Source organism: Salvelinus namaycush, chromosome 31, assembly GCF_016432855.1.
Source record: "Salvelinus namaycush isolate Seneca chromosome 31, SaNama_1.0, whole genome shotgun sequence".
NCBI classification, from domain to species: domain Eukaryota; kingdom Metazoa; phylum Chordata; class Actinopteri; order Salmoniformes; family Salmonidae; genus Salvelinus; species Salvelinus namaycush.
Genome location: NC_052337.1, coordinates 38,676,735 through 38,798,898, shown reverse-complemented (window position 1 = coordinate 38,798,898; position 122,164 = coordinate 38,676,735). Strand labels below are relative to the sequence as shown.

The 122,164-nt window shown below is 44.5% G+C and overlaps 4 protein-coding genes across 5 annotated transcripts; 3 read left to right on the top strand and 1 right to left on the bottom strand.

Moving 5' to 3' along the window:
- The first annotated feature begins 19,828 nt into the window (after positions 1-19,828).
- LOC120025608 (tetratricopeptide repeat protein 28-like) lies at positions 19,829-62,598 on the top strand. The gene is made up of 32 exons (XM_038970157.1): positions 19,829-19,873; positions 19,965-20,186; positions 21,938-22,126; positions 23,487-23,583; positions 46,860-47,056; positions 47,382-47,535; positions 47,634-47,805; positions 47,941-48,109; positions 48,288-48,448; positions 48,550-49,038; positions 51,677-51,896; positions 52,466-52,546; positions 52,653-52,778; positions 53,261-53,387; positions 53,517-53,626; positions 53,858-53,987; positions 54,235-54,480; positions 54,566-54,719; positions 55,453-55,572; positions 55,751-55,904; positions 56,038-56,217; positions 56,400-56,594; positions 56,689-57,020; positions 57,132-57,379; positions 57,475-57,599; positions 57,697-57,774; positions 57,907-58,066; positions 58,194-58,270; positions 59,066-59,195; positions 59,393-59,500; positions 59,640-60,258; positions 60,378-62,598. Exons 1-32 carry the CDS (start codon positions 19,829-19,831, stop codon positions 61,645-61,647), a joined length of 6,885 nt encoding a protein of 2,294 aa, XP_038826085.1. The 3' UTR covers positions 61,648-62,598.
- An 808-nt stretch (positions 62,599-63,406) lies between these two features.
- On the top strand, positions 63,407-82,064 carry LOC120026329 (phosphatidylinositol transfer protein beta isoform-like). The gene is made up of 11 exons (XM_038971170.1): positions 63,407-63,459; positions 69,590-69,620; positions 74,060-74,205; positions 74,399-74,490; positions 74,635-74,642; positions 75,173-75,331; positions 77,012-77,089; positions 77,289-77,399; positions 77,528-77,650; positions 77,961-78,038; positions 78,838-82,064. The coding sequence occupies exons 1-10, from the start codon at positions 63,440-63,442 to the stop codon at positions 78,009-78,011; spliced, it is 819 nt and encodes a 272-aa protein (XP_038827098.1). The 5' UTR covers positions 63,407-63,439; the 3' UTR covers positions 78,012-78,038; positions 78,838-82,064.
- Positions 82,065-82,148: 84 nt separating this feature from the next.
- On the bottom strand, positions 82,149-100,437 carry LOC120026328 (N-alpha-acetyltransferase 25, NatB auxiliary subunit-like). 2 transcript variants are annotated; one of them, XM_038971168.1, is made up of 23 exons: positions 100,371-100,437; positions 98,363-98,448; positions 98,051-98,189; positions 97,797-97,915; positions 97,610-97,684; positions 94,752-94,938; positions 94,499-94,610; positions 91,676-91,765; positions 91,332-91,504; positions 91,114-91,226; positions 90,717-90,924; positions 90,386-90,475; positions 89,832-90,012; positions 89,647-89,746; positions 89,374-89,525; positions 89,123-89,248; positions 87,462-87,705; positions 86,893-87,016; positions 86,604-86,669; positions 86,320-86,417; positions 86,106-86,216; positions 84,639-84,788; positions 82,149-84,476 (listed from the first exon to the last, which is right to left on the bottom strand). In XM_038971168.1, the coding sequence occupies exons 1-23, from the start codon at positions 100,426-100,428 to the stop codon at positions 84,354-84,356; spliced, it is 2,925 nt and encodes a 974-aa protein (XP_038827096.1). In that variant the 5' UTR covers positions 100,429-100,437; the 3' UTR covers positions 82,149-84,353. The 2 variants fall into 2 exon arrangements, with proteins under 2 accessions (XP_038827096.1, XP_038827097.1); XM_038971169.1 differs by lacking the exon at positions 100,371-100,437 and adding an exon at positions 100,019-100,333.
- A 4,640-nt stretch (positions 100,438-105,077) lies between these two features.
- Positions 105,078-114,728, top strand: LOC120025752 (BRCA1-associated protein-like). The gene is made up of 13 exons (XM_038970365.1): positions 105,078-105,546; positions 105,973-106,134; positions 106,385-106,619; positions 108,865-109,054; positions 109,170-109,283; positions 109,386-109,534; positions 110,036-110,111; positions 110,311-110,449; positions 110,566-110,675; positions 112,456-112,545; positions 112,710-112,813; positions 113,036-113,175; positions 113,270-114,728. The coding sequence occupies exons 1-13, from the start codon at positions 105,468-105,470 to the stop codon at positions 113,482-113,484; spliced, it is 1,803 nt and encodes a 600-aa protein (XP_038826293.1). The 5' UTR covers positions 105,078-105,467; the 3' UTR covers positions 113,485-114,728.
- The last annotated feature ends 7,436 nt before the right edge of the window (positions 114,729-122,164 follow it).

Genomic DNA, 122,164 nt, shown 5'->3' with positions numbered 1-122,164 from the left:
ATTGATGTTTATCGTTAGGTACATTGGTGCAACGATTGTGCTTTTATCGCAAATGCGCTTTTGTTAAACCCGTTTGGAGAAGTAGGCTGTGATTCGATGAGAAATGAACAGGCACCGCATTGATTATATGCAACGCAGGACAAGCTAGTTAAACTAGTAATATCATCAACCATGTGTAGTCAACTAGTGATTATGTTAAGATTGATTATTTTTTATAAGATAAGTTTAATGCTAGCTAGCAACTTACCTTGGCTCCTTGCTGCACTCGCGTAACAGGTGGTCAGCCTGCCACGCAGTCTCCTCGTGGATTGAAATGTAATCGGCGTCCAAAAATGCCGATCACCGATTGTTTTGAAAACATGCCGATTAATGGGTCGGGCTCTAGGGAGATCACACTCGGAGCAGTTACAGATGCGGTCAAATATATTGGTCAAATCAAATAAAAAGTGTGTAGACCTTACTGTGAAATGCTTACGTACAAGCCCTTAACCAACAGTGCAGTTCAAGAATGAGTTAAGAAAATATTTACCAAATAAACTAAAGTAAAAAATAATAAAATGTAACCCAATAAAATAACAATAACGAGGCTATATACAGGGAGTACCGGTACCGAGTCAATGTGCGGGGGTACAGGTCAGTCGAGGTAATTTGTACATGTAGGTAGGGGTGAAGTGACTATGCATAGATAATAAACAGCGAGTAGCAGCAGTGTACAAAACAAATGGATGGGGGGGGGTGTCAATGTAAATAGTCCAATGGCCATTTGATTAATCGTTCAGCAATCTTATGGCTTGGGGGTAGAAGCTGTTAAGGAGCCTTTTGGTCCTAGACTTGGTGCTCCGGTACCGCTTGCCGTGCGGTAGCAGAGAAAACAGTCTATGAAGTGGGTGACTGGAGTCTTTTACCATTTTTTTTAGTTTTCCTCTGACACGCCTAGTATATAGGTCCTGGATGGCAGGAAGCTTGGCCCCAGTGATGTACTGGGCCGTACGCACTACCCTCTGTAATGCCAAGCAGTTGCCATACCAATTGGTGATGCAACCGGTCAGGATGCTCTCAATGGTGCAGCTGTATGACTTTTTCAGGATTTGAGGACCCATGCCAAATCATTTCAGTGTCCTGAGGGTGAAAAGGTGTTGTCATGCCCTCTTTACGACTGTCTGCATGTGTTTGGGCCATGATAGTTCGTTGGTGATGTGGACACCAAGGAACTTGAAACTCTTGACCCGCTCCACTACAGCCCGTCGATGTTAATGAGGGCCTGTTTGGCCCGCCTTTTCCTGTAGTCCACAATCAGCTCCTTTGTCTTGCTCACATTGAGGGAGAGGTTGTTGTCCTGGCACCACACTGCCAGGTCTCTGACCTCCTCCCTATAGGCTGTCTCATTGTTGTCAGTGATTAGGCCTACCAATGGCGTGTCATCTGCAAACTTAATAATAGTGTTGGAGTCGTGTTTGGCCACGCAGTCCTGGGTGAACAGGGAGTACAGGAGGGGACTAAATACACACCCCTGAGGGGCTCCAGTATTGAGAATCAGCGTGGCAGACGTGTTGTTGCCTACCCTTACCACCTGGGGGCGGCCCGTCAGGAAGTCCAGGATCCAGTTGCATAGGGAGGTATTTAGTCCCAGGGTCCTTAGCTTTGTGATGAGCTTTGTGGGCACCATGGTGTTGAACGCTGAGCTGTAGTCAGTAAACAGCATTCTCACATAGGTGCTCCTTTTGTACAGGTGGGAAAGGGCAGTGTGGAGTGTGATTGAGATTGCGTCATCTGTGGATATGTTGGGGCGGTATGTGAATTAGAGTGGTCAAGGGTATCCGGGAGGATGCTGTTGATGTGAGCCATGACCAGCCTTTCAAAGCACTTCATGGCTACCGACATGAGTGCTACGGGGCGGTAATCATTTAGGCAGGTTACCTTCGCTTCCTTGGGCACAAGGACTATGGTGGTCTGCTTGAAACATGTAGGTATTACAAGCTCGGTCAGGGAGAGGTTGAAAATGTCAGTGAAGACACTTGCCATTTGGTCCGCGCATGCTTTGAGTACACGTCCTGGTAATACGTCGGCCCCCAAGGCTTTGTGAATGTTGGCCTGTTTAGTCTTGCTCACATCGCCTACCGTGAGCGTTATCACACAGCTGGTGCTCTCATGCATGCTTCAGTGTTGCTTGCCTCAAAGAGAGCATAAAAGGCATTTAACTTGTCTGATAGGCTCGCGTCACTGGGCAGCTCGCGTCTGGGTTTCCCTTTGTAGTCCGTAATAGTTTTCAAGCCCTGCCACATCCGATGAGCATCAGACCCGGTGTAGTAGGATTCAATCTTAATCCTGTGTTGACGCATTGCTAGTTTGATTGTTCGTCTGAGGGCATAGCGAGATTTCTTATAAGCGTCGAGATTAGTGTCCCGCTCCTTGAAAGTGGCAGCTCTAGCCTTTAGCTTGATGCGGATGTTGCCTGTAATCCATGGCTTCTGGTTGGGATATGTACGTACGGTCACTGTGGGGACGACGTCGTCGATGCACTTATTGATGAAGCCGATGACTGAGGTGGTATACTCCTCAATGCCATTGAATCTCTTGAACATATTCCAGTCTGTGCTTGCAAAACAGTCCTGTAGCGTAGCATCCGCATCATCTAACCACTTTCATATTGAGCGAGTCACTGGTACTTCCTGCTTTAGTTTTTGCTTGTAAGCAGGAATCAGGAGGATAGAATTATGGTCAGATTTGCTAAATGGAGGGTGGGGGAGAGCTTTGTATGCATCTCTGTGTGTGGAGTAAAGGTGGTCTCGAGTTTTTTCCCCTCTGGTTGCACATGTGACATGCTGGTAGAAATTAGGTAAAACAGATGGAAGTTTGCCTGCATTAAAGTCCCCGGTGACTAGGAGCGCCGCTTCTGGATGAGCATTTTGTTGTTTGCTTATGGCCTTATACAGCTCGTTGAGTGCGGTCTTAGTGCCAGCATCGGTTTGTGGTGGTAAATAGATAGCTACGAATAATATAGATGAGATCTCTTTTGGTAGATAGTGTGGTCTACAGCTTGTTATAAGGTACTCTTTGATATTAGACATCACGCACCAGTTCTTATTGACAAATAGACACACACCCCCACCCCTCATCTTACCAGACGTAACTTCTCTGTTTTGCCGGTGCATAGAAAATCCCTCCAGCTCTATATTATCCGTGTCGTCGTTCAGCCATGACTCGGTGAAACATAAGATATTACAGTTTTTAATGTCCCGTTGGTAGGATAATCTTGATCGTAGGTCATCGATTTTATTTTCCAATGATTGCACGTTGGCCAATAGAACGGATGGCAGTGGAGGTTTACTCGCTCGCCTACAAATTCTCAGAAGGCAGCCTGACCTCCACCACCTTTTTCTCTGTCTTTTCATCATGCAAATGATGGCGATTTGGGCCTGTTCCCGAAAAAGCAGTATATCATTCGCGTCGGACAAAACTGGTTGAATGGCTATTTTTTTTCTTCTTGTACGCACCTGCAACTTACCACAGGTGAGATCAATTACATAACTCTATGCAGATGCAAAGATTGGTAACAGAATGATGGTTTGTGCTGTTGGTGCCATCATTCTATCAAACTTTGCATCTAATAATCCAAAACACAAGTGTGTAAAGTCACAAGCTTGATGTAATCATTGTGCGCTGGGAATATGGGACCAAATACTAAACTTTTGACTACTTTAATACACTATAAGTTAATCTTGTCCAAATACTCATAACTTCTTCAAATGGGGGGGCTAGATACAGTATATAAAGTGCTTTAATTTCTAAACGGTTAAACAGATATGTAGGAAAATACCCTCAAATAAAAGGTGACATTGTGTACTGTCACCTCATATGAAACAGTTGATATCAAATCCAAAATGCTAGAGTATAGAGCCACATTTAAAATGTTAGCTTCTCTGTCCAAATACATATGTAGGGGAGTGTATACGGGTGATTCTACAGAAGTGGTGCAAATTGCAGTCCCACCCCCCAAAAAAAATATTTTAAAAAGCAGTTCAGTCTCCAAACTTATTTACATCATGATTATGTTCTAATTCAATCGAAGGCAATACAAAACATATTGTTAAATTAATATAGTACAAAGGGGAGTGTACATACTATCTATCCTTCCCCACGGTCGGGTCATCACCTATTGAATTACACACACACACTGGCGTCCTACTTCACGCCACTAGCCAGGGTCAATGCCACTTCTTTGACACACACACTCGTTTATTCCTCATGTGACCCAAAGCAATTCCCTTCTTTTCTCTGTCCTTTTATCTGGCCTCAGATAGCCGGACTCATTCCTCCTGCTTCTCTCAGACGCATAATACACTATTGGCATTCCCTGCTCCCCTCAAACACACACACACAGACACACACAGACACACACAGACACACACAGACACACACAGACACACACAGACACACACAGACACACACAGACACACACAGCCTTCTGATCCAGTTAGCATCAGGGCTGGCTCTGTTACACTGGTAATTAGACTGTCAATCAAAGCATGAAAGTTTATATGTGTGTGTCTTTGTTTCTCTGTTGTACCAGAAGTCCTCACAAGGATAGTAAAACAAGAAAACTTTGCACAAGTGGGGACATTTCACCGGTCCCCACAAGGAAAAAGGCTATTTTAGGGTTAGGGGTAGGTTTGGGGTTAAGGTTAATGTTAGGGAAAATAGGATTTTGAGTGGGAATACATTTTTGGATCCCCGGAAGGATAGTAAAACAAATGTGTGTGTGTGTGTGACCTGTATATGTAGTTTGAAGGGAGAACACACTCACACTCAGAGCAGTTACAGATGCGGTCAAATATATTGGCACCCTTGCACTTTAAAATGGAGCAGAATGTTTCTTTTTTTCCCTTTTCAAAACTGGTTGAATGGCTATTTTTTATTTTTTTTATCTTGTAGGCACCTGCAACTTACCACAAGTGAGATCAATTACATAACTCGATGCACAAGGACTACATTTCTCCATTTCCACAGAAACACATTTACTTGAACAACAATGCAGATGCAGAGATTGGTAACAGAAAGATGGTTTGTGCCATCATCCTACCAAACTTTGCAAAACACAACCAAAACAAGCTGCACATGCATCCAACAACTGATCACAAGCTTGATGTAGGCATTGTGTGCTGGGAATATGGGACCAAATACTAAACATTAATACACTATAAGTACATTTTGTCCAAATACTCATGACTTCTTAAAATGGGGGGGGGGGGGGGGGGTTAGATACAGTGCATTCGGAAAGTATTCAGACCCCTTGACTTTTTCCACATTTGGTGACGTTAAAGCCTTATTTTAAAATGTATTAAATAGTTTTTGTATGTACTGTGTTAAACCGTGGGGTGTTGGGTTGAGCGTGCAGAGATTGACACAGAGACAGGGCGGCTTTAGTCCTCAAAAACAACTTTACTTAGACAGAAAATAAATATATCAAAGAAATAACTTAGGTTTTGCTCGGTCTTCCTTCTCTCTCTTAACTGGTGTCCGTCTCTCTCCCTTCTCTCCCGCGGTGTGCCATCGTGCTCCTTTTATTTAGCCTCCACGGCTGGTTGGCACTGTCCTCTAATTACCTCCACTTAGCTGTCCGTGTCGGGGTGCCCAGCTCCCGTATTCCCAGCAGAGGGAACCAACGTCGCCTCACGTACCTCCACTCTATTACCATCCCCCGGGGTAGACCTGGGATACCCCCCCCCCCACTTAGCCCTGACTGGGAGGGAGGCATGCTCAGGGCTAGGTTTGCATCCCTCCTGGATAGGGCGTCCGCATTGTCGTGCTGGGCCCCCGACCTGTGGATGACAGAGAATCGCTGTAAGGACAGGAACCAGCGGGTGACACGGTCATTCGTGTCCTTACCTCGTGCCATCCACACGAGGGGGGTATGGTCAGTAATCAGGGTGAACTTCCTCCCGAGGAGGTAATACTTGAGGGTGTCGACGGCCCACTTCACGGCGAGGCACTCCTTCTCGACAATTGAGTATTTCTTCTCCCTCGGGAGGAGCTTCCTGCTGACATACATGATGGGGTGCTCCTCACCTTCCTGCTCATGAGACAAAATGGCCCCTACCACGGTGTCAGACGCGTCTGTCTGGACCAGGAGGTTTTTTGAGAAGTCCAGGGTGACGAGTATCGGGTGTGAACATAGCGCATCCTTCAGGGCCTGGAACGCCGCCTCTGTGTCCTCCGTCCATCGCACCGTCTGGAGTATTCGTGCCTTTGTTAAATCTGTGAGAAAAGAAGCTATTGCGGCAAAGTTAGGTACAAATCTACTGTAGTAGCCTGCTAACCCCGGGAATTACTTCACCTGCCTTTTGGTTCGGGGGACCGGCCATCCCCTAATGGCAGCGATTTTCTTTTCTTGGGGTTTCACATTTTCCCTCCCGATCTGATATCCCAGGTACTCCACTTCGGCGTAGCCCAGCTTGCACTTGTGGCGGTTCGCGGTCAGACCTGCATCCCTTAGCGCATCAACCACGGCCTGTAACTTACACAGATGTGACTCCCAATTGTCACTGTGCACAATTATGTCATCCAGATAAGCCACTGCGTACTCACTCTGCAGCCACAGGACTCGGTCCATGAGTCGCTGAAATGTCGCTGGTGCCCCGTGGAGCCTGAAAGGCAGAACCCGGTAGTGGTATAGCCCCCCTGGGGTGGAGAAGGCAGTCTTCTCCCGGGAGGCCGCTGTCAGTGGCACCTGCCAGTACCCCTTCGTCAGGTCCAAGGTGCTGACGTATCTCGCCATCCCCAAGTGGTCGATCAGTTCGTCCACCCGGGGCATGGGGTAGGCATCAAACTTATTGACCTCGTTCAGGCCCCAGAAGTCATTAGAGAAGCGGACAATTCCGTCCGGTTTCGGAACCAGCACTATGGGGCTAGACCACTCACTGTGTGACTCCTCCAGTACCCCCAATTCAATTTTTTGTCACTTCCCGCTGGACCGCCACCCTCCGGGCTTCTTGTATCCGGTATGGCCGTTTACGCACTTTTTCTCCCGGAAGGGTGTGGATCTGATGTTCCACGAGGTCCGTGCGCCCCGGCACCTCGGAGAACACGGCCGTATTCAGCTGGACCAACTCTCTGAGCTCCTGTCGTTGGGTCGGGCTGAGATATTCCCCCATTGCCACTTCGACCAAGGGCGGGCCCTGCTGTGGCCGGGTCCACGTTACGCACAGCGCCTCGCGTGCGTGCCATTTCTTCAGTAAATTCACATGGTAAAGCTGGAGGGGTTTTCTCCGCCCCGGTTGGCGGACCTTATAGTTGACGTCGCCTACCCGCTCAACGATGTCGTAGGGCCCATGCCACGTAGCCAGGAATTTACTCTCCGTGGTAGGGATCAGCAACAAGACCTTCTCACCGGGTTGGAACTCTTGTGGTTGGGCCCCCCAGTTGTAGACACGCTCCTGGGCACGTTGCGTCTGGGCCATGTGCTCTCTCACCACTGGCCAAATCGCCGTAATCCTCTCCCTCATCTCCTCCACATGTTCTACTACGCTGCGAAGGGGGATTGGCTGCTCTTCCCAGACCTCCTTGGCTAGGTCCAGCAGCCCGCGGGGCCGATGGCCATACAGGAGCTCAAAGGGGGAGAACCCCATGGATGCTTGGTGTACCTCGCGCACTGAAAACATCAGTTGGGGTAGCAGCTGGTCCCAGTTCCTCCCGTCTCTCTCGATGACCTTCTTCAGCATCTGTTTCAGGGTCTTATTGAAGCGTTCCACCAGCCCGTCGGTTTGTGGATGGTACACACTGGTCCTCACATGTTTGATTCGTAACAGATTGCAGACATCCTTCATCACACGAAACATGAACGCGGTGCCCTGGTCCGTCAGAATTTCCCGTGGAATACCCACCCGGCTAAATAAATGAAAGAGCTCCCATGTGATACCTTTTGCTGCCGCCGTGCGTAGCGGGATTGTAGAGCTCCTGGGATACCACAGTACACACAATACCCCATAATGACAAAGCAAAAACAGGTTTTTCAAAATTTTATCAAAAATCACATTTACATAAGTATTCAGACTCTTTACTCAGTACTTTATCAAATCACCTTTGGCATTGATTACAGCCTCGGGTCTTCTTGGGTATGATGCTGCAAGCTTGGCACAGCTGTACAGTCGTGGCCAAAAGTTTTGAGAATGACACAAATATTATTTTCCACAAAGTTTGCTGCTTCAGTGTCTTTAGATATTTTTGTCAGATGTTACTATGGAATACTGAAGTATAATTACAAGCATTTCATAAGTGTCAAAGGCTTTTATTGACAATTACATGAAGTTGATGCAAAGAGTCAATATTTGCAGTGTTGACCCTTCTTTTTCAAGTCCTCAGCAATCGGCCCTGGCATGCTGTCAATTAACTTCTGGGCCACATCCTGACTGATGGCAGCCCATTCTTGCATAATCAATGCTTGGAGTTTGTCAGAATTTGTGGGGTTTTGTTTGTCCACCCGCCTCTTGAGGATTGACCACAAGTTCTCAATGGGACTAAGGTCTGTGGAGTTTCCTGACCATGGATATCTATGTTATCAAAATATCTATGTTTTGTTCCCCGGCTTTTGCCTTATGGCAAGGTGCTCCATCATGCTGGAAAAGGCATTGTTCGTCACCAAACTGTTCCTGGATGGTTGGGAGAAGTTGCTCTCGGAGGATGTGTTGGTACCATTCTTTATTCATGGCTGTGTTCTTAGCTAAAATTGTGAGTGAGCCCACTCCCTTGACTGACAAGCAACCCCACACATGAATGGTCTCAGGATGCTTTACTGTTGGCATGACACAGGACTGATGGTAGAGCTCACCTTGTCTTCTCCGGACAAGCTTTTTTCCGGATGCCCCAAACAATCGGAAAGGGGATTCATCAGAGAAAATGACTTTATCCCAGTCCTCAGCAGTCCAATCCCTGTACCTTTTACAGAATATCAGTCTGTCCCTGATGTTTTTCCTGGAGAGAAGTGGCTTCTTTGCTCCCCTTCTTGACACCAGGCCATCCTCCAAAAGTCTTCGCCTCACGGTGCGTGCAGATGCACTCACACCTGCCTGCTGCCATTCCTGAGCAAGCTCTGTACTGGTGGTGCCCCGATCCCGCAGCTGGATCAACTTTAGGAGACGGTCCTGGCGCTTGCTGGACTTTCTTGTGCACCCTGAAGCCTTCTTCACAACAATTGAACCACTCTCCTTGAAGTTCTTGATGATCCGATAAATGGTTGATTTAGGTGCAATCTTACTGGCAGCAATATCCTTGCCTGTGAAGCCCTTTTTGTGCAACGCAATGATGACGGCACGTGTTTCCTTGCAGGCAACCATGGTTGACAGAGGAAGAACAATGATTCCAAGCACCACCCTCCTTTTGAAGCTTCCAGTCTGTTATTCGAACTCAATCAGCATGACAGAGTGATCTCCAGCCTTGTCCTCGTCAACAATCACACCTGTGTTAACGAGAGAATCACTGACATGATGTCAGCTGGTCCTTTTGTGGCAGGGCTGAAATGCATTGGAAATGTTTTTTTGAGATTCAGTTAATTTGCATGCAATGAGGGACTTTGCAATTAATTGCATTTCATCTGATCACTCTTCATAACATTCTGGAGTATATGCATTTTGCCATCATACAAACTGAGGCAGCAGACTGTGAAAATGTATATTTGTGTCATTCTCAAAACTTTTGGCCACGACTGTATTTGGAGAGTTTCTCCCATTCTTCTCTGCAGATCCTCTCAAGCTCCAGAGATGTTTAATCGGGTTCAAGTCCGGGCTCTGGCTGGGCCACTCAAAGACATTCAGAGACTTTTCCCGAAGCCACACCTGCGTTGTATTGGCTGTGTGCTTAGGGTTGTTGTCCTGTTGAAGGTGAACCTTCGCCCCATTCTGAGGTCTTGAGCGCTCTGGAGCAGGTTTTCATCAAGGATCTCTCGGGACTTTGCTCCGTTCACCTTTCTCTCAATCCTGACTAGTCTCCCAGTCCCTGCCGCTGAAAAACATTTCCACAGCATAATGCTGCCACCACCATGCTTCACCGTAGGGATGGTGCCAGGTTTCCTCCAGACTTAGCGCTTGGCATTCAGGCCAAAGAGTTCAATCTTGGTTTCTTTAGACCAGAGAATCTTGTTTCTCATGGTCTGAGAGTCCTTTATGTCCCTTTTGGCAAACTCTAAGCGGGCTGTCATGTGCCTTTTACTGAGGAGTGGCTTCCGTCTGGTCATTCTACCATAAAGGGCTGATTGGTGGAGTGCTGCAGAGATGATCGTCCTTCCTCTCCACAGAGGAACTCTAGAGCTCTGTCAGCGTGACCATTGAGTTCTTTGTTACCTCCCTGACCAAGGCCCATCTCCCCCGATGGCTCAGTTTAGCTATGTGGCCAGCTCTAGGAAGAGTCTTGGTGTTTCCAAACTTCTTCCATTTAAGAATGATGGAGGCCACTGTGTTCTTGGGGGCCTTCAATGCTGCAGAAATGTTTTTGTACCCTTCCTCAGAACTGTGCCTTGACACAATCCTGTCTCGGAGCTCTACGGACAATTCCTTCAACCTCATGGCTTGGTTTTTGCTCTGACATGCACTGTCAACCAACTGTGGGACCTTATATAGACAGGTGTGTGCCTTTCCAAATCTTGTCCAATCAATTGAATTTATTACAGGATTACTCCAATCGTTGTAGAAACATCTCAAGGATGATCAATGGAAACAGGATGCACCTGAGCTCAATAGTCTCATAGCAAAGGGTCTGAATACTTAAAAAAAAATATATAATCTAAACCTGTTTTCGCTTAGTCATTATGGGGTATTGTGTGCAGATTTTTTTATTTAATACATTTTAGAATAAGGCTGTACCGTAACAAAATGTGGAAAAAATCAAGCGGTCTCAATACTTACCGAATGCACTGTATATGAAGTGCTTTCACTTCTAAACGTAAAAACAGATATGTATGAAACTATCCTAAAATAAAAGGTGACATTTTGTACTGTCGCCTCATATGAAACATTTGATCTCAAACAAGAGGCTATTTTTGACTTTGAAGTAAAAAATCTGAATTTCAGAATTTCAGTTTAGATGTTTTAGATGTGCAGTTGTAAATCAAACAAATACATTTGTGAACACAGAAATAGTGAATTGTGCAAGGGTGCCAATATATTTGACTCCATCTGTACTGTGTTAGTCCACTCATTGGCCTTCTCCTATGATTTATTCACATTTAATCGTATGAATCACTCCGTGTATTCCAATGCTTGTTGTTGTTATTTCTCTCTAATGCTAACACAGTATACACAGTCATTCATTCTCAGACTGTGAGTAACTCTGTGTTGGTCTCAGCTGCAATTGGTTTCAATACACTGTGTCGTTTTACTGCACTAAGGTAATGGGGAGATGTATTGGTGTGGTGAAGCAGTAAGACGGTGAGTTGTGGTAGATATTAAGCTATGCACCATGTACCAGTGTTGTGCCTCTCAGCTGACGCACAGTCCCTGTCTCACACACATTAACCTGTCGTCTGTCTGCGCTGCATGCTCTTTCTTATCTCCTCTCGTTCTCGTGTTCATTTTCTCTCATGCTTTCCCTCTCTCCTACCTCTCTCTCCCCTTGCCTCTCTCTCTTTCTTCCCCTTTCTCTCACACCTCTCTCTCACATCTTCTCTCCCGGCTTCTCCCCTCCTCGCTCACGTCCTTCTCTCCCTCTCTCTCTCTCTGTCTCTATTGCGTTGCCATCTGTTCTTGATTAATGGGAGCGGTAATTGAAGCATCTTGTTCATCCAGCGCTCATCCTCTGTGCACACACGCACGCGCACGCACACACACACACACACACACACACACACACACACACACACACACACACACACACACACACACACACACACACACACACACACACACACACACACACACACACACACACACACCTCCTTGCTCCAGGTCTGGTATGAATCTGATGGACCCCGGCAACAGTCTGCTTCTACCTGAACTGTCCCTCCAGCAGGTGGGCTTGTGGGGTAGAGGGGATATAGCTATTTCACACAGGGAAGTAGGGGTTCATGGGGTTCTGGGGGAGCTGCCAGACATGCTAATAGACTTACTGACAGATCGGAGGGGGAGGGGGGAGGGAGGAGGGATCCAGACTCTACCTGCTGTCAGAAAGAGTCTGTCTGATTTTGTGAATTTGGTACGTTATAGTATTGGTGGGGAGCTTCAAAGTATAGACTGATGCATTCACACACACACACACACACACACACACACACACACACACACACACACACACACACACACACACACACACACACACACACAGTCAGTAGCAGTAGTCCTGCAGTGCTAATTGTTTCCTGTGATCTCCTTTCTCTCAACAGTATTATTATAACTATAAAATCTTGTTAAAAATACACATTATTTTATTAGTTATTTAATTCCTTTCTTTTTATGCATACAAAAATAGTTTAATACATGTACAATCTATTTCACCAAATGAGAGCTCAAAATGACAGGATGACTAGCTGTTGAATGTCCAGTATATCTAATATTTCCCTCTTTTTTCCCCTAACTTCTCCTTCTTCTTCCCCTCTAACTTCTCCTTCTTCTTCCCCTCTCTTCCCCTCTAACTTATTCTCCCTCTTCCCCTCTCCTTCTCCCTTTCTCCCTCCATCAGGCATACTTCCGTCAGGGTGTGGCCCTGCAGTACCTTGGTCGCCATGCCGACGCCCTGGCAGCGTTTGCCTCTGGTCTGGCGCAGGACCCCAAGAGTCTCCAACTACTGGTGGGCATGGTTGAGGCTGCCATGAAGTCCCCACTACGAGGTGCGATGTGTGTCTTTGCATGTTTGTGTTTACGCGTGAGTGTGAATGTGGATTTGTGTGTGTGTTTTACTCAGGGTCATAATATGTGCTTTCAGCTAAGATATAGTGTAATTAAAGCTGCTTCTTGAGACATCATACTGAGTCAGACGGCTTCACTTATATTAGTGAGAGAAACACAGACACACACAGCATGGGTGTTTAAGAAACTGAGTAAGATGGAGGAGCTTCCATCAGACTGAATTATCATTCCTTTAGTGGTCATCATCCCTTCTTTTACCCACAATCCATCATTTCTTTATATACCCAGTACCCCCCGGGCTAACACGTGGAGGTGTCAAAGCCCCCAAGAGAAAAAACAGAAGGAGAGATGGCAGAAAGAAAAGAGAAAGAGAGATAGGTGTATGAGGAAGGAAGAGAAAGTAGGATAAAAGAAGAGAAAATAAATCAATAATAATAAACAAAATACATCGACAAAATCATGCGTTTCCACAAACATTAATGACATCACACTTGCTCAGACCCACATGTTCCCACCATATCCACATCCAATGTTGTTTCTAATGCTTGTAAGACTCTACCTCGTATGACTTCAAATTGTGTTACGTTGTTTCTGTCTGTAGCCAGATTTCTTTCAATATTTAAACAATAACGCATTTGATTCTTCCATTCTCTTAACGTTGGGGTATCATTTTACTTCCAGTATTTAAGTAATAACTTCTTCAATATAAGTAAAACTTCTGATAGACAGCTTTCTAACTCTGCCCATAACGCTTGGACTTTACAGCACTCCCAGAAGTCATGCATTATTGAGTCTTATTAGTTTTACACTTAAGAAATGACTCTGCCATTGTGCTGTAGAATTTATGCATTTTGCCTCTTATATAATAAATGATATACCTTAGTTTATACTGGATTGACCGTACTATAACGTATACGCACGGAGTCAGGAAGCAGGTGCAGAAGGTGAGTTTGATAATAACAAACATGAAGATAAACAAAACAGGAGTAGTGTACTGAACGTCAACAAAACCAATACTGCCTGAAGACTGAGGCTACTGAGGGCTGAATAAAGGGAGAGTAATCCGGGTGATTTTCGTTAACTGTTGTCACGTCTACTCCCACTCCTCCCCTCCGGCGTTCGACGTGGCCGGTTTACTAACCACCGGTCCTGACAACCCTTCATTACGCACACCTGCGCTTCATCATCAGGTACACCTGGACCATATCACTTCCCTGATTACTCCCTCTATATACAGTACGCCATTGTTATGTTCCAACACGCTCTCCGTCTTGTGCCTACTGCATAACAGTTATTATTATTATTAAATTTTACCCCCTTTTCTCCCCAATTTTCGTGGTATCCAATTGTTAGTAATTACTATCTTGTTTCATCGCTACAACTCCCGTACGGGCTCGGGAGAGACGAAGGTCGAAAGCCATGCGTCCTCTGAAACACAACCCAACCAAGCCGCACTGCTTCTTAACACAGCGCGCCTCCAACCCGGAAGCCAGCCGCACCAATGTGTCAGAGGAAACACTGTGCACCTGGCTCCCTTGGTTAGCGCGCACTGCGCCCGGCCCGCCACAGGAGTCGCTGGTGCGCGATGAGACAAGGATATCCCTACCGGCCAAACCCTCCCTAACCCGGACGACGCTAGGCCAATTGTGCGTCGCCCCACGGACCTCCCGGTCGCGGCCGGCTGCGACAGAGCCTGGGCGCGAACCCCAGAGTCTCTGGTGGCGCAGCTAGCGCTGCGATGCAGTGCCCTAGACCACTGCGCCACCCGGGAGGCCCTATAACAGTTATTTTTAAGGCTTGGTTCCAATAGTTCATATTTTTTTCTAAGAGATCTCTGCAAGGTTTTGTATATCTTACTTATCATATGAGTATCTGTTTCTGACTCAAATAGGATTCCCTCAGCATTGCTCTGATGTCCAAAAGCTTTCAGGTCGAAATTTCATGATATAAAACTTTTAAGTTGCATATATTTGAAAATGTCTACATTGGTCGGTCCAAAATTGCTTTTTAATTCTGTCATGGAAATAATTGTATTTCCTATTACCGTGTCATTTAAGGTTTCTATGCCTTTAGTTTTCCATGAAAGCCAATTTATCGGTGAATTCTGAAAAGCTATCCAAGGATTGTTCCATAGGGGTGTGTTTTTAGGGAGTGATATTGGTTCTTGTAGAATCCATTTCATTTTCTTCCATGTTGTTATAGTGTCCTTAAAACCTCTTAGATGTGAAGTCCACTGTTTTGAGGACCTGTGTGGTTCTAGTACCGGTCCCGACCGATATTTATAAATCGATATGTGGACACCATAGATTAAATTGGCTTGCATTGAGTGGTAGCCCTGATTCTCACGGACACAGGAGTATAAGGGACCTCTTCACTAGCTGACCACCACTACCAAGACAAGACCTGTGCCAAGATCAGTTACTTACCCCACCGGCCTTCCCCATAACCTCTATGTACAAATGAGAGAGCAGGTCTGGAAACAGTGTGGCAGGATAGGATGATTACACAGAAGGATCCCCGCAATTTTATGTAATGTTTTTTCTGGGGGGACGGGAGAAATAACGAGGAAGCAACTTGATTTAACTCTGATTGGTTTTATTAGAATGTTTACAGTGCAAATAGTGAAACAATGAATAAATCATGCCGCGAGAGGTACTGGAACCGCACAAATAGGTGCCAGAGCGAACTAAGTCAAATCTGAGAGGGGCCAGGATCCATCTCAAATTAAGCACTGCCCACAGCTGAGTATGTGTGCATATGCATATGGCAGGTGTTCTGTTGTGACGTCTAAAAATGTCGCTGTACATTGATGTCTTGAAAATTAGGCTTATAAGAAATTCGGACTTGTAAGCCCCACAGCTATACTCGAGTATGTGGGCATGCTATAGGCTATAGCCTACTTATGATGGGTGTTCTGCAGTGACGTAATCAGCACCTTGGAGAGCGCTGTCCGTTACACCACCATAGATAGTAGGATACTTGGCTGTTTACTCCGTCTGCTGTGCTGCTACATTGTGTTTGTCACTTTTTTTTCTCATGAGCCCCCCAGATAACCCCCCCTCTCACGCTCACTATGTGTTCCAGGACCTCCTGATTTACAAATTAAGCACTGGGTATGTCTCTTCTGCCTGTGTGAAGCAGGATGTGAAATCTGACACCACTTGAAGCTGGGATGTTCCTCGTACCATTTACTTCGCTCTTCTGACTGTCCATCAACTCCTGGCTGAACCCTACATCACAGTCACTACATCACAGAGATCGATTTATAGCCAATAATGTAAAATAATTAATAAATGTTCAACAAAAAACACTGTTTGTCATAGACGTCCAAGATTAATATGAGATGAAAGGTGATTTCCTAACGAGTTCAGGAAGCCAAGCTATAGCTCTGAGATGTTCACAGCTATGGGGCAGACGTTTTGATCAAGAAAGACCTTTAGAAAATATGCACATTTTCTCTAACACTAAATATACAAATATGTATTTTACAGTTAAGGAAGGTGAAATCTTATAGTTAGTCATTTTATACATTTATTATACTATATTTAGAAAAAAACCAAGTAATTTCAAGCCTTATTTATACAGTTTTAGTGAACAAGAAAATGTTTCTTATTTTCATATTTTATCATATTTGTACTGTGTACTTGAGCTTGTTTCCTCAAAAGTGACTACACCACAGCAATTTATAACAAGTTTTTACCAGAAAGGTGAGATTTTAACCTTTCTTGGAGTATGCAGCATTACTAGTTATTGTTTATGGCCTTCATTACTTTTGTGGATTACGTAGATTACATTTTCGATTACATTTATTTACATTTTAACTACGAAGTTGTTAATGTTCTTAGCTCCATGCTTTAAAAACAGACACGTGAAAATACTCTGGGGATGAGCATGCGCATCTTCAATATATACCCATTGTTCCTCTTTAGTGCATTTAACAATATTTCACAAGTAAAAGCCGTGGGTTGCGAGTTGAAACAATTCCAAATCTGGTAGGTTTAAACCACCCTCAGCTTTAGGGACATGTAAAACTTTCCTATTTATTCTACAAGTTTTATTTGCCCATATGAAGTCTGTTTTGGCCGAGTATACTTTTTTAAATAACGTCTTCGGTGGGGTAATTGGTATTACCAAAAATTAATTTAAAAACTTTGGGAGCCATGCCATTCTAAAAAGGTTTATTCTACCTGTAAGATTTATGAGGAGATTGTTCCATTTAATTAGATCTGCTTTCATGTTGTTGAGTAATGGGATAAAGTTATCTTTAGATATTTGTTGTTTGTTGCCACTTAAGCATCTTAAGTATTTAATATTTGTTGTGGTCCACTTAAAGGATTGCTATAGTTGTTATTTTCCCTATTGCCATTATTTCCATTTTTTCCACAATGTTAAATCCTGAAATTTTTAAGTATTACGAAAACATTTTTAACAAGGGGAGCATTGAATTTTAAGTTTTAGTCAGGTATATCAGGAGATTGTCAGCAAATAAGTTTAGTTTACATTCATGTTTACCAATACTGATACCTGTTACGTTTGGGTCCTGTAAAATTGTTTCTGCAAGCGGTTCAATTGCCAGTGCAAACAGGAGTGGGGAGAGAGGACATCCCTGTCTCCTGCCCTTTTCTAAAGCAATTTCATCAGATACTGTATTATTTGTGTATATTTTTGTTTTAGGATATTTACATCATATTTTTATGAAATGTAATATTTCAGCTGGAAAGTTGAATGCTTACAAAGTTTTGAATAGAAAAGGCCACTTAAGTTGGTCGAAAGAAAATAAGATTTGTGAGGTACACAGTTCAAGAGGAATAAGTAAAAGAAGAAAGGCAGGAGAACAAGAGAAGAAGGAAGATAATGGATTGACAGATGAATAGAGAGAGAGAGAAATAGATGAAAGAAAGTGTATACCCTGAAGCTCATCATTCGATCCTCCACAGTGTCTATCCTCTGTAAATTCCTTGTTCTCTCAATAGTTGATCGTTCTGTGGTACAGTCAATGAAATAAATTGTTGATGCTATGTATTGGCCAGTGAGAGGCTTTGAAGCCGGCGGTTGGCCATATCGGCACTCTCCAGAAGAAGCATTCCTCCAAAGGAATGTATAAATTATGTTTAAATTAAATGTTTCAAGGACAAAATGACATGTATTTAACTATTTTGTTGTTGTAGTGGGGACAGTAACATTATAACTTTTTAAAAATCTACTTTATTTTTATGTTTAGCTTACATAATATCAATTAAAAGTATGCATTAAGGTGTTGGTAATAGAATAAACATTGCAAAAACAAATGTATACATTAATAAATTTATTTCTATAGCTGTGTGTGTGTGTGTGTCTCCCGTAGACTCTCTAGAACCCACCTACCATCAGCTGCAGAGGATGAAGCTGGACAAGAGTCCGTTCGTGGTGGTGTGTGTGATTGGTCAGGAGCTGCTGACCGCTGGTTACCACGGCGCCTCAGTGGTGGTCCTGGAGGCGGGGCTAAAGATTGGCACATGCTCTCTGAAGGCAAGGCAGCTTGTGTGTGTGTGTTTGTGTGTGTGTGTGTGTGTTTCTATGTGTGCGTGATGATCATTGAGTTTCTTCTTTCTTCTCTGTTCTTTCTGAAGCTCCGAGGTTCAGTGTTCTCTGCTCTTAGCTCAGCCTACTGGTCGCTAGGCAACGCAGAGAAGAGCACAGGATACATGCAGCAAGACCTGGAGGTGGCCAAGACGCTAGGTACACACACACACACCCACACAGAGCTCGCAAGCATTTCACTGTACTGTTTTACACCTGCTGTATCCTGTGCATGTGACAACACCACTTGAAACGCACATACACACACTCACAATTGCTTTCACTCACACAATTGCACACATACACACACCTAGGTATGGGTGGAGAGACAGATGTCGCTGTACATGTGACTTAAGACTGTGATAACCCACTGTGTGGAAGACAAGGCATTTGCTATGTGAGCTAACAATGGTCATCAGGTTACTCATCATGTGAGTGTAGTTCACTGAACCACCTCCATTACATCATGTATTCGCAGAAATCTGCAGGCTTCAGACCCAAATTGGAACATTTAACACCGTCTAAGAAGCCTTATGTCCACACCCACCTCATTATCATGTCTTCCCAGGTGACCAATCAGGCGAGTGCCGAGCTCACGGGAACCTAGGCTCTGCCTACTTCTCCAAGGTCAACTACAGGGAGGCTTTGACCAATCACAGACATCAGCTGGTCCTCGCCATGAAACTCAAGGACAGAGAGGTGTGTGTGTGTGTGTGTGTGTGAGAGCGCTCCATCGTGTACTTCTCCTTCTCTTTCCCCTTCTTCTATTCAGGAGCCATGCGGAGTTGCTCTCAGTCAGAGCAATGTGACAATGTAACAAAGTCTGCTCTTGAGCTGCACCACTCACTGTTCATGACTGAAATACATTGAGGAGGAATGAGAAGCAAGTCTCTGTATTATGGTGAACTTGAATGTACACCTTGCAGACCTGGCTGTGTGAATGTCAGTACAGCTGTATGGTTATGCTGTGTTCACATGTCGTTGTATATGTTATTCAATGTTTCTTGTTTGTTTAGTATTGTACGAAACATGCCTTTCAGTATGTTAACCTTGTTTATGCGCATTCTGGATATGCTATGCAATGTGTGTGTGTGTTTTAGCGTGTGTAGAGGACAGCTGTGTCCGAGCTCAGAGTCATTAAAAGGCATCCTAGATGTCAAATCGATAAGACACCTGTCACCAAGACGAATTGGTGCTTGAACAAGTCCATTCTAATGAAAGCAGTGTGTGTGTGTGTGTGTTTATTGCGGAGGACATTGAGGTGTGACTGTGACATGGTTATTGAGTCTCCTCTCCAGTCGACACCGCAGGTCCACAGCCTGAGGTTCTTCAAACACACACATCATTATACACCTCATCTTTCCTACTGTGTTTCGTTTTCTTTAGATCGTGTGTGTGTGTGTGTGTGTGCGTGTGTGTGTGTGCGTGTGTGTCTTTCTAAGATGCCTCCTGTGGCAGTGTTAATGTGGTGGGATGGTAGCCTCAAGGTTAGAGAGGCGGGGCAGTCACCAGAGGGTTGCCGGTTTGAATGCCAGGGCTGAGGACAAATCTAATGAGTGTGTGTGTGTTTGTCTCTAGGCTGCGTCCGCTGCGCTGAGCAGCCTTGGCCACGTGTACACAGCGATAGCGGACTATCCTAATGCCCTGGCCAGCCATAAGCAGTGTGTGCTGTTGGCACGGCAGACCCAGTGCCCGCTGTCAGAGGCTCGCCAGCTGGGCAACATGGGCGCTGTCTACACCGCACTGGGAGACTTCACCAACGCTATGCAGTGTCACCAGCAACACCTGGATATAGCTAAGGTATTTAACTAATGAAGAACCACACACGCATACATACAAACACACGTTTGCATGCACCATGGTTGGGGTCAATTATTTTACAATTCAGGAAGTGAACTGAAATTCCAATGATTTTTCTCTCGATCGGTTTTTCATTTCACTCACTTCTTTATATTTTCATCCATCTAATCTTTTCTCCGGGTATTGTGTTAAAGGCATGGAATAAAATCAACATTTACAGTTGAAGTCGGAAGTTTACATACACCTTAGCCAAATACATTTAAACTCAGTTTTCCCATCATTCCTGACATTTAATCCTAGTAAAAATTCAGTCTTAGGTCAGTTAGGATCACCACTTTATTTTAAGAATGTGAAATGTCAGAATAATAGTAGAGAGAATGATTTATTTAAGCTTTTATTTCTTATATTACATTCCCAGTGGGTCAGAAGTTTACATACACTCAATTAGTATTTGGTAGCGTTGCCTTTAAATTGGTTTGTAGGCCTCCTTGCTCGCACACGCTTTTTCAGTTCTGCCCTCAAATGTTCTATGGGATTGAGGTCAGGGCTTTGTGATGGCCACTCCAATACCTTGACTTTGTTGTCTTTAAGCCATTTTACCACAACTTTGGAAGCATGCTTGGGGTCATTGTCCATTTGGAAGACCCATTTGCGACCAAGCTTTAACTTCCTGACTGATGTCTTGAGATGTTGCTTCAATATATCCACATAATTTTCCTCTCTCATGATGCCATCTATTTTGTGAAGTGCACCAGTCCCTCCTGCAGCAAAGCACCCCCACAACATGATGCTGCCACCCTGTGCTTCACGGAAGCCGCCCCCTTTTTCCTCCAAACATAACAATGGTCATTATGGCCAAACAGTTCTATTTTTATTTCATCAGACCAGAGGACATTTCTCCAAAAAGTACAATCTTTGTCCCCATGTGCAGTTGCAAACCGTAGTCTGGCTTTTTTTGGGCCGGTTTTGGAGCAGTGGCTTCTTCCTTGCTGAGCGGCCTTTCAGTTTATGCCGATATAGGACTCGTTTTACTGTGGCTATAGATACTTTTGTACCTATTTCCTCCAGCATCTTCACAAGGTCCTTTGCTGTTGTTCTGGGATTGATTTGCACTTTTCGCACCAAAATATGTTCATCTCTAGGAGACAGAACACGTCTCCTTCCTGAGCGATATGACGTCTACGTGGTCCCATGGTGTTTCTACTTGCGTACTATTGTTTGTACAGATGAACGTGGTACCTTCAGGCGTTTGGAAATTTCTCCCAAGGATGAACCAGACTTGTGGAGGTCTACAATTTTTTTTCTGAGGTCTTGGCTGATTTCTATTGATTTTCCCATGATGTCAAGCAAAGAGGCATTGAGTATGAAGGTAGGCCTTGAAATACATCTACAGGTACACCTCCAATTGACTCAAATTATGTCAATTAGCCTATCAGAAGCTTCTAAATCTATGACATAATTTTCTGGAATTTTCCAAGCTGTTTAACGGCACAGTCAACTTAGTGTATGTAAACTTCTGACCCACTGGAATATGTGACACAGTGAATTATAAGTTAAATAATCTGTCTGTAAACAATTGTTGGAAAAATTACTTGTGTCATGCACAAAGTAGATGTCCTAACCGACTTGCCAAAACTATAGTTTGTTCACAAGAAATTTGTGGAGTGGTTGAAAAACGAATTTTAATGACTCCAACCTAAGTGTATTTAAACTTCCGACTTCAACTGTATATTCTCTGATGTGATCTGCAGACCCTGGGTAATGGTCCTGAGGAGGCGCGGGCGTACAGTAACCTGGGCAGTGCCCACCACAGCCAGAGAGACTTTGACAAGGCTGTGTCCTACCACACCCTGGTGCTGCAGCTGGCTCAGGAGCTGGAGGACAGGACTATACAGATGAGGGCTTACGCCGGCCTGGGACATGCTGCTCGCTGCATGCAGGTAGTAGACCACACATACACCAACTGTATACACAAAGATATACACACCAGTGCTTGACCAGTGCGCCGTAAAAGCACCTCCAGTTTTTGGGGAACTGCGTAGCGGCTCCTATATAAAACAAAGTGGATTATCACCGGCCCGGATTCAGACATAGATTCTAAAAATAAAAAAAAGTTGATCAAAGTGTAATGAAGGCGGGCTCTCCATTGAGTAGCAAATGAAAGTGGGCATTCAAATCCTGATTCCGCTTGGTTGACGTTTATTTGCTGCTATTCTGTGAATCTGGTGTATTGTGTTTTCCTTTTAAAATATATTATCAATCACTTAAAAATCTACGTCAGCCATGATCAGAATTAGGCCTACCCTTCAGCACATCTCTCTGTTGACTAACATTTACAGCTAATTATCTCGCTAGTGAACTATTTAGCTATAAGCAATAATGTCTTTGACTCGTTGTCGCCTTTCCTCCGGCACTGTTGAGAAATAAATCTGACCCTTATTGGAAAAATGGGATTCCCCTCTATTAAACAGTAGGCTAGCCATGTAATTCCAACAGCGTTAAATATATTCTAAGAATAGCCTAATTGACAAATAACTGACATGCTGTGCATGGATCTTCCCTGAAACAGGAATATTTTATGCTTATAAAAGGTTACAGATAAACATGTTAGCTACCATGCTTTGAAGTAACCTACCTTATCCATTTCATACCTGATCCATTGAATGGGGGAATAATTGTATAAAAGACATGTGGTTTTAATATTTTATATCAAGGGTGGCCAACCATCCTCCAGGAGAGCAACTGAGTGTGCAGGCTTGTGTTCGAGCCCCGCTCGAACACACCACACCACATTGTAGCCTAAACATCAGCTGCTCAACAGGACCTTGATAGTCAGATCGGTTGTGTTTAAGGGCTGGATCAAAAGCCTGCACGCCCAGTAGCTCTCCAGAGGGAGGGTTTTATACAATAGCCCAACAGTGCAGTTAGTCTACTTTGTGGGGGGTTAAGTGCCTTGATCAAGGGCACAACGGCAGGAGATAGTAGGCCTACACGGGATCAGAAACCAGCAGCCTTCTAGCGTCAATACCACATTCATGCTGTCATTTTTATGGAGGATACATAGAGACGCCACCAATTATTGGTCATGGAAATTTAGTTAAAAATCCATCTGTCAAAAATGTGTACAAACCCTTAACAGTGACTAATCAGAGGTCGCTATGGCATAATGTCATTTGGAAATGTTTTGCGAACATAGTCTAATGGGACCGGCTTGAAAAAAAGACAGCTACTGCACCTTTTTCATCACAAGTCAAGCACTGATACACACACACACAGCATAACTCTCCATATGTTCTCCAGGACTTGGAGAGGGCAGGCCAGTACCACCAGCAGCAGCTGGACATAGCGGAGGAGCTGCAGGACAGAGCTGCACAGGGACGAGCTTCATCCAACCTGGGTAAGACATGATGACGGCGTCCTACACTCTCTGGCTCTCTCTATTAGACAGTTATCTGTTCTGTGTTTCTCCCTTGGGATCAGAAGGTTGTGAATTGGATACCATCACAGATACAAGAGCTGTCCCCCAATAGCCTGACCAGTAAATGCCACATCGACCAGCAGCATTAAGGAGAGACAGAGAGGCCAGGGCAATAGAATGAAGGACAACAGTATAGACCTTTTTACAGACAGTCCTGGGCAGTATAAACAGATGTTCTGTGTTTATTATCTAGATACAGCATTGTTTTGTTAGAGGGGTTTGTCCAATTCCCCTCTAGATCCCACAAACACCTCACCTGCTTTCAGCCCAGGTGTGACAGCAGGACACCAGAGCTGTGTCCTATCACATGACTGCACTAGTGCTTCTCTTGCCAATCAACACTCATGTTTTATTAACGAGGTTTAGGGTTCCGCGACCATGATGATATTTGAGACTTACTGAATCTGACCCCACTGCTGAGTGGACATTAACTTACCTACCTGTGTGTGTGTGTGTGTGTGTGTGTGTGTGTGTGTGTTCTGAGTGTAGGACTGCTTACTTACTTGAGCACCATGGAGAGATCTATTTTTCTTAGTCTCTCTCTCACTGTTTCTGTCTCTCTTGCTGTTCTGTTCTCGCTTTAACGATTGAGCGCTTGTTCAACTAAACAGCAAGCTAAACTCTTAACCACACTACTTCCTCCAAGGAACAGGCATGTGTTGCAATTGGGAGGTTTAATAATGTGGAGAAGTGTGAAACAGTGGAAACACAGGGCATATAGAAAAGGGTCAATATACAGGATAGCTGCATATAACATGTTACAGAATTGCAATGGAAGAACATGGAGGTATGATCCAAATAAGGTAAATAGGAGGTAAGTACAGAATTACAATACAGACGGTAGATGAGCTAAACTACTTTACAGCAGGTTTGAGGCTAGTGACTGAATCACTTTACAGCCGCATAAAAAATTAAACATAGCGATGTAACAGAAATGGCTTAACTAGTTAAACGTAATACATTTACTGGCATTGATAACATTAACAGGTTGGCTAAGATACAAACATATCAGTCAGAAAGGTTAGCTAAGTGGCTAACTGAAAAACCACTTGAAAGAACAGAGCTAGCATGCTAACTAGCTAGCAAAAATGCTAATAACCTGTCAACGTGTTTAGAGTGGTAACCTCGGTTAAACGCCCACCTCAGAGGAAGTTGCCTCACCTTTAGAGAGAAATAGTAATGCTGTATTGTTGTAGGCACTAACTCCGCCATGGTTCGTTGAACAAAGCCTATGGGAAAATTCATGGATTTTTATTTATGCTAAAAATAAGGTCTGTGGTAAACACCTCGAAGACTGACGCCAGAGAGGAAGAGGCGAAGCGAGGGACAATTGGGTCAAAAATGTGTCTTCTCCAGCGGGTGGTGGTGTTTTATTTATTTCGCTCACCAAGCGAGGAGTTTTTGAATGGAGGTCAATGAGAGAGTGTCAAATTTGTACTGATATAAGTAGGACACGTGACATCCCGGCAACTTTGAGAAAAAAACACTTTATATTGAAGTTGTCTCGAGATGGCTATGCATATATATATATATATATATATATATATATATATATATGACATATGGCTAGTAGCATAGCATCTCTCTCCATTGAATACAGGCGGTTGACAAAAACACCCCTCATCGAATATTTTAAAAAGTATTAAAATAATTAGATGTATCCACCAATACAAAGAGAGGAATAGGTGGGAGCTTGACAGCCCGCCATTCTGCTCTGTGGCCAACGACCATTGTTAGGGTGGAGACATACAATAGCAGTCAAAAGTTAGGACACACCTTCTCATTCCAGGATTTTCCTTTATTTTTACTATTTTCTAGTAACAGACACATCTCAACATCAACTGTTCAGAGGAGAAAGAAAGAAAGAAACCACTACTAAATGACACCAATAAGAAGAAGAGACTTGCTTTTGCCAAGAAACATCAGCAATGGACACTAGACCGGTGGAAATCTGTCCTTTGGTCTGATAAGTCCAAATTTGAGATTTTTGGTACCAACTGCCGTGTCTTTGTGAGACGCAGAGTAGGTGAACGGATAATTTCCGCATGTGTGTTTCCCACCGTGAAGCATGGAGGAGGTGGTGTGATGGTGTGGGGGTGCTTTGCTGGTGACACTGTCTGTGATTTATTTTGAATTCAAGGCACACTTAACCAGCATAGCTACCACAGCATTCTGCAGCGATACGCCATCCCATCTAGTTTGCGCTTAGTGGGACTCATTTGTTTTTCAAGAGGACAATGACCCAAAACACACCTCCAGGCTGTGTAAGGGCTATTTGACCACGAAGAGTGATGGAGTGTTCCATCAGATGACCTTGGACCACAGAGTGAAGGAAAAGCAGCCAACAAGTGCTCAGCATGTGGGAACTCCTTCATGACAATTGGAAAAGCATTCCTCATGAAGCTGGTTGAGAGAATGCCAAGAGTGTGCAAAGCTGTCATCAAGGCAAAGGGTGGCTACTTTGAAGAATATATTTTGATTTGTTTAACACTTTTTGGGCTACTACATGATTCCAAATGTGTTATTTCATAGTTTTGATGTCTTCACTATAATTCTACAATGTAGAAAATAGTAAAAAGAATTAAGAAAAACCTTGAATGAGTACATGTAGGTGTGTCCAAACTTTTGACTGGTACTGTATATATCCAAATCTCTGCTGACGCAGGGTACTAAAGGTGTCCGTCCGCATGCTTTCCAGCCGAAACAGTTTGGAAGAATTTGTGTATATGACGACATTTTGTGATGTTTGTTCATTTTGGACTTCAGTAAGTTCTTTTTGGGCTGTTCAGGCACACAGAAACATTTCGAGGAAAGCCAAAGTCGGTAGCCGAAGTCTACGCCCATTCATTGGTGATTGGTCAACAGTAGGGATTCTTCAGTCTGTTGTCATTCAACAAAACACTACTCGTTTTCATGAAGAAATACTGTTAGATGTAAAATTCCGCGATTAAGATCTCCTCGGCAAAAACGTCAAAATTAATGACAGATTTCTTGAGTTATCTTAGATTAATTCAGACTATTTTGAGGAAGTGGCTACAGCATCTCAAAATGGAGTACAATTGCCACTTTTTCTCGTTTTTCAAGCTGTCTTTTAAAGCTGCAATATGTAACTTTTTGGGCGACCAGACCAAATTCACATAGAAATAGATCTGTCATTCTCCTTGAAAGCAAGTCTAAGAAGCGGTAAATCTGTCCTATATGCGCTATTTCTATGCTTCCCATTCTTAAGTTTAGTTTTTGCGTCTTTTACTACCAATATTATTGGTTATGTAAAATATATTTCACAGCGGCTTAGGTGGTACACTATACATGCTTGTTTTGCCACAAACTGAAATTAGACAAACTATTAGAATTTTGGCAACCAGGAAATGATGGAGCGATTTCTGCATAGTGCACCATTAAGGGAGTGCAAGCACACTCGTTCGGGTCACCTAGACACCGGCCGAACTGAAGCATGCTGGCGCCTTTATGCATATTCAGGATTTGGGTGTGGGAACGTTGTGGTGATTTCCACATTTAGCAGAGAAATAACAACAAATAAGGCACCAACTGACAGCTGTCAATGTAACTAGCTAGCAATGTAACTAGCTAGTGTAACAGTATAACTTTAAACCGTCCCCTCGCCCCGACACGGGCGCGAACCAGGGACCTTCTGCACACATCAACAACGGTCGCCCACGAAGCATCGTTACCCATCGCGCCACAAAGGCCGCGGCCCTTGCAGAGCAAGGTGCAACCCTACTTCTAGGTTTCAGAGCAAGTGACGTAACTGATTGAAATGCTACTAGCGCGTACCCGCTAACTAGCTAGCCATTTCACATCCGTTACACTCACCCCCCTTTCAACCTCCTCCTTTTCCGCAGCAACCAGTGATCCGGGTCAACAGCATCAATGTAACAGTATAACTTTAAACCGTCCCCTCGCGCGAACCAGGGACCCTCTGCACACATCAACAACTGTCACCCACGAAGCGTCGTTACCCATCGCTCCACAAAAGCCGCGGCCCTTGCAGAGCAAGGTGCAACCCTACTTCTAGGTTTCAGAGCAAGTGACGTAACTGATTGAAACGCTACTAGCGCGTACCCGCTAACTAGCTAGCCATTTCACATCCGTTACACTCACCCCCCTTTCAACCTCCTCCTTTTCCGCAGCAACCAGTGATCCGGGTCAACAGCATCAATGTAACAGTATAACTTTAAACCGTCCCCTCGCCCCGACACGGGCGCGAACCAGGGACCCTCTGCACACATCAACAACGGTCGCCCACGAAGCATCGTTACCCATCGCTCCACAAAGGCCACGGCCCTTGCAGAGCAAGGGGAAACCCTACATCTAGGTTTCAGAGCAAGTGACGTAACTGATTGAAACGCTACTAGCGCGTACCCGCTAACTAGCTAGCCATTTCACATCCGTTACACTAGCATGCTATCCTTAGCTAGCGAATGCATGTTATGTGAGCACCATTTCAGTTAAGAAATTGTAAGTTAGGTGAAAATGATTATTGTCAAGAGATGAGTCTCAGGTAAACCATGCCTACGAGTTGTTGACATGTTGAGGGTTGACGTTTATCAGACTCTCAAAACCATTCATCTTGAGTGGAGAGGGGGTTCTAAAATGCAATCATATCACACAATTTTACTATTTATAAAATGGTCATATATTTTTTCATTCAGACTAGCTAAAAAATAAGTGAAATTGGACAAATTATCCAATGGATTATGATAAACTTGCTGGTAAAAAAAAGTGGAGGTGAAAAAACATTAGATTTGCACCCCCTTTTAATTTTAATTTTAATTTGCTCCATGGCTCAGACAGCCAAGTGTAGGCTATAATGAGAGACGGAAGAGGAAGCGAGACACACCACAGTTTTTTTCTGGTTCAATGAAAGTCAATGAACTAAGTAAACCAGACCCAGCTGATATTGCATTGGTGTCTTTGGGAGACCCACCGCGTTAAGGAGACCGGAACTCACACATTTTTGCAACGGTAAACGGCCTGAGTGAACTATCTCCATTCATCAACCATCTTTGAGGTAGCCAAATACACTACATGACCAAAAATATGTGGACGCCTGCTCGTCGAACATCTCATTCCAAAGTCATGGCCATTAATATGGAGTTGGAGTTACCTTTTACTGGAACTCCCTTGACCTAGCCCGAACCATGAAAAAACAACCCACACCATTATTCCTCCTCCACCAAACTTAGCACTATGCATTAGACAGGTAGCGTTCTCCTGGCATCTGCCAAACCCAGATTTGTCCATCGGACTGCCAGATGGTGAAGCGTGATTCATCACGCCAGAGAGCGTTTCCACTGCTCCAGAGTCCAATGGCGGCGAGCTTTACACCACTCCAGCTGACACTTGGCATTACGCATGTTGATCTTAGGCTTGTGTGCAGCTGCTCGGACCATAGAAACCCATTTCATGAAGCTCCCGACGAACAGTTATTTTGCTGACATTACTTCCAGAAGTAGTTTGGAACTCGGTAGTGAGTGTTACAACCGAGGACAGACCATTTTTTATGCGCTTCAGCACTCGGCAGTCCCATTCTGTGAGCTTGTGTGGCCCACCACTTTGCGGCTGAGCCGTTATTGCTCCTAGACATTTCCACTTCATGTTAACAGCACTTGCAGTTGACCAGGACAGCTCTAGCAGGGCAGAAATTTGACGAACTGACCATCTTATGATGGTGCCACGTTGAAAGTCACTGAGCTCTTCAGTATGGGCCATTTTACTGCCAATGTTTGTCTATGGAGATTGTATGGCAGTGTGCTCGATTTTAAGTAACGGGTGTGGCTGAAATAGCCGAATCCACTAAGTTGAAGGCGTGTCCACATACTTTTGTATATATAGTGTATTATCTGTTATATATATTTTTTTTAATTTTTAATTTTTATTTCACCTTTATTTAACCAGGTAGGCAAGTTGAGAACAAGTTCTCATTTACAATTGCGACCTGGCCAAGATAAAGCAAAGCAGTTCGACACATACAACAACACAGAGTTACACATGGAGTAAAACAAACATACAGTCAATAATACAGTAGAAAAATAAGTCTATATACAATGTGAGCAAGTGAGGTGAGATAAGGGAGGTGAAGGCAAAAAAAGGCCATGGTGGCGAAGTAAATACAATATAGCAAGTAAAACACTGGAATGGTTGATTTGCAGTGGAAGAATGTGCAAAGTAGAGATAGAAATAATGGGGTGCAAAGGAGCAAAATAAATAAATACAGTAGGGAAAGAGGTAGTTGTTTGGGCTAAATTATAGATGGGCTATGTACAGGTGCAGTAATCTGTGAGCTGCTCTGACAGCTGGTGCTTAAAGCTAGTGAGGGAGATAACTGTTTCCAGTTTCATAGATTTTTGTAGTTCGTTCCAGTCATTGGCAGCAGAGAACTGGAAGGAGAGGCGGCCAAAGGAAGAATTGATTTTGGGGGTGACCAGAGAGATATACCTGCTGGAGCGCGTGCTACAGGTGGGTGCTGCTATGGTGACCAGCGAGCTGAGATAAGGGGGGACTTTACCTAGCAGGGTCTTGTAGACCTGGAGCCAGTGGGTTTGGCGACGAGTATGAAGCGAGGGCCAGCCAACGAGAGCGTACAGGTCGCAGTGGTGGGTAGTATATGGGACTTTGGTGACAAAATGGATGGCACTGTGATAGACTGCATCCAATTTATTGAGTAGGGTATTGGAGGCTATTTTGTAAATTACATCACCGAAGTCGAGGATTGGTAGGATGGTCAGTTTTACAAGGGTATGTTTGGCAGCATGAGTGAAAGATGCTTTGTTGCGGAATAGGAAGCCAATTCTAGATTTAACTTTGGATTGGAGATGTTTGATGTGAGTCTGGAAGGAGAGTTTACAGTCTAACCAGACACCTAGGTATTTGTAGTTGTCCACATATTCTAAGTCAGAGCCGTCCAGAGTAGTGATGTTGGACAGGCGGGCAGGTGCAGACAGCGATCGGTTGAAGAGCATACATTTAGTTTTACTTGTATTTAAGAGCAATTGGAGGCCACGGAAGGAGAGTTGTATGGCATTGAAGCTCTGGAGGTTTGTTAACACAGTGTCCAAAGAAGGGCCAGAAGTATATAGAATGGTGTCATCTGCGTAGAGGTGGATCAGAGACTCACCAGCAGCAAGAGCGACATAATTGATGTATACAGAGAAGAGAGTCGGTCCAAGAATTGAACCCTGTGGCACCCCCATAGAGACTGCCAGAGGCCCGGACAACAGACCCTCCGATTTGACACACTGAACTCTATCAGAGAAGTAGTTGGTGAACCAGGCGAGGCAATCATTTGAGAAACCAAGGCTGTCGAGTCTGCCGATGAGGATGTGGTAATTGACAGAGTCGAAAGCCTTGGCCAGGTCAATGAATAAGGCTGCACAGTATTGTTTATCGATGGCGGTTAAGATATCGTTTAGGACCTTGAGCGTGGCTGAGGTGCACCCATGACCAGCTCTGAAACCAGATTGCATAGCGGAGAAGGTATGGTGGGATTCTAAATGGTCGGTAATCTGTTTGTTGACTTGGCTTTCGAAGACCTTAGAAAGGCAGGGTAGGATAGATATAGGTCTGTAGCAGTTTGGGTCAAGAGTGCCCCCCCCCCCCCTTTGAAGAGGGGGATGACCGCAGCTGCTTTCCAATCTTTGGGAATCTCAGACGACACGAAAGAGAGGTTGAACAGGCTGATAATAGGGGTGGCAACAATTTCAGCAGATAATTTTAGAAAGGGTCCAGATTATCTAGCCCGGCTGATTTGTAGGGGTCCAGATTTTGCAGCTCTTTCAGAACATCAGCTGACTGGATTTGGGAGAAGGAGAAATGGGGAAGGCTTGGGCGAGTAGCTGTGGGGGGTGCAGTGCTGTTGACCGAGGTAGGGGTAGCCAGGTGGAAAGCATGGCCAGCCGTAGAAAAATGCTTATTGAAATTCTCAATTATAGTAGATTTATCGGTGGTGACAGTGTTTCCTATCTTCAGTGCAGTGGGCAGCTGGGAGTAGATGTTCTTATTCTCCATGGACTTTACAGTGTCCCAGAACTTTTTTGAGTTTGTGTTGCAGGAAGCAAATTTCTGCTTGAAAAAGCTAGCCTTGGCTTTTCTAACTGCCGGTTTCTAGCTTCCCTGAAAAGTTGCATATCACGGGGGCTGTTCGATGCTAATGCAGAATGCCATAGGATGTTTTTGTGTTGGTTACGGGCAGTCAGGTCTGGAGAGAACCAAGGGCTATATCTGTTCCTGGTTCTAAATTTATTGAATGGGGCATGCTTATTTAAGATGGTGAGGAAGGCATTTAAAAATATATATATATATATATATATTGCTCAGCTCAGTCATGACTCACAAACTTTGCAGGTGTTTCTGATGAATAAATAATGCCATGCTGGTGGGTGGTACCATTAAAATAAAACCAAGCTCTGATAAGAAACGTAGGCTGAAAATAATTTGCACATCATCTCATAGGAAAAGACACATAAAACTCACGGAAAAATCAGAAGTCACACATTCGGATTTGGCACTTCAAGCCCAAATATATCAAAGCCTACTTTGACTAAAACAATGACATATTGACTTACATCTTCGTGCAACATCATGGTTATGCTGTGGCAATTGTCTTTCAGCTCAAATTTTTACTAGTGTGGGCATTTAAATGACATAACAGATTAATAGTACTCTGCATATAAACAATATTTACTCTTTCAGCTAGTGGCTGAATTACTTAGACTTAGATAGAAATGAATTATCCCACTGGGCACAGACGTCATTTCAACATACTGTTGAGAGTTAGAATAGTAGAATACACAATCTGCATTTTTGAAATGTTGCTGTGCATCAGCAGTTTCTCTGTTATGTCAGTCACTGACAGTCACTCAATTAACCCATGTCAGCTAAAACATTTTACATTGATAAGTTAGTCTAGCGGACAGCTTTCTAAACTTGTAGTAATCATGGTCGAATTACCAACCGCGGGCCACCATTGATTTTGTTAGTCACTCTCACTCAGATATCATATTAAAAACGGCAAACATTTCTCTTCACCCTATGGCAAAATTTGTAGATTTGCATGAAATTAGTTAGAATATTGCAAAATCTTCTCTCCGCCCCATGGTAAAATGTGTAGATTTGCAGCAAACTTTCTTTAACTGCAACATGTTCTCTACACCCAATGGCAAAATGTGTAGAATTGCAGGAAATTAACTCTAAAATGAAAAAATGTATCTCTGCTGTCAAGAGGGGCTAAAATGTTTTGTCACTTAGGGCCCCCAAAAGGCTAGGGATGGCTCTGACTACATGCATGGGTATGGATGTGGGCACGCAGACACTGTGGCCCCTCATGATGAGTTCAGATTTTTTTGTGGCCCCCACCCCCATCAAAGTTGCCCGTCCAGGGATCCCATTTCACACTTAGCCTACTGAATAAATCGCCTCTCTTTTTCACACGCACACATCATCATACACACGCGCATGCACATACTCGCATCGTCGCACAAAGTTCAGTTCCCGAAATGTATAGACTGCCAGTGCCACTAACCAGGTTTCATCCAACCTTTTTATGTGAGTAAAGTACATGTCAGATAAAAACATGTCACAACAGGCCTGATGGAAACAGCTAATTTGTCTGGATTATTTTTATTTGTTCTCAGAATTAGACCCTCAATATGTATTGGAAAGGAGCATCAAGCTCATCACCGTGCACTTTCACCACCCTGTGAAATTCATCATAACTTATTTATTCCGTAGCCTAATAAACTGCATGCTTTCCCAAGTCATAGTGGGAGGCTAGGCTCAGGTCCGGAGAAGATATAACTGTCCCTCTTGCCTCTCTGAATTGTTAACAGACTTCATGTCTGTGACAGAGATGCCTACATAGTGAATTGTGCATAGGCTTAGCAAATTTGTGACTGTCTGAAGAGTGCAATGACAGCTCAGAAGCAAACAATATTTTATAGGCTATACTGTAAGGGTTTCCTGTAGGGTTTATTAACTGCATTCGGGTTGCCTGTGCAGTCCGGCAGTGTCAATTACGCATGTGGTTTGGATTTATAGCGACTTTGTGTGAAGTAAATACCCTAGGCTAAAGGTTTCAATGCGAGAACCTGATTGGAAAATGTGCTATTTTATTTGTTGGTGAGCTGCTGCTGCGCATGTTGTGTATTCTGTGGAATTGCATTAGTGTGACATTGGGGGAGTGTGGTAATTTTCCGGGTCTTTTTTGAGGAAATGTGAAGTGTTCCCGGGACCCATGTTAATCCCTATTCCTGATCCTCTACTTTTCTCTGGAGCTCTGGTTGAACCTTGGCATCAGGGTCTGGCACAAGATGAAGCACATTGTGAAGTACACATTTCACCTCGCTGACTCAGGTATTCGAACCAGCGACTTTTCAGTTACTGGCCCACGCTCTAACTGCTACGCTACCTGCCGCCCTACCTGTAGTTCTGGACCCAAACACAGCTGCATGCTCTCTCCATCTCTCAGAGGATCTGACCAGCCTAAGAATGAAGGCTGTTGGTAAGAGTCTTCCAGACAACCCAGAGGTTTGTCAGTTACCCTGACGTCCTGGGCTCAGAGGGATTCACCACAGGGATTCACAGCTAGGAGGTGGAGGACAATGACGACTGTGGTCAAAGAGTCCATTAGCAGGAAAAACAGCTCTCAAAAAAGCTATCAGGATAAAACCATGCTGTACTTCCGAAGTTTCCCCTATATGTATTTAGCAGCGGCACACCACGGCGCACTACCAGTAACCAACATGTTTGTGTACATTTAGTAGGACCTTGAAAGTGCTACAGTACCTTTATATAAATAACCTACTATTCACTTCTGTTACATCAGGGCTGTGTTTAGGCTGGCAGAAAGTGGGGAACGTTCAATTGAATGGAAACAGCCCAGGGCCCGGTTTCCAAAAAGCATCTTAAGGCTAAATTCACCATTAGAACCTTGGTAGGAGCATTGTTAAATCTCAGAGCTGTTTCCCAAAAACATACTTATGAAATGTTCCACTTGAAAACGGTTGTAGTCTAATGCTCCGGACACATTGTGACGTGTTTCATTACGCCGTATGTCATCTTCACTGAGTCTTGCCCCGCTACTGAGCGGATAAGTGTAGTGTTTGTAACACCAGATGGAGGTCTCGTCAGAGATCGCATTTATTTTGGGAAATTGCAAAATATGACCTTTTCATTCAAAACAGGATACATGTATTGTTTCAGATAATAAAATATGTTTTGTCTAGTAACTTTTCTACAAGTTGTTTCTCTAAATTTATAGCAAGTCAAGCTAGCTTGCACTGCAGAGCAGATAGCTAGCAGCTAGACTAGGTTGAAGACCCCACTGTAGCTAGCAACCGCCACCTAATAATTAATATAAAATACAAATGTCATTACCATCACAATAAACTTAAATGGGAGGCAACAGTCGTATAATATATTTTGGAAAAAAAGAAGGGAAGCACTGCTAAGGTACACAATAGTAGGTTTTGGTAGACAGAAGATGCTCTTTTGTAAAAGGGGTACATTTGTCATCAAAAAGCAAGAAAAACCAAGGCAATCTTCACATAATTAATGAAATTGCCTTTATTTGTTGTGTATATGTTCACTGAAACAAAGATTTTAAAACTGATGCGTTTCGGCTGCATGTCAGTGAGTACAAAGATACAATGTCTTCTTTTGCATTTTCCAATCAATCCTGAAGTGCATTTTGATAGCATACCTCTCACTTTTGAATGTATAGTGTTGTTTACCAGGTGTTGTCCAATTAATTATAACTATTGGCTGTTCTGTGACCATGCTTTGTCACAGAACAGCTTTGTTCAAAAAGACATTGTATCATTGTATCTTTGTACTCCCTGACGAAGGCCATTCGGCCTAAACGTGTCAAGAGTTTTAAAATCTTTGTTCCATTGAACATGCCATAAAGGCATTTTACTTAATTATATGAGAAGTTCCTTAGTTCTCCTTTCTTTTTAAAGTCATATACAGTAATTGTCTTAACAGCCAATGTATATTATTTAATATTACTATTAAAATAATCACATAGGAATTGGTAATTGTTGCTAGTTATCCCATGAAGCCATCACCAAAAATCTTCTGCTGTGGTTTGGTAACTTCCTGTTCTTTGACAGACTTTAGCTGGATTAAAGACGACGCAAAGTTTGGAAAATGTCAAAGTATGCAGCATCCATCTTGCACCGGAGCCTTCTACCACAAGGGGGCGATGCCATTCCACTCCGTTGTTGACGTCCCCGTTGACATACATGACATCCGGCGCAACGTAATGGAGTGCTTAGGGATAATGTGAACTAGGCTTAAAGGGCAACTCCACCACTTTTCAACCTCAATTTTATTATCTCCCGCACAATACATACATTATGTGAAAAAGTTTTGTAGAAAACAATATAAAGTTTAAAAGTTCTACCATCAAAAGTTACAACATCTTAAAAAGTGATTTTCAAACACTATGAGATTCCCGGGGATGTGGGGAGCAAGAAAATACCCTCCCCTGGGCTAGAAACTCGTTGCACAGTTTTTTACTTTGATCCTACCCTGTGATGTCAGAGAAGCATTTATTTTTTTACTTTACCTTTTAAAGCACAGATCATAGAAAAGCGCTGTTTTCACATATACTGAGTGTACAAAACATTAGGAATACCTTCATAATATTGAGTTGCACCCCCTTTTGCCCTCAGACCAGCTTCAATTCGTCGGGGCATGGACTCAACAAGGTGTCAAAAGTGTTCCACAAGGATGCTGGCCAATGTTGACTCCAATGCTTCCCACAGTTGTGTCAAGTTGGCTGGATGTCCTTTGGGTGGTGGACCGTTCCTAATATACATGGGAAACTTGAGCATGAAAAACCTGGCAGCATTGCAGATCTTGACACAAACTGGTGCGCCTGGCACCTACTACCATACCCTGTTCAAAAGCACTTAAATATTTTGTCTTGCCCATTCACCCTCTGAATGGCACACACACAATCCTCGTCTCAATGATTAAAAATCCTTCCTTAACCTGTCTCCTCCCCTTTATCTACACTGATTGAAGTGGATTTAACAGGTGACATTAATAAGGGATCATAGCTTTCACCTGGATTCACCTGGTCAGTCTATGTCATGGAAAGAGCAGGTGTTCCTAATGTCTTGAACACTCAGTGTATGTAGACACTACTTTGGTGCTGGAGATGTTGAATATGGGTTGAAAAGTGACAGAATTTCCCTTTAACGCCTGCCTCAGACCACTCATGAAAAGCTACGATGCATTTTTTGCCCTTCCGCATCTCACTTTCAACACAGAAGATCTCCGCTAAACATAGAAGTTCACCTCCGCTAAATAGTGTTTATTTGTAGTCAACTTCAAATACAAAGTTGCCAATGTCTTTGCAATTATTGCAAACAATCAAAGAATAAAAAGATGCTTCAAATTAAAACCGAGATGAATACCTACAGCAGGGGTACTCAACTCTTACCCTACGAGGTAAGATCATTAATTGCACACAACCTGGTGTCCCAGGTCTAAATCAGTCCCTGATTAGACGGGAACAATGAAAAATGCAGTGGAACTGGCTTCAAGGTCCAGAATTGAGTTTGCGGAACCTACAGTATAGGCCAAAGGCCTATATATTTCAATGATATTGAAATCCAATTTATGTTCATTCAATTGAGTTTTATTTGGCTATTTAGCTACTGTCCAATTTTTTCCTCAATATATTTAATGATGTGTAGCCTAACGTGCGCAATAATGTGCCAAATCTTGATTTAGTGCATTATTATAGGGTAAGTATTAGAATAAGCCGCCTCAATATTTGCAACCATAGTCGATAATATCTCTATAGAAGCTGATACATCATCAGTATTGTGGAAAAAGTCTAACGTTAAGGTAAGATTTGAATGGAGAAAGGTGACCCGAGAGCAGATTATTTGTTTTTTTCACCCCCGCCAGTGGTGGAAAAAGTACCCAATTGTCATATTTGAGTATAAGTAAAGATGCCTTAATAGACAATGACTCAAGTAAAAGTGAAAGTCACCCAGTAAAATACTACATGAGTAAAAGTCTAAAAGTATTTGGTTTGAAATATACTTAAGTATCAAAAGTAAAAGTAGAAGTATAAATCATCTCACATTCCTTATATGAAGCAAACCAGACAGTACCAATTTATTATAAAAAAATGTTATGGATAGCCAGGGGCACACTCCAATACTCAGACATAATTTACAAACAAAGAATTTGTGTTTAGTGAGTCCGCCAAATCAGAGGCAGTATGGATGACCAGGGATGTTCTCTTGATAAGTGTGTGAATTTGAACATTTTCCTGTTCTGCTAAGCATTTGAAATGTAACCTTTGGGTCTCAGGGAAATAGAGTAAAAAGTACATTATTTTCTTTAGGAATGTAGTGAAGTAAAAGTTGTCAAAAATGTAAATAGTAGAGTCAAAAAAAAACGACTTAAGTAGTACTTTAAAGGATTTCACTGGCCCCTCCTTGCTAGTTAGCGGGAACAATACCGGTAGACAGTGTCCATCGCTCCCGCCTGCCAAACACCTGCCCTCACCGTCGTTAACCGAACTGCGGGGAAATAGTGCCCGACAGGTGGGGACTAAGGACACAGTCTACCGGTTGCTAGGGGGAGAGCTAGCTAACTAGCTATCTTGCTAATAGCGACAGTGTGCTAGCTTGCTAGTTAGATAGCTAACACATGGTGCTACCCCCGCCTCCCACATGCTGTGTACAGGAGAAAACCGTGCCCGACAGGCGGGGACGAAGGGCGGAGGCTAGGGTGACACTTTCTACTCGCCCCCACCTTCCTTAGTCCTCCTAGGATTAGCTGGCTAAGCTAGCACAATTCCCACCTCGGTCCCGCCTGCCAAACACCTGCCCTCGCCATCGTGAACAGAACTGCAGAAAACCATGGCCGACAGTCGAAAGCGAAGGACACTGTCTACCGGTGTACGGTTAGCTAGCTACCACTCCTTCTTCTGTGAGGTTTATCGGTGTCTGGCATCCAACGTTATAGTGCATTAACGCCACCTTCTGTACTGGAGCACCCCTGTCTGTCCTATCTTAAAAATGTACCAATAGAAGTATAAAGAGGGGCTCCTGCAGTTGCAGGAATGCCAACATGCAGGAATGCCCCGAATTGCGGGCCGCAATTACACCCTTCTCCTTAGCGAACGTTCTCTCTGCGTGGTGTTTGGGGAAATGCATGTTAGATCTTCAGCCGTTGTAAAAAAAAAAAAAAAAAAGGCATCATTAAAAAACACTTGTAAGCCTAATTTCCATAGCTATCGGGAAACCAGGCCCAGAGCTCTCTGTCATGCTTCATTGTGAACTGAAATTGGCCAGGGGCCAAACATTTTTGGGCTCTTGTATTGGAATTATATTGAATTCTGCTTATACAACCACGCTATACATCAATAAAGATAAAGTTCAAATGCCGAGACTCATTGAGTGTTTTTGAAATCTATAGCCTACCTCTGCTGCGCTGTATCAGCACAATGGACAATGCCCTACAGCTAGGCCATTTCGGTCATGAATATAGGCTACGAGATAAATAAGCTGTTTGTAATAGGTGAATTGCCATATGTGAATGCAGCCATACACCGAGCTGTCTTACCAAAATAATGCAAACTAAATGCTGAAAGTAGTAGCCTAGTTATTCATGCATGCAAACAAAAATAATGAATACCAATTTGGTTTAGAATACCGACACAACTGCGAATGTGAATGAATGCGAACGGAACAAAACAGCAGTACCACTTAGTAGACAAAATATCAGATTGATAAAGGCATGACACAATCTATATTTAGGCTAGTTATATTAACAGTAAACAAATGCAGTAAATGGCGCTGGAGGGGATGGCTGCCGTTTTACGGGCTCCTAACTATTTTGTTTGTAACTTATTTTGTACATAAAGTTGCTGCCGTTTCTTATGACCGAAAAGAGCTTAAGGACATCAGAACAGCGATTACTGGACAAAGATTTTTCCTTTAATGAGTCTGACGTGAAGGATACACTGCTTTCCAGAGACCAGGCCCAAATCCCTTTCATTCGCGTGAAGAAAAGGCGGAGATACAGAGGGAGAAGGTCGGGGTGCCTTGTGATGATTCGTAAGCGAGTGAGTAAATCGCCACTACCATCGGTTCTATTGGCCAACGTGCAATTACTGGAAAACAAACTCCATGATCTACGATTAAAATGGGCATTAAAAACTGTAATATCTTATGTTTCACCGAGTCGTGGCTGAACGACGACACGGATAATATAGAGCTGGCTGGGTTTTCCATGCATCGGCAGGACAGAGCAGCTGCGTCTGTTAAGACAAGGGGCGGGGGTGTGTGTCTACAGTATTTGTCAATAACAGCTGGTGCGCAATGTCTAATATTAAAGAAGTCTTGAGGTTTTGTCTCTACCTCATGATAAGCTGTATAAGACCACACTATCTACAGGTCAACATTCACAGACCACACTATCTACCAAGAGAGTTCTCATCTATATTATACGTATCTGTCTATTTATCACCACAAACCGATGCTGCCACTAAGACCGCACTCAACGAGCTGTATAAGGCCATAAGCATGCATGAGAGCACCAGCTGTTCCAGATGACTGTGTGATCATGCTCTCCATAGCCAATGTGAGCAAAGACCTTTAAACAGGTCAACATTCACAAGGCCGCAGGGACAGACGGATTACCAGGGCATGTACTCAGAGCATGCACGGACCAACTGGCAAGTGTCTTCACTGACATTTTCAAGCTCTCCCTGACCGAATCTGTAATACCTACATGTTTCTAGCAGACCACCATAGTCCTTGTGCCCAAGAATGCAAAGGTCACCTAACTAAATGACTACCGCCCCGTAGCACTCACGTCGGTAGCCTTGAAGTGCTTTGAAAGGCTGGTCATGGCTCACATCAACACCATCATCCCAGAAACCTAAACCAACTCCAATTCGAATACCGCCCCAACAGATCCACAGATGACGCAATCTCAATCGCACTCCACACGGCCCTTTCCCACCTGGACAAAAGGAACACCTATGTAAGAATGCTGTTCATTGACTACAGCTCAGTGTTCAACACCATAGTGCCCACTAAGCTAAGGACCCTGGGACTAAACACCTCCCTCTGCAACTGGATCCTGGACTTCCTGACAGGCCGCCCCCCCAGATGGTAAGGGTAGGCAACAACACATCTGCGACGCTGATCCTTAACACTGGGGCCTCTCAGGGGTGCGTGCTTAATCACTTCCTGTACTCCTGTTCACCCATGACTGCGTGGCCAAGCACGACTCCAACACCATCATTAAGTTTGCTGACGACACAATAGTGGTAGGCCTGATCACCGACAACTATGAGACAGCCTATAGGGTGGAGGTCAGAGACCTGGCAGTGTGCCGAACAGGCCCCCATTAACATCGACAGGGCTGTAGTGGAGCGGGTCGAGAGTTTCAAGTTCCTTGGTGTCCACATCACCAACAAACTATCATGGTCCAAACACACCAAGACAATCATGAAGAGGGCACGACAAAACCTTCTTCCCCTCAGGAGACTGAAGAGATTTGGCATGGGTCCCCAGATCCTCAAAAAGTTCTACAGCTGAACCATCGAGAGCATCCTGACCGGTTGCATCACCGCCTGGTATGGCAACTGCTCGGTATCTGACCGTAAGGCGCTACAGAGGGTAGTGGGTACGGCCCAATACATCACTGGGGCCAAGCTTCCTGCAATCCAGGACCTATATACTAGGCGGTGTCAGAGGAAGGCCCAAAAAATTGTCACAGACTCCAGTCAGCCAAGTTATAGACTGTTCTCTCTGCTACTGCATGGCAAGTGGTACCGGAGCGCCAAGTCTAGGTCCAAAAGACTCCTTAACAGCTTCTACCACCGAGCTATAAGACTGCTGAACAATTAATCAAATGGCCACCCGGACTATTTACATTGTGGACTATAAACACCCGGACTATAAACAATATGCACAGTTCCATTTACAGCAACGAAAACCAATAAAACTACAATAGAACGTAGCCTATTTATTTCTGTAATGAAACATCTCAATGTGTAGCTATACCCAGGGGAATCATTTGGGTTATTGCATTGGAATTTTATTGAATTCTGCTTATATCATGCTATACCACAATAAACATAAAAGTAAAAGAAACGCTTTTGACCAAGAAGTGACAGGTTCAATGGCACGAAATCTCACTGCGCTTTATCAGCACCGTGGACATCGCCCTACACACTAAGGCAAGATTTTGACACAAACCTACCAGCTAGATTGTTTCAATCTTACCTTTTCAAAAGAGCTGCAGCTTCCTTGATGCTCTGTGAAACTTCCTGAGTAATCGATCATTACATTCTCCCAGAAATCTTCTTGTAAGATCCCTGTCAAATGCCGGTTGGATTAGTTGAGCTTCCCTCGGGTGTAGCATGCTTCTTCTGTGCTGACGGAACATGCTTTTCAAAGTGGAAAAAGTTCTCAGACCACACAGATTTCTGTCCGGTCTAACTTGTCCAGACTTTTCTAGTGAACATGGCAAACAGCCACACTGTTCATTCTCTTCTGTGTCATTGATGTTCTGAGACATCTTTTCAGTCTTCTCAGGGCACCGAAGCTTCTCTCAGCCTCAGCAGAGGATGCAGGAACAACAACAAAAAAGTCTCACCAAGGTTTCTACTTGTTTTAAAGAGACTTCTCACCTTTGCTACCACGTTCTTGATGATATTGACCCTCTGCGAGCAGGTGCTGCATGTGTAGTTAGACTCTAGCATTGCTAGCTGCACCTGCAATGCCCTGGGCTCCAACTCTGTCTACTTGTTGACCACACTATCCATTTCTCCAGAGATGAGCACCTTTTCCAACTTCTGGAGGGTGTGGAGCCCCCCCTGTCAAACCGGTCTGTGGATTGTACACTTGTAGTATCTAAGATGTGAAAGTACTGCATTCTGTAGTATGATTCTGCAGTATCATGGACATGAGTCTCAGCAGGGCCTGAGAAAACGTTTCGAAGGGTGGCAGATATGTGGCCTCAATAGGCACCAGGTCCAAGGAAGTGATCATTTGAGTTGACATGGGCCTATGTAGTGAGCCAGACAGAGACAGTGAACAATGTCCTGTGTTACTGGATAACCTATGAAGTTTACTTTAAAAGCTCACATTTACAGTGAGTTGGTCTATCAACAATCACATTTGACCAGGACTACATGATTCATTCAAGCTATGCAAATTGTAAATGTAGGGCCTAGTTCCATCTCCTTGATTTTAACCTGGGTAAAAAAGTAGATAAGAATATGTGATGATCGCTGAAGGCAGAGAGCCCACAGTATGATGTTATGTGTCTGTACATGCAGTGATGCAAAGTACTAAAATAAAAATACTTTAAAGTACTACTTAAGTAGTTTTTTGGGGTGTCTGTACTCTACTTTACTACTTACCTTTTTTGAAAACTTTTACTTTCACTCCACTACATTCCTAAATAAAATAATATATGTTTTACTCCATACAATTTACCTGACACCCAAAAGTACTCTTTACATTTTGAATGCTTAAAAGGACAGGAAAATTGTCCAATTTATGCACTTATCAAGAGAACACCCCTGGTCATCCCTACTGCCTCTGATCTGGCGGACTCACTAAACACAAATGCTTCATTTGTAAATTATGTCTGAGTGTTGGAGTGTGCCCCTGTCTACCCCAACATTTTTAAACAAGACAATTGTGCCGTCTGGTTGCTTAATATACTTTTACTTCTGATACTTAAGTATATTTTAGCAATTACATTTACTTTTGATACTTAAGTATATTTAAAACCAAATACTTAGACTTTTACTCAATAATTATTTTACTGGGTGACTTTCACTTCAGTCATTTTCTATTAAGATGTCTTTACTTTTACTCAAGTATGACAATTGGCTGGTTTCCAAAGGAAGGCAAATGTTTTAGTTGATGCCACTGGGCTTGGAATTGCCAGGGACCTCACAATACGATATTATCACCATACTTTGGTGCGGATAAGATATGTATTTGCAATTCTCACGATTCTATATGTATTGCGATTCGATACTGTGATTTTATTGCGATTCAATGTTCCAAACATATTGCTCACCATATGTCTGCTGCAGAGAGACAAGAGAGAGCCATGAGAAAACTAGTTTTGATCAGTCATGGAAATAAAAGTACTGATAACAAATTGTCTCCCTATTTAAAGAGAAGATGCAGAACAAGCTATGAATGAAAAATACTGGAGTTTTGGTGCAGGTACAGCCATTTAGCGCAAAAATATATATTGTGATATTGTCAAAACGATACAATACGATATATATTGTCAAAAATAATATTTTTTTCCCCCCATCACTGTAAAAGATACATCTTCACAGGGCCCATACAGTTCTGCAACTGTTTATTTTCACTTTAGAGGATAAGTCATCTCAATCACAGATCAACACTGCTGCTGCGCCTGCCTGCACTGACATCACTCTCCTCACTCTCCCTTGCTTCTCTAGCTCCCCGTCACAGCAGACATGGACATATACAGTGAGCCATACCGAGACAGTGAACAATGTCCTGTGTTACTGGATAACCTATGAAGTTTACTGTAAAAAGACACTGAGTTTCTCAACAATCACATTTAACTAGGACTACATGATTCTTTCAAGATTGTAATTGACCATGACCAAATAAGTGCTACACTTGGCCTCCTGTAAAGAATGACAGTTTCCATCCCCCCTCTGAACTACTGTCTTCCACTGAGCCGGAGCTGGGCAGTGTGCACAGCTCAGTGGGACAGAAGTTCCAGCTCAGTGGGACAGAAGTTCCGAGGGGGGATGAGCGTGCTACTAACTTACATTTCTTTTAGGATGTTGCCCAAAGAAAAGGCAGATATCTGGACCCTTTCTTAACTTTATTTTTGAACGGCTTTAAAACCGTATCTCTGTTTCTTTTCTCTTTCATGAGTTAATAACATTTGTTTTGCACCGTCTCTTGTTTTATTGCTTCTTTTTAAATGTTTTATAAGATATTTTTTCCACATTTCATATACAGTACCAGTCAAAACTTTGGACACGCCTACTCATTCCAGGGTTTTTCTTTATTTGTACTATTTTCTACATTGTAGAATAATAGTGAAGACATCAAAACTATGAAATAACACATATGGAATCATGTAGTAACCAACAATGTGTTAAACAAATGAATACATTTGAAATAGAAACATTAGAAATTTGATAGAACCACCTGCAACTGGACATGTATAAGATACACTTTTCCCCCGTATCGAGAACAAAGAAATTATCGGCAGGAACAGGTTAGTTGAAAAATTGTTTGCTATACTTTACAGTAGCTAAGCCATAACTGTGATATGGAGCATCACATATCACTTTACAGTTCCGTAGCTAGGGTAGTTGTGCAAAGTTAAACTGCCATTATGACTACTGTAGCATCCTCTAAGACAGTCTCTCTATATCTAACCAACGTTGTATTTGAACACACTAACACACAACACACGTACTCACACTCTCATTGACACTGGCTCTTTCTCACTTTCTTAAAAATATAATTCTAAAAACCTCTCTCTCATTCGTTGTCCAGAGAGGATGGCAGCCTGTCTCTCCCCTCTGGAGGATGACATGTCATGTCCCATCTGCTGTGAGATCTTCACAGACCCATCATCCTCTACTGCAGCCACAGCTTCTGCAGGACCTGCCTGGAGGCCACCTGGAAGCAGGGAGGGACCAAGGTCTGCTCTGTCTGCAGACAGACGTTTCCCGGCAACCCTGAGACCCTGCAGAGGGAGAAAAAGTGCACAGACTGCCAGCTGCCCAGAAAGATGGCCAAAGAGGAGACCTCGCATGGAGAACCCCCACAGGCTCCAATGCGCCAAACACACTTCACAGGCCCACACAATGTGTGTGGCCTCCACTAACATAAGCTTGGCTTGTTCTGCCTGGAGCGTGAGTGTGTGGAGTATTTCTGAGCATGCAGGCCACAGTTTCTACTCTGTGAAGAAGGCTGCTACCCAGAGGGAGGAGCTCAGAACACCACTGGCGGCCCTACAGAATAAAATGGCTGTCGTTGACAAGACCATACCCTCCTGGGAGAAAATGGCATCTCACATCGGGGCGCAGGCCCAGAAAACAGAGATAAAAGAGGAATTTGAGAGGCAGAGAGAATAGCCAAGCTGAGGGAGGAAGAGGAGGAGAATATTAAAAGGATGTCATTTCTGTCTAAAAGAATCAGGGAGGTAGAGGAGAAGCTGTCGGGTGATGACACCGCATTCCTGCAAAGCTACAAGACCGCGAAATAGAAAGCAGAGATTCTCCTCTGGACCCTCCGCTTGTCTCTGGAGCTCTGGTCAACGTGGCCAAGCACCTGGGCAACCTTGGCTTATAGGTCTAGCAGAAGATACAGTCAATTTTGGACTGCACACCTGTAGTTCTGGACCCAAACACAGCTGCATGCTCTCTCCATCTCTCAGAGAACCTTACCAGCCTAAGAATGAAGACTGAGGATAGGAGTGTTCCAGACAACCCAGAGAGGTTTAGTGGGTACTTAGACATTCTGGGTTCAAAGGGATTCACCTCAGGGATTCACAGCTGGGAGGTGGAGGTGGGGGACAATGACGACTGGTTATTAGCGGTGGCAAAAGTCATGGCTATGTTCAGGATGAAAGAAAGTAGCAAATGGAAACAGCGTTTCTCCACTCAGAATGCCAAACTACCTTAGCTCATTTCATGCTCCACTCCATTTTAAGACTGAGCCCTGGCCTACAAACACACACGCACACACACACTGGATCAGACAGACAGACATCAGGGCCGTGTGTTACTGATCCATCTACTTCTGCTGTCTCGACACGCCCTACCTCTCCTCCCTGTCTCGACACCTCCACATTTGCTCCCTCTTTCATTCCTCCCTTCTCTTGTCTTGTGTTTGATGCCGATATTCGAGCACTGATACCCTCCCATACCTACACACACACTCACAGACATCGGTGTATTCAGGGATGTGACACGATTCGCTTTTTCCCGACAATTCCCTATCTGAATGTTCCGTAATGTTCCGTCCCCCTGAAAAGGCCCAGTGTCAGACGGTCGACTGCGATCCTAATTGGTCATCCTCATGTCTAATCTCTGTTTGGCCGTCACTCACTCTCACTCGCTGGACTGAAAACGCCTCTCTGTGCCTCTCTCTCTCTTTCAGGTATAATCCACCAGATGAAGGGGGAGTACGATGCAGCGTTGAAGCTCCACAAGGCCCACCTGTGTTTGGTCCAGGAGCTGGGGGACTATGCTGCTCAGGGCAGGGCCTATGGGAACATGGGAAATGCCTACAACGCTCTGAGGATGTACGACCAAGCTGTACGCTACCACCGGCAGGAACTGCACATATCACTCGAGGTGAGGATGCACACTTGAACACACACGTGAACGCACACATGTGAACAAACACACACAGAGCGCTTTGTGGACGTACGACCAGGCTGTACGGTATCGTAGGTAGCAGATATCACTGGAGGCAGACACGCACACCTGGGCCATGTTCAGTATGAAACCATTGTAGAACGTTGCAGATAGAAATGCTATGACTAGAGCTGACGTGATTCCTTATTTTATATACCAAAGAGGTATGTTTGTTCTGCATCATACATTTCTATCTGAACGTTGGCCAACGTTGTGTCCTGCTGAATGCGGCCCTGGTATTGACCTTTCTTTCCTCTCCCAGGTGAATGACCGTCCCTCCCAGGCCTCTACCCATGGTAACCTGGCTGTAGCCTATCAGGCGCTGGGCGCTCACGACCAGGCTCTCCAGCACTACCTGCAGCACCTGACCATCGCACGCGAGCTACGAGACACGCAGAGCACGGCCAGGGCACTAGGTAACGGACGGACAGATGGACAAAGTAATACAAAACAATATTAAATATACTTGAATTATTCCTAAAGGTAAAGGGTGTGTGTGTTTGTGTGTGTGTAGGTAACCTGGGTAACTTCCACTGCTGTAGAGGGGAGTATGCCCCGGCGGTTCCATACTACCAACAGTACCTGACCCTGTCACCTCAGCTACAGGACCTAGAGGGAGAAGGCAAGGTCTGCCACAACCTGGCCTACACACACTATTGCTTGGGACAGTACAGGGAGGCCGTCAGGTAGGACACACTCTTCATACACCTTGTATGTATAATAATAACTCATAAAGATACCTCTCCAAATAAATTACACAAAGGTCTCAACTTTGTGAAGAAAATGAGCCTTAGTAATTTTCTTCTTTTTTTTACTGACAGGTATTATGAGCAGGACCTGGCCCTGGCTAAAGACCTGGGTGATAAATTGTCCCAGGCTAAAGCCTACTGTAACCTGGGTCTGGCCTACAAAGCACTGGGGGAATATAGCAAGGCTGAGGACTGTCAGAGATACCTGCTGTCCCTGGCTCAGGCTCTGAACAACACTCAGGTACAGACAGTCATTAACACAACTGGGATTGGAGGAATGGGTCAGAAGTGGGTCTGCATGTGTGTTGGGGGGACTTGACAGGGGTGGGAGATTCTACATTAAAACTGTGTGTGTGTGTGTGTGTGTGTGTGTGTGTGTGTGTGTGTGTGTGTGTGTGTGTGTGTGTGTGTGTGTCCAGGCAGTGTTCCGTGCCCTGGGAAACCTGGGGGATGTGTGTGTGTGTCGGGGTGACGTGGCCGGGGCGGTGAGGTTCTACCAGCAGCAGCTCACCCTGGCTCAGGAGGTCAAAGGACACAAGATGGAGGCTGACGCCTACTCAGCGCTAGGCTCTGCCCACAGGTAGGCTTCTAGCCCAGATAGCATCTAAAATGTAATTTATTAACTTCTCATATGTTTTTAGTTCATATTGACTGGGAAGTAATAGACATTTCCTCCCCCAGACTCCTCCGTCAGTACGACCTGGCCCTGTCCTTCCACCAGCAGGAGCTGTCTGCCCGCACCGCTCTAGACGACCAGCGGGGGCAGTGTGGTGCTCTGGGCCGCCTGGCAGCCGTCCACATGGCCCTGACAGACTACCCCACAGCCTTCCAGTGCTACCAGGCCCAGCTCTCCCTGGCACAGGGCCTCAGAGATGCCCGCGTGGAGGCACAGGTCCAGGGCAACATGGGCATCGCCAAGATGAACATGGGCGTCCTGGAGGAGGCCATTGGATATTTTGAGCAGCAGTTGGCCATGCTGGAGCAGCTGAGTGGGGCTGAGTGTGTGCTGGACAGAGGCAGGGCCTACGGGAACCTAGCAGACTGTTATGACTCTCTGGGAGACTTTGAGGAAGCTATAAAGTACTGTGAGATGTTTCTGACTGTGGCTCAGAGTCTCAACCATGTTCAGGACCAGGAGAGAGCCTACAGGGGACTGGGCAATGCACACAGGTAAAACACAGACACACACACGTTCTCACTCTCTCTGTCTGGCTGTTGCTTCCTCTTTATCTCTCTCTATTCTTCCTCTTTTAACCCCCCTCTCCTTTTCTCTCTCAATCTTTTCCTTTCTTTCTTTCTTTCTCTCTTTCTTTCTTTCTTTCTGTCTCTCTCTCTCTCTCTCTCTCTCTCTCTCTCTCTCTCTCTCTCTCTCTCTCTCTATCTCTATCTCTCTCTGCTGATCCCTGGTGAGGGAAGGACAGAATAATGAAAGAATAAGTAATGTAATTATACTGATAAAAGCCACAGCTTGATGTTCATTTTCAGACACAGCCTATTTTACATTCCCTCCCCCAAAGCTGTGCATGTTTATTTTCATCTCATACTAGCAAAATCAACATGACCTGAAGTTATTGCCTAATTGGTTTTCTTGTTAGCTTCCTTAAGTTTCACATATGGCTCTGTGGGAAACTAGAAGCCGTTGCTGTTTTGAGAGTGGAGTGTTTTATGGTGTGACTTATGTGTACTTTGTGTACTTAATATGAAATGCAATTGTGACCGACTGGCTCGATTCGGTTTTACGTAGCAAAATTTGAAATCGTTTTTTACATTGGATTAAAGGTAGAGACTGGTATATCATACACTACAGTTGAGGAACAATGGGAAAGTAATTCTGATTTGAAAGTTGATAAACTTGTAACCTTTAGAAAATGGCTCTTGAATGTTTTGGTACCTAGTGTTTTGGTATCTATGTTTTGGTACCTACCTTCTTTGTCTACACCCATTCAGCATCTTTCACACCCCCTTAAGCTTTAGCCTCACCGATATCTTTAAGGATTCACATGTGAGGCTATGTACTAAACAACCAAAGTTTCAAGACTAAAGGCTGGTTTATACTAAGGGTGTGTTCGTAAATTTAATCTGAAGTGCCAGAGTGTGCTCTGGGCATTTATAAACTCATAGCGTTGTCACATTGTCCGTTCGTAAATTCAGAGCGTTTCACTCTCGGAGCGTTCAGAACGCACACTGGACGCTCTGGGCAAGGAGTAGGGTTGATCCGAGTATTCTGACCTAACAACAGCAGTCAAGCACCCAAGCTAACTGGCTAACGTTGGCTAGCATGCTAGCTACTTCCAGACACAAATGAGAGAACAGCTTACTCTGACCTTTTTACTCGCCCTAGCAGAGATGGTTAGGCTGCTCTATGTTATCCAGAGCGTTTGCCAACTGCCAGAGTGTTTGCCAACTGCAACTGTGCTTTTGGAACTGTGCTTTATTCTGCGCTCTGGCACACTTAGACGAGAGTGCTCCGAAATTGGAGTAGATAGCCAGAGCGAATATACCAGCTACGTCTATCGACAGTTGTCGCAGTGACATCATAAACATTCTATTGAAATAGTTACTTGCATAGTGGAGTCTTTTTTTTTTTTTTTTTTTACATGTAGCTAGTTAGCTAAACAATGAACCATAATCCCAAATCATAACGTTACTACCCTGCATGAATCTGCAGGTAGCTAACCAACAAGGTTCAATGTTAGCTAGCTAACATTAGGCTATAACTAGCAATGCAAATGGCTCTGCGATACGAATAATATTACTACACAGATCATACATGTAACATTAGCTAGCTAGCTAACAGTACACTTTAACTTGAAATTAAAACTACTTCCTGACAAAATTAGAAATGTGTAATATCTGAAAATGTCGCTATCTAGACTGTCTTACCCGTATATATGGATGGACGCTTCTCCCTCTCTGTCACAGATGGTTGCCCTTAGTTTGAAGATGTAATCCAGAGACAGGTGTTTTATACAACAGCCTTCTGTGTGTTCTATTTTCGACTTTGTCTGCATATTTGCAATCAAATGCCAGATTTTTCTCATTTTTACATTTACATTTTAGTCATTTAGCAGATGCTCTTATCCAGAGCGACTTACAGTAGAGTGCATACATTTTATTACATTTTACATACTGAGACAAGGATATCCCTACCGGCCAAACCCTCCCTAACCCGGACGACGCTATGCCAATTGTACGTCGCCCCATCTCCTTAGCTATCATACACTGATTTCAAAACTCGGTCCTCCAGAAAGTGGAGAGCAACACTTATGGAATTCTACTACGATATCTTAAAAAACAAATCCACTTTAGAAAGGATCACCTACTCATACTGACCAGCTCATGTTATAGACAGAAGCCTGCTACATGTCAGACCAATCCGAACTCATCTCTCGGCATGTCCAGCCCACTCATTATCTCAGCCAATCATGGCTAGCGGGAAGGTTGCTGACTTTTTCCGTGGCTTAACCAACTAGGCTCGTAATTTAACTATTTTATTTGTATTTACAGATGGCATACACATTTGTTATTAAGGCACATGAAAGTTCACATGTTCCAGAATGCTTTTCTGCCCAAAAAACGCATTATGATAAAAAACAAAAGTTTACGTTCAAATGGCTCGCCTGTGAAGTAGGGACACGCGACATACGCCTAGTCTCCTGAAACGAGTCACATTTATGTAAATAATTGGTAGGGCTCCTTCTGAGTGCAATAGTGACTCATCTGCAGCAAGCAGCAGACCAACTCTAAAGAGAGATATGGGACTAAACAAAAATAACTCCTATCTCCTCCCTTCCTCCTCTCCTGACAGATCTCTAGGTAGTCTCCAGCAGGCGTTGGTGTGTTTTGAGAAGCGTCTGGTGGTGGCCCATGAGCTGGGCGGATCGGAAGGTGGAGAGGGAGGAAGTGGAGGAAGGAAGGCCCAGGCTCAGGCATATGGGGAGCTGGGAGACCTACACAGCCAGCTGGGGAATTATGAACAAGCCCTATCCTGCCTGGAGCATCAACTCAACATCGCTTCCACCGCAGGGGTAAGACTTCTACCTCTCTATTGAGTGAATGACTGATGGGAGGGAGGTAGGAATAAATACCTGTAGTGGAGGTGGCACTTCTTTGGTTACTACATGATTCCATATGTGTTATTTCATTGTTTTGATGTCTTCACTATTATTATACAATGTAGAAAATAGTCAAAATAAAGAAAAACTGTTGAATGAGTAGCTACGTCCAAACATTTGACTGGTACACACACTCTCTCTCTCTCTCTCTCTCTCTCTCTCTCTCTCTCTCTCTCTCTCTCTCTCTCTCTCTCTCTCTCTCTCTCTCTCTCTCTCTCTATGCATGTATATATATATATATATGTGTATATATGTATGTATGTGTATATATGTATGTGTATATATGTATGTATGCGTATATGTATATATGTATGTATGTGTATATATATATGTATATATATGTGTATATATATATGTATATGTGTATATATGTATGTGTATGTATATATATATATGTATATGTGTTAGAAATCTGTTATAGATGTGTTATAAATCTATAATATATTATACAATATATTATATTATAAATCTGTTCCTCCCAGGACCGAGCACTAGAGGGCGAAGCGAGCGGGGCGTTAGGTGGAGTGTACCAGCTGATGGGAGAGAACGAGACAGCTCTACAGGTTGGTTCTCATAATGATGTTATTATATTCCCCATGCAATGGTCCATTGTTTGTCTGTCTGTGTCCGTCTGTCCATCCATCCAACTCTCTCTCTCTCTCTCTCCAGTGGCACCAGAGGGCATTAGAGATTGCGGAGGAAACAGGAAGTGTGAGGAGTCAGGGGAGGGCCTACGGGAACCTGGGATTGACCTATGAGGCGCTGGGAAACTACGAAAAGGCCGTGGCCTGTCAGGTAAACACACACTATGGTCACAGATTATCCATTATATTGACCAGATACTCAATGAAACAATGAAAATAAATGTCTTAAAAAATGGAAGGTAGTCGGGAGGATCAGGATGGACCATTCTAGCCAATGAGAGGGCAGATACTCGTGGGAACAACAGGCACAACTCCGATATAAAGTGTTTTTTCTCAAAGTTGCCGGGATGTCAATTGTAACAACCTAATCATTATAAAACTTCTATTAGATCAAGTAAGACACACGTAGCACATAAGCCATTACATTTTTTGTCAACCCAATTCGACACTCTCATTGACCTCCATACAAAACTTCTCACTAGGTGAGCGGGAAAAATAAACACCACCTGCTGGAGAAGACATATTTTGGGCCCAGTTATCCCTCTTGCTTCGCCTCGTCCTCTCTGCTGTGGTCGGGTTCTGTCAGGTAAACGGTTTGGGACTTGACCTTTCTGTCTGTGGTGATGTCATCAGGAGCAGCACCTGAGTGTGGCAGCGCAGAATAATGACCTCACAGCCAAGACACTGGCGTACGGCAGCCTGGGGAGGACACACCATGCGCTACAGAACTACACACAGGCTGTCATGTACCTGCAGGAAGGTGAGAGGAGAGAGAGACATCGAGAGAGAGTATGAATGAAGACATGGTTCTTGGAGAAAGAGGGAGGGTAGGAGAGGGGTGATTTGATGATGTTTTGAGACTCCCTCTCTCTCTTTCTCTCTGTTTCAGGTCTGCGTTTAGCAGAGCAGTGTGGGAGGAGAGAGGAGGAGGCTAGGATCCGTCATCGTCTGGGCCTGTCACTGTGGGCCAGCAGCAACCTGGAGGAGGCCCAGAACCAGGTACCAACTTGTGTGTTTCAAAGTTACTGTTGCTTCTCTTGAGTCCTGCTGACACCTGCTGGTTGACTATGGAACTCCAGTCTCTGATTCTAACCTTAGGGGTTTTGAGATTCCCTATGTTTAAAATTAAAACGAATTGCGTGTATATCACGATGGGGGTGCCACATGGGTGTGTATTCAGGTGTGAATGAATGTGTGATGTAGGTGTGCATTCTCTTTCTCTCTCTCCAGCTGTACCGAGCGTCTGCCTTGTTTGAGTCGATTCGGCATGAAGCCCAACTCAGCTCAGACTACAGGCTGACTCTGTTTGACCTGCAGACATCATCATACCAGGCTCTCCAGAGGATCCTCGTCAGCCTGGGTAACACTCTCTCTCTACTCTCTTTCAGTTTTTATGTCATCTCTCTTGTTATCCATCTCCTTCACTTTCTCACTCTCTCTCGCTTATTGTCCCACTTCTATCTCTCTCTCTCCCTCTCTCTTTCTCTCTCTCTCTCTTCCTATCTCTATTTCGCTCTCTCTTTCTCTCTCTCTTTCTCTACTTGCACTTTCCCATCTCTTATCGCTCTCTCTCTTCTCTTCTCATCCCTCTGTTCATACCTCTCCAGGTCATTATGACGAGGCCCTAGCAGTGGCAGAGCGGGGACGGACCCGGGCGTTCGCCGACCTCCTGGTGGAGCGACAGCAGGGTCACCAACCCCTGACCTCTGACCCTTATACCCCGACCCCTGACCCTTACTCCCCGGTAACCGTAGAACACATCCTGAATACGGTCAACAGTCAGAAGTCACTGGTGCTGTACTTCTCTCTGGCCGCAGGGTACCTCTACAGCTGGCTACTGGCACCAGGCACAGGTAGGTACATACACACTTACACACAGAAAGACACACACACACATATACACACACCTCTAAATCCCTCACCCTCTGTTGTGTGCAGGTATAGTGAAGTTCCATGAGGTGTACCTGGGTGAGGGAGGAGCCGAGCTGCAGGCCTCAGAGATCCAGGGGGGAGGAGTTAGTGGCTGCCAGACTCTGGAGCAGCACATCACTGCAGCTAGAGAGGCTCTGGGAGTTGACGACTACTACAGCAGGTATGTGTGTGTCTTGCCCTTGCGATGGTCTTTGCTTTATTCAAATATTGTGAAGTGCTTCACTGATAGACTGCAAGCGCTCTTTATCGCTTGGCGAGGTGCTCTGTCTTTCCCTCCCTCCCTTTCTCCCTCCCCTCTCTCTCTCTCTCTCTCTCTCTCTCTCTCTCTCTCTCTCTCTCTCTCTCTCTCTCTCTCTCTCTCTCTCTCTCTCTCTCTCTCTCTCTCTCTCTCTCTCTCTCTCTCTCTCTCTCTCTCTCTCTCTCTCTCTCTCTCTCTCTCTCTCTCTCTCTCTCTCTCTCTCTCTCTCTCTCTCTCTCTCTCTCTCTCTCTCTCTCCCTCTCTGTAGAATGGATGGGCTTGTTCAGAGGTGACACGTATTGCACCCCTCCAAGTGATAATGGGAGTTCACAGCCTCTCTCGCTTTCTCACACACACTGCACACTGGCTACCCGTCAGTGAAGCGCCAAACAATCTTTAATAAAGTAGAGAGAGACTATCACACCTCGGAGGGTAATAAAGTTGAATACCACACGCAGCTTCCATCGGCGCCAGCACTGCAGGCTAATTTGTCATGGACCTCTGTGTTGTGTCAGCAAATGTTCCCCCTCACAAATTGTTCTCACTGACAACCACTGCAGTACTGCTGCCCTAGCCAACAGCACCTTACTGTGTGTGTGTGTGTGTGTGTGTGTGTGCGTGCTCGCTCACGTTCGTCCGTGCGTGCGTGTAACAGCGGTGAGACAGAGAGCGAAGCGGGTGATCTGTTGGAACAGCAGTTTGAGGAACGGCTGAGCTCAGCCAGCGACCCTACGGGCTACCTACGCATGGTTTCCAGAAACAACCTCTTCAACAGGTGGGTGGGTGTCTTCTGCCGGAAGACTCAAAACGTCACCATATTTCAAATCCAATTCAAAAAAAGTCTGATGTTTCATATGGCGAGAGTGTCATGTCGTATGTTCCTATGCAATATCTACTTGTTGTAGACAGCGCCAGTTGTTAAACAACAAGCCTCTTTTTGCTTATTTCTACAGGAATAGTAGGAGTTCTTCCGGTCTGGTCAGTTCTACAGTGTCTCCAGTGAACGAGACCTCCTCCCCCTCTCTACCCTATAGACCCCCACCCAACCCCCTCGCCAAACCCCCCCTACGAGCACTTCACCACCTGCTCATTGCACCTATGGAGGGGGTAAGAGTGTGTGTGTGTGTGTGTTTACCGTAACACACGCTTTATCATTTGACGTAGATCGAATTACATCTATCTGTCTATTCTCTTTCTTTCATCCTCGCTCTCTCTCGCCCTCCCCTCCGTCCCTCGCTAGGTGCTGATGCCCAGTAGTGGTGCAGTGGGCAGACACAGACAGTTGGTGTTGGTGTTAGAGGGAGAGCTGTACCTGGTTCCCTTCGCTCTGCTCAAAGGTAGCTCGTCTAATGAGTACCTGTATGAGAGGTTCAACCTTCTAGCTGTCCCATCTTTAGGGAGCCTGGGGCCTGTAGCTAAGGTGGGTGTATAGTACAGCGCACACTCAAATGTCCTCACGGGCACACACACACTATACAAGACAACAGCACAACCTGTACAATTCAATATACTGATAACCATGCTGTCATAATAATAATTGTGTCATTGATTGTGTCATTGACCGATCAATCATTTAAATCTGCGTCACCTCCCCACCTCCAGTCCTACCCTCGTCGCGGGGCTCCCTTCCTCTACAACGGTGGGGGTTCCATGACTGCAGTAGTAGGGGCTCCACGCCTGCCCTCCAGGGTGATGGAGCGTTGGCTGTGGGGTCCGCTGCCCTCTGCCCACGACGAGGCCCTCCGCCTGGGGGAACTGCTGGGCTGCCAGCCCCTCACTGGAACACAGGCCACCAAGGTACTAAGAATAAAGCATGTGTGTTCTACTCCTGTGATTTATTGAGATGCACAAACAGGCAACATTCTCCTCACTTCTCTCTTCTCTTCTCTAGGACCGTGTGCTAGCAGCCATGGGCCAGGCAGAGTGTGTTCACTTTGCTACTCATGTCTCCTGGAAGCTGGCGGCCCTGGTTCTCTCCCCCAGCCAGGATCCAGGGATGGACTCGGGAACACGGCCCAAGGAGAGTGCACCGTGTGGGGGATCGCTTTCAACCGAGACTGGGGATGTGGGAGCAAGGACTGAGCAACGGGAGGACGGGAGCGAAGACGGAGGAAGTGTGTGTGACGCAGAGAGTGTGTGCGACAGTCCACCACTTCAGGAGTTTCTGCTCACTGCGGCAGACATACTGGACCTGAGACTGCCTATCAAACTGGTGGTGCTGGGGTAAGCCACACACACACACAAATACCTAATTATCAACCAAGCAGTTTTTATATTTTTTATGCCGTATGTCTCTACGTTTATAAACTTGTTATCTCTCTTCTCCTCACTCAGGTCGTACCAGGAGTGTGTTAGCAGGGTGACAGCTGACGGGGTGGTGGGGCTGACCCGTGCCTTCCTTGCAGCGGGGGTGCAGTGTGTGTGTGTGTCACTGTGGCCCGTTCCCATGGCAGCCTCCAAGGTGTTCACACACACCTTCTACACGGCGCTGCTGAATGGAACCAAGGCCAGTGCAGCTCTCACTGAGGCCATGAAGACTCTACAGAGCAGCACACACTTCTCACACCCTTCTAACTGGGCGGGTTAGTGCACGCACACGCACGCACGCACGCACACACACACACACACACACACATTATTCACTCCTCTTCTCACTCCTCTTCATGTTTTCTCACAGGCTTCATGCTGATTGGCTGTGATGTGAAGCTGAACAGCCCCTCGTCTCTGATTGGCCAGGCTCTGGCAGAGATCCTCCAATACCCTGAGAGGGCTAGAGACTCCCTGAGAGTACTTTTGCACCTGGTAATAAACATGCACAATGTTTGCCATCTCGCCTATGTCCATTCAAGAGACTTCAAAGAACCTTGCCTAATAATGTGATTTACCCTCCATCCCTCAGGTTGAGAAGTCTCTCCAGCGTATACAGAGTGGTCAGAGTAATGCTATGTACACCTTGCAGCAGAGTGTGGAGAACAAGGTGTGTATGTGTGTGTGTTTGCATACGTGCGTGTGTGTGTGTGCTCTTCAGTGTAAGGTCTTTGGTGTTTCTCATTACTTAGTTATTCTGTGTTATCGTAATGAATATATCTGTTTTCTATGAATCCACCAGGTTGGTGGCGTACCGGGATGGCAGGCCCTGCTGTCAGCCGTGGGGTTCCGGTTAGACTGTCCCGGTACCGGCAGTGGTCTCCCCGCTGCTGTCTTCTTCCCTATGGCCGACCCTGGAGACCGGCTTCAGCTCTGCAGCACCACTCTGCAGTCACTACTAGGTAACCTATCAGTGAATTAGTCAATCATTCAACCAAATAATAAACCAATCAGACTGCCAGCACAGCACTATACTCCAGTCCCCCTACATGGAAAACTATCAATCAATAAATCCTCTCTGTCATCCAGGTCTGCCTCATTCAGCATTCCAGGCCCTCTGTAAACTGGTCATTGCTGCTGAGACTGGAGAACAGCTAATCAACAAGGTAGGCCTCAATGCACACAGACACACTGATTAATTGACACTCTCTATTTCAGAAGGTCATACACAAAGATTGTTTGATGATCATCCCTGATGTTTTCCTGAACTTTCTGGTGCGTTTCAATCACCCCAAAACATAAAAATGTGTCATTACCTGATTTGACATATCTTTGTGCTATTACTAAGATATGGCCAGATTAAAAAGATTCATCAAATTATTTGGACACGTGAGTTTCTGATAACCCCAATTGTCCTAAAATCTAGAATCAAATAGCTTGATAATCCATGTTAATAGCATTTTAAATAGCATGTAAATGAATCAACTTGATATCATGTATGAATAAATTTGACTTTGGGACCCGCCCAACCCCCGTCCTCCCATGGGTAGGCTATGGCGATTGGCAGCTTGCCCAGTTTGGTTGTTTCACAAAAGTGGCTCCCCCAGAAATATGATTTGAATATGCATGTGATGGGCCTGGTAATGTTTGCATGGGGTCAATATCAATATCATCATAACCTCTGGGATTTTTAGGGCTTATAAATAGTGTTAGTCCCTGCGGGGTCTTCGTTGATAAGATCTGTTACTTTCTAATGGTCTGCTCCTAACAATTTAAGTCCTCTATATCTTTCGCTCTTCCTCTTACCCACCACTTGAAGGCTGTTAAAAATATGGTGGGAATGGTAAGTTGTGTGTTGTATCTTTCTGGCATGAGAAACGCATACTGAGGCAAAAAAGTAGGACAAGCCAGAAGTAACCTAAACTACGATAACCTAATAAACTACCTCTCCCTGTCTCCAGCTCCACCAGGTATTGGTTCAGCAACAGACATGTGACAAGGAGCAGGAGTTCTCATTGGCTCCCATCCAGGTGTCCATTAGTGTCCAGCTGTGGAGACTTCCTGGTTGTCATGAGTTCCTGGCTGCGCTGGGTGAGTATTCACCGTACTGAGCGGTAGATATGCTTGTATAATAGCAGTGGCGGCCAATCTCATCTTTTGAGAGCCAGTGTGGGTGTGTCAACTTTGAACCCAGGTCTCCTGCATGTCACAAGACTGTTAGCCCATTGAGCTAAAGCCTAAGCGTTAGCTGTGTGTGTCATTCTTTTCCATTCTCTGTTTCCCTCCAGGTTTTGACCTGTGTGAGGCAGGACAGGAGGAGGTGCTATTGAAGACTGGTAAACAGGCTTGCAGACGAACAATGCACTTTGCTCTGCAATCTCTACTGGCACTGTTTGGTAAGAGTCTCCGAGTCCTCTCTCTAAATTCTACATTGTTACAGTATCTAGGCATCCGGACTTCCTATAGTTACAATGTGCTTCACCATTTCATCTTACCCCTGTCTCACCTCTCCATCTTCTCCTCTCTCCCTTGCAGACTCCACAGAGCTCCCCAGACGCCTCAGCCTAGACAGCTCTTCATCTCTAGAGTCTCTCTCCTCCTCCCAGTGTGCCTCCCTCCCCCTTAACCTCCCCCAGCCTCCCTTCTCGCCACCGCTTGGAGGCCCAGACAGTCTCTCATGCGACGCCATCTCCCTCTACAGCCTCAGCTCCCTCGCCTCCTCTCTCAGCTTCCTGTCCCGCCCCGAACCCGCAGGAAGTGATGGCATCAGCCAGCGTTCGCGGCAGCAGGAACTGGAGCGGCACCGCGGAGGAGTCTCTCACCGACACACAGGAGGTGTGTCGAGAAACAGATTAACGAATCACAGAGGAGTAGGCGGTGGGACAGAGGGGGAGGATAAGTATGAAGGATTCTCTATCATCAGCAGTGAGCCTCTGGGAGGAGGGGGAGGAGGGGGGAAGGAGTGTTACACCTTACCCCTCCCTGGGGGACACAGACACATTAGAGGAGCAGAGGGGGGAGGCGCGGCAGGGAGGGGGTACCCCGTCTCGATCTCCCCCAAGGGGAGTGTCAGCACTCCCACCTCACCGCTCAAAGTCCCCCCGCCGCCCCTGGCCATACCCCCCAGCCCTAACACACACGTTAAGTCCCAGGGGTAAGTTGTTGCTTTTTTTTCTTACTAGGCTAAAAAGACACTTGTTTGCTTTAACTGTTCGCAACTTCACCAACTTGTCACATCAAGTTAATCATCTCTCCCCCTACTCTCCTCCCCAGCTCTCAGAGCTTGTCTGAAGGTCAGGTGGTCAGTACAGAGGCGGTCCTCTCTGAGTCTGACCAGTCCAGTACAGAGACAGACAGCACCGTCAAGTCCCAGGAAGACAAGCCACCCCTCACCCCTCTGGACCCCCAGGAGCTGGCCACCAGGATCCTGGAAGAGACCCAAAGCCACATGCAGGCTTTGGAGAGCCTCCAGAGGGGGAGGACAGGAAGGGCAGGCAATGGGGGAGGGGAGGAGGGGCTAAGAGGACAAGAATATACACCCTCCTCCACCTCAGCCCCCCTGACCCCCACTGGAGGTGGTTTGGGCTTCCGTTCGTCTGAGACCAGCGCTTTCAGCAGACCCAGTAGTAGAGCCAGCCTACAGGCCCGGGCTTCACCTCTCTCCCTCTCCAGCCCTCTCTCACCCCTCCCTGCCACTCTCTCACCCATCTCCACCCCTCTCCTCTCCACCAGGCCCAAACCCCCCTCTCGTTGCTCGTCCTTACAGAAGATCAGCTCCGGCTACAACAGCCCGGCCCTATCCTCCCTGTCTTCCTCCCTCTCTTTCTCTCACCCCCACCCCTCACCCTCCAGAACCCCAGACCCCCACATCCATGGGCAGCTCAGACTTAAATATCCCAGCTCCCCTTACACCCCCCACATCTCACACTCCCCCAATAGCATCTCCATCTCCCCCAGCTCAGGCCACCCTTCTCCAGCCGGCAGCCTCCCGTCCCTGGCCGCCTCCCCAGCCCTCTCCCTGGCCCCCTCCCCAGCCCTCTCCCTGGCCCCCTCCCCTGCCCTCTCCTACTCCTCTACAGGCTCTACCGCGTCCCGCTCCAGCCCGGCTGAAACCCCTGGCCTGCGCCGGTTGAAACAGGCAGGCCTGGTGGACGAGAGGGTCCAGGCCATCCACAACCTGAAAACCTTCTGGTCCAATGCCACCCAGAGGCAGGAGGTTCCCGGCCCAGGCAGAGTGCTCCGAGATGGGGGGAAGAAGATGAGCACGGTCCAGAAAGATGTCCTGGGGCTTCTCCACCTCTCTCCAAGACATGGGTCCACCAACAAGAACCAGGACGCTGAAGGGCCACAGAGCCCCACCAACCTGCTTAACGGACATCGAATGCTGGGTTCAAAACCACCAGTGGCGCCTCCTCCTCAGACTGCTACTGACTCCTCCAGGGGAGGTAGTCCTGGAGCACCACCACACCCTGTCAGACTGCCCTCTGGGAATGGCTTCAAGTTCCCCTCGCCTGGGAAGTTCTTCCCCTCCTCTAAATGCTGAGAGGGGATAGAGCAGGGCTCACCAACCCTGTTCCTGGAGAGCTACCCTCCTGTAGGCTTTTAATGCAACCCCAGTTGTAACTAACCCAATTCAGCTCATCAACCAGCTAATTATTAGAATCAGGTGCGCTAGATTAGGGTTGGAGCGAAAACCTACAGGACCGTAGCTCTCCAGGAACAGGGTTGGAGAGCCGTGGGTTAGAGACTCTTCATGGTTAGATATGGTTAGATATGTGCTCCTGACTCTAAGGCTCTTCTGGTGGGTTTTACTAGCTGGGATGCGAGCTATGAAAGAGACTGAACATTACATTAGCAAGAAGGTCCACTGGGGACCATCAAAACTGAAGTTGGAATTTGCACTTTGCAGTGACTGACTGCCCCCTAGTGGGGAGGACAGATCAGTGCTAGATCATAGAGGAGAAGAGTGCAGTCACTGAAGGACAGAGGGTCAGATAGGACCCTGTAATAATAACCCTGGGTTATGGTGCCTATGGTTCCTCACTGACAGCAGAGCATGTAGTCCCCATGCCTCCTCCTACACTGTAAAGACACCTTAATACAGGCAGACTCTGTCTCAGGCTCGGAGACTGTTACGATGACTGAAAATACAAAAATTGTGTTTTTACTTTCTATCTAAAACAATAAAATGTATGATTTATTTGAATCTAATTATTAACTGTTATTATAAAGGATTGTAACTGTTATATTGTTATTTTATTTTGTAAATTAAATCCAGTGTTTTGTCATCAGTATTACATGTATTATATATTAAAAAGCAAAACAGTACACAAATAAAAATATATCATATTTTTATTAAATTGCTGAAAAGACATGTGAGAAGACCTATGTAAATGGAGTGTCAGTCTGAAAGCATGAACTCTCTTACTATTGAAACATTTAATGTCTTTTGAAAACACTTTTTGCAGATGCATCTCAGTTTTTTCTCAGTAAATTCTTTTCAATAAAAATGTTTTGCTCTCTTGTCTCATTTTAATGGTTATTAACATGGATATTACTGCCGGCCTGGACTTGTCTTCGTGAACAAAACTGAATCCTCAGCCACAATATTTATAGTGTGATCAACTTTATAGACTATAAAATAAGAATTTGATCAAGCTTGCAATAGCGGTAAGAGATGGAATTAGGTGTGCCTGTGATGATGCTTGTTGAAAGTGAGGACTTGGCTGGTGATATCCAGGTTCTTTAGAGCAAAACCCATATACAGGTTTTGGTTATGGAAATGTAATGATTTTATTACCAATAATATTGAGATAAGTGACATTGGTTTAGAAACGTACTGTCTACCTGTACTGCTATTTGGGATAGTTCTTGCCCAGAGAAACCTCTGTAAACCTTGACATTTCTATGGTTCGAACCAGAGATATATGTCACACAACACATATGACATATTATTGATCACAAATACCAAAATGTATTAATCGTCCCTTCTCCATTGGTCTGTGCTATTCGGGATCCTTGGGACGTCCATACCACCATTTCAGTTGACATTTAAAATAAATGGTAAGGGTTAAGGTTAGGGCAGCGTTTTCCAAACTCGGTGCACGTTTAGTTTTTTGCCCTAACAATATACAGATGCTTTAAATTATCAAAGCTTGACCGAGTTCGGGGTAGGAAGTCGCAAGGAATCTAGATAGCACTGACTATTCTCCATCCCCGTTTACAAGGTATGCAAGTTCTGACCAATCGGCGACTCCCGTGGGCGGAAACAATTTGTTGTTGATCATTTCTGGTGACGTCGAGAACCTTGCGCAGCCGCAGCCCGGGAGGAGAAGATGGTGCTTATCAAGGAATAGTGAGTTGAAGTATTTAACATATAATTATGTTCGGCAATTTATTGAGTCAATGTGGCTGTAATTTGAAATAAGTGTTTGTGTATTTGTGGCAGTTGAGATGATATTGTGAGCGTTTGGGTGGATCAGGATGTGTCTTCATGATACCGGTGTTTAGGCCTAGACAACATCGATAGCTAGCTACCGTTACCTTTGAATGAATCTGAATGGAGGAAACGAAGTAACTAACGGGGTATCTATGTGTCTACACCTGTAAAGTTAACTAGCTAACCTAACGTTATATGCTAACTAGCCAACATGGTGCCATAAGCTTCGGTCTCGCGAGTGACAGATTATCAAGGTTCCATCTCAGGGGGCTCTTAAATAAGACGAGATACTCAGACTCCGTCAGTGAAATGTTTCTACGAAATGCAAAATAGCATACAACTCAAATGACAGTTAATGTGCGAGTCGGCACACAATAACGTTACTATGCTAGTTAGTTTGCTGTCTAACGTTAGTTCACTTTTCCAAGTAAATCGTTCACTAGCTAGCATGCAAGCTAACTATCAGCTTGGGTGGCTAAATGACACTTAAGCTAATTACAATTACCTAGCCAGCAACTACCTAGCCCGTTATTTTTAGACCGTGTTGTCAAAGACAGTATCTGTGGTGTTGTGTTCAGTCTATCCGTCTACTCTTTCCTGGCGTAACATGCAACCGGCCGACAGTGTAGAGGCTTTTACCTCAGCCTGACTTTACTTGCAGGGTGCACGCTCGGGTTTCCTTGACGATTTTGTTAAGCGCTAAATGTTTGCTTGTCTCTTCAGCTGCAGCGGTTTTCATGGCAACCAAATATAGCTCGCTACCAGCCTTCAGTTCACTCACACTTATGTGTTTGGCTGCATCATCAAGCCATTATAATCAAATGCCAATAAATTATCCTCCTCCGTTGTCTTGCTTGCTTGATATAGTGCGAGTCACATCACCACCAAGCAAGCGCAGTAATGCACTGACAGTATTGCTCAATGCTGTTTAAAAAATGTAAAATGTGCATCTCTAGTTGGCCAAGTCATTCCTGACATGCTGGCCAAGTGTGCAGTGACTGTCCTAGTGTTTCATCCAGATTTGGTTTAGGGCTGTCTAGATTTAAATTTATTAATTCCCCCAACAGACCCAGGCTCAAGTTGTGTGTGTGCTGTAGTTTTGCTCAGGGTGTCAGGACATATCCCCTATCAGTTGTCAAGAAAACTAAAGCGGTGCCTATTCCCTATAAGGTCTATGGGTGGTGACTGAACAGTCAGCTCACCAGATATTCCTCAGGTGATCCAGGAATGACACTACTTGGGACATGACTGAAAGATCAATAAATCTGTTTGCCTTTTCCAAAGGTCTTCCCACGGACAGCTCTGTGCTTTCCTGTATCATGTTTTATGTTGTCTGTGGGAAGTCAGTTGCCATAGCTAGGGCTTGTAATTGCTCTAATATGTAGAACCTGTATGTTGTATTTGCAGACCATGCAGTGGACACAGCAGGTTTTGTGTACAGCACACTATCAGAGTAAACGAAACATGTCTCCTTATCCTGGAGAGTGCAAATGTGCTGAATCGACTAACTTCAAATAACCTTCTGAACTGAGGACATAATTGTGATTTTTGGAGCCACTCCTTGGATTCTGTTTCGTTTTGGAAAGATTAAATGATAGTGATTTGAATTATTTCCATATGATTTCAATCACTTTCTGACTGCACCCCTTTTGATTTGAACTAAACCTTCCATACGTGTTTGCCTATGGTAGAAGTGGTCAGAAAGTGACTTTTTGGACATGAATGCCAAAACATTCAGGAGATGAAGCTGCTCAAAGTTAACCCATTTTGCATACCCTACCATGAGACATCCATGTCTTTGTCACTGAAAAATATAAATGGTTGAGTTTGATATCATTTGAAAGCTTACAGAGTTGTCAAACTATTTTATATATAAAATAGTATATGTTCGTATACACTTCCTGTACAAAACATTTAAAACACCTTCCTAATATTGAGTTGCACCCCAACCCTTTTGACAAGGTGTCGAAAGCGTTCCACAGGCATGCTGCTCCATGTTGACTCTAATGCTTCCCACAGTTGTGTCAAGTTGGCTTTATGTCCTTTGGTGGACCATTCTTGATACATACGGGAAACTGTTGAGCATTAACCCAGCAGCATTGCAGTTCTTGACACAAATGGTGCACCTGCCACCTTTACTTCCATACCCCTTTCAAAGGCACTTAAATAATTTTGTCTTGCCCATTCACCCTCTGAATGGCACACATACACAATCCATGTCCATTTTTTTATAGCATTTTTTTAGGTAACAGATAACATTGTCTCAAGGCTTAAATCCTTTTTTAACCTGTCTCCTCTCCTTCATCTGCACTGATTTTAAAGTGGATTTAACAAGTGACATAAATAAGAGATCATAGCTTTCACCTTGTCATGGAAAGAGCAGGTGTTCCTAATGTTTTATACACTTAGTGTATGATGTAAAATAGGGTCTAAGCTACATCTTCAGAGGTGTCTGTTGTGCCCACCATCGGTTGAGACACAGCATGCTCTTGAATACAGGGTGGGTGTCATGTTTTGGCTGATAAATTTAACTAAAATGTGAATACAATTGAAATCAACTTTCAAATGGTATTACAAAGATGGTTGAAGGTCCACACATCAGAGAATGTTGACTTGAGTGGTTGAGAATGTCCATTGTTTTAAATTAAACTGTCAATCTGCCATAGGAAACGTATTTAAATAGATCATAGACATTCCCATTCAAGTTGACGTTTGACTGTAGAAAAAATTTGCCAAATTGTTTTCTATATTCGTGTTTATACTTTCCAATATTCATAAATTAATGTATTTTGATATGATACTCATATTACAGAGAAAGCAGGTAAAGCTTCATGACACCAATTTTAGCTTTGTAGCATCTACAGATGAGACGTTATGGAGTCTTAAAGGAGGCCTGAGTAAAGGCCAAAATGTCATTTAATATGTCAAATATACAGTATGTCAACTATCCTTTCTCCAAAGGACTATTCTATGGATTACATTTAGTTCAAATCCCCCAAGTCCTGGTCTTTATTGGTCTAGGTTTCATGAGAAATCACTCCTACATACAGTGGGGCAAAAAAGTATTTAGTCAGCCACCAATTGTGCAAGTTCTCCCACTTAAAAAGATGAGAGAGGCCTGTAATTTTCATCATAGGTACACTTCAACTATGACAGACAAAATGAGAAATAAAAATCCAGAAAATTACATTGTAGGATTTTTAATGAATTTATTTGCAAATTATGGTGGAAAATAAGTATTTGGTCACCTACAAACAAGCAAGATTTCTGGCTCTCAGACCTGTAACTTCTTCTTTAATAAGAGGCTCCTCTGTCCTCCACTCGTTACCTGTATTAATGGCACCTGTTTGAACTTGTTATCAGTATAAAAGACACCTGTCCACAACCTCAAACAGTCACACTCCCAAACTAGGTAAGCAGCTTGGTTTGAAGAAATCAACTGTGGGAGCAATTATTAGGAAATGGAAGACATACAAGACCACTGATAATCTCCCTCGATCTGGGGCTCCACGCAAGATCTCACCCCGTGGGGTCAAAATGATCACAGGAACGGTGAGCAAAAATCCCAGAACCACACGGGGGGACCTAGTGAATGACCTGCAGAGAGCTGGGACCAAAGTAACAAAGCCTACCATCAGTAACACACTACGCCGCCAGGGACTCAAATCCTGCAGTGCCAGATGTGTCCCCCTGCTTAAGCCAGTACATGTCCAGGCCCGTCTGAAGTTTGCTAGAGAGCATTTGGATGATCCAGAAGAAGATTGGGAGAATGCCATATGGTCAGATGAAACCAAAATAGAACTTTTTTGGTAAAAACTCAACTCGTTGTGTTTGGAGGACAAAGAATGCTGAGTTGCATCCAAAGAACACCATACCTACTGTCAAGCATGAGGGTGGAAACATCATGCTTTGGGGCTGTTTTTCTGCAAAGGGACCAGGACGACTGATCCGTTTTAAGGAAAGAATGAATGGGGCCATGTATCGTGAGATTTTGACTGAAAACCTCCTTCCATCAGCAAGGGCATTGAAGATGAAACGTGGCTGGGTCTTTCAGCATGACAATGATCCCAAACACACCGCCCGGGCAACGAAGGAGTGGCTTCGTAAGAAGCATTTCAAGGTCCTGGAGTGGCCTAGCCAGTCTCCAGATCTCAACCCCATAGAAAATCTTTGGAGGGAGTTGAAAGTCCGTGTTGCCCAGCAACAGCCCCAAAACATCACTGCTCTAGAGGAGATCCGCATGGAGGAATGGGCCAAAATACCAGCAACAGTGTGTGAAAACCTTGTGAAGACTTACAGAAAACGTTTGACCTCTGTCATTGCCAACAAAGGGTATATAACAAAGTATTGAGAAACTTTTGTTATTGACCAAATACTTATTTTCCACCATAATTTGCAAATAAATTCATTAAAAATCCTACAATGTGATTTTCTGGATTTTTTCCCCCCTCATTTTGTCTGTCATAGTTGAAGTGTACCTATGATGAAAATTACAGGCCTCATCTTTTTAAGTGGGAGAACTTGCACAATTGGTGGCTGACTAAATACTTTTTTGCCCCACTGTATACTAAACAAAAATATAAACGCAACAATTTCAAAGATTTGACTGAGTTACAGTTCATATAAGGAAATCTGTGAAATTAAATAAATTCATTAGACCCTAACCTATGGATTTCACATGACTGGGAATACAGATATGCATCTCTTGGTCACAGATACCTTTAAAAAAAGGTAGGGTTGTGGATCAGAACCAGTCAGTATCTGGTGTGACCACCATTTGCCTCATGCAAGGTGACATCTCCTTCTCATAGAATTGATCAGGCTATTGATTGTGGAATGTTGTCCCACTCCTCTTCAATGGGTGTGTAAAGTTGCTGGATATTGGTGGGAATTGGAACACTTTGTCGTACACGTCGATCCAGAGCATCCCAAACTTGCTCAATGGGTGACATGTCTGGTGAGTATGCAGGCCACAACTGGGACATGTTCAGCTTCCAGGAATTGTGTACAGATCCTTGCGAGATGGGGCCGTGCATTATCATGCTGAAACATGAGGTGATGGCAGTGATGAATGGCACAAAAGGGGGGCCTCAGGATCTCATCACGGTATCTCTGTGCATTCAAATTGCCATCAATAAAATTGAATTGTGTTCGTTGTCTGTAGCTTATGCCTGGCCGTGCCATAACCCCACCGCCACCATGGGGCACTCTGTTCACAACGTTGACATCAGCAAACTGCTCGCCCACACAACGCCATACACGTGTGTGGTCTACGGTTGTGAGGCCGGTTGGACGTACTGCCAAATTCTCTCAAACGACGTTGGAGGCGGCATTTGGTAGAGAAATGAACATGAAATTCTCTGGCAACAGCTCTGGTGGACATTCACTGGAAAGTACTGTGTAGGGCAGACGCATCTCTTCATCCTCCCAGAACAAGCTGAATGAGTATCCAAATGAAATGTTCAAATCGTCCGTTTAAAAATAAATGGAGTTCTTTCCTAATAGAAAATGTTCAGCTCAGCGGTCTGAATGATGTGGGGTTACTGGAGTTTACTCCTGGCTCTGGTTGAACTCTGCCAAGACAGGCTGAGGCATGGATATTTATTTTACCTTTATTTAACTAGGCAAGTCAGTTAAGAACAAATTCTTATTTTCAATGACGGCCTAGGAACAGTGGGTTAACTGCCTGTTCAGGGGCAGAACGACAGATTTGTACCTTGTCAGCTCGGGGATTTGAACTTGCAACCTTTCGATTACTAGTCCAACGCTCTAACCACTAGGCTACCCTGCCGCCCCGGTGGTGGTTTGGTTTACTGCAAGGGCCCCTTTTTGTCTCTTCGTGTGACACTATGTGTAACACACACTACATGTTAATGTTTCAAATGTATGTAAATTGTAAAGTATTTTGTCAGTGATGCCTCGTTCGTTATGTGTTGGACCCCAGTAAGACTAGCTGTCGTCGGCTAATGGGCGTCCTAATAAATCAAAACACTGGTAGGAAGTCTTTGTTTTCTTATGTTTGTCTTTATTTATTTCTCTCTAACAGCCGTGTGATCCTACCGATCTCTGTGCAAGAGGTGAGTGCCACTGTCATAGCCCACACAAACACAATTTGTTATGCTAGTTTCCTGCTTTCATGCATGCAAGTCTACATGTGCTAGTTTCCTGCTTTCATGCATGCAAGTCTACATGTGCTAGTTTCCTGCTTTCATGCATGCAAGTCTACATGTGCTAGTTTCCTGCTTTCATGCATGCACGTCTACATGTGCTAGTTTCCTGCTATCATGCATGCAAGTCTACATGTGCTAGTTTCCTGCTTTCATGCATGCAAGTCTACATGTGCTAGTTTCCTGCTTTCATGCATGCAAGTCTACATGTGCTAGTTTCCTGCTTTCATGCATGCAAGTCTACATGTGCTAGTTTCCTGCTTTCATGCATGCAAGTCTACATGTGCTAGTTTCCTGCTATCATGCATGCAAGTCTACATGTGCTAGTTTCCTGCTATCATGCATGCAAGTCTACATGTGCTAGTTTCCTGCTTTCATGCATGCAAGTCTACATGTGCTAGTTTCCTGCTTTCATGCATGCAAGTCTACATGTATGAAAGCAGATCATAATTGGTGTTGGCATTGATAATGCCTTGATTAACTTTGATTTGTTTGTGACGATAGGTTTATCTGTTGCATGCACAGGATGCATCGGGTGTGAAACAGTACGGTGAAATGCTGACTTACAAGCTCTTCCTCAACAATGCAGTGTTTAATATTAAAGGTCAAAATCCAGAATTGGATCTTAAAGAGCACAGAATTTATACTAGGTCAGATGTACATTCTCTTGTTTTACTTCTCATCTGATTTTTTTATTTTATTTTATACAAGGTCAGTATCATATCAATGTGCAGGGATAGTGGTAGTAGGGGTAGGTATGCACATAGGGGCAGGGCCGGCTCTAGCCTTTTGGGGGCTTTAAGCAAGCAAAACATTAGTGCCTACCCTTGACGCCGAAGAGAAATGTACAAGTGAATTTCTTACAATTCTAAAAAGTTTGCCATGCGGCGCAGAGATTTAAAAAAGTTTTACACCTCATTTTCTGCATTTCTACACATTTTGCCTATGTTCATGATATCTGAGTGAGAATGACTAACAAAATCAATGGGGGCACTCTGGAGGTCAGGGCCCCTGGGCACATGCCCTGCGTGATCATTCGGTATTCTGCCATGATAGCTGGCTGAACTAATTAAACAATCAAATTGTTAGCTGACATGGATAATTGAGTGACTGTCAGTGACTCGCAAAACAAGATAAAAAATTGCTGACGCACATCCAAATTTCGAACTTGCACCTTGTCCATTCTACTATTCTAACTCTCAACAGTGAGTAGAGACCCCGTCTCCGTTCCTGAAACTACAATTTTAGGGGGTGGCGGTTTTTGCCTGGAGCCGGTCCTGGGCAGGGGTAAAAGTGACTGAGCAGCAGGATTAATATTAAAACCAACTAGGGTTTAAACGAAATTGGGACGTTAACGTTAAGAAAAAATCCCTGACAGAAAGGGGGAAAAAACATCTTTCACACAATTTTTATCACAGTGCTGTTATCACAAAACTACCACTAATAACTCCCGATCTTCATAAAGGCAATAACAAAAAATGACATACCTAACGCAACAATGCTGTAACGTTAGTAGGAGATATGCATCTTTTGAATTTTTGCCACACGTATATAAAGCTCTCCGCACATCGGAAAAATGGCAGAGAAAGGCAAGCGACGGCCGCGAACAGCCTGCTCTTCGAGTCTGCTGCTGCACTTTGCTTTTAGCTGACCCAACGTTACAACGTAGCTGTTTGGTGCTTTGGAAACATGCTGAAGTACGGACTGACTGCTGGGAACACGTCTACAACTTCATCAGCAAGCTGTAAAACTATCATAAATAAGTGCCATTGTGCACACTGTTTACAGTGCAGTGCCCAACATATTTAGCTAGCTCAAATTCCATCCCTGTGTTTGTCAGTGACCCAAAGGTAACTGACAAAATAAAGGAAAATCCAACATATCAAATTTATATAGCCCTTCTTACATCAGCTGATATCAAAGTGCTGTACAGAAACCCAGCCTAAAACCCCAAACAGCAAGCAATGCAGGTGTAGAAGTGTGGCTAGGAAAAACTCCCTAGAAAGTCCAAAACCTAGGAAGAAACCTAGAGGAACCAGGCTATGAGGGGTGGCCAGTCCTCTTCTGGCTGTGCAGGGTGGAGATTATAACAGAACATGGCCAAGATGTTCAAATGTTCATAAATGACCAGCATGGTCAAATAATAATAATCACAGTAGTTGTCGAGGGTGCAACAAGTCAGCACCTCAGGAGTAAATGTCAGTTGGCTTTTCATAGCCGATCATTGAGAGTATCTCTACCGCTCCTGCTCTCTCTAGAGAGTTGAAAACAGCAGGTCTGGGACAGGTAGCACGTCCGGTGAACAGGTCAGGGTTCCATAGCCGCAGGCAGAACAGTTGAAACTGGAGCAGCAGCAAGGCCAGGTGGACTGGGGACAGCAAGGAGTCATCATGCCAGGTAGTCCTGAGGCATGGTCCTAGGGCTCAGGTCCTCCGAAAGAGAGAATTAGAGAGAGAGCATACTTAAATTCACACAGGACACCGGATAAGACAGGAGAAATACTCCAGATATAACAGACTGATCCTAGCCCCCCGACACATTAACTACTGCAGCATAAATACTGGAGGCTCCGTTTGTCACATTCCTAGTAGCAGCAGCTTATATCGGTGAATGTCTGTGACCTTTCTTTCCACTGCAGTCCGTTTTGTCACAGCATTAAAACTCCAGCATTGAGACACATGATGTTCTCCTGAAGCATGTGATGTAGTAGCAGCATATAAAGATTTTTAGTGCAGGTGCACAGTGTGACAGCTGTAAAGTCACCACCCTGGAGGGGTCATATATCCTGACAGGGAAGGCCATATCCCCCCCCTAGTCAGGTTCTGCGGACTGAGGTCAATCACCTCCCTTCCATATAAAGATTAACTTCAGAGCAGGCTGCAGCTCTGAAGGCTTGTTATGTGTGGTTGTAGTTTCAAATACTGTACACTGAGTGTACAACACGTTAGGAATGACTGCTCTATCCAAGACAAAAAGACCAGGTGAATCCAGGTGACATCTATGATCCCTTATTGATGTCACCTTTTTAAATCCACTTCAATCAGTGTAGATGAAGGGGCAGAGACGGGTTAAAGAAGGATCTTTAAGCCTTGACACTTTTGTCTGTTACCCAAATACTTTATTTAATTTTTTTATTAATAAAAGTAGAGACATGGATTGTGTACATGTGCCATTGAGGGTGAATGGGCAAGACACAAATATTTCAGTGCCTTTGAACGGGGTATGGATAGTACGTGGCAGGCGCACCGGTTTGTGTCAGTAACTGCACTGCTGCTGGGTTTTTCATGATCAACAGTTTCCTGTATGTATCAAGAATGGTCCACCACCCAAAGGACATCCAGCTAACTTGATACAACCGGGTGAAGCGTTGGATACAACATTGGCCAGCATCCGTGTGGAACACGTTCGACACCTTGTCCAGTCCATGCCCTGACGAATTGAGGCTGTTCTGAGGGCAAAAGGGGATGCAACTCAATATTAGGAAGGTGTTCTTAATGTTTTGTACACTAAGTGTATATTCATGATATGGAGTAGTTGGGCTTTATTGATCCCTAGGCAGAGTCGTAGATGTTGGTATAGAAAACCTTGGTCAAGCGGTTTGCCTGGCATCCCCATCACCTCTAGATGTGCCCAGGGTCTCAAGGGAAGCATTAGATTTCACACCGATGTGTAAAGCCTCTCAGGACAAACTGTAGCTGATAATAGAGAAACGGTAGCTCAGTGACTGACCCATCCTCTAGAGCAGTAGGTTCGATGTGAGGAGGTGCTGCAGAAAGCCTCCTCATCTTCCTTCCTCCCTATCTCTCCCTTGGAATCAATTCAAAACAAGCCAAATACATTGCAGCCAACTAAGGCCCACTGTTCCAGTTTGTCTGAGAATCTCCTTTCCTCCTCCCTTGTCCCTAAAGTGGAACTGTGTGTGTGTTCGGGCCGATGCAGGGGGACAATAGGTCCCTTGTTAGAGAACAATAAGACAGGGTTGCAGAATTGGGCCGGTGACTGTATTGGCCCTCTTTCTGTGGTACCGTCGACACAACGACACACACCCACAATCTCTTTCTACACACACACAATGCAGAGCTTTGTGTTGTCCGGCTCCTAGTCCGTGAAGTCACAACTCCCTTTTTGATATGTATAGAGTTCATGTGTGTGAAATGGCATTAGCTTCCCATATCCTAAACCACTAACCCTTAATGTGGATGGTCATAAACCATATAAACACACAAATAACATCCCTTTCAACCACTAACAGTGACTCTGTCAGTGATTGGCCCAATTGATGTGTGTTAGTGACACTTTGATGTTCTGTGTGTACGTGACACATTTCTGTGTTCTTCTCTGTGTTGTAGTACCAAGTCGGTCAGCTGTTCACTGTAGCAGAGGCCAGTAAGAATGAGACGGGGGGAGGAGAGGGCATCGAGGTGCTGATAAATGAACCCTACGAGGACGAGGGAGAGAAGGGACAGTACACGCACAAAGTCTACCATCTAAAGAGGTACACACACACACACACACCAAATCTGCCACATAAGAGGTACACGCATACAGTGTTGGGGTGGTGGATTCTGATCTTTTGCCCAATTACTGATAAAAGAGCTGATCTCAAAAGACCAATTAGTGAAAATGTATTTGAATTGGACTACATGTGTAAACGCAGCCATATGATTGACTCCTGTCTCTCTTGGCAGTAAAGTCCCAGCCTGGTTGAGGTATATTGCACCAGAGGGAGCATTAGTCTTCCATGAAAAAGCCTGGAACGCATACCCGTTCTGTCGCACCGGTGAGTCTCAGAACTCTTGTTTAAACACTCAATTGAGCCCAGTTCTGATTGGGACTGGCCAACATTGTCACATTAATATTTTTATTGAAAGTAAACCAATGTTTCCTTCTTTCTTCTATTGCACGTTTTCTCCATCTGCGGCAGTTATAACGGTGAGTAGTGAACTGACCACACACACACACACACACACCATGTTCCCCAGACTCTTGCCATTGTCTGTGTGTGGTAGTGTTGTTGAGACACTCATTCCCGTTAGTGTGACTTCCGGAGCGTGGTGGTGTGTAGCTAGCTACGCTGCTAATGCTACCACGCCACTGTTTAGTTGGGCAGAGTGCAGAAGTTCACTAACCAGACGTGTCGTTTCAGGCCGATCAGTTAATTAGATTAGCTGTTGGGTTTAAATAGGCCTCCGGCCTCCATTCAAGGCTTTCTCAGCATTAGAGATTCCCATTGGTTCTCTATTTAAGGCATTCTCTAGCTTGCCATTGGCTAACGTTTTAAGGCTACTGTACAGAAGAAGTGTAGTAACTAATCAAACATTTGGAATGGTACACCCAATATGGCTGCCGCCCCGACCCACATCAATTAGAATTCAGTTAGGAGACTTGATTAAAACATGGACCAATTAGATTTTTCTATCCTTTCTTTGCTCACTTCTCCTTTCTCTCTCCACTCCTTCCAGAACGAGTATATGAAAGATGACTTCCTGATAAAGATCGAGACGTGGCACAAACCTGACATGGGAACACTGGAAAACGTGCATGACTTGGATGGTCCTACGTGGAAGACAGTGGAGGTAGTCCCCATCGATATCGCAGACAAAGATGTGGTGGCCCATGGGGTGAGTGGACACACACACACATCTGCTAAACACGTGTACGTGACCAATATTTATGAATACTTGGAACAATATTAGACTAAATAGATTTGTCCTATATTGCTCGTCAGACCAGACATGACTATTGGTTCAAGCCGTGAGGTTTTAACCGCTCATCAGCCGTTTTAGATCAGTGACATGAAGATGGCTCTCTTCCCAGGTGGTAAAATAATCTGTCCCAGGCACTGACGGTTACGTCTTCAATGTATTTTTCTCCCCCATGTGGACGAGTTGTGCCACTGCATGTTGACTGGCTGTGTGCCAGTCTAATCTTGAACACCCAGAACTAAAATCTTGCTTAATTGCGTCATGCTCGTTTAAGATCTGGGGGAGACGTGTTAGAAAATATACTAACAACGCTGCTGAATTCTCACCCCTCTGAATGGAATCTTTCAGACAGTTTCTGGCAAGTCTAAGGCAAGTTTCGGGCTCCCGAGTGACTCAGCCGTCTAAGGCACTGCATCTCAGTGCAAGAGGCGCCACTACAGCCCCTGGTTCGAGTCCAGGCTGTATCACATCCGGCCGTGATTGAGAGTCCCATAATGCGGCGCACAATTGGCCCAGCGTTGTCCTGAGTAGTCCGTCATTGTAAATAAGAATTTGTTCTTAACTGATTTGCCTAGTTAAATAAAGGTAAAAAATATATATATATCTATGTATGTGAAGTATCGGCTGAACGTCCCCTTCCCTTCTGAAATTCGGAAGGCGCTCGAACCTTTGAAATCGTGGTTTGCCCAAATAATCAGTGACGAGAAATCAGCGTACCGGTCCGGAACAAAATTCCTTTTTAGTCGTCACATCCCACGGTCTGTCGACAGATGTTACTACCATTTTTATGTAACGTGCATCTGTCCACAAGAGATTACTACCAGTCTAGTGTCATCCCTAGCCTGTATCTGCTGTTAGCCTGGCAGTGTCTTCCTGCCTGCCAGAAAATGTGCCTGCGCAAGACACTGTGTAGAAACTCTGATCTACACGTCACCTTACTGACACACTGCTGACGTGACTTGTTGTCGCTATAAGTCTGCGTAATCAGCCTTCCTCCCACCCAAAAGCCACAGTGCAGGACACCCAAGGACTGTAGTTGAGAGACGGTATTGGAGTGAGCTTCCCTGTCTGTGGTGGGCCTACCATGTCTGTCGTGTCAGTCTCTCCTGTATAGTACTGACTGAACACTCAGGACAGAGAGAGAGCATGTGCTACAGTAGTGGCTCCTGCACTCCTAATGACATAAGTGGATCAGTGGCAGGGCCACGGCTTAATCCGAGGGTCCATCTGCTGCAGACACACACACACAGGTCTGACCGATTATTATTTGTAATTTTTTTTTTTTTTTTTGTAATTTTTTTATTTAAGTGGGGACTAGGGGAGAGCCTGTGGCGGTTCTTCATCATAAGGGAATTGCGTTGATCTCCCAGTTCCTCAGATCATCGTACCATCCACACATCTCCTTTTACACAGTAGTGTGTGAACCGTAAGAAATCTGGTAGAGGCTTCATTCTAGATACTATTATCTTCATCTACATTAGTACTCTCTTTCAATAGTTTCCCTGTGTGCGTGTTCACTCCTGCAGGATTATAATGGGGTGTAATGTGTATATGTTTTCAGTATGCATGTTGTGTAATGTACGTTCTCTCCTACAGGACTATAAACCAGAGGAGGACCCTGCTCTCTTCAAATCGACAAAGACAGGCAGAGGACCACTCTCACCTGAATGGAAGGTACAGGACTAGACTCCCTCCTGCCTTGTCTGTGTTAGTTGGTCATGTTGACGTTTGACCTCGTTAGAAGAGGGTTAAATCAACGTGCCACGCTTCTCTTGTTTGCGTTGCTGGACGCTACTGGCCCAAAATCAACATTGTAGAAAATGTCAATTGAAATATTTTCCTCGTCACCCTTCCTGTGTTTGTCCTCTGACAGAACGATCTGATGAACAAGACGGACTGTCCTAAGATGTGTGCCTACAAACTGGTCACTGTCAAGTTCAAGTGGTGGGGCCTGCAGACCAAAGTAGAGAACTTCATCCAGAAGGTACAACGCTTTTATCTCTCTCTCTCTTAGCCTTTTCACATTGCTTTTAGGGCTTCTAATGAGGAAAGACTGATACCTAATATTGTCATCACTCATCTCTCCTACCTCCACCTCTCTCCTTCTTTCAGCAAGAGAAGCGTATTTTCACTAACTTCCATCGCCAGTTGTTCTGTTGGATCGACAACTGGGTGGAGCTGACCATGGCGGACATCCGACGAATGGAAGAGGAGACCAAGAAAGAGCTGGAAGAGGTAATACACAAACGCACAGTTGATGTCTGCCATTGTTTCGTAGGTTTTAGACTTGTGCCTTTAGAGTTTGAGAAAGTGCTGGTATTTTTTTTGTGGTGCATAGACGGGGAGACTTATTTTGATGTTTATGATGATGATGGCGATGAAGAGGTAACTAACACCTGATTCCAGAGGCATTAAGGGATCAGGAACCACAATAACAACAAATCACCTCTCTAGGACTGACCGTGACCCTAACTAGGCCTTAACCTTTGACCCTCCTATGGAGCTCTGATTGGTCCAGCTGACAGTTCTGCTCTGCTGCCTTTAGATGCGTGAGAAGGGCACCGTGCGAGGAACCTCAGCAACCTCGGAAGAGTAGCCCCCGCCCCTGTAGGTCAGAGGCTGAGTAAGTTCCCCAGCAGGACACAGGAAATGACATCATCGTGGTGTTGTGGACTCATCCCACGCCTGCACTCGTCTTCATTGCATCTCCCCCCCCCCACTCGTTTTCGTTGCTCATCGCCTGTTTTTTTGTTAAGATTTTTTTCACATTTTGCCAGCTGCATTTTGCCAGTCTAATCAAACGTTCTGGTTCAGTCTGTCCTTCTGTCTATGGTTGCTTTGGCTCTGTCTCCATGTGGCTGTCTCATTCTGTTTCTGCCTCTTTCCATCACGCCTGCCTTCCGTTCCGTCTGGCTCTCTCTGCAGTTCTGCTGCACCACTTTTATCCTCCTTTTTCAAACCTTCATTTGTTTTTGTTTGTTTTGTCCACTTTCTAACTAACATGGTCTGTTCAGTGTGTGTTTTAATGTGTGTGGTTCCAGGTGTTGGGGCTGCGCCACTACCCTGTTGCTGTCTGCCATCTTTCTGCATGTCATGTTGCCTACATGGGGAATTATCTGTCATGTGGACAGAGAGGATAAGAGTTCTCACTGTGATGGAGATGGGTTGATGTTCTGTAAAGGGGAAATATTCTTTTTGTATTTCATGAAGTGAACATTGGCAGTGTAGGAAGTTTTTAGGTGTAGCTACATTATATGAACCAGGCAATAGTCATTTGATGGAATGAAGAAAGTGGTTCACTCCTCCGTCTCATCACAGACAGACTCTTGTCCTTCAGGGGGTACTGTGGTGACACCCGCATTATTTTAATCTCTCTTTTCTTTCTCCACCCTCTTGTTCTTTCTCCTTCCTCCTTGTCCCAGCTGCGTAGGTCAGGTCAGGTTCGAGGCATGACTGCGGCTCACGAGCAGTGAGGTTGACCAACAAAACCCTTCCATGATGATGTTACCATGTCCACAGAGGAGAGGAAGTCTCTGCTCTACTTCCTGTCTCCCATGATTCATATGGGGGGGTTTGTCCTGATTGGTCAATGTTATTGTACTGACCCTCAATCACATGCCTCCGATTCACACAGAAAAACAAAAGCGGTTTTGCATTTAAAGAAAATTTTTAAACTCTTTGCACAGAAGGTAAATGTAATTGTTAGTTGATTATAAGACGGGCTTCGTTTGTATCCAGAGACACAGAAAGCCAAGCCTTTTAAACAGATAAGAATGTTATTTGTTATTTTACAGTTCTCGGTATGTTATAATTTCCCCCAAAATTGGAATAAGATAATGTATTAACAGGTATTGGACCAATTTTATTTTTCATGTATTTGTGTTCCCTGTTTTTATCACACTGTATCTGTCATTCTGCCATGGCTCCGGTTGGTTTCATCCTTGTTTCTTCCCCCTCCTGAGACTACGGTCCGTATCAGCCCTTATCCGAGTTGTAGTGGTCTGCAGACGTGAAACGCGTCCCAAATGGCACCCTATTCCATATAGTGCACCACTTCTGGCCTGAGCGCTGGGTCTGAACAGGGTGCCATTTTGGGATGTAGATGAAGCACTTCAACCCCTGGTCTCTGTCCTGTATGTCTGACAGGTGGCTGGGGAGACAGTTGTTCTTTTGTTGATTTGGCCCAGGTCTGTGGCTCTCTCTCGTAGAACCTGATGTTTCTGCATGACTTGATTTTCCTTCGCTACCTTACAATATAAGCCAGACACACACACACACTCTCGTGAGTGCATGTGTACAACTGCAACCCACAGTGACTGGCAGTGCATGTGCGTTCAGATGCCTCCGTACTCTGCCGTTAGGGAGAGTGTGTCCAAACGAGAGAGGGTTAGGATCCTCTGTGGACACAACTATGGCTACATATGTAGTTGTGTGTTTAGGATTCTGCTTCTGAGTGGTTTTGGCACAGCTATGCTTCTCGCTGCTACCTGATCCAGCCTGTTGTAAATTGGCCTTGCGCTGTGGCTGCACCCCTCTCCTGTAAACTAGGGCTTCAATACCAGGGCTGGGTCTACTTCAACTCAGTCCTTTAAGGATTTCAACCAGAAATTTCAATTTAAACATGTAATTTCTTGGATTGGACTTTCAAATGCATTTCCTGAATGGACTCCATTGAAATGGAATTGGCCTCTGGTTTTTAACAAGAGGGCTGGGCTGCCCCAGGGCAACCTAGCTTCTATTTTACTATAACTGATGATGATGATGAAGAGTGTGTGTGTATACTGTAAAGGGTTTTGTATATCCTCTTGGACAATTGTAGTTCTGTTTGTCACACTGTTCTCCCTCCACTCAGGGTTGTGATCGAGTGGTTTGGCAAACTTCTACATTTCTTGTATGTTTTTTTTTTTTTGCTGTGTTTTTGTTGTTGCATTACTGTCTATTGATCATGTATGTTGTCGTCATTTCCCTTTTTAACGTGTTAAGGTTGTAAACATTTCGTCATAATTTTGTTTTGCCTCGTGCTGCTAAACCAGCTGTATCTAGTAACTCCTTCATGCCCCTTTGCTTTCTGCCTACTTGGAGTCACGTCGCTCGTTAATGACATCGGAGCGAGAGCTCGACTTTGGTGGCTTTTTTTATTTTTATACTTTGAAGTATTTGATAGATGATCCCCAGGTCTGCTATACCATTAGGAGGGACAGAAAGACATGGTCCTTGTGACTGTCCAGCTTTCCTGTGGGACTACCAGCCTAGTTCTACTACTGTAGTGTTGACCGTCCTCTGATTTCATATTGACGATGATACATGGTGGTCGGGTCTACTCTAGACGGACCTGTCTTGTCTCCCAGTACTGTAACTATATACAGCAGGACGCTGGCTCTAATGGCGCCCTGTTCCATATATAGTGCACTACTTTTGGCAGGACAATATTGTAAATGGGGTGTTATTTAAGGCGTAAATATAATCATACTCTTGATTTCAGATCAGCGTGTTGTTCAGACACTGCTTCGAAAGATTCCCTTTTTTTCCTGCCAATGGCTAAGGTTAGGATTTGGAGAATAATCTGATCCTAGATCTGTGACTGTGGTCATTTGATGTTCCGCCCCCATGGCTTTCATCAATTTTGGAGTTGGACTGTACATTCACGAAGGTAATACAATGTGTCTGAGGTAATGAATTTCTCTGAAGTACGCAAAGACAGTATTTTAGTGCAGATACAGTAATACGTTCTCCATCGGCGCAATGCTGACCATGTAGCAACCTGCTGCAGCATTAACAGATAAGGATATATAAGTGTATCTATTTATACTAACTTTAAGAATTTGATAGTTAATTCCCATTGTGATATTGTTTTAAGATTTTGATCTCCTGGGTAATGAACCGTTGGAGTGAGACACTGTTAAGTGAAACAGTGAAGTTATTTTTTTGGGGCCATTTTATTGTTTCTCTTTTTAATGTTTTGTCTTGTAGATTTTAGCTATTCCTGTTGGATCATTGTCTATTGGGTCGAATGTGACCCATAACTGTCCCATGATATGGGTTAGTCTTTATAGAAATACCAGTGTCAACCAGGGTGTGAGGGGAGGGGTTGCACATTTTTGTTCTATCCCAGCACTAACACCTGATTCAACTACTTATCACCAAGCCACTGATTAGTTTAATCAGGTGTGTTAGCACTGGGCTGGAACAAACACGTGCAACTCTGTGGATCCTCCCAGGAAGGGATTGAGAAACACTGGCCTTAGGGCTCTATTAAATCTGTATCGTTGAAGTTCAGCATTACAGCGGGATTGAATTTTAAAGGCAATGTTCCCGCATTAGCAGAGACCGCATTCACGGTAAACACTGCATATGTCGGCTCAATTGAAAAATTACCTTTTAAATTTCTATCACGGACTCTAACGCTTCAGCGATACAGATTGAATAGAGCCTTAGACAGTCCATAACATACTGTATATCATGACCAAGCACTTGCAAAATCTACTGTTCATTTCCTTTGAAAGAAAATGATTTTCTGATCACAAGGTAAAATTCATGGGAATTTAGTAGTGAATGTAAAAATATTTTTTGTTTCACAGCTGCTGAGCTGTGGCAAGGTCTAGATAATGGAATTGAACAGAATATCTAATAAAATGGAACAAACCTCCACCCCGATGTGTGCTGTTGATTTGACATAATGCTTGATACAGTTGGTCTACTCAGTATTTTTGGTAAGACAACATTGATACAAGACTGAAACAAAACAGATTTATTCATTAAAAAAAAAAAAATCCTTTTGACATTCCAGTGTTTTTTGTTTTCCATTTTCTACCAAAAGAAAGACTGGGTGGGTATCAGGTGAGATGACATTCCAGATTGTCGACCACTTCTCTGCACATCAACATAAGTTCTACTCAGTCCACTAACAGCCTCTAGAGAGGGTCCATCCATCCATCCGGGGATTTGGGCACGAGTCGTCCGAAGGTCATCTTTAGAGGGATGTATTTTGTAGGAGGATCAAACTGTTGCTCCCCTTCCATGTCTTGTTTTAAAGAAGGAAAAGCTAAACTACCTACAAATCAAACTAAGCCAAAGCATATACTTCAATATTAGTCAGTCTGCTGCCTGCATTGGATAGTCTTTCAGTGCCCCCTGGTGGTCGTGGCACTAAACATCTGCTAGTTTCGTCTGCCTCGCTCGGGGTCGTACAACAGTACTAATGAACGTTGCAGATAAACGTCATGACTAGAGAGGACATGATTCCTCACTCTACATGTTAGACGCCTGCTCTGCACAATGTATTTTATCTGAACAATGTATTTTATCTGAACGTTCCACAATGCTACTGAACATACCCGTGATGTGTCTGATACAAGTCTCCTCGCCCTGCTTGGTGTAGGTCTAGCTGTCAGTTGAAATGCCATAGCAACAGAGCCACATTTTTGGTATATAGTTAGTGACAGTTTTGGTTGGTGAAATTAATTATGGGGCGATTCAGTGCAGCTCATAACCGTTGACAAGATAGAGATAGACTAGGTGTTTTCTACAACAAAGGACATTCAACACATTTCCCATCTTCATTGCAATCTGACAGGTTGGTTGTCTTGTCTCCTTTGCATTTAGATATCTTAACTTTGGGTTTTAGCCGTTGTTCTACCCGTTTATTCAGAGAAATGACTGTCAGGTTTCTCTCCTACGGTGTTAAAACAAACCATCCACTCTGTTGTAGGTGTTAGCTAAACCAGGCGAGCTACACACACTTCTTTGCACCGACACAGAATACAAAAAGAAGCGCTTGCAAATACATTTTAGATACTGTATGTATTTTCCGATTCATTATAATCTTGTCCCGTGATTGCTTTTTTTTTATTTGGCTTTCCAATAACCACAAAGGGGGTTTCAAACAAAATTAAAAACTGAAATAAAATAAAATAAAGAAAACAATGACCAAGTTAAAAAGGAGTTTGGGATTGAGGACTGAAATCAGACAGGCATTGATTGGTGGGGAGCAGGGAGATTAATTAACCAAGAGTGCACCACACCCAGAGGTACACACCTCCGGTCCTCCAGGGCTGTCTTCAGTTCTCCCCAGCTCTTTACTGACCCATTCAGTCACTGGTTGCCCGTAGAAGAGCGCACACAGCTGGCTTCTCAGGTTACTGGCTAAAAGGCGAGGCCTGAAATCACTGGAGTTGTGCACTCCTGCAAGAAACAGTTGAGGCTTTTCCGAGTTGGCCCAGCGTTCAGCTTTCCTTGCGTGTACAATTCGTTAAAAACCGTCTTTGTTCAGCTGTCCTTTGTTTTCATAAAGTAAGCTAAGCACCATCTCCACCCCATTTGTTCTTATGAGCAGAAGAGTGTGATTGACAACAGTGTCCATGTTTGGGCACCCAGATCAGGCTGGGGGAGTGAGGAGTCCAACATGGAAAAAAGGAGGAGCATATATTCTAATCTAACTGGGCTTCACCATGGAAACAACAGACTGGAGAGAAAGAAAAAAAAACTAAGGGGGTAGCTTATATCTCATTTCAGTCACGTTCAGTCAAGGAGTTGATGTGTCATCTGCAGACTATGTACAGTCAATTATTGTAGTTCTAAAATTGCTTATTTTGTTTGTCTATCTGTTGCTGTAGTATCTTTGAGGAGCTTCTCTGTGATGGTATCACAAACTGTGGTTCTGTGCTGAGCGAGAGCAGTGATGGTTCTCGGGGTGAGAAATGGCGGGAGGGAGGGGAGAATCCTGTGTTATATAAAGACACCCAGACCGAGGGATATGTGGAAAAGGAGAGGGAAGGGGATGAAGTGAAAGAGAGGGTGTGTTGGTGGCAGTCAGCCCTCCTTTAAGACGAGCAAGGGGAGAAGGCTTTGGATGTGGGTGGAGTTAGACGATAAATGGTGACAGTATAATGGCGATAGTTGGGTATGAAGATGTCGATTGAAGGGGGATGGTTGATGCGGGTCAGATCTTGAGGCTCTTCAGCAAATCGGCTCTCTTCCTCAGTAGATCTCCCAGCTCCTGCAGCGAGCCAAGATAACTACTCTGAACCTTGTCCATGGCTGCCCTCGTAAACCCACACTCCTCCTGGGAGCGAGACAGGGAAAGACAGGGTAGAGGTACAGATTGACAGAAGAAGAAAGAAAGGGGGGGATAAAGAACAGCAGGAAGCATGCTTTTAACTTAGAAACTAAGCCAATGCTTAGGCACAAATCAATAATTCCTACACACACGCCCAGCACTACCAACCTGTGTCTGTGAGTATCCCTCCTCCAGAGTGAGTGCTGCTAGTTTGAGGGCCGTCAGGCTGGCCTCCTGCCCCTTCACGTGATCCAGAGCCTGGGTCACAACACCCTGCAGGCTGCCTGTCCACTCCTGGAAGCCACACAGCACCACTGGCTGTAGGGGCAGAGAGGGGGGGGGGGGGGGGGGGGTTCTGTTAAAACGATAAGAACATTTTCATAAAATGCAAATTCACAATGCAGCTGTGCTGCTGCCAGCATCGGGTTGGGTTACATGGTAAGTCCCTTTCAGATGGTTAAGCACTGCACTTGTACTACAATTAGTGTACCTCACTTCCACCTCACCAAGTGAGCATTTCCTTATATGTTTATTATGGTATGTATTCATTTGTGGATATCCATCACCCATTTCGTATATGTTATGAATTACAATTTATATTATAGTTACAAATTTCCAAACGTACAATATGTTACGAATTCTAGCTAGGTGGCTTAAGTAATCAATCGTCTTATGTAACCGTCCTACTAAATTGAGTGTCCCGGATTTATATTTACTATGTTACGTCTAGACTATGAGACCAGGCTGCCATACAGGACTTCAATGCTGTTTCTTGCCTATCTCTGACATTTTCCCAACTATTAATGATGATGAGGTACTGGTGGAGAGTCGACTCCACGTCCGAATCCATTTCTGTGTAAAGATTCGATTTCGCTAGTAATTGACTCCTAAGATTCAGTATTTTTGGAACGGAGGTGAGTTACTTCCGAGAACACAAACTTCTGAGAACACAAAGCATCTTTCATAGCAAGCTAGTGAGGGCCGAAGAGAGGGGAGGGGCACTGTATAGGCAGGTCAGCCACCAGGCAGACAGTCAGAACCGTGCACTAGACCCATCTATCAGTAATTAAAAGCTGTATCTCACAATCTCTTGGCTTGTGTCTCGCAACTTCAGTAAAGCAGGGCCTATCATCAATGAATAGGCATGGATATTGTACACGCAACAGACCAAAGACTGAACACACTCGCATCATTAGCGAAGAGAAAGAGCAGGGGTGTAATAATTAGTCCAAACAGTGGCAAATAAAACAAGAGTTTCTATTGGACAAATGCAGGTAGGTCCCGCCTCGTTTGCTTCCGTATAAGAATGGGCGTAATGAATATGGAAATAAATTCACCAAAGTAGCCCAAAGTTCTACGTAAATTACACAACTTTCCCCAGACCTTTATAGCCTGTCGTCTAGTTAGGCTATAACACCGAAAATAATACGTTGTTTTCTGATGACTGAAATGCTATTTTAATTTTGCGGGGGGGGAAAAAGAAATAACATTGATTTTCGGTTTGGGACTTCCCTTAACATTAAGATTCCCAATTTCGTTTAAATATTTAAACATTCACGCCCCGAGTATGGTGTGAATAGTGATGGGGTCATTCCAGAGAAGGGTTGTCGGAGGATAACGGTAGTAACGGTGTACCATGGCGGTGCTGCTGTCCTTCTTCTTCTTCTTCTTCTTCTGTAGGCTGGACTTGAGCGGTCGCAGTACGCTGGCAGAGTAACTGGCCACCCACAGCAACACACACACCGTCTGACCAGGGGACACACACACACCACATATTATAATACATGTACATTTTAGTGATGTATTACTTTGTGTATGTCTAGCGTGACTATCAGTGTAGTACACTGACCTCCACGAAGAAGACCAGCGTTTCTAATAGGGAGGGTCGGGTCGTCAATCTGCCGTCTTTCATCTCCAACACTTCTCCTTTACATCTGGATAACATCTCTGGGCGGAGAGGGGCGAGAGAAGAGGGGAGCGAGGGGCACAGATCAGCATGGGGGAATAAGAATGACCCACTAGTGATAACTCGACTAGAGATCTGAAGCCATGACGTCTCGTGTGGCTGACTAGACGGTCATTATTACCATGGACAAGTTGATCATCTTAATAAAGATATCTGTGACGGGTTACCTTGGAGCTGTGCTACTGATGATTTGAAGGCGTTACAGATCTGGGTTTGGAGTTCCGACGAGTCGTCTGGAGAGAGAAACAGAATAAAGAGCATGACAAAGACCTCCCTCCTTTCTCCTCTTCCCCTCTCCGTTACTCTCTTCTCCACCCACTCTCCCTCCCTCCATCTCCTTCCCAGTCCTGCTGCTCCTGTAGATGGACAGATGGTTGGAGGCATGTGGCAGGGGACCCTACATCCCTCTCTCTCCACCCCCCACCCCCCCCATCTCCCCTCATCTCCCTGTCTTACCCAGTCCAGTGGTCTCTAGTTCTCGTAGAGTCAGTGATAGTTGCAGAGCAGAGGCCTGACAGTGACAGCTGCCACTAGAAAGAGCAGTGGCCAGGCGGGAGGAGGGAGGCCCCAGGAACGGGTACTAGAACAACACAACAACAGTTAGTGGTCCTGTGTGACTCAGTTGGTAAGAGCACGGCGCTACCAATTTCAGGGTCGTGGGTTCGATTCCTGCTGGGGCCACCCATATGAACATGTAGGCACTGATGTAAGTCACTTTGGATGAAAGCCTCTGCTAAATATAAATATATTACATTATATAAACTGGGTGGTTCAAGCCCTGAATGCTGATTGGCCCACAGCCATGGTATATCAGACCGTATGACAAAACATTTATTTTTACTGCTCTAATTACGTTGGTAACCAGTTTATAATAGCAATAAGGCACCTCTGGGGTTTGTGGTATAAAGCCAATATACCACAGTTAAGGGCTGTATCCAGGCAGGAACAGCCCTTAGCCGTGGTATATTGGCCATATACCACACCTCCTCAGGCCTTATTGCTTAAATATATTAGTGTGTGTGTACCTGTGTCTGTTTCTCTGTGATCTGGGCAGCGGTCTCAAGCGTCTGATCTAGCTGGGAGAGTAGGGTCTGGAGGGTGGAGCTTTTGACCGATATACCGTTCTCATTGGTCTTATCAGAGTTCCGTGGCGAGGGGGCGTGTCCGAGCAGAGCCAATGAGGCGAGGAGGCGGAGTGTGAGAGAGCGAACCTTCAACCAGACGGACTCCTCTTCTAGAGACAGACGACGATGCTCCTCAGTCAGCTCCCTGGAACACACAATTAACTGTGTTCATTTTATATGTAGGACTGAGAAGCTCCGTTCAGGTGACTTTTAAAAGGCCATTCTACTCCAAAATGAATGTAAATGTAATTATAATGACACTATATAAAATCTCCAGAAATGAGTCCAATAACATACTGGTAAAATGATTTGTTAATACCATGATTTGAACATAATTGGACCATGCATATAGCCTGTGCATGGTCCATATTATCAGGTATGCTAGCAATAAGGGACCGAGTGGCGCAGCGGTCTAAGGTGCTAGAGGCGTCACTACAGACCCGCGTTCGATCCCGGGCTGTATCACAACCGGCCGTGATCGGGAGTCCCATAGGGCAGCGTCTGGGTTCGGGGAGGGTTTGGCAGGGGTAGGCTGCCATTGTAAATAAGAAGAGGTTATTTAACTGACTTGCCTAGTTAAATAAAGGTTCAATTCAAAATAGAAGAAATCCTTATCACCTGTAGCCCAACAGAGCAGCACAGTGGCTAGAAATAAACAGGCTGAAGCATGGGGTTGCCTGTCTGTATTTACCTCACTGAGCTAATCATTAGCTAGATCCTAAATGGCATCTTTTAACTAACTAACTAGCATCATACTGATGAATTTGATGCCCCACAAAACTGGCATAAACACAGTGACAATAATGCAGGCGTACCTGTTAGGGTAACTTGGGAGTAAAACGCCACCCAGAGTAACACCCCCACTTCCTGTACTTGTCAAATAAATCACTTCACGTCACAATTTCCCCCCCCCTCAACTCTTTCCCTGGTTGCAACTCCTGCTCTTGCTCGACTAAAAATGTAATCCGTCTCATCACAATTTAAGTCGCTCCCAAAAATGATTTTGAGGTAGGATGGTGTTTTGACCCGTGTTCCATTCTGCCCCACTGTCCTCTATCCACTCACAACTAATTGCCACGTGGTAACATGCTTAACCATGCCGCTGCTAAAATACTGCAGTAATATTTAGGAGTTGATAAATAAAGTAGGAATGGAACGCTGGGATGCCCCTCATTTTAACAAAGGCCATTGAAACGGCTGTTTTCCCCGTGATTGCACGATGAACTGTTGTGCATTGACGACTTGTCAGAATGCATCTTTCCCTCCCTATGGCACTTGAAACTTCAATGTGCCTTGAGAGGAATAATCATCTCTCCTAGAACGCGCAACACGATGACTAGGTAAATAGATCAACTATGGGTTTGTCTGCTTGTTCTATTCATTGCTCATTATGTTTGCAGAGGAAAAGTCTGTGGACTGTTATAGCATCTTCAGAAATATTTCTTCACGTTCCACATTTGTGGCGTGGCTGCAATGATTTTGCCGTGGGCACGGGGCCAAAGCTACATGACTCCGGCAGAAAAATGGATATAAGTCCTTGTTATGTGTGTGTGTGTGTGTACCTGTCCTTGGGGTCCCAGCTGACGAGGACAGTCAGGTCTCTGTTGTCTCTCATGTTGTCCCAGGGAATATCATCTTCCTCAGGACACACACCCATCGCCTTCACACTCTCCTCCAGACTCAATGTGCTGGAACAAAACATAAATATGTTACAGGTAGGGGGGGGGGGGGGGGGGTGTGTGTGTGTGTGTGTGTGTGTGTGTGTGTGTGTGTGTGTGTGTGTGTGTGTGTGTGTGTGTGTGGGGGTACTAACACGTCAGCCTCGGTGTACAAGTCCAGTAACATCCTCTCTGTGCGGACCTGAGCGAAGTGCAACGATTGGTTGAGCCGGGTTCTAAACGCTATGAATTCTGGGATCTTCTCAAACGCACCATACTTATAGGCCTGGATGATGTACTCGGAGGTCTGGGGGAGGAGAGAAAGGAGAAGAGACAAGGAAAGAGGACCGAGGTGAGAAAATACCCGGGGAAACGTCACCAGAATATATGACATATGTACGACGTCTTTAGATGCGACAGGGACTCACATCTTTCTGGTTGGAGTGAAAAAACCTGAGGGAGAAGTTACAGGACTGGGAGGCTGCAGCAAACTGCCCCAACGAGCCAGCATAACGAGTTAACAGATACCTGGGAGAGAGGAGAGAATAGAAGGATCAGTGCATTGAGTATGGTAACCGTATTGTATGGTGATGTGTTCGTACTATAAACCCACCCTATGGTGTCGTGCTGCACGTGCTTGGCATCCAGGCTGGAGTAGAGGTCCACTACGGGCTGGAAGGCTCCCAGGCGACAGAAGAGCAGCAGCAGCAGTAGTTTGAACTGGGCGTTGGAGGGACTGAAGGACAAGCCCTCCTCTAACACGCCTAGAGACTGCCACAGCATGTTCTCATCGCCTAGCACGCACAGACACAAATGTATGTTTGCATGTTAACGAACGCCCGGAGACAGCGAGAGTAGGAGGTCGGAGGTCGGAGAGGGAGAGAGAGGCGAGAGAGAAAGAGTGTACGTCACGTGAGAGGGCAGAGAGAAAGAGTGTACGTCACGTGAGAGGGCAGAGAGAAAGAGTGTACGTCACGTGAGAGGGCAGAGAGAAAGCGTGTACGTCACGTGAGAGGGCAGAGAGAAAGAGTGTACGTCACGTGAGAGGGCAGAGAGAAAGAGTGTACGTCACGTGAGAGGGCAGAGAGAAAGAGTGTACGTCACGTGAGAGGGCAGAGAGAAAGAGTGTACGTCACGTGAGAGGGCAGAGAGAAAGCTGGACCTCACCAGTTTCTGTCCAGAGGTCGATGTAGACGTGGGCGGCCATGAGGCAGTACATGTCAGAGAACTGGAGCTCGGTCTTCAGACACGACTTCCCTGTTACACACACACTAACTGTAGTCAGACTCAAACCATTCATCTGGCTCTTCCCAAAATTGTCATTGCATCTCTTCCTGCAGTTTCTAAGTTAGATGCATAAAATGTTGGATAGACTGAAAGACGGAGAGGGATGGATGAAGATGGATAAGAGACGTATCGAGGAACGGATGCCCTCACCAAATTGCAGCCCACATAGTGGTAGTGAGAGCGAGAGAGAGAGGGGTCCTGCTGTTCTTACCAAACTGTAGTCCATAGTGGTAGTGGGCTTTGAGTTCTGTGATGAGGCGTAGCTTGCCCTCTGTGTCCAGAGCGTGTTGCAGTCCCAGCGCCCGGCTCAGCTGACACACACACAGGTGTCTCTGCAACGCCTTCGTGTCCCCCGGAAACCCAAAGCCATCCTCACCCGCCTCCCCCAACGGAACCAACTCCCCCAGATGGTTTTTAAACTACAGGGAGGAGGAAGGAGAGAGAACAGGAGAGGAGGAAGTAGATATGGTATTAAACTCATCAAGGGCTTGGTTGGTTGACCAACGTCCACTACTGGTGCTATTCTGCAGGTGTGTGTGTGTGTGTGTGTGTGTGTGTGTGTGTGTGTGTGTGTGTGTGTGTGTGTGTGTGTGTGTGTGTGTGTGTACCTGTGAGCGTTGCTCGGGCGGCAGAAGGTGTAGGTATATCTTCAGGTCAGTAATGCAGCAGGGTTTGTCTCCAAACTTCCCAAAAAACTGAACCATCAGCTCCAACGGGTCACCTGAAGACCAACAGCCAATAGAAACGGTCAATGCAAACAGCCAACAGCCAAGGAAACTGTGGTGTGTGTGTGTGTGTGTGTGTGTGTGTGTGTGTGTGTACGTACCTAGCTCTTTCTCATCTGGGCAGCCCCTCTGTCTCAGTCTGTGTATGAGTTCCAGACAGGCCAGGTAGGGACCTCTGAGAGGACGCGACTCCTTCTTGTCCTGCTCCTCCATCCTGTCCACCACAAACTTCACTGCCTCTGCCACCGTGGTCTGCACTGGGCCCTCCACACAGCTGGAGGAAGAGGGGAGGTGGGGGGGGGGGCAAAGGGAGAGAGGGTCAAATCAGTTCGTCTTGTCTTCTCTTACATGACATCGTAAAACATCCATCAAGAGGAATAGTCTAGTCAGCCACTATATAAACTTCTCTCACTCACACAGACACACACACACACACAGTACTCACTGCTCTCCTTCCTCAGGCTGGCTCCAGGACTTGTCCATCAGGTGGAAGAGAGAGTCAAAATAGGAGAGATAGAACTGCCAATCATCAGGACTGGAGAGGAGAAAGAAGAGAAGAGAGAGAGGAGAGAAGAGAGGAGAAAGGAGAGAAGCGAGAGAGGAGAGAAGAGAGGAGAAAATAGAAGAGAGGAGAAAGGAGAGAAGAGAAAGGAGAGAGGAGAGAAGAGAAGAGAAGAGAAGAGAAGAGAAGAGAGAGAAGAGAGGAGAGAAGAGAGGAGAAAGAAGAGAAAGGAGAGAGGAGAGAGGAGAAAGGAAAGAAGAGAAAGGAGAGAAGAGAAAGGAGAAAGGAGCGAAGAGAAAGGAGAGAAGAGAGAGGAGAAAGGAGCGAAGAGAAAGGAGAGAAGAGAAGAGAAGAGGAGAGAGGAGAAGAGAAAGGAGAGAGGAGAAGAGAAAGGAGAGGAGAAAGGAGAAGAGAAAGGAGAGAAGCGAGAGAGGAGAAAAGAGAAGAGAGGAGAAAGTAGCGAAGAGAAAGGAGAGAGGAGAAAGGAGAGAGGAGAAAGCAGAGAAGAGAAAGGAGAGAGGAGAAAGGAAAGAAGAGAAAGGAGAGAGGAGAAAGGAGAAAGGAGAGAAGAGAAAGGAAAGAAGAGAAAGGAAAGAAGAGAAAGGAAAGAGGAGAAGAGAAAGGAGCGAAGAGAAAGGAGAGAGGAGAAAGGAAAGAAGAGAAAGGAGAGAAGAGAAAGGAGAAAGGAGCGAAGAGAAAGGAGAGAAGAGAGAGGAGAAAGGAGCGAAGAGAAAGGAGAGAAGAGAAAGGAGAGAAGAGAAGAGAAGAGGAGAGAGGAGAAGAGAAAGGAGAGAGGAGAAGAGAAAGGAGAGGAGAAAGGAGAAGAGAAAGGAGAGAAGCGAGAGAGGAGAAAAGAGAAGAGAGGAGAAAGTAGCGAAGAGAAAGGAGAGAAGAGAAAGGAGAGAGGAGAAAGCAGAGAAGAGAAAGGAGAAAGGAAAGAAGAGAAAGGAGAGAAGAGAAAGGAAAGAGGAGAAGAGAAAGGAGCGAAGAGAAAGGAGAGAGGAGAAAGGAAAGAAGAGAAAGGAAAGAAGAGAAAGGAGAGAGGAGAGAAGAGAGAGAAGAGAGGAGAGAATAGAAAGGAGAGAGGAGAGAAGAGAGGAGAAAGGAGAGAAGAGAGGAAAAAGGAGAGAAGAGAGGAAAAAGGAGAGGAGAGAAAGGAGAAAAGAGAAAGGCGAGAGGAGAAAGGAAAGAAGAGAAAGGAGAGAAGAGAGAGAGAGAAGAGAAAGGAGAGAGGAGAAAGGAGCGAAGAGAAAGGAGCGAAGAGAAAGGAGCGAAGAGAAAGGAGCGAAGAGAATTGGAGAGAAGAGAAGAAAAAGGAGAGAGGAGAAGAGAAAGGAGAGAGGAGAGAAGAGAGAGGAGAAGAGAAAGGAGAGAAGCGAGAGAGGAGAAAAGAGAAGAGAGGAGAAAGTAGCGAAGAGAAAGGAGAGAAGAGAAAGCAGAGAAGAGAAAGGAGAGAGGAGAAAGGAAAGAAGAGAAAGGAGAGAAGAGAAAGGAGAGAGGAGAAAGGAAAGAAGAGAAAGGAGAGAAGAGAAAGGAGAGAGGAGAGAGGAGAAAGGAGAGAAGAGAAAGGAGAGAAGAGAAAGGAGAGAGGAGAAAGGAGAGAAGAGAAAGGAGAGAGGAGAGAGGAGAAAGAAGAGAAAGGAGAGAGGAGAAGAGAAAGGAGAGAAGAGAAGAGAAAGGAGAGAGGAGAAAGGAGCGAAGAGAAAGGAGAGAGGAGAAAGGAAAGAGGAGAAAGGAAAGAAGAGAAAGGAAAGAAGAGAAAGGAGAGAAGAGAAAGGAGCGAAGAGAAAGGAAAGAGAAAGGAGCGAAGAGAAAGGAGAGAAGAGAAAGGAGAGAGGAGAAAGGAGAGAAGAGAAAGGAGAGAAGAGAAAGGAGAGAAGAGAAAGGAAAGAAGAGAAAGAAGAGAGGAGAAAGGAGAGAGGAGAAAGGAGAAGACAAAGGTGCGAAGAGAAAGGAGAGAGGAGAAAGGAGAAGACAAAGGTGCGAAGAGAAAGGAGAAAAGAGAAAGGAGAGAAGAGAAAGGAAAGAAGAGAAAGGAGAGAGGAGAAAGGAAAGAAGAGAAAGGAGAGAGGAGAAGAGAAAGGAGCAAAGAGAAAGGAGAGAGGAGAGAAGAGAGAGAGAAGAAAGGAAAGAAGAGAAAGGAGAGAGGAGAAAGGAGAGAAGAAAAAGAGGAGAAAGGAGAGAAGAAAAAGGAGAGAAGAGAAAGGAGCGAAGAGAAAGGAGAGGAGAAAGGAAAGAAGAGAAAGGAGAGGAGAGGAGAGAAAGGATAGAAGAGAAGAGAAAGGAGAGAGGAGAGAAGAGAGTGGAGAGGAGAAAGGAGCGAAGAGAAAGGAGAGAGGAGAGGAGAAGAGAAAGGAGAGAAGAGAGAGAGACGAAAGGAGAGAAGAGAAAGGAAAGAAGAGAAAGGAGAGAGGAGAAAGAAGAAAAGAGAAAGGAGCGAAGAGAAAGGAGCGAAGAGAAAGGAGCGAAGAGAAAGGAGAGAAGAGAAAAGAGAAAGGATAGAAGAGAAAGGAGAGAGGAGAGTGGAGAGGAGAAAGGAGCGAAGAGAAAGGAGAGAGGAGAGGAGAAGAGAAAGGAGAGAAGAGAGAGAGACGAAAGGAGAGAAGAGAAAAGAGAGAAGAGAAAAGAGAGAAGAGAGAGGAGAGAGGAGAGAAGAGAAAGAGGAGAAAGGGAGAAAGATCGGGAGTTAGTGTGGGAGAGTTTTAAGACACAGAAATGCTGAATGTGCATAAATGTGACTATTTATCAGAATATGTGGGTACTCACTTTTTGAGCAGTAGCTTGTAGGACAGAGCGTTGCATTCAGGCCAGAGCTGCAGCCGCTGGTACATCATCATACACTTATTCTCCCTGCTCCGCAACTCACTGGTCAACTTCTCTATGGAACCATGCACATACACAGAATGAGTAGAAAGACAAGAATAATTCACAACCTACAAGCTGCACAAGTCCTCTCTCTGGGTCTCGAACACACACAATCTCTGTTCTGCGTGCGTACACACACACACACCACTCTTACCTCCCAGTGGACCGCGGACCACGTCGAGAGCCTCCACACACTTCCCCAGTCGCTCCAGGATCATAAAGTACAGCTGCACCTCAGCCTCAGCCTCGATCTTCTCCTCCTTCACCATCTTCTCCACCATGCGTTCAGCCAGGGGCAGGAACATGGTCTGGGCCAGCTTCTCATCCTGCGCAGAGATGGCCTGAAACACACAGAGCAATGACACACATGCAAGCAAACAACCACCCACGGTCACACGTACAGACTCACACATACAAAGTCACACACACACACACACACACACACACACACACACACACACACACACACACACACACACACAGAGTCAGTCACCCATACAGTGTCACACAGTCACACACACAGAATCACACATACATACTCAGTCACACAAGCTAAATACACTCAGTCTCCAGTGTATTAGGTACAGCCAGCTAGTACAGGGTCCGACCCCCCTTTGCACCCAGGACGGCCTGGATTCTTCAGGGCGCGGCGTTCAATCATTGCTCATTTGGTATCAAGGGACCTAACGTGTGCCAGGAAAACATTCCCCACACCAGTTCCCCACCACCACCAGCCTGTATCGTTGACACCAGGCAGGATGGGGCCATGGACTCCTGACTCTGTCATCAGCATGACGCAACAGGAAATGGGATTCGTCGTAGCAGGCAATGTTTTTCCACTCCTCAATTGTCCAGTGTTGGTGATCGCGTGCCCACTGAAGCCGCTTCTTCTTGTTTTTAGCTGATAGGAGTGGAACCCGGAGTGGTCGTCTGCTGCAATAGCCCATCCGTGACAAGGATCGCCGAGTTGTGCGTACCGAGATGCCATTCTGCACACCACTGTTGTACTGCGCCATTATTTGTCGGTTTGTGGCGCACCTGTTTGCTAGCTCAATTCTTGCCATTCTCCTTTGACCCCTCTCATCAACGAGCTGTTCACAGGACTGACGCTGACTGGATGTTTTCGTTTGTTGCTCCGGTCACTGTACACCTTAGACAATGCAGTGCGTGAAAGGCCCAGGAAGGCGGACGTTTCTGAGATACTGGATGCGGTCGCTTAGGTCACTCGTTTTGCCCATTCTAGCGTACAATCGAACAGTAACTGAACGTATTGATCCCCGTCTGCCTGCTTTATAAAGCAAGTCACAGCCACCTGACTCACTGTCTGTAGGAGCAATCCATTTCTGTGTACTTAATAAACTGGCCAGTGGGTATATATAGTTGAAGTCGGAAGTTTACATACACCTACGTTGGAGTCATTAAAACTCGTTTTTCAACCACACCTCAAATTTCTTGTTAACAAAAATATAGTCTTGGCAAGTCAGTTAGGACATCTACTTTGTGCAAGACACAAGTAATTTGTACTTATTTGACTTATAATTCACTGTATCACAATTCCAGTGGGTCAGAAGTTTACATACACTAAGTTGACTGTGCCTTTAAAAAGCTTGGAAAATTCCAGAAAATTATGTCATGGCTTTAGAAGCTTCTGATAGGCTAATTGACATAATTTGAGTCAATTGGAGGTGTACCTGTGGATGTATTTCAAGGCCTACCTGTATTTCAAGGCCTCTTTGCTTGACATCATGGGAAAATCAAAAGAAATAAGCCAAGACCTCAGAAAAACAATTGTAGACATCCACAAGTCTGGTTCATCCTTTGGGAGCAATTTCCAAACGCCCGAAGGTACCACGTTCATCTGTACAAACAATAGTACGCAAGTATAAACACCATGGAACCACGCAGCCGTCATACCGCTCAGGAAGGAGACACGTTCTGTCTCCTAGAGATGAACGTACTTTGGTGCGAAAAGTGCAAATCAATCCCAGAACAACAGCAAAGGAGCTTGTGAAGATGCTGGTGGAAACAGGTACAAACGTATCTATATCCACAGTAAAACGAGTCCTATATCGACATAACCTGAAAGGCTGCTCAGCAAGGAAGAAGCCTCTGCTCCAAAAGCGCCAGAAAAAAGCCAGACAACGGTTTGCAACTGCACATGGGGACAAAGATCGTACTTTTTGGAGAAATGTCCTCTGGTCTGATGAAACAAAAATATAACTGTTTGGCCATAATGACCATCATTATGTTTGGAGAAAAAAGGGGGAGGCTTGCAAGCCGAAGAACACCATCCCAACCATGAAGCACGGGGGTGGCAGCATCATGTTGTGGGGGTGCTTTGCTGCAGGAGAGACTGGTGCACTTCACAAAATAGATGGCATCATAAAAATTATGTGGATATATTGAAGCAACATCTCAAAACATCAGTCAGGAAGTTAAAGCTTGGTCGCAAATGGGTCTTCCAAATGGTCAATGACCCCAAACATATTTCCAAAGTTGTGGCAAAATGGCTTAAGTACGTCAAAGTCAAAGCATTGGAGTGGCCATCACAAAGACCTGACCTCAATCCTATAGAAAATTTGTGGGCCGAACTGAAAAAGTGTGTGCGAGCAAGGAGGCCTACAAACCAGACTCAGTTACATCAGCTCTGTCAGGAGGAATGGGCCAAAATTCCCCCAACTTATTGTGGGAAGCTTGTGGAAGGCTACCCGAAACGTTTGACCCAAGTTAAACAATTTAAAGGCAATGCTACCAAATACTAATTGAGTGTGTGCAAACTTCTGACCCACTGGGAATGTGATGAAAGAAATAAAAGCTGAAATAAATCATTCTCTCTACTATTATTCTGACATTTCACATTCTTAAAATAAAGCGGTGATCCTAAGTGACCTAAAACATGGAATTTTTTACTAGGATTAAATGTCAGGAATTGTGAAAACTGAGTTTACATGTATTTGGCTGAGGTGTATGTAAACGTCCAACTTCAACTGTATAGTGATAGACCATGCCTACCTGCATGACCAGACTCATGACAGACCAGAAGTAGTAGGGGTTCTTAGGAACGATCTTATACAAAGCCATCCCTGCCTACAGCCAGAGAGAAAGAGAGACATTAGATAGAACTACACAAGACTTGAATTACTGTAGCACAATACATCATTTGTTCACATGTTATTACTGTGTGTGTGTTCGTTCTGACCTGCTGCATCTTCTTGTACTCTCCAACGCGGGCGTAAGCCATGAACAGGTGAGAGTGATACTCCTCACTGAGTGGAACCTTCTTCACCGCAGCTTCATACAGCTTAGTCACCAACTCAGCTACAGAGAGAGGGGAGGGGGAGAGTCAACAGCATCGAAAAGATCATATAGAGACTTCTCTCTCTGTTTGTGTGTGTGTGTGTGTGTGTGTGTGTGTGTGTGTGTGTGTGTGTGTGTGTGTGTGTGTGTGCTCACGGTGGTGCATCTCTCGGTACAGTATAGTGAGAGCCTGTAGTGAGTTGTCGTCGGTAGGTTCCAGGGTGGCCACCTCCTGGGCCAGGCTAAACGCCTCATCCTGCTTCCCTGTTCGCTGCAGACCGATGGCCTTCAACACCTGGGGAGAGGGAGATGTGCCTCAGTAACATGCCACCCTCATCATCATCATCATAGGGGTGTGGAGTAGAGGTTGAGGTAGGGGCCTATGGGGTCAGTTTTGGACCAGGCCAGGAACAACTCTGGGCTCCATCTTGGGCCCTAAATAAAGCCCAGAACCAGAGTCCCACCCACCTTGGCACAGTGCAGGTCCTTGTGTTTCTTCAGCAGTTTGTCAGCCTGCTGGATCGCCATCTTGTTGTTGCCATTGTCCAGGTAGTCTGATGGGAGATGACATCACAGCATCAGGCAACCTACTCCATACAGTACACAGTATGACGCACACGCCCACACCCAGTCAAGTCCCACACAAAGGGCAAAGGAGCTATTCCTTCTATTTCTCTACAAACCATTCATGGAGTCCTAAGACGCCGCAGCATCCAGTTTTTTTATAGACCGGCAGAGATTTCAATAATTCAACCAAAGCCATTCTCAGGCTCTAAAAGGAGTTTCTAAAATGACATTTTCAAGATGTATGAAGGACATGACAACAACACAGTAACTAGGAGAGGCAGAGAAAGAGTCATGGCCCTGATATTTATAAGACAAAAAACAAGAGAGGAGTAACTTTTTAAAACCAGCAGAATTCTGCTACAGCCTGTCTGATGAACTAACCATGCAAATACACTCCGTGGTGTGTGTCCGCGTGTTTATGTGGTTCACTATGTGTACTGTCTTGAGTGGAGGTGTTTGGGCATGTGTGTATTTGTGCGAGTGCCCAAAAGTGTGACGAGATTAGAATGTCTATTTGTATGACCGACCGACAGTGTCTGTGTATTTGGTCTCTGACCTCTGCCATTGTTTGCGACCTTGATACACACAACTCTCTCACCATGGTCCTCCCGTGGATCACAGCAGAGCACACAGGCACACACACAGTCCCTTTCCCAGGGCAAGCTTGGAGTCTAGGCTTCTAGACAGCTGGGTGCCAAAATTAACCCTGCCAGACAGACACAGTGCTCTACACTATGTCATCAGCCCAAATGGCAGCTAGGCCTTAATCATTGTGTCTCGTGTTGGCCATTATGGTTTCCCACTCTTCATGATCCGAGTTCCCCAAGATCAGTGCCAACATATATACAGTATCTAGACCCATATAGCAGGTCCATTTTTCATTGTGTGCCCACTGTCCACTCACTGACAGCATGTCACGTGATGATAATCAACTCTACATGGTTTTAGCAGAGCTTTTGAGGACAGAGAAAAGTTGAGAGAAAACAGAGCCTCAACAATTGTGAGTGTTTATTATAGCAGTCATTGATATAAATCTAACTGGATCTAGTTATCTGTATGATGGAACGCGTCACTAGAATGTAATCGAATGACCAAAAACAGAGACTAACGTTACAGCATCAACACAACCAGGCATATCAAGTTAGCCTACCTTAATCCTCTTATGCCCATCTGACACAAAACGTTACCGTTAACTAGCCATGATCACTGATCTGTATAACCCAATGAGCTAAAATCAGCAGAGTGAGCACGAAATGAAACACACCCGCCAATAAAGCAAGCTAACCAGTTAGCTAAAGTTGGCATCACAGTTCACAACCAAGAACATCTTGTCTTGCCCCTGTGGCAGCCTTTTCTAGCGAGCTGAGCTAGGTCGGACGTTAAAATTTGTGTAACTGATAATACACCCCGATGTACTGTATCTGAACAACTAGCTACCTAGTTAGCTATAGCTGTTGATATTTCTGCCACATACAAAACTATTTGCAATACGGTTCAGATTCATCTCGGTTTCTGCATACTAACTAACATGGCTAGCTAGCTTATTAGGTAGCTTACCGGTAACTAGCTAGCTGTCAAATATAGGAGACCTGAACTTTACGAGTGAGAGAGACTGATTGTTGAAGCTCTTTGGTGTTTCGTTTAAAGCAAATCTGTCTCATTGTGCGTAATTGGTGGGCAAACGGTCTGCAGCTGTGCGCTGTCAGAATTGTGCTGCCATCCACTCAAGGTGCACTGTCATTCAGCACTGCAGGCGAATTGAGAACGGGGCTAAGACTTCGGGGCCCGCGGTACTGCCCACCGAGTCCCGGACACAAGGTACTGGCCAGATGATCACTCCGGTACGTCGATAAACACTGACAAAACATTTAACCAGACAGAGATGGGCTGTTTTTCTGCGAATTGTTACCGTAAATGGGTCTGAGTCTCCTGTCGTTAGGGTCTTGCACATGGCCTCTCGCCGCCATGTTGGAGGTTACCAGGGTATATGGCTGAGCATGCGCAGTCGCGTCAAACAGGCAGGGATTTTTCTTCATCTTTGAGGTTTATTGGCAGACTACACTCATAAAGTGTATTGCCGCCACCTACTGTACGGGGTAGTAAAATATCCCAAAAAACAAAATATGTTTTGTACGAACAAATTCTTACTAACTACCAAAAACCAAAAACACTAACCAAAAGTCAGGCTACTTCTTCTGTTAAAATCCAATCTGACAGGCAGGTATTAAAAGCGGGAGTAGGATTTCAGTAGAATTCAACTGAATTTTCATTAAACTCAAAACAGTTTATGAAAAAGAAATGTTACAATACAGTCTAAGTATGTCAACTGCCATTAGCCCATATTGACATGTTATCATTTGAAAATATCAGACTGTTGTTTCTTTCATCCAGTTCACAATGACACGTGACTGTTGTGTTAAGCTGTGTCACTAGGAGTTAATTTTAGTTTATTAGGATCCCCATTAGCTACTGCACATGCAGCAGCTGCACTTCTTGGGGTCCACATAAAACGTACAAATAAATGTCAAAATACAGAACAGTTATAGACAAGGACGTTAAATAAATAAATGAAATATAAATACATAAAACATGAATAATAATACAAAATAAGAGTTATATATTGGAAAGACACCAAGAGATTAAAAAAAATACAATTTACACACTATTCATATTATATACAGTTAAATTAGACCTTTGGAAAGAGGAGAGGTGCTGTGATACAATATGATGGGGTTTTTTAATCTGTTTTTTGAAGCTAAACTTTTTTTCCTGAGTAACCTCTTGTGGCAGAGCATTCCACGATGACATGGCTCTATACATAACTGAGCGACGCATTAAATGCGTTTTTGGTTTGGGTACAGTGAAGAAACCCATAATGGTGTGTCTTGTGGGGTATGTACTGTATGTCTGTTTGAAGTGTATGCAAATAGATTATACCTGTGATTAGGCATTTTCAACACACAAATGTTTCTTAAAAAGATTAGAAGAGAAGTAGTAAATTTCTCCTCAACCCTGAAAGACTATCATGCATGTTGTTGATGTTAGTTCTATGTGTGCAGTTAAGGGCAAGCTCTGTTTTGAGCTAGCTGCAGCTTTGCTAGGTCTTTCTTTGCTGCACCTGACCATATTATCGGATCACTCTTGCCCTTGGTCTTTCAAACTCATCCGACTCACCTGTTCTAGAGATACAAAATTAGATTAGAGCAGAACTATCATTTAAAATGTCTCCAATAAAATGTAATTGATCACAATATAAGTGATATACCGATCTGCGTTGCAGGATGACGTCGTAAAGCGGCAATCAGCAGTTGAAACAATAACAAAGCACATTCCCCGCCACTGTTTTGCTAAAAAGCTGAGGGATGGGGCTGAAGAAATGCAACCACTCAAATTCACAGACAGAGCTATGAATGCAAGGACCAACCATTCATTATATAAAAATTATAGTTTTAACCATGTTGACGCTATACATTGTTTGTTTGTGTTTACTTTGTTTAAAAACATTGGTGCAAAACAAGCTCACATTTTGGGTTCTAATGGGGTATGACAGTTGAACTATGCTAATGAGGCATTTCTAAGTTATATTTTTCAAGAATCAATGGGTACATATCAATGGTTTATATGTCAAAAAATGTATTTAGCAACTGCAGATTGCCACTTTAACCAAACTACAGCAGATCACTTGAAATGATCCCCACACCCATCCTTACCAGTAATGTACTGTACTAGTTCACAGGTGTTTCGCCACAGTGGACACGTCATAATACCCATAAAAACATGGAAATTGTTGCAATGGTTTTTCCACCATTCATTTTTTACAACAAATATAAATGAATTGTGCGTTTGGTGTAGGCTTCCCTTGGCGTGACTTTTGATAGCTGTGTAATTCTCTCTCGGACAAGGTGAGTTTTATCAATATATTGGCCTCAATTTACTCAAAAAAATTAGCTATGGTAATTATTGATACAAGTTACCTTGTCTGAGATCGCCATGGTAAGCCTACACGAAATACAGACCTTACATAAAGTAGTTCTAAAATCCCAGATTGAAAAATGAATGGTGAAAAAAAGATTGCAACCAATTCCGGGTTTTATGATTCATACAGTGGAACTAATGCCCCCTTCAAAACAATTGGGAACTCGGAAATCGCCGACTTCCGAGCGTTCAAAAAAACTTGGAAATGACTAGCCCCGACTGGGAAAATCGATATGAAGGTCACCCAACTCGGGTCTCTTTCTAGAGCTCCGACTTTCCAACCTGATTATCACTGACGTCATTATTTTACCTTTTATTTTTCCGAGTTCACAGTTGTTTTGAACGCGGCAGAAATACTAATACGCCTGGTGCCCAAATTGATTGAATTTGTCGCGCAGTGAGAGTCGAGTGGATACCAACGGATTCGGTTCAGTCTATCGTCCAAATGAGTTCTTCCCAGCTAGCTAGTTTATGCTTGTGGCTACACTATCTAGCTACTTTCCGCTCCTTACTGCGACAAACGAGAGCGAAGGATACTGCTTCATGTTGTTTTGTTGCCGGCTTGCAGTGCAAATTCTCCTCATTGAATAGTAGATTGTATCATGGTGGCTTTCCTTTATAATATTTTCTTCACTCCAGATACAAACGTATACAAACAACAATTTAAAGGCGCTACATGGTCAATCCGCCGTCTGCATTGGCCGTGCAGCATTTATGGTGATAAGGCCTCTGCATAAATCAGGAAGCATTTATGGTGATATGGCCTCTGTAAAAGCCAGGGCATTCATACTTCTTGTGCTTCACCGAGCAGAGCTGTGTTAAGGAAGTGAGTTTGTTTATACAGGACCTCCCGCCCTCACCTACCACAAACCAATCATGTCAATGCTGAGCTATATGGAGCCTCCACATAGTTACAACTTTTGAGAGGCGCACGGGGATGCCCTACGAGCTCATTGTTCTCTGCATCCACCAGAGGCTCAGCAATTGCACCACACCATCCATATGGCGCCTCCAACCACATTTTACTGATCAAGCATAAATTGGCTCTAACAGATGCACACAAACATCAAGGTGGCTTTCAGATGGAGCTGGTTACAACCAATATTAGAAGTTATTTCTCGTTTAGGCTGCTATCCTACTCAAAATAAAATCAAGTTGTATGGAAAAAAATGAATATATATTGACACCCCTGAACTCACAGGTAGCTAAGATCATTGGGCCAGTAACTGAAAGGTCGCTGGTTTGAATCCCCAAGCCGACTAGGTGAAAAATCTGTTGATGTGCTCTTGAGCAAGGCACTTAACCCTATAAGTGCTCCTGTAAATTGCCCTGGAGATGAGCATCTGCTAAATGACTAAAATGTAAATGTAGTGTGAGCAACAATAGTGGACTCAGCAGTTCACTTTCAAAATAAATGTCCTCCATTGAAACTGATGCAAACAGATAGAAATAGTGGAACAGTACCACAATTGGACTATATAATACTAAACAAGGTTGGAATGTTGTTTATATATATATATATATATATATATATATATATATATATATATATATATATATATATATATATATAAAGACAATAGTTAGTTAATTTGACACAAAAAAAGTGCAAATCTGTTGAAATCGCACTGTGTGTGTATTAGACTTCAGAATTGCATTGGTGTATACTTATATGCACTGTACAGCCTTACCTATGGATCTTGGGTTCTGTTGCACCCTATACAACCACTGGGATTATTATTATTATTTGACCCTGATGGTCATCTATGAATATTTGTACATCTTGGCCATGTACTGTTATAATCTCAACCCGGCACAGCCAAAAGAGGACTGGCCACCCCTCAGAGCCTGGTTCCTCTCTAGGTCTCTTCCTAGGTTCCTGCCTTTCTAGGGAGTTGTTCCTAGCCACCGTGCTTCTACATCTGCATTGCTTGCCGTTTGGGGTTTTTGTCTGGGTTTCTGTCAGCACTTTGTGACATCAGCTGATGTAAGAAGGGCTTTATAAATACATTTGATTGATATAAGTAGGACACGTGACATGCCGGCAACTTTGAGAAAAAAATACTTTATATCAGAGTTGTCTCGAGATGGCTATGCATATTCATGCTATGAGACTATCTTTACATTGAATACAGTTGGTTGACGTCAACAACCCTCGTCGAATATTTAAAAAAATATATAATAAGATGTATCCACCAATCCAAAGAAAGGATAGGCAGGAGCTAGGCAGCCCGCCGTGCCGCTTTGTGGACAACGACTCCCATTGATTGGGCGGAGAGACATGTATTTTTTTTTAAATGTAATCCTTAATTAACTAGGCAAGTCAGTTAAGAACAAATTATTATTTACAATGACGGCCTACCCCGGGCAAACCCTGACGACGCTGGGGCAATTGTGCGCAGCCCTTTGTCTCTTGTCAGTATATCCATAATCACAGCCACAAAGTAATAATTGATCTTCTTAAGATCCGATTTTCAATCAAACCACACTGATAACCGTATGCCTAACTTTAAATTAATTGTTGTTTTCATTCATTTTTACGAAATAGGGCAATTTGGACTTTGTGGCTGTGGTAACTAGTCGATACCATGAATCAGTGTATGTGAACGTGAGTAGATTAACTTGAAAACAACGGTCGGACATCTTGGACGCAGTTCCAGTGCTTCTTTAGTTATTATTAGTATTATTATTATACCTAGGCAAATATAGTTTTAGTCATGACGTCAATTTAATAACCCGGAAGAGGTTCCTCACGGGGTCAGATCCATTTTCGTAGCTAAATAGTGAATTCTTGAAACACATATTTTTTGATAATTCAGTGGTATGTGTGTGATCGTTAAGAAGTCGTCATGTTAGTGTTTCGTTAAACGTCATACTTTATCCCTCTCTTTAGCCAGACATTTGGCTTGTTAACTTAGATACTCACGTAAATAGCTGCTGGCTAGGTTAGCTGTAACTTGCTAGCTGTCAGACAGTCTGTGTTTTGGTTTGGTTTTTCGTAGAGAAGAATCGTCATTCTTTCATAATACACATGAGTGTATCACTGGTCGTTATCCGTCTGGAGCTCGCAGACCAGTCTCTCTCTCCACGGAATTTCCAATACACCGCCGGTGAGTTTAATAATTTCAGATTTACTACCGACGTCACCAACTTGCTAGATACTAGCAGCAGCTAGTTAGCTAGCAACTGTTAATTAGCTAGTCCACAGTGACATTGTTTTGTTTTTTGCACTCTTCCTCACAGGAGTATGAGGACTAGGAGCATGAGAACTAGCTAGGCTAAAACATTTAATATTCTGAGCCTCAGCATCAGAGCAAGTCACTCTCCCCTCTAAGCGGTAACCTGCTCAGGTTACGTTTTCTGGAACACATTTGGCTCAGAGTAACATCAGTGACTCAGCCATTATGGCAAATTATCTACACACATACACACACTGTTTTGGATGATGATAATAGTTATTGTATTGTTCCAGAAGTTGATGCTTTGTGTTTGTCTAGTCTCCCTCTTTCTACCTGTCCCCCTCTCTGCCCCTGTAGCTGAGGATATGTCAGAGGAGGATTTGCAGGAGAAAGCTCTGGGCTCAGCCAGGCTTTCTCTGAGTGGGAAGACAGAGCTGGAGAGAGCAGCAGTCCTACACCAGCACATCGGCAGCAGAGCCATGGGAGACATGGTCATCGAGACCATCGCACCCAACCCTGGTAAAAATTAGGGTGTATAGCTATATTGATTACATATTTATTGAATGCAATTCTGTACACAAACCAATGTTTTATTGATTGTTGGGGTTTAATAATGCTGTAATAAATGTTGAGTGTGTTTTTTTTATAAGGGTTGGGATGTGTTATGACATATTCTGAGATTTCATAAAGAAAATACAGCTGTGAATATCAGTCTGTCAGACTTCATAGGAATAGAAATCTCTAGTTAAACCTCATCTCTCCTCTGTAGATAAAGGAAAGGTTGAGCAGACTGGGGCAGAGGGAGAGGAGGGTGGAGGAGCCCGCCCTCTAGAGAATCAACCAGACGAGAGGGACCCTAATGAGGGCACTACAGAGGACAGTGCCGATGGCACAGAGACGGCTCCAGACTCGCCCTCCAAGCATCTTCCAGACCAGATCTCCTTCTTCAGTGGAAACCCCTCAGTGGAGATAGTCCACGGCATCATGCACCTCTACAAGACCAAGTGAGTCTCTACTGCTGTATGCAACACTCAGTCTAAACCCCTTGGCTTTATATTTCAATAACATTTCAGTCATTTAGTAGACTAGCTCAGTTGGTAGAGCATGGCGCTTGCAATGTCAGGATAGTGGGTTCGGGACCACCCAAATGTAAAATGTATGCACGCATGACTAAGTCCCATCGGATAAAAGCGGCTGCTAAATTGTGTGTGTGTGTGTGTGTGTGTGTGTGTGTGTGTGTGTGTGTGTGTGTGTGTGTGTGTGTGTGTGTATATATATATATATATATATATATATACATACATATGTGTGTATATATACAGTGTGGCAAAAAAGTATTTAGTCAGCCACCAATTGTGCAAGTTCTCCCACTTAAAAAGATGAGAGGCCTGTAATTTTCATCATATGTACACTTCAACTATGACAGACAAAATGAGGAAAGAAAATCCAGAAAATCACATTGTAGGATTTTTAATGAATTTATTTGCAAATTATGGTGGAAAATAAGTATTTGGTCACCTACAAACAAGCAAGATTTCTGGCTCTCACAGACCTGTAACTTCTTCTTTAAGAGGCTCCTCTGTCCTCCACTCGTTACCTGTATTAATGGCACCTGTTTGAACTTGTTTTCAGTATAAAAGACACCTGTCCACAACCTCAAATAGTCACACTCCAAACTCCACTATGGCCAAGACCAAAGAGCTGTCAAAGGACACCAGAAACAAAATTGTAGACCTGCACCAGGCTGGGAAGACTGAATCTACAATAGGTAAGCAGCTTGGTTTGAAGAAATCAACTGTGGGAGCAATTATTAGGAAATGGAAGACATACAAGACCACTGATAATCTCCCTCGATCTGGGGCTCCACGCAAGATCTCACCCCGTGGGGTCAAAATGATCACAAGAACGGTGAGCAAAAATCCCAGAACGACACGGGGGGACCTCGTGAATGACCTGCAGAGAGCTGGGACCAAAGTAACAAAGCCTACCATCAGTAACACACTACGCCGCCAGGGACTCAAATCCTGCAGTGCCAGACGTGTCCCCCTGCTTAAGCCAGTACATGTCCAGGCCCGTCTGAAGTTTGCTATACACAATTCCTGGATGCTGAAAATGTCCCAGTTCTTCTATGGCCTATATACTCACCATGCTTGTCACTCATTGAGCATGTTTGGAATGCTCTGGATCGATGGTGTGTTCCAGTTACCGCCAATGTCCAGCAACTTCACACAGCCATTGAAGAGGAGTGGGACAACATTCCACAATCAACAGCCTGATCAATTCTATAAGAAGGAGATGTGTCGCGCTGCATGAGGCAAATGGTGCTCACACCAGATACTGACTGGTTTTCTGATCCATACCCCTACCTTTTTTTTAAAGGCATCTTTGACCAAGAGATGCATATCTGTATTCCCAGTCATGTGAAATCCATAGGTTAGGGTCTAATGAATTTATTTCATTTGACAGATTTCCTTATATAAACTGAGTCAAATCTTTGAAATTGTTGCGTTTATATTTTTGTTCAGGATATGTAGGAGTGATTTCTCACGAAACCTAGACCAATAAAGACCAGGACTTGGGGGATTTGAACTAAATGTAATCCATAGAATAGTCCTTTGGAGAAAGGATAGTTGACATACTGTATATTTGACATATTAAATGACATTTTGGCCTTTACTCGGGCCTCCTTTAAGACTCCATAACGTCTCATCTGTAGATGCTAAAATTGGTGTCATGAAGCTTTACCCGCTTTCTCTGTAATATGAGTAGTATTTTGATTTCAATAAATCAAAATACATGAATTTATGAATATTGGAAAGTATAAACATGAATATAGAAAACCCCATTTTTGATTTGGCAAATCCACAGGCCACAATCAACAGCCTGATCAACTCTGTGATGGCGGTGCGCTGCATAAGGCCACACCAGTTACTGACTGGTTTTCTGATCCATGCCCATATATATATTTTTGTTTAAGTATCTGTGACTAACAGATGCATATCTGTATTCCCAGTCATGTGAAATCCATAGATTAGAGCTTAATGAATTTACTTAAATTGACTGATTTATTAACTGTAACTCAGTAAAATCTTTGAAATTGTTGCATGTTGCGTTTTTATATTTTTGTTCAGTGTACATGCATACATAGTCTATCCTTTGACTATAGTATACCAAAGATGATATGATTTATTGACAAGGTATCTCACTGGCATTGAAACAATTTGGTTTCCCCTGTCTGTCCCCTCGCAGCAAGATGACATCTCTGACGGAGGACGTGCGTCGCAGTGCCATGCTGTGTATCCTGACCGTCCCCTCCACCATGACCAGCCACGACCTCATGAAGTTTGTGGCACCTTTTTATGACGTCATGGAGCACATGAAGATCATACGAGACCCCACCCCTAACCAGTACATGGTGCTGATTAAGTTCAGTAGCCAGGTGAGATGAGTAAGATCATAGAACACTGCGTTTGTTGTATTTTAAGGTCTGCTTATGAACTGTGTAATTATTTACTCGGGTCTCTCTCTCACCTTTCTCTCTGCCCCCCTTCCAGGCTGACGCAGATAGTTTCTACACAGCGTGTAATGGCCGTACGTTCAACTCCATAGAGGACGCAGTCTGCCAGCTGGTCTATGTGGAGAGAGCCGAGGTCATCAAGTCTGAGCAGGTGCCGTATGTACACTAGTCCCTTTAAAGACTGTCTTAGCAGTGTACCTGCAGGATATGGATTATAATAATCTTTCTCTCCCTCCCTCCCACCCACCCTCAGGGCGCCAGTCTTCCAGTGATGGAGCTGACAGAGCTTCCTAAGTGTACCGTGTGTCTGGAGAGGATGGATGAGTCAGTGAACGGGGTTCTCACTACACTCTGTAACCACAGCTTCCACAGCCTGTGTCTGCAACGCTGGGAGGACGCCTCGTGAGTACTTCTGCCTGATTCAACTCGCAACTAGGGCCGGGACGATACCAGTATCGCAATATTTTTTTCTATGGCAAAAATGAAAACGCAAAGCAGACCTCACTCTTTGGTCCTTTAAAAACCTGCTGTTTGTAAAATATTGTGTGCCATAGCTTGGAAAATACATAAATGTGACTCTGGATGACAACATAATGACGTTTGTTTCCAACATTAGGGCTGTTTTCGTGTTTTGTTTCCTTGCCGGGATACTAACGAGTATCGCGATACTGGTATCATCCCGGCCCTACTCACAACATGGCCTTGTGTTTCTTTCTCCATCCTTCCTCTCTCTGGCCAGTGAATCACCGTCATGTGCTGCTGTTTTATCCCTGTGTTTTGGATGGGTCCTTTTTTGACACAACATTTGAACAATATGGCATTGTGTTTAAGCATGGGGACAAAAAAAAGTGGTAGCTGGTAGTTTTGATGTGTGTTTTAAAGGTGTTGACTGTTCTGTTCCAGCTGTCCTGTGTGTCGGTACTGCCAGACCCCAGAGCCTGTAGAGGAGAACAAGTGCTTTGAATGTGGCGTACAGGAAGTAAACATTATTTACATACTAAAACGGCATACATTTGCATACCTCTAAAGGTACTCCTGTCATTTACAGTTGCTATTGGTGTAAAAAAATGAGCACGGTTCATGTTTTGCCTCCTATGCCCCTCCCCCTGGTTCATGGTTTCCCTCCTACGCCCCTCCCCCTGGTTCATGGTTTCCCTCCTACGCCCCTCCCTCTCCAGAACCTGTGGATCTGTCTGATCTGTGGTCATATTGGCTGTGGTCGCTACGTCAGTCGTCATGCCTACAAACACTTTGAAGAGACGCAGCACACGTACGCCATGCAGCTCACTAACCACCGTGTCTGGGACTATGCTGGAGGTACAGCAGACTGTGGGGAGTTCAGACTTCTGTCTGTGTTTTTAAACGCCAATGTGTATAAAATGCTGTGTGTAGCATTGCAAAGGTGCTTAACTGATTGTGCGTGCGTATTGTAGATAACTATGTTCACAGGCTGGTGGCCAGTAAGACTGATGGGAAGATGGTTCAGTACGGGTGTGAAGGAGAAACCTGCCATGAGGAGAAGATAGACGCTCTGCAATTAGAGGTGTGTGTGTGTGTGTTTCTGGTTTTACTATCCTTGTGGGGACCAGAAGTCCTCACAAGGATAGTAAAACATCTGACAAAGGGGGACATTTTGCCGGTTCCCACAAGGGAAAGGCTATTTTAGGTGGGCCAAACTTTTTGGGGGGGCCCACGACCCCATTTTGTTATCTGAAAATTCTTGCGAACACAACCATGTGGGAAAAAGTATGTAATCAACAGCCAATGTTAACTTTTTTTATTTGGGACTATGGCAGTCAATTGAACAGTATTTCTGATTGTCTTCTCAACTCACCATCACATACTTTTAATGTGGGGTTATGACAGTCAATTGCAGATGAGTCTGACATACTGTCTCTTATCTCACCGCCACTAATGAGGTGGGTGTGCTTAATGCATGTCGAGTCAGAGCTTCTCAAAGTCAGGGGCCGTGGTTGACAGTTACTGTTACCATCCTACTCTAAGGGAGATGGCTGGGTATTCACTTTGAGTCAGGAGCCAAAACTCCTCCGTAGTGACCCGCTAATGCGTTGTCTGCATCATTCAGTCACAATGACAGCTCGATCAGGTGTTCGATTTCACTTACTGCCATGTCGACTGAGCCAGGATCACAGTCAAATGGATTGGGAAGTAGGTCCCAAAGTGCTCTTCCAAGCGTTGGAGGTGAGCAGTCATCACTGGTGTGGGACACTTACTGATGCTGTTTTCTGTTAGAAACCTGCACAGCCGAGGGAAGGGGGCACGGTTCGCTTTTGAAAGTCTCTCTCTCTAATAAGAATTCTTAGTTTACAATCGAAGTTACCTGCTGCAGTGTATCTCCGAGTTCTGTGCTCAGCTTTTTTCCCGCCAGTTGCTCTCGCTGCATCATACAATGCGTCCATATGGCAGAGGGAGACACAGGCCTTCCCGCCTTAGATGAATGTCCATCTGTGAAAAAGACCACCATTTGATCCCATGGAATCAGTTTTCGTCAATAGAGCCATGCAACACACTGAACATCCTCTGTGCCCTATTTCATGCTCGGGAATCATGAGACAGAACAATGTGTCCTCGTGAATAGCATCCCCCGAACAAAAGTCAATGCATGGGCATCTCGGCCCTCAAAGCTAACGTTCATTTGGAGGGCGTAAGCTGGGGAATTTGAGTCGTTCAGTCAGTGATTTCTTGCTTGCTATCAATAGCATCAATTCTTAGTTAACAGTGATATCTGACAAAGGTGTCTGTGATTTTCTGTGCCTCTGCCTCCCCACATATTGTTTTCACCATATCAATTGCGGCCGGTAATATCAAAGTCTGTGATAGTGTGTGGTTTCATATCCTAGCGGGCCTATCCATTCACCATGGGAATGATTCGAGTGGCCTTTACCCATGATCTAAGGGCACGCTGAATAATTTTCATTTCGATTTTTAAGGTTAACCACATTACAATGATTTTGAGATACTAAGACGATATAATATTTTTTGGGGGTGGGGAATTTGGGGAATTTTCCTCCAACTACACTGTCATATCAGGCAACCGCTAGTTTGAGAACCACTGGTTTAGGGGGTTAGGTTAAGTGTTAGGGAAAATACGATTTTGAATGGGAATCCATTTTTTAGTTCCCACACGGATAGTAAAACAAGTTTGTGTGTGTGACACCCTATTTTTCATTCTAATGTAATGACATCAACTTACAGTTTGATGTGTTATATAATATGGCAAAAAAAGTGTGACCTATTGTTAGTTAACACACGTTGTTAAAGAAGATTTGTCTCCCCCAGAATGATCTTTCCTCTTCCTGCAGTATTCTTACCTGCTAACGAGTCAACTGGAGTCCCAGCGCATTTACTGGGAGAATAAGATAGTTCACCTGGAGAAGGACACAGCGGAGGAGGTAGGAATCAATGCTGCATGTCTATCTGTCCATTCACCTAAGTGCCTGATTCAGTGTGTACATGTGTTCGGAGTGTGTGTGTGTGTGTACGCATCTGTCCAGCTGAATGTGTGGTTCATGTATGCTTGGTGTGTGCGTACGCTCATGCCCTGTGTGTGTTTTAGATCAACAACATGAAGGCCAAGTTTAAGGAGACCATAGATCGCTGTGATAACCTGGAGCGTCGGCTGGGAGAGCTGGCCAAGGACAAACAGAGCATGGACAAGAAGTAGGTGGAGCCTCTCACACTGCAGCTGTCAATCATCCTGACACAGTAGGATTTTAGAATCAGTAGAATCTGCTTGTGGATTGCACGTACATAGTCATGCTGTACACCATCGTGCTCTCTCTAAAGTAGAGAAGTTGTTATTGAGAATCTGTGTGTCTTGGTAGCACCATCTACCTGGAGGTGGTAGGTACTTATTCATGCTGTATGTCGTTGCCCCCCCAGGTGTGGTCAGCTGTCGACCCGTGTGACAAAACTTGGTCATGAGCTGAAGGAGGAACAGGAAATGAACCGCTGTCTGAGAGCTAATCAGGTTCAACTACAGGCCCAGCTGGCCGAGGAGGAACGCAAGGCGAGAGAGACGGGTGAGTCAGAGGGAGACTAGAGCCATACTTTGTGGACATAATCTTTATCTGGGAGTGTAATGGATGACAAGTCCATCCTATCTCCCTCCCCCAGGCGAGCGTAAGGACGGGGTGATAGCCGAGCTCCAGGAGCAGCTGAGAGATGTCATGTTTTACCTGGAGACCCAGCAGCAGATAGAAGGTCTTCCTCCAGAGACCAGGACTGAGATACAGGAAGGAAGCATCAACATCGGCGCAGCAGCCACTCCCGCCCCAGGACCCTCCGCCATAGGCAGAGGCCGCAGGGGGCGGTCCAAAAGGGGGAAGTAGAGAGGACACAACTAGGAAGTGGAGAGATGAAGGGAAGTCGGATGCCGGAAGTGACCCACAAAAATGACATTATTGAAGTGTGTGTGAGTGCGTGCGTGTTTGTGCCTTTGTGTGTGCCTGTGTTTGTGCTTTGCAAAAGGACCCTGGCTCCTTAGACACTATTTGGAGATGAAGAGGTCAGAAGTTAGGTGTATATCTCTGCTTTAAGGCGCCCACTTTGCTGAATTAAAAAATGATTGATTTGAAAGAGGTTTGCGCTTCTCCCTCGTTACATCATTTTTTGGGGGTTGACCTGCTAGTTTACGTCCTTAAAGAAGGAGGAGAGATTCATGGGAATAAGGAAGTGAGTAAACCGGACAGTAATGATCGAAAGAAAGAAAGAAAATACCTCTCATGTTTGATTATGCAGGCTTTTTTTGTGTGTTACTACAGTTTACATGAGTTGTTTAGAAAGTGGGCTGGATCAGTGTGAAGTTCACTACCAGCTGGTTCTCCGCACTTTTGTCATCTGTTTTATCAAACATCTGATTCATCTGATCTCATGAAATGTCATGACTCAGTCCTATCGTGAGAATGGGGTTTCTGCTGGGGGTTTTTTCTTCATTTTGATCATTTTAACGTGTCAGAACTGAAGATCTGAGATTTAAGTCAAGTGCTGAAATGTTTAATTTCTCAATTTACGAATGACCTGTGTTAGACCTATAGACTGTTATGTGGCTGGTGCTTTGGCATTCCTACACAGCTGAGATGTGCATCTGTACAATCTAGAATATATAATACCAGGGTTTGACATCAAGGGTTGCCCTATTTCCTTGGGCAAGTGACTTTAGCAGCCACGCAAGTTGAGCCTGCACTGAGGTTTCCCCATTGGGCAGGTGATTTTTTGTTGTTGTTGATGTTGTGTGAAAATAACCAAACGGCAAATAATTCCAGTAGCCTAAAACTGATCTTTCTGTTTCCTCCCGATTGTTTAAGTGAGAGACACAATTTATCGCATTTATAGTCAGTCAAGTTTAGCCAGCCTCGTATTTTTTGAAAATACAAAAAATTCCAGTACTGATGTTTGATTCCTCCCCTATGTGTAGGGGAAAGGCAGGAAATACATGGCACTTCTGCATGTAAATGGCAAATAAAATCATTTGGGGCAAGTAATAAGAATCTTCGGACAAGTGCCAAGCAGATTTTTTTGTGAATCCCTGTAATGCAGTACAATACTCTACAAATACAGTCTACATCAGTTTCACTCCTGTTTCCATGCACCTACCTGTATGTATGCGACCACCATATTCTTCACTAACAACCCACCTCGGTCAAGCATGAAAGAGCATTATGAGCTGTTTGTGTTCCTTGTTTACGTTCCTGTGTGTTTGTGTTGCATTGCTAAAAGCCTTCCAGTATGTTCTGTTCAGGCACAGCTTTCCACTATAGTTTAGCATCAATATTGTTAAAAGCATGGTATCCAGGTCAACATAGACATTCAAACGGTACACAGCTGCATACCACCTTTTATTTTAGCAGTTTAAGTTTTCACTGTGTTTTGTATTCATGTTAACTTCTTATGGCTGCATCCTGCTACCGGGATCGATATGGCAACAGCCAGTGAAAGTGCAGGGCGCCAAATTCAAACAGAAATCTCATAATTAAAATTACTCAAACATACATGCGTCTTATATTATTTTAAAGGTAATCTTGTTGTTAATTCCACCAAAGTGTCCGATTTCAAATATGCTTTTCAGCGAAAGCACTACAAACGATTATGTTAGGTCACCACCAAACCACAATAAGCACAGCCATTTTTCCAGATATAGCAGTCACAAAAAGCAGAAATAGAGATAAAATTAATCACTAACCTTTGATTATCTTCATCAGATGACACTCATAGGACTTCATGTTACACAATACATGCATGTTTTGTTTGATAAAGTTCATATTTATATATAAAAATCTGAGTTAACATTGGCGCGTTACATTCACTAGTTCCAAAAACATCAAGTGATTTTGCATAGCCACATCGTTTCAACAGAAATACTCATAAATGTAGATGATAATACAAGTTATACACATGGAATTATAGATATACCTCTCCTTAATGCAACCGCTGTGTCAGATTGTTTTTTTAAATTACGGAAAAAGCAAATCATGCTATAATCTGAGACGGCGCTCAGAACAATAGCCAAATTAGCCGCCATGTTGGAGTCAACAAAAACCAGAAAATACATGATAAATGTTTCTTTACCTTTGAAGAACTTCATCAGAATGCAGTACTAGGAATCCCAGGTCCACAATAAATGCTTGATTTGTTCGATAATGTCCGTTATTTATGTCCAATTAGCTACTTTGGTTAGCGCGTTTGGTAAACAATTCCAAAGTCACAAAGCGCGTCCACTATAACGTGACGAAATGTCCAAAAGTTCCGTAACAGTCAGTAGAAACATGTCAAACGATGTACTGAATCAATCTTTAGAATGTTAACATATATCTTGAATAACGTTCCAACCAGAGAATTAGATTGACTTCAGATGAGCGGTGGAACGGAGGTCCTCATGTGAACGCGCATGTGAAAGCATGGTCAGCTCGTGGCAGTGGTGACTAATTCCTGCCTCCTTCGGCCCCCCTTCACATTAGTCATCAGACAAAGTTCTATTGACTGTTGACATCTAGTGGAAGCCGTAGGAAGTGAAAACTCATCAATATCTCGCTGTAATTTCAATGAGAGCTTGGTTGAAAATCTGCCACCTCAGAAAAAATTCAAACAGGAAGTGGAACTTCTCAGGTTTTTGCCTGCCATATGAGTTCTGTTATACTCACAGACATAATTCAAACAGTTTTAGAAACTTCAGAGTGTTTTCTATCCAATACGAACAATAATATGCATATATTAGCAACTGGGACTGAGGAGCAGGCAGTTTACTATGGGCACCTCTGTGCACCTTTCATCCAAGCTACTCAATACTGCCCCTGCAGCCATAAGAAGTTTTAAAGCTCTCAATAAATTATCTTACTATTTGTACTCTGGGTGAGGGTGTTTGTTCTGTAATGTGCAGTTCTACCTCAGTTGAATATTGAATGCTGTTGCTTTAAGTAGGTTGTTAGGGAACAAAATTAAACGTTGGTTCTGGTGATATACTTCGTATTCCATGTTATAGAGAAGAACACGATATATGATATACTTTATTGTCCCTGAGGGGAAATTTGACTTGGACAATAGAGCAGCACTCTATCTTCCACACACTGAGTGTCCAAAACATTAGGAACACTTTCCTAATTTTGAGTTGCACCCCTTTTTGCCCTCAGAACAGCCTCAATTCGTAGGGGCACGGACGCTACAAGGTGTCAAGCATTCCACTCCATTGCTTCCTTCAGTTGTGTCAAGTTGGCTGGATGTCCTTTGGATGTTGGACCATTCCTGACACGCAAGGTAAACTGTCGAGTGTGAAAAACCCGGCAGTGTTGTAGTTCTTGACACACACAAACCGGTGTGCCTAGCACCTACGACCATACCCCGTTCAAAGGTATTTAAATATTTTGTCTTGCCCATCTTGCCCTTACACAGTCCATGTCTCAAGGCTTAAAAATCATTCTTTAACATGTCTCCTCCCCTTAATCTACACTGAAAATCACATTGTAGGATTTTTAATGAATTTATTTGCAAATTATGTTGGAAAATAAGTATTTGGTCACCTACAAACAAGTAAGATTTCTGGCTCTCACAGACCTGTAACTTCTTCTTTAAGAGGCTCCTCTGTCCTCCACTCGTTACCTGTATTAATGGCACCTATTTGATCTTGTTTTCAGTATAAAAGACACCTGTCCACAACCTCAAACAGTCACACTCCAAACTCCACTATGGCCAAGACCAAAGAGCTGTCAAAGGACACCAGAAACAAAATTGTAGACCTGCACCAGGCTGGGAAGACTGAATCTGCAATAGGTAAGCAGCTTGGTTTGAAGAAATCAACTGTGGGAGCAATTATTAGGAAATGGAAGACATAGAAGACCACTGATAATCTCCCTCGATCTGGGACGCCACGCAAGATCTCACCCCGTGGGGTCAAAATGATCACAAGAATGGTGAGCAAAAATCCCAGAACGACACGGGGGGACCTAGTGAATGACCTGCAGAGAGCTGGGACCAAAGTAACAAAGCCTACCATCAGTAACACACTACGCCGCCAGGGACTCAAATCCTGCAGTGACAGATGTGTCCCCCTGCTTAAGCCAGTACATGTCCAGGCCCGTCTGAAGTTTGCTAGAGAGCATTTGGATGATCCAGAAGAAGATTGGGAGAGTGTCATATGGTCAGATGAAACCAAAATATAACTTTTTGGTAAAAACTCAACTCGTCGTGTTTGGAGGACAAAGAATGCTGAGTTGCATCCAAAGAACACCATACCTACTGTCAAGCATGGGGGTGGAAACATCATGCTTTGGGGCTGTTTTTCTGCAAAGGGACCAGGACGACTGATCCGTGTAAAGGAAATAATGAATGGGGCCATGTATCGTGAGATTTTGACTGAAAACCTCCTTCCATCAGCAAGGGAATTGAAGATGAAACGTGGCTGGGTCTTTCAGCATGACAATGATCCCAAACACACCGCCCGGGCAACGAAGGAGTGGCTTCGTAAGAAGCATTTCAAGGTCCTGGAGTGGCCTAGCCAGTCTCCAGATCTCAACCCCATAGAAAATCTTTGGAGGGAGTTGAAAGTCCGTGTTGCCCAGCAACAGCCCCAAAACATCACTGCTCTAGAGGAGATCTGCATGGAGGAATGGGCCAAAATACCAGCAACAGTGTGTGAAAACCTTGTGAAGACTTACAGAAAACGTTTGACCTCTCATTGCCAACAAAGGGTATATAACAAAGTATTGAGATAAACTTTTGTTATTGACCAAATACTTATTTTCCACCATAATTTGCAAATAAATTCATTAAAAATCCTACAATGTGATTTTCTGGATTTTTTTTCTCATTTTGTCTGTCATGGTTGAAGTGTACCTATGATGAAAATTACAGGCCTCTCTCATCTGTTTAAGTGGGAGAACCTGCACAATTGGTGGCTGACTAAATACTTTTTTGCCCCACTGTAAGTATTTGATACATTAGAAAAGCAGAACTTAATATTTGGTACAGAAACCTTTGTTTGCAATTACAGAGATCATACGTTTCCTGTAGTTCTTGACCAGGTTTGCACACACTGCAGCAGGGATTTTGGCCCACTCCTCCATACAGACCTTCTCCAGATCCTTCAGGTTTCGGGGCTGTCGCTGGGCAATACAGACTTTCAGTTCCCTCCAAAGATTTTCTTTTGGGTTCAGGTCTGGAGACTGGCTAGGCCACTCCAGGACCTTGAGATGCTTCTTACGGAGCCACTCCTTAGTTGCCCTGGCTGTGTGTTTCGGGTCGTTGTCATGCTGGAAGACCCAGCCACGACCCATCTTCAATGCTCTTACTGAGGGAAGGAGGTTGTTGGCTAAGATCTTGCGATTCATGGCCCCATCCATCCTCCCCTCAATACGGTGCAGTCGTCCTGTCCCCTTTGCAGAAAAGCATCCCCAAAGAATGATGTTTCCACCTCCATGCTTCACAGTTGGGATGGTGTTCTTGGGGTTGTACTCATCCTTATTCTTCCTCCAAACACGGCGAGTGGAGTTTAGACCAAAAAGCTCTATTTTTGTCTCATCAGACCACATGACCTTCTCCCATTCCAACTCTGGATCATCCAGATGGTCATTGGCAAACTTCAGACGGGCCTGGACATGCGCTGGCTTGAGCAGGGGGACCTTGCATGCGCTGCAGGATTTTAATCCATGACGGCGTAGTGTGTTACTAATGGTTTTCTTTGAAACGGTGGTCCCAGCTCTCTTCAGGTCATTGACCAGGTCCTGCCGTGTAGTTCTGGGCTGATCCCTCACCTTCCTCATGATCATTGATGCCCCACGAGGTGAGATCCTGCATGGAGCCCCAGACCGAGGGTGATTGACCGTCATCTTGAACTTCTTCCATTTTCTAATAATTGCGCCAACAATTGTTGCCTTCTCACCAAGCTGCTTGCCTATTGTCCTGTAGCCCATCCCAGCCTTGTGCAGGTTTACAATTTTATCCCTGATGTCCTTACACAGCTCTCTGGTCTTGGCCATTGTGGAGAGGTTGGAGTCTGTTTGATTGAGTGTGTGGACAGGTGTCTTTTATACAGGTAACGAGTTCAAACAGGTGCAGTTAATACAGGTAATGAGTGGAGAACAGGAGGGCTTCTTAAAGAAAAACTAACAGGTCTGTGAGAGCCAGAATTCTTACTGGTTGGTAGGTGATCAAATACTTATGTCATGCAATAAAATGCAAATTAATTACTTAAAAATCATACAATGTGATTTTCTGGATTTTTGTTTTAGATTCCGTCTCTCAAAGTTGAAGTGTACCTATGATAAAAATTACAGACCTCTACATGCTTTGTAAGTAGGAAAACCTGCAAAATTGGCAGTGTATCAAATACTTGTTCTCCCCACTGTACAAAAGTATGTGGATACCAAATGAGTGGATTTGGCTATTTCAGCCACACCCGTTGCTGACAGGTGTATCAAATCGAGCACACAGCCATACAATCTCCATACACAAACATTGGCAGTTGAATGGCCTTACTGAAGAGCTCAGTGACTTTTAACACGGCACTGTCACAGGATGCCACCTTTTCAACAAGTCAGTTTGTCAAATATCTGCCTTACTAGAGCTGCCCCAGTCAACTGTAAGAGCTGTTATTGTGAAGAGGAAACTTATAGGAACCACAACGTCTCAGCTGCGAAGTGGTAGGCCACACAAACACAGAACGGGACCGTTGAATGCTGAAGCACATAGCGCATAAAAGTCTGTCCTCAGTTGCAGCACTCACTATCAATCAAATCAAATCAAGTTTATTTTATATAGCCCTTCGTACATCAGCTAATATCTCGAAGTGCTGTACAGAAACCCAGCCTAAAACCCCACACAGCAAGCAATGCAGGTGTAGAAGCACGGCGGCTAGGAAAAACTCCCTAGAAAGGCCAAAACCTAGGAAGAAACCTAGAGAGGAACCAGGCTATGAGGGGTGGCCAGTCCTCTTCTGGCTGTGCCGGGTGGAGATTGTAACAGAACATGGCCAAGATGTTCAAATGTTCATAAATGACCAGCATGGTCAAATAATAATCTGGAGTAAATGTCAGTTGGCTTTTCATAGCCGATCATTAAGAGTATCTCTACCGCTCCTGCGGTCTCTAGAGAGTTGAAAACAGCAGGTCTGGGACAGGTAGCACGTCCGGTGGACAGGTCAGGGTTCCATAGCCGCAGGCAGAACAGTTGAAACTGGAACAGCAGCAAGGCCAGGTGAACTGGGGACAGCAATGAGTCATCATGCCTGGTAGTCCTGACGCATGGTCCTAGGGCTCAGGTCCTCCGAGAGAGAAAGAAAGAGAGAAGGAGAGAATTAGAGAGAGCATACTTAAATTCACACAGGACACCGGATAAGACAGGAGAAGTACTCCAGATATAACCAACTGACCCTAGCCCCCCTACACATAAACTACTGCAGCATAAATACTGGAGGCTGAGACAGGAGGGGTCAGGAGACACTGTGGCCCTATCCGATGATACCCCCGGACAGGGCCAAACAGGAAGGATATAACCCCACCCACTTTGCCAAAGCACAGCCCCCACACCACTAGAGGGATATCTTCAACCACCAACTTACCATCCTGAGACAAGGCCGAGTATAGCCCACAAAGATCTCCACCACAGCACAAACCAAGGGGGGGCGCCAACCCAGACAGGAAGATCACGTCAGTAACTCAACCCACTCAAGTGACGCACCCCTCCTAGGGACGGCATGAAAGAGCACCAGTAAGCCAGTGACTCAGCCCCTGTAATAGGGTTAGAGGCAGAGAATCCCAGTGTGAGAGGGGAGAGGATAAGACAGGATGAGAGGGGAGGATAAGACAGGATGAGAGGGGAGGATAAGACACCATGTTTCATTGAAATGTACAGCTGTGTGTCATCTTCATAGCAGTGAAAGTTAACATTATGTTTTCGAATGACATCCCCAAGAGGTAAAATATATAGTGAAAACAATAGTGGTCCTAAAACAGAACCTTGAGGAACACCAAAATCTACAGTTGATTTGTCAGAGGACAACCCATTCACAGAGACAAACTGATATCTTTCCGACAGATAAGATCTAAACCAGGCCAGAACCCAAAATTACCCTCGCTAGAAGCCTGTGTTTCAGACATAAGGAAGTGGGGGCCTAGAAGTGCCTAGAAGGCCAGCATCCCGGAGTCACCTCTTCACTGTTGACGCTGAGATTGGTGTTTTGCGTGTACTATTTAATGAAACTGTATGTATCAGCTGTATGTGACCAGGTGAAAAAATCTTTCCAAGCCAAACCATATCATGCTACATACAGCCTATATCGTTGTCACCATTTGCTAAAGTAACGTCATAGTCAACATAGCTAATAGAACTAACACGTAAGTAAACTCACTACAGTCATGCAGTATCATTACAGTGTACAGTCAGTAAGCAGTTTAGCACTTACACTGGCGGTCCCCGGTGGCAATAAATTAGTAAAGACCAAAAGCGTACCTTGACCTGGAAGAGTTCCAATGATGTGTTGGATAGTCATAGCCAGCTAGCTAACAAAACATCCCTCTGTTTGAG

What these genes read in the sequence shown, in the direction of transcription:
- LOC120025608 (XM_038970157.1), top strand. Translation starts at nt 19,829, where the DNA reads ATGCCTCCTGTGGCAGTGTTAATGTGGTGGGATGGTAGCCTCAAG. An exon ending in GAGCACGGCCAGGGCACTAG is followed by an intron (nt 47,536 to 47,633) that starts GTAACGGACGGA and finishes GTGTGTGTGTAG; the next exon opens with GTAACCTGGGTAACTTCCAC. An exon ending in AGAAACAACCTCTTCAACAG is followed by an intron (nt 55,573 to 55,750) that starts GTGGGTGGGTGT and finishes TTATTTCTACAG; the next exon opens with GAATAGTAGGAGTTCTTCCG.
- LOC120026329 (XM_038971170.1), top strand. Translation starts at nt 63,440, where the DNA reads ATGGTGCTTATCAAGGAATA. An exon ending in AAAGTCTACCATCTAAAGAG is followed by an intron (nt 74,206 to 74,398) that starts GTACACACACAC and finishes CTCTCTTGGCAG; the next exon opens with TAAAGTCCCAGCCTGGTTGA. An exon ending in CCAAGAAAGAGCTGGAAGAG is followed by an intron (nt 77,651 to 77,960) that starts GTAATACACAAA and finishes TGCTGCCTTTAG; the next exon opens with ATGCGTGAGAAGGGCACCGT.
- LOC120026328 (XM_038971168.1), bottom strand. Translation starts at nt 100,428, where the DNA reads ATGGCGGCGAGAGGCCATGTGCAAGACCCTAACGACAGGAGACTCAGA. An exon ending in GGTCCGCGGTCCACTGGGAG is followed by an intron (nt 94,611 to 94,751) that starts GTAAGAGTGGTG and finishes ATGGTTCCATAG; the next exon opens with AGAAGTTGACCAGTGAGTTG. An exon ending in ATCAGTAGCACAGCTCCAAG is followed by an intron (nt 86,418 to 86,603) that starts GTAACCCGTCAC and finishes CTCTCCGCCCAG; the next exon opens with AGATGTTATCCAGATGTAAA.
- LOC120025752 (XM_038970365.1), top strand. Translation starts at nt 105,468, where the DNA reads ATGAGTGTATCACTGGTCGTTATCCGTCTGGAGCTCGCAGACCAGTCT. An exon ending in GACCATCGCACCCAACCCTG is followed by an intron (nt 106,135 to 106,384) that starts GTAAAAATTAGG and finishes TCTCCTCTGTAG; the next exon opens with ATAAAGGAAAGGTTGAGCAG. An exon ending in ATGCACCTCTACAAGACCAA is followed by an intron (nt 106,620 to 108,864) that starts GTGAGTCTCTAC and finishes GTCCCCTCGCAG; the next exon opens with CAAGATGACATCTCTGACGG.